General features: G+C 34.6%; 3 protein-coding genes across 12 annotated transcripts in view; 2 read left to right on the forward strand and 1 right to left on the reverse strand.

Annotated features, from left to right (window-relative positions):
* Positions 1-6,099: 6,099 nt before the first annotated feature.
* Positions 6,100-82,445, reverse strand: LOC143229002 (rho guanine nucleotide exchange factor 25-like). 8 transcript variants are annotated; one of them, XM_076460605.1, is made up of 16 exons: positions 49,907-50,368; positions 49,121-49,294; positions 43,495-43,564; positions 37,484-37,580; positions 29,843-29,920; positions 28,673-28,852; positions 24,374-24,600; positions 22,761-22,827; positions 18,089-18,201; positions 16,476-16,635; positions 14,946-15,038; positions 12,940-13,074; positions 11,980-12,165; positions 10,715-10,898; positions 8,534-8,579; positions 6,100-7,534 (listed from the first exon to the last, which is right to left on the reverse strand). In XM_076460605.1, the coding sequence occupies exons 5-16, from the start codon at positions 29,897-29,899 to the stop codon at positions 7,192-7,194; spliced, it is 1,791 nt and encodes a 596-aa protein (XP_076316720.1). In that variant the 5' UTR covers positions 29,900-29,920; positions 37,484-37,580; positions 43,495-43,564; positions 49,121-49,294; positions 49,907-50,368; the 3' UTR covers positions 6,100-7,191. The 8 variants fall into 8 exon arrangements, with proteins under 8 accessions (XP_076316720.1, XP_076316721.1, XP_076316718.1 ...); XM_076460606.1 differs by lacking the exons at positions 49,121-49,294; positions 49,907-50,368 and adding an exon at positions 82,375-82,445; XM_076460603.1 differs by lacking the exons at positions 49,121-49,294; positions 49,907-50,368 and adding an exon at positions 69,758-70,016.
* A 15,171-nt stretch (positions 82,446-97,616) lies between these two features.
* Nop17l (PIH1 domain-containing protein Nop17-like) lies at positions 97,617-129,468 on the forward strand. Its single transcript, XM_076460612.1, has 6 exons — positions 97,617-99,909; positions 106,064-106,162; positions 106,738-106,933; positions 109,208-109,260; positions 119,465-119,661; positions 123,895-129,468. Exons 1-6 carry the CDS (start codon positions 98,008-98,010, stop codon positions 125,150-125,152), a joined length of 3,705 nt encoding a protein of 1,234 aa, XP_076316727.1. The 5' UTR covers positions 97,617-98,007; the 3' UTR covers positions 125,153-129,468.
* A 7,482-nt stretch (positions 129,469-136,950) lies between these two features.
* The window catches only part of LOC143229005 (uncharacterized), a 17,741-nt gene continuing 10,512 nt past the window's right edge, over positions 136,951-144,179 (forward strand). Inside the window, exons 1-2 of one of the 3 annotated variants that reach the window (XM_076460616.1) lie at positions 136,951-137,153; positions 143,796-144,179. The exon at positions 143,796-144,179 is cut by the window's right edge and continues 58 nt beyond it. The gene's annotated coding sequence lies outside the window, so the exon portion shown is untranslated. The remainder of the gene's footprint in view (positions 137,154-143,795) is intronic. The other 2 variants (XM_076460613.1, XM_076460614.1) reach the window with 2 other exon arrangements.

Genomic DNA, 144,179 nt, shown 5'->3' on the forward strand with positions numbered 1-144,179 from the left:
AGCGGCTCCTGGATGTTGGTAATGCAGGTCAAAGAAAAATGTCCTCACATTTGTAGTCTTTGTCAAACACTACGACACTAGCTCTATAGTAGAAAGTTTACTAATCGTGTGGATAGTGCATTACCGAAATTATTCATGAAATTTAGAAATGTGCAAAGAATTATTGGCTGTTGGATCCAATTGTAGAAAAGTATTACCTTGTTGTAAGCTCATAATATGGAATTGTCAATGTATTTTATCGTCATATGGTGAGGCCTTGTCTATTGAGCGTCCTTACTCCAGACAGCATATAAGAATTAAAGCCATTTCTCCTGTAGCATTGTTGGATCTTACTCTGTGAGATTTTACTACTGATTGATTGATGTTTGAAGAGATCGGGGAAACGCACGTGTAGGATCCATATCTAGCTTGGGCGCTTATAGCCAGGAAACAAGATGAAATTTGTTTTTATAAATTTTATAAACATGATGACAGTCATGTTTTCGAATGGAGGTGTAAATCTTGTAATTAGTTTTCTGCTAAGATGAAAAAAAAAGCCTTACAATGTTAACTCCAGAAGAAAATTGTTTGTTCTTTTTTAAATAAGATTGCTCTGAAAGTCACTGTTCTTTCCTTGAAACCCTAATAGGTAACCAATATGTGATGATTATCATAAATGACTTTATGAAGTGGATAGAATCTCATCAATTGTCCATTATCCATAACAAGAGCACGACCTGTTGATGATTACTGGATAATACAATTCAACACATCTGAAGCGATCCACATGGATTGGGGATCTAAGTTCAATAGCTGGCTTTTCTCCGTATTGTGCACAGTTATGGTAAAGGCACTTTGCCTTATCATCTAATTTTCATTGTTTAGCACGAGTACATACTATCAAGCAGGTTCTTACAGTTATTGTTAATTCCAACAGAACTGACTTGGAAGAGCACTTGATTTGTGCTGTGATGGAGTATTGTGCAGTGAAACCGATAATTTCGGTTTGATAACGAACATGTTCATGTTTGATGGGAAAATACAGATTCCTGCGGATATGATGTATGGTGAACTTCACAGAGCAGACGTACAACAATGTTCACAGGAAGATCGCATGTGAACAGCTAGAAAAGGCCGTCATGTAGGAGGAAAGATACTATGATAAAGCAATTACAGAAAATATGTCCCATCGAGAAGACTGGACATGTCTTTGACGCCTGAAGCAGATACTTAACTTGTTTCTGGCTGGACGGGGCCTTACTTTGTTCTCTGACAACATGGTCCATCAAGTTACAATTAAAACAGTTGTTTGGTGCCAATAAGTACACGGAACTCGTTGACAAATTGAAACTGTATATAACAGACGAAACTCTTGTTCACTTGCTACCTCAGCATACAGAGGAAACTTTACGTCATCTCTACTCAGGAGGAACTGAGAGCACTAATGTGGTTTTACGAGGTTAGTCATACAAGAAAGTACCCGGATATAGCTCTCAAAGTTGATACAGATACCAGCACTAAATTTCCTAATCAGTATCGATGGAATTAACTTCTTTATCAGCAGTTTGGAAAAATCACTTGATGTTAAGATCAACGACTGAAAGACTTGTTTTTCTAGTTGTAATTAACATTTGTTTGTAACTAAATTGGGACAGTTTATTTATTAAACATGTCATAGGATCGAAAAAACAAAACAAAAAGAAAATGGCGAATCTATGTAAATGGGGTACGAGTCTAGAAATAAGGAGAGTGGTGTGAGGATGTGTTGTTTACAGAAAGCTCAGATTCGGCTCATTAGAATTGTTACAATTTTCCATTGGAATTTTTGCGTATCACCAACATTAGCTCCACGTACCACCACTTTTAGAATCATAATTTTGTATTCTTTACTTATTAAAAAAACTTAAAAACCTAAATTTCGTAACCTCCAATATTAAAAATATTTACTACCCTTCTTTCATCATTTCTTTTTCATAAAACAAGAGACTCGTTGAAAAGGATGTCTCAGGGTATGTAGTTTAGTGTTATACGAGTGGATTAGAACATTTACTATGAAATTTTCTGTGCAGCCTCGTTAGAACAATAATTGTATTACTGCGCAAGTTAACATTGGTATTAAAATATACAAGGTATGTTCCACAATGTCACCGTTTTCTATGTCGATCAGACATCGAAGTTGTGTGCTAACCATGCACTTACACGATAGGTGGTGCTTCAGTATTTACACTATAAATCCACCAAGCAGAAATATAATCGGTAGTATAGTTGTAAGAACGAAATGAAATACTTCCGAACATTTGCGCTTATAACCCATCTTCCAGTGACTTTGTATTCTTAAGAGTATGTAAGAACCACATCAGATTCGCCTAGCTGATGCGTACGTAAACCCATTTCCCAAATGAAACGTCCTGTTTCAACCCTGCACACTTTGTAAGAGAAGCGTGAGAGAATTACTGAGCTACTGGATGAAAATTCAACTATAATCTCTTCAGATACAAAAGAAAGAAACAAACAAACTAGTCTGAACTAGTTCGAAGTGAGTTGGGTTGAGGAGTTTCTGGTATATGTTATTAATGTTTTAAAAAGTTCCTATACTATTAACCTGGTTTTTAGCTGTAGAGAAATACACGTCTTAAAATTTATGTTCGGGAACATTTTTATTTTGGTAATTTTACGTTGATCGTTCTATGCTGTCAATGTGCTGCACATGCAATATCAACGTGATCTGTTTGTATGTTTGTTTGGGAATTTCGCACAAAGCTACTCGAGGGCTATCTGTGCTAGCCGTCCCTAATTTAGCAGTGTAAGACTAGAGGGAAGGCAGCTAGTCATCACCACCCACCGCCAACTCTTTTACCAACGAATAGTGGGATTGACCGTCACATTATACACCCCCACGGCTGGGAGGGCGAGCATGTTTAGCGCGACGCGGGCGCGAACCCGCGACCCTCGGATTACGAGTCGCACGCCTTACGCACTTGGCCATGCCAGGCCTATCAACGTGATAAAGCTAAAATATAGGCACATAAGATTTAACGGAAAAGTGGACATATTATTGTGCCCTCTTCTTCCGGGGGGGAAAAAAAAAAAACCAACAGTAATGGGCCAGTTAAGGATGGTGCAATTTAAATCATTGTCGGTTTTGTGTGTGTGTTTTCTTATAGCAAAGCCACATTGGGCTATCTGCTGAGCTCACCGAGAGGAATCGAACCGCTGATTTTTGCGTTGTAAATCCATAGACATACCGCTGTACTAGCGGAGGGGTTATGATGTAATATTATATACGTATTATTAATACGTACGAGTCATGCAACAAGCAATCACCAAATTTTCTGTATATTAATTGTATCGTCCGGCGTGGCCAAGCGTGTTAAGGCATAAGACTCGTAATCTGAGGGTCGCGGGTTCTCATCCCCATCGCACCAAACATGCTTGCCCTTTCAGCTATGGGGTCGTTATAACGTGACGGTCAGTCCCACTGTTTGTTGGTAAAAGTAACCCAAGAGTTGGCGGTGGGTGGTAATGACTTCCCTTTGGTCTTACACTGCTAACTTAGGGACGGCTAGCACAGATAGCCATCGAGTAGCTTTGTGCGAAATTCAAAAAACAAACAAACAATTATTTGTATTACATCCAGTGAACTTTTTGTTTCTTACGTCAGAATTGTTAATCGATGACGAAACACAGCCTTCCGTTAAAAAGTACATTTATTTTAACTCTTTCAAGAAATCTTCAGAACAACAAGATATTTATATTTACATAATGAATGACAGAGATTCAACTTAACATCACTAATATATTTATAACAATATTCCGTGAAGATTAACGTGTGTTTTGAGCAATTAAAAACGATACAGGAAATCGTGGTATCCCCTAACATTGTATCTTGTTTCTCAGTAAGTTCTCTAAGTCGAATTAAGAAACTTGGTAAATTGTGCATCATAGTTATTTCGTAGCAAACAGTAAACTAGTAATAGTTAAATGAGCCACTGGGAGGGCGAATGCTAACATATTTAAACAAAGCACAAACAGTGAATCATAAACGTTAGTTCAAACAATAAAAAAAAACACTAAAATTACGTTGTGATCGTGAATATTGTTTTCGTTTTTTGAATTTCCCGCAAAACTACTCGAGGGCTATTTGCGCTAGCTGTCCCTAATTTAGCAGTGTAAGACTAGAGGGAAGGCAGCTAGTTATCACCACCCACTGCCAACTCTTGGGCTACTCTTTTACCAAAGAATAGTGGATTGACCGTTACATTATAACATCCCCACGGCTGAAAGGGCGAGCATGTTTGGTGTGACGGGGATTCGAACTCGCGACCCTCAGATTACGAGTCGGGTGCTTTAATCCACCTGGCCATGCCGGGCCTCGTGGACATTGAAACTGAAGAGATATACAAAAAACATTATTTTATCTCCTAATCTTTCTAAATGAAAGATTGTTTTCGACAAAACAATCCAAGTTTTTACATATAGCGGTCACCTGTTCAACTGATGGGCTTAGTTGTTGTTTTATGAAATATCAATGAAAGATGGAGTTACAGATACACAAAAACAAGGATCTAGGAACTTTCATCTCTACTTGTTTGAGTAAGCTCACGTGCTCAGAATATTGTTCACTTAACTGGTAGTTTGACTAAGGTTAAGAATGTTTTTTTAAACTATAATTTAAAAATGTAATATATAAAAGTTTCAATACGTAGTGTATTAGCAAAAGTGAGGAACACCTAGTTCCATGGTTGTGAAACTCAGTAAGTTTCAATGTACTTGATACATTTTAAGGAAGAGCTTCTCAGTTTTTGTATAGCTAAAAAACTCTTTTTCCGAAAGTTTAAATAAACTATTCATTCGTTTTAGCTAGACAAAATAATAGATGTGTTTAGAAATGACATTATAAAAGTTTCAAAAATTCAAGCATGAGTCGTATCAAAATTCATTTTTTGGTAGGATATGGTCGGTCAGGAAACACCATGAAAATTCGAAATAATAACAGATGTTTAAAACTATTCAGGAACACAACTTTATAATAACGTATTGTCTCAACGTCAGTATAAATGTAAAAACAAAAAGTTATCGACATCTTTTTATTAAGAGTAAGGTATTTGTGTGGAAGGTTGTAAGAATGGTAACTCACATCTTGTTCAGTTAGACCAGTGGTTCTCAAGCTGGGGAGAGGAGTGCTAACCTGGATGTCCATGAGAAGACTGGGGGTTGTGAGAAAAGTAACTCACATCTTGTTCCTTTAGACCAGTGGTTCTCCAGCTGGGGAGAGGAGTGCTAACTTGGATGTTCATGAGAAGATTGGGGGGTGTAAAAAAGGTAACTCACATCTTGTTCAGTTAGACCAGTGGTTCTCAAGCTGGGGAGAGGAGTGCTAACCTGGATGTTCATGAGAAGATTGGGGGTGTAAAAAGGTAACTCACATCTTGTTCAGTTAGACCAGTAGTTCTCAAGCTGGGGAGAGGAGTGCTAACTTGGATGTTCATGAGAAGATTGTGGGGTGTAAGAAAGGTAACTCACATCTTGTTCAGTTAGACCAGTGGTTCTCAAGCTGGGGAGAGGAGTGCTAACCTGGATGTTCATGAGAAGATTGTGGGGTGTAAGAAAGGTAACTCACACCCTTTACAGTTAGACCAGTGCTTCTCAAACTGGGGAAAGGAGTGCTAACCTGGATGTTCATGAGAAGATTGTGGGGTGTAAGAAAGGTAACTCACACCCTTTACAGTTAGACCAGTGGTTCTCAAAGTGGGGAAAGGAGTGCTAACTTGGATGTTCATGAGAAGATTGAGAGGGGGGAGGTAACAGCAAAAATGATTTAGTGCAATGAATAAGGACACATATCAAAACCACCACAGTCATCACTTGTATATAGTGTATATAAACTAGATGTAATCAGTATAGTTTTTATAAACTAGGTTTAACCAGTATACTGCGTTATAAACTACAGCTAACCGTTATACTATTGTATAAACTAGATCTAATCAGTATAACGTATAGGAGGAGTTTGACATTGTTCTGTATTTATTTCATCTGTTATTATGTGAACGTACGAAGAAATTGTGTTCGTAACTGTAGTGTACTTTGATTTTAGGACATACATTTCACATTGTACACATAAACGTGGTAAAAATAACGTTTATAACAACGATCCTTTTTACAAACAGTTCTGATAATAAAAACTTAACTAATAATGGAATGAAAAATCAGATATGTATGTACACTTTACAGATTCAATAAAAACAAACAGTTTTACCATGCACTTGCTCTATTCTATACTACTCTTATACACAAGCTGAAATTTGCAGCCTTATAACAAAACAATTGTTTCAATCAGTTGTATAAGCTGTTTACTAAAATATATTACTGTCTTCCATTTAAAGATAAGTTATGCAGTCCTTCAACATAAATAACTGATAAAAAGCTGAAAAGAATTACGACCACATTGTTTGGACTTAAAATATTATTAGACAATGTATTTAACCAGGCGTGAGATTTATTGTTTGGGGTCTAAACTTTGTTTCATTATCAGTGTTTCATTCTTGTCTCCAAAGAGCGACATAGATCCATTTTAGATTCCTGTTAACTTGCTCTGCTTCTTGTTGGAAATGCTAGTGGTTTTTATTTAACACCAATCATCTTTTTTCTTTTATACTGGCCAGTCAGATAATAGGAAAGAAAATGAGTGACAAAAATTTTTGGTTATGTTTAATATTAAGTGTAACAACCACACATTATTTCCAGGATCAGGTGAACTACAATATTTACCTTATCTTAACGATACCCAAAAATATTTCTTAACGTTATAACTTCTATAAACTCATAAAAAAGAAATCGTAAGTTTTTGGGTTAAATAAAACGTGGTATTTATTATTCAACTGTTATAAAAGCAATATTAATGAATGTAATTTAAAATGAGTTACTGGATAACAGACGTTATGAGAATAGTTACCAATATTTAGACGAGTCAACTAGAGGTTGAAGTGCAACTTGCCTAAATTTTGTTCTTCTATTGTGTACGAAATGTTCTTACCTCGTGGCTAAAATATGAGCGACTATGTATTTAAATAGAAGGAAGATCCATTTAGATGTAATCAACGCCTTGGCACTATAAACAATCCAATATGTAAGTTATAGCGACGTTTTGTTGAAAGTTTCTTTTAAGACGTCAGTCTCCGCTAAATCTAGTTTTGGAGAATCAGTAGCTAGACCTTATTGGATCACACTGAAATCATTACTGTCTCTCTCGAAACCAGAGGAGCTGGAGTCTTGACTGCTATCTTCTAGGATTTCCGAAGTCTCTAAACTGCAGCCGGAAACATCAAAACTGTAACTGGATTTTATTCGCTCACACTGACTTCGGCGTGCGAAATGCTGAGATTGCACGTGCCTTGTACGAATGTTGTTTTCACGTTTTGTTTCACGAAACAATTGACTAATTTGTGAATTTTCAACATTCGGAATTTCTAATCTTGAGTTTGCGATGGAAGAAGCAGGGTTAGAAAGTGATGTTCTCAAGGTGTTGTTCAGCCAATGTTCCGAGTCCGATGTAGACCTTAAAAATTTACATAATTAGCAATTGGTCAGATATTTTAAATGTTACCAGATAAAGAAATTATCAATCTTTAACATTTTATTTATTTCAATACGGCTAATTCATATCAGTAACAGTTCGTTCAACAAGCATGGCGAACTTCGGGACTATGACGTCAGATTCTCAACTTCAAACACCCTCTTGCGGTTGCATTTTTTCAACTCAGAGTTATTTGTTGACTTAGTTATTACCGCAATAGTGAAGTCGATGACTTGATGATGTCATTGCTTTGCCGGTAGAGGAATTATGAATTGAAGTTGCTTGGAGTTTTTCTCCCTTTACGTGAAAACTCAATATCATTTTAACTTTAATTTATCGTTATTATAAATTTCATTTAAACACTTACTGTTTCTTTTTGTAGGTATTAATTACGTAACGGAACATTTCAGAAGCTCCGTCCAGGATCCTATTGCTCAGTCGGGTGTTTTAGCTTATTACTGTAGTGTTCCAGTTTGTGTAAAGAGGTAATGCTACTCAACACGGGATATATTCCAACAGGACTAGAACAGACGCACGAGTTATTATACGAGTTATAGAAACAGGATAGGTTGGTTGACAAAGCTCTCTCCGGACGTCGTCCTCTCTGAAATAATCTATTCCCGAATGGAATCCAACGAAGTAGTCCGTATGTGTGTGTGTGTGTGTGTGTGTGTGTGTAAGGAGGGCAAAGTATAGCAGGAAACGCGACTTCAACATCTGGTATATTACGTAGGATCCAGTGCTGTGCCATTTGTGGGTTAGTCTGGGCATATCATCTGTACGAAATACATTATTACAAATAATTTTAATCCACGTATACCACACAGTATGATACATTAAAACAATTAATTCTAGCAGTTAAAAACATCAACTTACTGATGAAATACCCTAGCAAGTAGTAAAGCTAGTTCCTTTAGACTAGGATGAGTGACAATTGTAGGTGAAAGACTTTGAAATGAAAATGAAAGAAACTTAACTTACCCATCTTTACTTAAACCCTTTTGGTACGCGATAGGCGACTGCAAAGCTAGAGAAGACAGTAAGAGAAATGTTAATTGAAGCCAATACAAAAGGAAGTTTATAATTTATTAATTAATTAACATTTTAAGATTTCTCGAAGTCATTACATAACACTGCACAACATTTTTTATGAAAAGTTTTGCTTTCTGAAAAGTTTTTGCTGATTGATTGTGACAGGTAGGTATGCACAAATATAGTTTTGGTTTTGCTTCATCACGTAGGGACTCTGAGAAACAGACAGTTAACTGTTTACCGGCAATAACGTATTTAATTGCGTTTATGTTTCTAATACGCTATTATGTTCAACATAATTAAACGTGTTTTGCTCCTGATTTTCGTTTGTATTCAATGCCCGGTGCATCACGTTGCGATGTTTAACAGTAGTCAGCAAGCATTGATGGATTCCAGTTGCCCTGATATCGTTTTTCCATTGTAGAAAAACTGAAGATTTTGATGAAACGTTACATGATGGGCAAATTTGGATGTGATTTTCGTGATCAGCAGCCAAAATTCTATAAAGAACATCCAACAGTTCAAGAAGCAAAACTTTGTTGTGCAGTGTAATTGACATAAAACACCTAATAACTACAAGTTGAAACATATAGCTTATGTATTAAGACCTGGATGGAGTTATCTATTATATTACTTTGACAAATTGTATCCTGGCTATATATTCATTAAACACTGGAAACTTGTGGAATTAGTAAAACAAGGTCTAAAACCTTCCACGTTCACCACAATCTGTTGACATTGTTTATGAAACAATGACTGGACCTAAGAATGGTTTTGTATTTAAAAAAATAATCTTAACGGTGCCTTATACAATACATGGACTAAAAGGCCAAGTCAGAGATCTCAAGGCTCAGCCATATGCCAATCAACACAAACTTACCAGCACCACCTGCCGTCTACATAAAATGCAGAATTGGCTGTCACATTATAATATAGAACCTTACGATCTGCAGCCTGGCGTGCCAACCACTATGCAACTCTTTGCCCGTTAAATTTGTTTGTGTTTTTGAATTTCGCGCAAAGCTACAGAAGGGCTATCTGCGCTAGCTCTCTCTAATTTATCAGTGTAAGACTAAAGGGAAGGCAGCTAGTCATCACCACCCACCGCCGACTCTTGGAATACTCTTTTACTAACGAATAGTGGGATTGACCGTCACATTATAATGCCCCCACGGCTGAAAGGGCGAGCATCTTTCGGGTGACATGCATTCGAACCCGCGACCCTCGGATTACGAGTCGAGCGCCTTAACCACCTGACCATGCCGGGCCTTACCCGTTAAGAATAAACATTTTTAACTGATACTTGAATTGCATATGCTGTTATGGTGTCTAGGGTTATATCATAATAAACATAACTTACACTTACTCTATAGTGTTTGTAATCAAACTAACCCTAAATCTCTATTACTGTTATACACTAATGAAAAATGTCAAATATTGCTGCTTTTTCTTTCTGGTTTGACAAAGCATCACACTAAATTCGACAGAGGGCTAAGTTTCTGTTTTGTTTTTTAAGCACAAAGCTACACAGTAGATTTTCAGTGTTGTGTCCGCCGCGGGTATCGAAATCCGATTTGTAATGTGTAGTGTTGTAAGACATCAGACTTATGGCTAAGGAACGGAGGATGTCTAAGGATTGTGTGTTTTGTAAAAAGGTTTAATCGAGAGTAGACTTTTCTATCACATCATGTAATTAACTGGTAGTTTTGCGCTCATTATGACTTAGATTTTGTTATCTAGTATAAGTTAATTGCTCGCTACGGCCAGGTGGTTAGGGCGCTCGACTCGTAATCTGAAATTGCGGGTTCGAATACCTGCCACACTAAACGTGCTTACCCCTTCAGCCGTGGGGGCGTTATAAGGTGATGATCAATCCTACTATACGTTGGTAAAAGAGTAGCCCAAGAGCTAGCTGGTGGTGGTTGATGATGACTAACTACCTTCCCTTTAGTTTATCACTACTAAATTAGGGACGGCTAGCGCAGATAGCCCTCGTGTAGCTTTGCACAAAATTGTAAACAAACAGACAATGAAATAATTAGTTTAAGCCTAAATTGAAAATATACATCTTGAACAACAATAAATAAAAACATTTGGTTCGAGATTAACAACAGAAGAAATGACCCTAACCTCTCATGAAGTTGAGTTGGGTGTCTAGAATAGAACGGATACTCGTTACCCACGCATCTCTTTCTGCTTGATTATGGGTTTGAATGATGAAATACAGTTCTTGCTGATTAAAATCCTTTGATTCCAGTATAAAAGATAATGGATCTCCATTTTCTGTTTTTTCCCTCAGAGCCATCTTATTCGCCTAATAAATCAATGTACATATTAACGATGATTGAATATTTTGAACACACATACACGTTACAATTTGAAATGTGTCCAAAACAGCATCTCATACGTCAAACTAAGGTTAAGAACGTTATATTATAACGATTTTAGAGCACCACCACGTACAGTCATGCCCTTACCTGACTGCTGTGCATGTGGACAATAACCCTCCTATTGAAAACTTCTTAAATGGTTAAATGTTTAATTCTATAAGAAAGAATAGTTGACATCGGAGTTTAAAATATGAATTTTTTGTCATATGTAAAGTCTTTTGAACTCTTGTGACAACAGTGTTAACCCAAAACCAGTCTTCATTGTAATAATTCCCTTCTCCATCTGTTTCTTTGTAATTCTTTGTTGTACATTTTCAACATTTTTTTGCCGTAAATTTTCACAAGATGTTATTTTGACCGTTATTAGCGTATAAACATTTTACACGTTAACGCTTCAATATATATAAATTAAATAACCGTTTTAACACAAATATGTTCTGAGATAAAATCGATTTTCCTTAACCCTTGTGATTTCTTTTATCCCTGAGTTGTTTCTTTAGGTACAGAATATACTGTAAATAAAACAGCAGATGCAGAATAAATTTTCATAAATAAGATAAAATTCATTATAAAAAAAATGTGTTTCTGACACTTTCGCTTTGTTGCTATGTATTACGTTCTTCGTTTCGTTTTCGAAGCATATTCAATCGACTTCGTACGCGAAACGTCACAAAGAAATATAAACTTTCATACTAGCTTTAATCTGTTTTCGTTTCATGATATACTGTATCGGTTTTATAATGTCTTCAGTACAACAGTGTCACACTACAAAATCACAAATATCTTCAAAACTACAACGAAATCCAATAAGAACGAACTTTTCCTCTCTGGAGAACTTACACGTGATTCAGTGCATGGTTACAACTAAAACTAACTGTGAACCCATGTTACGACGAGAGACCGATTTCTGTTTGGTGACGAAATCAACTGATAACTACGTCTCTCTAACAAACGAGCATTTACTGCATCAGCACAGGTCTAATAGTCCTAATAAAAAAGTCTTACCAACAAGTGGTTCTTATAAAAATACACAGGATGAGAGAACTGCGTATCTTTCCCTTCCGACTCGCTGAAGATGATAATTTGTTCAAAAAGAAACACTTGTCGATCTTTCATTTTTCCATTAGAATATGAGTCGCCGACCAGTAGCATTCCTTGGTGCAATAATTTCCCTTGAGCAGTAATTTTTCCCTAAAAGTGTTAAACAAAAATTGCTACTGAGTATTACATACATTCCAAACGTCTATACGAGTACGAACAACAACAACAAAATATCAAGGAAACAAAGAAACCGAAATTATAAATATATCACGATACTGCTGTCAGATCGATCTTGCAAAATAAACGTGAGTACAACACACTTGTATCAGGAAAACAAAAACACGAAACTTTAAAATGTACCAAGTTTTGCGTTGCAATCCAGAACAGCTACCAATCTCTGTGATTCCTGGAAACTCGTAAACGGGGAAACTCTATTTCTTGTTCCTATTTTGTGTGTGTGTATAATATTAACCCTTGAATTAAATATGAAGTTTTTAAGTACATTTTTCAAGCTATATGTACCAAACTGCTTGTGGAAAATCATATTTATCGTTACGGGGACTCTAAATAATATCGGAATCACAAAAATAGCTTTATCACCAATCACACTAATCACTCTTCTGGTCTCTTTATGTGTTGTTTTAATTTTTTTTAAAAAGACGTTATTTTACATTTTTTATTGTCAGATGTTAACAATGACAGTTCTAACAAGCAAAAATAATATCACCGAATTTGATGAAATATGTGAACGTTATCGGTGGTAAAGAGTATGAAAACAAGTCAATAATTTGAATGTTAACACGTATTATTTGCCTTAAACAAACAGTTCTGTTACGCACAAAACTACTGTTGTAACAAGTATTCTAACAATAATTTTACTTCATGGATAAAAGGAGAACGACTTCTCTGCACATTGTTACTTACTTCAAAACCTTGCAGTCGCCCAATTTTCATCATATCATTGGCAGTTTTTGGTACAACATGCATGATTTGAACAGCTTTCCTCAAGTTTTCGACTTCTTCTTCTAACCCCGCTTTCTCAGTGAACTTTAAAATATCCTAGCAAATATTTTTAATATAAATATTCGATTTCAACTACATCCACCAATCCTACTGACATACATTGTTGGCCAAAATCTTAAGGTCAATGAGCATAAAGAAAAAATATACATATTGCGTTGTTAGACTCAACCACGTATTTGAGTAGAGCTTCGAAAGATGAAAATAAGGAAAGGGAAAGTAAAAATAAAAAACTTTTTTAGCATTTAATAGGGAAAATGTATTTATACTGTCTGGTCAAAAGTTTAAGATCATACTGAAACGAAGCGTTAATCGGTAAACACGTAACGAAATTTTATCATTTGTGTTTAAGCATTAGCGTTGTCAAATCTCTCACTGACATCTGTGTTACATTGGGTAAAAACATGGCAAAGGCTAAAACGTTGACAGAGTTTAAACATGGCAGAATTGTCGAGCTGCAAAAGCAAGGACTCTCTCAACGTGCTAGCGCTGGTAAGATTGGGCGTAGTAAAACTGATGTTGCAAATTTCTTAAAAGACCCTGAGGGACACGGAACGAGAATTTCAAGTGGTCGGCTCAAGAAAATTTCGCCGGCGTTGAGCAGGAGGATTCGACGGGTTATACGGCAAGACATCAGCCGATTGTCGAACCATATTGAGGCCCTTACAGACGCAGAATGCAGCTCAAGAACAATAAGACGGCGTCAACGAGAGAAAGGCTTTTAAAACCGTAAACGTCTTCAAAGGCCACGCCTCCTTCCACACCACGAAACAGCTCGGTTAAACTTTGCTGAGAAGCACCAAACATGGGACACAGAAAGGTGAAGAAGATTTTGTTCTCTGATGAGAAAAAATTTAACCTGGATGGTCCAGATAACTTCCAACGTCACTGGCACGATAAGGATATCCCACCGGAGACATTTTGTACACGACCCAGTGGAGGATGTTCCATCATGAACTAGGGTGCTTTTTCCTTCCATGGAACAATGGAGCTTCAGATTATACAGGGGCGTCAAACAGCAGCTGGCTACATTGGCATGTTGAAGGGAACATTCTTATTGACTGAAGGCTCTCGCTTGTGTGGAAATGACTGGATCTTTCAGCAGGACAACGCTGCAATCCACAATGCTCGCAGGACAAAGGACTTCTTCATGGCGAATAACGTGATTCTTTTGGACCATCCAGCGTATTCGCCTGAACTGAACACCATTGAAAATATTTGGGGGTGGATGGAAAGGGAAGTCGATAGAAATGGACGTCAATTCCAAACAGTGCATGATCTTCGTGAAGCCATCTTCACCACTTGGAATAACATTCCAGCTAGCCTTCTGCAAACGCTTATATCGACCATGCCAAAGCGAATGTTTGCAGTTATTCGCAATGACAGCCGTGCAACTCACTCCTGAGACCTCTTGTTGGGCATTTACTATCCTGTTTAGGACTTCTTTTTTGGTATGGTCTTAAACTCTTGGCCAGCTAGTATTTAGGCTAATTTCATAGTGTTCAAATTTTCTCTATTAAATGCTTAAAAGTTTTTTATTTTTATTTTCCATTTTATTATTTTCATCATTCGAAGCTCTACTCAAATAAGTGGTTGAGTCTAACAACGAAAAATGCATATTTTTTTCTTTATGTTCATTGGCCTTAAGATTTTGGCCAGCAGTGTATTAATAGACAAGACTGTAAAGTTATTTATATTCAAAAGTCAAATTTCGTTTAGTTAGAGCAATTTTAAGGTCAACACTATTTAGTGTTTAGGAGAAGATTTTTTTTAATATTTTGAACACAAAGAATATTATTCTAAACAACCATCTGGGGACGTATTAACACGGGCTAGGTGATGATGCTTTAGTTTTAAACTGAATTATGACTGACCAGACACATTTCGTTATTAAATTGGTAAAACCCTACCTTAAGCAAAAGTTGGTACTTCATTATTCGCTGGACTGGTTTAATAAGTAGATCAGAAAGTTGCAGTTTGTGGCCCAGTTTCTGCCGCAGCTCCTGTAAACAAAATGTAAAGATTTGATAGTTTTACTTCAGATTTAATGATCTACCAAAGATCCTAACAAAACTGATAAACTAAACAGTTCTTTTTTGTCGATTCGAATATCCTTGGAGTTCCAATAAACAGTTATTAAAAGTGTAACAGTTCTACTTTGATTAGAATGTTCTGTTGGAGCTCCTATAAACAAATATTAAAGGTGTAACAGTTATAGTTTGATAGGAACGTTCTGTGGGAGCACCTATAAACAAACACGAGCCATGACATCGACTGAAATGACTTTTCAGAAATACTTTGAACATTTCATTTGAAATGTGAATATTTAGACAATTTAGGTGATCTCAATCAATAATAACTTTATGCTTTATTTGCACTTTTCCTTTTATCTCGGTGAAATTTCAGACAGTAAAGATAATTCTAAACGACTTTCCTTGATAAGCAGTACTTAGAGAAATGTTTTTGGGCTCTCGCACACTGATTCCTTCTTCAGGTAATCCTTTACACAAAAATAGTCCAGGAGTAATTAAAGTTATAAATTAATTTGAAGCTTAGTCCAAGAGAGAACGAAATACCGATTTTATTTACACGAGTTTTGTTTATATTTAAAAAAAATATTAGTTATTTTTATGATATAGATTTAGTTCCTTTAGAAATCCGCACCTGATGCATGTACGCTACACACGGGCCACAGAATATTTTTTACAAGTTGAGGTAATTAATTAAGATTTCTAATTATATGTTATTTAGTGATCCGAGGGTCGCGGGTTCGAATCTCCGTCACCTCAAACATGCTCGCCCTTTCAGCCGTGGGGGCGTTATAATGTGACGATCAATCCCACTATTTGTTGGTAAAAGAGTAGCCCAAGAGTTGACGGTAAGTGGTGATGACTAGTTGCCTTCCTTTTAGTCTTACACTGCTAAATTAGGGATGGCTAGCGCAGGTAGCTCTCGTGTAGCTTTGAGCGAAATTTAAAAAAAAAAAACAGTTAAATTTGTTTGTTTGTTTTGAATTTCGCTCAAAGCTAATAGAGGGCTATCTGCGCTATCTGTCCCTAATATTTCAGTGTAAGACTAGGGGGAAGGCAACTAGTCATAACCACCCATCGCCAACTCTTGGGCTACTCTTTTACCAACGAATAGTGGGATTGACCGTTACATTATAACGCCCCCACGACTGAAAGGGCAAACATGTTTGGTGTAATGGGAATTTGAACCCGCGACCCTCAGATTAGGAGTCAAACGCTTTAACCCACCTGGCCATGCCGGGCCACAAAGAGTTAAACTTCTGTCGTGTGGAATATTTTTCACCACCAGCAAATTTGCTAATAGCGTTTGTGATATTTTCTTGTATAAAGATTTGTTTATTTCAGACCCAACCTAACGAAGTGCAGCAAACACCCGAAGTAAGGGAAATACAAAATAAATAAATTTCCTACCTCAAAATAAGTGTCTGCGTAATCAGATACAATGTATTCTGACTTCGGCTTGTTCTGACAATACACAACGTACATATTTAAGCGCCTTTCGTAACGTCGAAACAGGATACCAAGTCTCCAAGGTTCGTTTATACACTTCTCCAACTCTCCGAGAAAAGAACTATGAAAAGACGTTTATTATTATTAATTGTTTGGCAACTGACCACGATTGGACATATAATTCTATTCATTACCGTGATGTATTAAGAAATTATTTTTTTTTAGCTTTATTCACGGAATTATTGGTGGTTTCTGCTATCATCGGAAATTACACTTCTCTAAAGAAATATTAAACAAATATTCATTACAAATATAAAACCTAAAACAGATGTTTGTAATTTAGTGCTAAGGGTGCTCTTCTAAAGAGTGAGTGATTTTTAAAAAAATAATTTTATAAACTGTTTTCTTTTAAAATAATTTATATTATTGGTTGCCTCATCCATATACAGGGTTGAGTAAATCATATTAAAAAGATTATGAACATCAAAGCCATAAAATAATGTGACAACCACAGATGTTATAAAGTTGCGGTTAAACTGATGTATCGAAATTCAATTCGACGTTTCTTATGTTGTGTGATGCTATAGAAAACTGTTTGCTTTTGAGGAGGGCATAAAATATAATACTTTCTAACGCAAAGTACCCGTAAACTCAGATCATACAAATCGGTTAAAATCTGATATTTTGGATATCTCAGACGGGGATATCCCTTTTATACAATAGCACTGGAAAGCAAAGAAAAATGGATCAACATAGGGATATCCCTTTTATACAATAGCACTGGAAAGCAAAGAAAAATGGATCAACATAGGGAACCAGGACCATCTAGATATACACTTACAACAAGTTTCATCCCACCCGTGTAACAGGTGAGAATCCATAAACATAAAGATCAATGGAAGAATTCGTCAATATGCCCTAAGTAACAGTAAACAACAGAATAAAGAAGGATTTCCATATGAAAACGAGGCTCACAGGATGTGACTTTACCAAAGCAAGACTTCCAGCCATATCTCCTCTCCCGTTCAATTGTTATATATCTCAAGCAGCTAAAGAATGAAACAGATAACCGGTGAAGTTAGCGGATGCAACACATAATAATTTCTCTGTGATCGAATTGTTCAAGTGGGTAGTGAGAAACAGTTGTTATTCCCATAGTTTATCTAGATTACGAGGACAACTGTTTTGTCCTAGGGCTGTTGTATTTTGAATATAACAAGGAATGATATGCTGCAGGCCTGTTAACAACATGCGCCATTGTCAAAGAGAGCATGACCTTGGCGACATGAACTAATATGATGTAGAGACACCAAACTCGTTTTAATATAAATAACTCAATCTTTTGTGTACTCGAGTGTGAAACGTGAATTTTATAAGATTATACGTGATAGTTGGTTAACCTTCTCTGTATCAGATTTTGCCCAATACTTAAAATGTAGGGAATGACTTGAATGTTTCACGACCACTTTTTATAAAACAGTATTTTTTGTATTCTTTTAAACCAGCCTCCGATAGCTTTTCAAGATAAATAAATTATTTAATTCTTTTTTCTTCATCCATTTTTAAATACTTACTCTCTGTGCCATTCATAAATCGCCTCAATATTTCCAAATACTATTTTGTCTCTACCATTTATCAGGTCTTCAGGCATCGGCACTTCACCAGTCTTCATCAGGGCTATATATCCCTATTTAAAAAAATAATGACCACTTTTGCTTCAATAAATAACTTAATAGCCGTATACAAAAGAACCTACAAAAGTGACCAGACAGATGGATAAGTTGATAGTGTAAATATCGCGGAAGTTTAAAGAACATGGTTAGTTGTTTAAAGTAGGAATTTTTAATGTGTTATTCAGTAATTATCAAACTCTGTTTCATAAGTTTCTTCCTTTTATATCTTGGAGATCATTTTATTCAGTCGTCTATGAAAACTGTCATTTCGCAAAGAAACCTCCACCTAACTTAATGACTTTCGTTTTTGTGTGGAGTACATGTATTTCATGACTAAGTCGCTAAGCCTATTACCTTATTCCTAATTTTAAGTCGTTGACCAAGAGGAAGACAGTCTGTCACCTTACAACCAACCATCCACACTAAGGGACTGAATGTCACTCTTAAGAGGAAGACAATCAGTCATCTTACTATCCACCATCCACACTAAGGGACTGAATGTCACTCTTAAGAGGGAAACAATCGATCATCTTTGTACCCACCATCCACACTAAAGTACTAAATGTCACTCTTAAGAGGAAGACAATCAGTCACCTTACTATCCACCATCCACACTAAGGGACCGAATGTTACTCTTAAGAGGAAAACAATCGATCATCTTAGTACCCACCATCCACACTAAGGGACTGAATGTCACTCTTAAGAGGAAGATAATCAGTCACCTTACTATCCACCATCCACACTAAGGGACCGAATGTCACTCTTAAGAGGAAGACAATCAGTCACCTTACTATCCACCATCCACACTAAGGGACTGAATGTCACTCTTAAGAGGAAAACAATCGATCATCTTAGTACCCACCATCCACACTAAGGGACTGAATGTCACTGTTAAGAGGAAGACAATCGATCATCTTAGTACCCACCATCCACACTAAGGGACTGAAGGTGGGGAAAACTTGATGGTATCGCGCGGATTCGAATCCAGCTCGCTAGCTACAAATAGAGAGCTCTACCACAGGGCCAGCCCACATCCTGTTTTGGTAAGAGAATCGTTATCTGTTGTTCTGATACACTGAACAACAACCATACACCTTCACTTTAGCCTACGGACCAACAGTTAATATCACGCGATGGTCCCAGTTGAGACCGTAACATCGCAGGCTGTCAAGAGCTTTTTGAGCATCAATGAACACGGGCTACAATACAGTCTTTTTATGTCTAAAACTTTCTGTAATAGACTAGAAAGTTTGTCTAGATTACCTGAAACCAATGGGTTTATCCACTGAATTGCCTTCTTTATGGAACACAGTTTGGCTTGCTTCCAACAACAAGGCTGACAGCTTGGTTTATAAGAAAAAAAATTGTAGAGAGCTGTTAAATGTCTATATAATCAACGAGCGCCATGTTTGTTTGTTTTTTTATTGCGGACGATATGTATTAGGCTTGAGCAGGAGCTGTGTTTCTTATGTTATTTGCTGTTCACCTGAGGTGACAACTAATTTCGTTATCTGGTATGTAACTGTATTACGATCATCAGATTAATGTGACGAGTCGTCATTGTTATTTGCTGGATAGTAAGTTGAGGAAATGTTTAGTGTTTTGTACTGTACAGGCACGTGTACTTTATACTGAAAAATAAATTACCTATTTATAGCTCTTACTCGGTATTTTAAAAACATGTTAATGGTGGATCATGAAAGTGTCACATGACCTAAGGGGTTCCGAACTGACCAACCTGTTTGTTTATTTTTTCTGCAAACTCGCTTCTAAATTAACTAAATGTACGTGCAGTAAGAGCAGTGACATCTACCGCATGTATTGTAAGATTATGTCTCTTAAGATAATGGGATAACGCCTATTTTTTATATCAATTTTGAAGGGCAAAGCGTACCAGAAAAACAAGTCGCTATGCCAGTTACAGGGAACGTGGTAAATATGAAATTCTCAAACACTAGGCATGCATTTCAGACACTAGCTAGTCTTTCAAGCTGTGGTACTGCGTTGTTCATTCGATAACTAGTATTATCAGTTCTTGTCTATTGCAGTTGTATTAACAACCTGTGTGAATGTACACGTTTCTAAAATGCTTATAGTAATACGTACAAAGGATAAAAATATTGCCTAGCAGTACAGGAACTGGATGAAAACTCAAGGTTATTACCGCTGGAATAATAATAAGTTATGTAATATCACACACGACGTTAGGGAACCGCTAGTGAAATACACACCATAAAGGAATGCATAAAATGTAATAACAGACTTTACGGATTTTCTCAAATTACAAGGCGTTTCCTACGCAGCCATTAACGGGCCAAATGATAGGTTTAGGAACGTGTATAGAAACGTAGTGATTAGAAACACCTAGTCTAATGTTTAGTTATTTGCCAAAATGCGCTGTTATGCATTTGTAAACATGTCTGGAACTCTAAATTTCCAAAGAGTTGTGTCCGACCATATGATTAGATAAGTTTGACTAATAAAATATTTTAAACGTCTCGGAAAAACAATTGTAGGTTGGCACGGAGCACAAGCCTATAGAACTTTAAACTGTGATACCAACTTAGAAGTCTAGTATTTTGAACTGCTAAAACCTTGAGAAGCTCAAGAGTCCAAATTCAGTTTGGAAACTTAAAAACAAACAGGTAGGCTCTTAAACAATCATAAGGTGTCATAATTTTAGTATGACTTATAAATTAATAATGGTCGTTGATTAATTGGAAGTGGAGAAGACACCTGAACGCAATCAAACCATATTTTCCGTTTACAGCCGAAATTATGTAAAATGAGAGAAATAAAAACACTTTAAAGAAGGAGATTTAATATTAACAAAGTTAAGTTAGCCACAACAGTGGTGGGACTAATACATATATAGTTTGATTATCATTAGGAAAAAGTGCAATTAAAGTAGATTTCAGATATCAAAATTTCAAGAGAATTTTAAAATAAGAAGAATTACACTGGATCCCCTCACTTTTGACGGTGGTTTCGGCCATTAGTTCGCAATGATATGCACCTTTTACATACATTATCTAAGCTGTAAGGTCAACACCAATTTAAGGCTTAAGTATAGCCGTCCTAACGTTTAACAACTGACCAGAAGAAAGATAGCCAATGAGCTGCGCCCACTTTTACAAAAGACTTCGATTAACGGGATTGGTTGTCAACTCTTATAACGCAACAATAGGTGGAAGTGTGGATCTTGTTCAACGATATCACGACGCGAATTTTAGACCTTTCCATATGCAGCCTAGCACGTTTACCATTAGGTCAAAGATGACAAATGTCATGTTCCTTACAAATAATGCACAAAGAGCACCATGGTCACATACGTCAAAGTGAATTTCAGATATCCGTTTTAACATATCATCATATGAAAAAAGGTCACAAAATAATCTGAAGCGAAATTCTTCTCCACCACCAACCCAAACTGCAAAAAATAAATAGACTGTTTAAAAACTACAGAAATAATCAGAGCAAACGATCTTTCACTAAACTGTGGTAATGGCCCTAGTACCATCAGCCGTGTTTAGCAAGGTCTAGTTACCATTCATTCCTTTGACCAGACTTTACCTCTACCTGTGTCCAGTCACCTGCTGTTACCACTTCCACCACATTTAATGCTTGTGTCTTTCGTCTTTTTAACGATACACAAACCTTGTATTGCTTGGTACTGAAATTATCTGAAGAAGACAGACTAGCAAAGCCCGACAAGTGCTCTTGACTTGTAATTCGAGGGTCACGGGTTCAAATTCTCGTTTCCTCCAAACATGCTCGCCCTTTCAGCCATGGGATCGTTATAACTTTCCAGTCAATCCCATTAATCGTTGATAAAATAGTAGCCCAAGAGTTGGCGGTGGGTGGTGATGACTAACTGCTTTCCCTCAGCAGATAGTCTAATGTGACTTTGCCATAAGAAAACACACCCTCTGGTCCTACACTACTAAATTGGAAACGGTTAGCACAGATAGCTTTCGAGTAGCTTTGCACGAAATTCGAAAAACAAACAAACAGATCAATGATCTTTATATGCAAAAACGGCTCGTTTGGGTTGAGAAAATATTTTACATAGAAGAGCGAACAACGTTTCGACCTTCTGACGATGACCGAAGAAGGTCGAAACGTTGTTCGCTCTTCTATGTAAAATATTTTCTCAACCCAAACGAGCCGTCTTTGCATATAAATTTCTCAACAAGTGGGTTTCTCGACATCACAGATCAATGATCTGTTTAAACATACAGTATGCTCAACCAATTCCTCCTTATACTTATAAATCGCTGTTTGCTTAGCTATTGTTATATTAGCATAATGTGTTTCTTTACTCGAGTAAGCCTTATCAATCACAACAAATTAATAACAAATGTCAGGACATACGTAAGAATAACACAAAATCAAAAATTTTACGCGACTATTTTAGTAAGAAAATCAACTCTAATACGGCTAATTAATAAATTCAAAAACAAATACAGTGATCTTTTCTAACGTTGACATAAAATTCGAGAATTAGAAATTTGGAACACTTGTATTAATAAGTTATATGATAAAAATATGTAAAAACCACGAAGTTACAAACCTCAACTATACAACCAAGATCTTTAACGTAATCCTTCTCTGTGCCCACCAGTTCTTGGATCACGAAACTACAAGTAAAAAGAAAAAAAAACACATCATCATCCATTGTGCTCCAGAGGTTAAGCCTAACTCGCTTTTAAATTTCCTTATATAGCTACTATTTTTATAGCCTCATTTACAAGAATTATGTTATTTGCTTTTTCATAACAAGTATGTGTGTGTGTGTGTATATATACATAGACGTATAAGTATATACATTAAATAAAGTTATTTTATTGACTGTCCTAAGGATTATGGTTCACATGTTGACAAACTAGAGGGTCAAGAATTAATTCGCCTACTTAATCCTCGTCTTAAGTTGAATGTTGCAATTCAGGTTTTATCCAACTCCTTCATATGTTGCACACGAACAGGTTAGGTTAGGTTGGAATATGACACTTCAATAATTACATCGGTATTTAATCCGTACCAAAATCTGAGACCCGGCATGGCCAGGTGATTAAGGCACTCAACTCGGGTGGAGGCGTTATAATGTGACAGTCAATCCCACTATCCGTTGGTAAAAGAGTAGCCCAAGAGTTGGCGGTGGGTGGTGATGACTAGCTGCCTTCCCTCTAGTCTTACACTGCTAAATTAGGGACGGCTAGCGCAGATAGCCCTCGTGTAGATTTGCGCGAAATTCAAGACAAACCCAACCAAAATCTGAGAGACCACAGTTTATGAGAGGTCCGTAGTTTAATACTCATGGCTTATTTATTATTATTTTTATGAGATTTCATGAGAACTACATTATTTATTCATCTTCACAATGATTCTGTAACACAGCATAAACTTCACTTATTGTTCACACTGTATTTGGTTTCAAAGTAAAATTATTAACATGGTTAATGCATGTTAAAATGATTGGCTAATCCTATTATAATGGAATATCCATTATAAAGACGTTAAACCTGTTTCAAATCCGATACTATATTACTGAACTAGTTTCATTTTGAGTATTATATTCGTAGTATACATATCATTTATACACAGTACCTTATAATAATATGTATTCCATAGCAATATTCTCATAGTATGCACATTATTTGTACTTACTGTTATATAACGATCTGCAAGCCTTTATCTACGTAACTGATAACTTAAATCAATAAAATTATTATGAGTTGAGAATGACACACATAATTAGTAAACTTCCGTTGTTTCTTTATGGCATATGTCAGTTTCTGTCGTTTAGCAACTTTTTACAATTCCCTGAGAATGATACACTTACCGAGTATTGTTTACTCAAGTGAGAGTTTAGCGAAATCTAAATTGATATCTAAATAACATTAATAACGTTATTACCTAAACTTAAAATTACAGCTATTCTTACAAAGTTGCAAACTTGTTCAAATATAATTTTCCTACACCAGTGATACTAAAGTTACATTCAAAAATTTAAAATACGATGTGCAGACAACTTTTAAAGCAGAATGTTTAAGAACATTCATATAAAAGCAAAAAAAGTTAACGTAAGTTATTCAAAGTAATTAAACGTATTTAACTTCGTTGCTGTTGTATTTTTTTCCTACATGTTAGCTGAACATTAGTGAAATGTGTATTTATAATCCAAACCTTCTCTGTTCAACAGCTTTCTCACGCTCACCGGTCGTTTCTTCGGACCTGAGTGAAGACAGGGATGTAATGGTTACACTCTGGGAACAGCCACTTCCGTCCCTAAATAGATATGCATTTGAATCTTGTGTTAGGTTGTATTGTCGAGAGCTTCCAAAAGATCTTGCTGGAACCGTTTGATGAAACTGATATCTTCCCTTATCCCCAGGGTTGTCAACATGATTTACCTGACATAAGTAAACAATAATGAACCAATATTGAACTCCAGAGAACAAAACCTAAATAAGTCCAAATTGGGCGCACGTTGCTTTGAAACACAAAATCCAGATAGAAAAGAAATTCCTGCAGCACAAAAACATCAATTCTACTGCAGCGTAAGCTTCTATTTCAGTATTAACACTTTAATTTAAACATTCTGTTATCTTTACTGTGTTGCCACTCCGTGACAACACTTACAACGCAAAAATCCGGGTTTCGATACTCGTGGTAGGAAGAGCACAGACAGCTCGTTGTGCTTAATTACAAACAAACGATTAAGTCGTTCACCTCATCATTGCTCCTTCAATAAAGGACTTTCAACCGAGAACTAATGCACACAGTTTTGTTTATATTCATGTAAAAAAGTGACTACACATACTTAACTGTTGTTGCCTGTCTATCTGATGGAAGGGTTTGATAACTATTGTAGTTTCTTAAGAAAAAATATAGTTATATATGATCCAATATTATTTCAATTTCAATTGACAAATCAGTATTTGTTTCTCAAGTTACAATGTGTAAATGAAAATAAAACCTTTAAAAAGAAGACTTTAGTATCTCTTGAAAAATTGTATCCTAAACAATTTTAAGCTTTTAAAAAAATGTAACGTGAAACTCGAGTTCTGAGTGTTGGGAATAACTTTAGAACTGAAATTCTTAGCTCTTAAATCTGATTAAATTTCAAAGTCGTTTGTTTTTGAATTTCGCACAAAGCTACTCGAGAGCTATCTGTGTTAGCCGTCGCTAATTTAGCAGTGTAAGACTAGAGGGTAAGCAGCTAGTCATCATCACCCACCTCCAACTCTTGGGTGCTACTCTTTTACCAACGAATAGTGGGATTCACCGCTACATTATAACGCCCCTACGGCATGTTTGGCGCTACGGGGATGCGAACACGCGACCCTCAGATTACGAGTCGCACGTCTTAACACGCTTGGCCATGCCGGGCCTATTCAAAGTTCTTAAAAGTATATCAAAATTCGTACAGAAAAACGTAACTCATTTTTAAATTTTTGTGCTTGGTAGCCGGTGGACCAAATTAAAGGTCATCAAATAAATAAACAAATTATTATATATTGGATTATGTTACAAAACCATTCTTTGGGGAAAAAATGGTCATTTCTTTCATTCAAAGGAACTTCAAGTGACTAAAAAAGTTATTTTGGATTGTATAAAAAACATCTCCTAAATTAAATGGTGGATTTCCATTCCTATTTTCTCCTCAGTGGCACAGCGGTATGTTTGTGGACTCACACTGCTAGAAACCGTATTTCGATTCCCGTGGTGGGCAGAACACAGATAGCCCATTCTGTGGCTTTGTGCTTCACATGAAGTAAACAAAAAAAATCGATTGGTATTTTTTTTCGTATACACAAGAAGATTTTATATCAAAATAAAACGACACCTGTGCATATTGTTTTTCATCTCCAATAGCCCACATTAATCACACACCTTCTCCACTCAATAGCTTAGCGAAAAGACTGGATTTTTTTTTTGAGTTAAAGATCAGGTTTCGATACTAGTGGTAGGCAGAACATAGAGATGTGGTGAAGTTTAACAAGAAACCTCTGCTAGAGAAAGTACTATGAAAAAGTAAATCAAGTCACTTAGAATGTGACCAATAAAAAAAAAGTCTTGCTAGGGTGCGGGCATTTAAAGGATTAAAATTTTAGCTTGTTTTAATTCTGCGAGAATAATTTTCGATAGCATATGAACCGATGTCCTTTTTGTGTATAAGAATGAGTCTGAAACCATACAATATGTCCGTTTCATCATAAAATAAAGGACCAAGTCTCACATCGTCGTGGACCTAGTTTGAACTCTCTGTTAACAGTAAACAATACGCCTGAGTTAAAATTAACGTATGTGTGTGAGCTTACAAATAATGAAAGTGTTTAGTTTTTATTATTATGCTTTCAAGTTGAAAGAAATAAGAAAATTTGCTGTTTAACATGTGTCAGGCAACGAGTAAAATAAGGTGTGAGGGTTGAAATACGTCGTTAATGGACTACATTTGTCTCGGAAGTTTTTTTTGGGGGGGAGGGAACGGCGTATCAAGCTGCTTCCTCACATCTTCATCATGCGGCAGCATCTCGAGACATTTTCCAAAAAAACTTCCTAGACAGATCAATGAATTACAACTATAATTTGCTTCGCCTATATTTCCTCACAGACACGAGCGTTTTAGGCGGTTAAACCCAATATATATCTTAGTTGACTTTTGTATATTTTTCGGAAAAAAAAGTCGTGGACAACCATACTTTGTCTTAACGGCGTCAAGTGTGGAATGTTCATTAAAACACACAAAACTCTTAATTGGGCAAAACTAAAAAGTGAATGTTGAAGAAAAATAGCTCCTCTTCTAATGCACTTAGTGCCATGGTGAAACTTAACGAACCACCAACGACCATGGTTCTTTAAACTAATTTCCATAAATTACTTGCAAGTCTGTAACTTTGGGGAATACAGAGCCCCACCTAACATATTAGTTACAAAATCAAATTAAACGAAAATACCGCAAATTACTGACGTTTAATGTATATATTAAATAAAAAAATAGCGTTTTCGCGAAATGCTTTTGATTATTAAATACCTTAATGTTGTAACAGGCATAAACATAATGATAGTGGCAAAATGCCATATGTAGCCATATTGGTCGTCTGAATTTTACAAGTGTGGAATGTGAATGTTAATATAGTGTAGCACTTGGTAAACATGATTTAATGCAGTAAAGCAAATTATATACTTAAGTGTGGTCATTTGAATCATTCCTTACATTCATGTGAATCAGTTGGGATAACACAGAGATAAACAAGAGAGATCAGAGAGATTATAAATGTCTCAGAATTGCTGGTATGGATACGGCTGGTATGGATATTAACACTTTTACTAATAAAGTAGAGAACAACGTTTTGATCTTCTTAGATCATCTTCAGTTTGTTCTTACTTTATTACTAAAAGTGTTAATACTCATACCAGCCGTCCCGAGATACATTTTTGCTTCAAGTGGGTTTCTGGTCATCACAAGAGAGATTACATACTCTAGTCCCGCCGTTCCGTTATCGAGATTTCATATGTTTATATTGAATAACGTAAAAGTTCACCTTAGAAAACTCAGAAAATTCTTCTCAGATCCAGAATGATCAACGATCCGGATCATTTTCTGTAGTGTGATGAAGCCTCTCAACGTTACTGACCCCAAAATTTCATACAAGTTCAATCACACTTCACAGGACTGTTAACCAAAAACCGAGAAAAAAATGCCATAAACCCTCCTTTTATATAAAGAAAAAGCTTTAATATGATCCAGAATTCGAATCCAAATATGTATTTAGATTAAATTTGAGGAGAACTGTCCCTTACCAACATTCCATCTTGTGTACAGTTTTCGTGTACATCGACCTGTTAGTATCTGAGACGTGCATGGAAACACACACACACACGGACAATATCCTTGCAAGGATAGAATAGCACAAAGAAGAAATCGAAGATTTTTGGCACAGTGGAACATAATGCTTTTTAGGTACTTAAGCTGACTACTTTCGATAACATAGTTACTGTCATCAGGGCTGTGATGTAAAACCCAGTCGGCTTAACAAAATAATAAAGCTTTACAGGTTTCAACATGGAAAGCTGATGAGCTTGTCATCAACCAATAGGTCTAAAAATTGTGATAAAAACCACGTAAAGTACAGATGTTTTCATTTTTATTCCACGTGTCTCTTAACCTATTCATTTCCGTATAGATTGTAAACATTTCAGATCTATCTTCTATTTCCCACAAATATCTGCCCAAAGAGGCTTTTCTTTATTACCAGAACTTGTCAGTTGGATTGGAAGATGAGAAACAAAAGAAATGAAAGAAATTCCCTGAAAAGCTGTTCGTATAACGTAATCAAAATAGAAATTAACTCGGAAAGATTTTTGTATTTGTTAACGTATTCACAATAACTGATAATATAAAATTCCTACATAATTAACTAAACTACTTGTAATAAGTGGTTAATTTTATAGCACAAATGTTATTTTCTAATATACTACCTTTACTTGGAGCGTTCCAGAAGATGAAAATGAGACGCTCATTGGGAACATTGAAAATTGTTGAGTGGTTTCCACTTGTACCGGAAGTTGTAGACTTTGTCCATTTCCGCCACTAGGAGCATCCCCCAAGTCGAGGGATCGTGACTTTTTAGGCAGACGGACCTTAGTTGGAGAAGATTTCTAAACACACAGATAGAATGAGATTGAGTTTAATTCAAGTAACCCAGGCTAAGTAGAAACAACTGGTTTCACACAACAGAAACTTACCGTGCTTCAATAATAGGATCAATTGCTTTTACACAATAACAATACAATAGTAGAAATAATTGATTTCACACAATTGAAACTTTGTCTAGTAGAGTAAGAGAAAGAACTGGCTTTACACTAAAGAAACTTAGTCTTGTACAAAAGTAAAAACGATTGGTTTTACGCATTAGAAATTTAAACTGTTATTACAATAGAAAAGTTGATTTTCTGCAACAGTACCTTAGCATGATATAGTAGTAGAATCAACTCCACAAAAACATATTCTGATACAGAAGTGGTTTATTTTACACAGTAGGAACTTAAACAACAAAACTGCTTCAAACAGGCTGAGTAACTAATTATAGTTATGAATTTTTCAGCTGTCCTTCACTAAAGACAGATCTCTAATATATATTTCCACAAAAACAAGATTCAGAACTGACGATGGTCTGCACGTTACAGGGGGCTGGCACGTGGTTTAAATATATAGAGTATGTTATAGACTGTAACAAGTAACATAGAATGCACAAGTTAAGATTGCGTAAATAACCAATAATTCTAAAGACCTGATGCAAGTTACAGTAAAACAGAGATGTTGATGTAAGTAACAACAAAAAACAACAAAACCAGATGTAATTGTCTTCCCTACTGTGTTGAAAACAAAGATTAGATCATTCGTTTCATATCATTGAGGTGACGACAAAACAGAAGTCTAGTGAATATCCCTACCGTGATGCTATAATTTCATATTTATTCATCATATTAAACATAACAACAAGCGTTTGAATTTCAATCTAAAAAAAATAATCGAACTTTCGAAAGTCATGTTGTTGCATATATGCAATGTATACACGTATGTATATATAGGCATTTTCAGTTCAATAAATATTTGGTAAAAGGATCTTCATCGTGTAATATACAAACCTCAGTTGTGACATCCGTTTCATGGTGTCCACCAGGGGATGAAGCCTTGTTCCCCATGACAGTCTTCCCACTTAGCGGCTGGAACGAAAATTAATTTGTCAAACATTTTTCATCGCGAGTAATCTACAATTATAATAATTATTATTTACCTGACAATTATACGCTGCGCTAAACGATACCGTGTACACATAAATAAAGATTGAATTTTTTTCTGTATTTTTGTTAAAACCATAAAGTCAAATAATTCAACGCAACGATGAACTAATCGAAAAAACCAACAAAAATTATTGTGGAAAAACTGTGCCAATAACAAAACGGAAACTTATAAACCAGTTTTCAGATACATAGAAAAAGTATAATTTTAAACAAAAATATTTGCGATAACTAGCACATTTTTTGTTGTTAGAGCGGTTAGTTCTCTCACATATATTTGGTTGTGCTTATTATTATATACATGCATATAGCGAGGGAGAATACAAAAATCTACTGTTGTTACTCACGAAAATGAATCTTAAAACATTCGAACACATCGCACTAATGAATTCCTTACGTAATTACCTGACACGAATAGAAATTACTATGCGCACTCGACAAGCTTATCAGATTTGCTGCACAACAGTAGCGAAGTCTAGTTTTCAAATCTCCCTTCATTCATCCTTGTTATAAATATATATATATATATATATAGAGAGAGAGAGAGGGTACAGTTGCGTAGGAGTGTAGCTTTAGTTTCACACCAGGGTTTTTCCAAGCTGATTTTCTAGCTTCTTCTTTCTCTAGGGAATACATCTGACGTAGGAACAAAAATAATCAATGATTAATTACCTATTAACATATTAATTTTAGTAACACCAGGCCGAGAATCGTCGAAGTTTTCCCAAAAATATCGAGCTAATCACGTTTGGGCTTCTCGATAATGTACAAGTTGAGCAACGAAGGCTTATGGTGAATGCTGTATACGTTTATTCAGAAGAAAGATTTTATAAGAAGTATGTGTCATTTGCGTTAAAAAAATCTTAAATTAAGTAGGTTTTGTTTTTTCTCTCACAAGTAAAAAGTGAATAAGTGAAGACAATAAGTGATGTGATCAGACATTTGCTGGGATTCATCAAACATTGGCCCGGCATGGCCAAGCGCGTAAGGCGCGCGACTCGTAATCCGAGGGTCGCGGGTTCGCGCCGGCGTCGCGTCAAACATGCTCGCCCTCCCAGCCGTGGAGGCGTTATAATGTGACGGTCAATCCCACTTTTCGTTGGTAAAAGAGTAGCCCAAGAGTTGGCAGTGGGTGGTGATGACTAGCTGCCTTCCCTCTAGTCTTACACTGCTAAATTAGGGACGGCTAGCACAGATAGCCCTCGAGTAGCTTTGTGCGAAATTCCAAAAAAACAAAAACAATCATCAAACATTAAACATTAAGTTTAAGGACTTGCAATAAAAAATATGGGGTTCAATTCCACACTCTAGACAGAACGTAGATAATCCATTGCGTAGCTTTGTGCTAAAACCGTAACAACAATTTAATGGAACAACACAAATACTAAATCTAATCTAACGACGATAATGTGTTTTTGTTTCGTACACATATCTAACATATTTGTTTCACAAATCTAACTATTCCAACAGGCTGAAACATTTTTCACAGCCCGAGCTCGGGCGTATAAATCGAAAATAATTTCATTATTTTTAAGATGTGAAAAATAAATTCTAGGCAGAAAGCGTTAGTATCAGTAGTATCATAAAGACATGGATTATAGCTCCAAATCAGTAGCATCGTAAAGACATAGGATGGGTTTGTTTGGTTGGTTGAAGTTAATCACAAAGCTATACAATGGGTGAGCTGTGCTCTGCTCATTACGGGTATCTAAACCATTTTGCTAGCGTTGTAGGTCAGGTGTGCCACTCGGGGACATCACGTCAAAGACCCCTATAGTTCAGACATAGTATTTCCTAATTTTGAGCTACTATCTATAAAGAAGAGAGACAGCTCTTAAAATTCGCTACTAAAGGTTTCGTACAACTCTTCGAACCCAATAACGGGTCCATGTTAAAAACGCGAAATCTGTTCAGTTGAATCACGTCTTACACATAACAAGTTAAGCACCAGGTTACGCCTGCCTAAAAATAAAAAAGGGACATTTTTACTGAAACTAACATCCCTGACATACACATGGTCAGTTTGGTATTGTGCTGATGACGCGACAAGTCAAGTTCAATTGATTGTTGGCCAATATTATAAATCACAAATTATTTTCACTAACAGAAAATATTCGCTCTCCACAGCTGCAGGGTTCAAAGCCACCCCTCCTAATGATTCTCAGATTTATACCAATAAAAAATCTTCCATTATCTACAATTACTTCTATAGTTGAGTCCCCTACCCCCAAGCCCGGCATGGCCAAGAGTGTTAAGGCGTGCGACTCGTAATTTGAGGGTCGCGGGTTCGCATCCCCGTCGCGCCAAACATGCTCGCCCTTTCAGTCGTGGGGGCGATATAATGTGACGGTCAATCCCACTATTCGTTGGTAAAAGAATAGCCCAAGAGTTGGCAGTGAGTGGTGATGACTAGCTGCCTTCCCTCTAGTCTTACACTGCAAAATTAGGGACGGCTAGCACAGATAGCCCTCGAGTAGCTTTGTGCGAAATTCACAAAACAAGCAAACCCAATAAAAACCCGTTAGGATGTTCCCCTCTGTCCCACTAATTTTTCAATGGGGGTATGAATAGTTAAAAAAAAATGACGCCCTTTGGATCCAGAGAGGGGACCAGAAGCACAAAATGTAAAATCAGATTCAGGTTTCGAATCCCTGAAAGTCTACTATTAGACTCCGTCATGTCTGGTGATTTTTCAAGGGTATCTTAGCTCCCTTGATAGGAGAGCTATTCTATATAAATAAAGCCCCTTTAAGTTCACCTGCCTTTTTTTTTTCTCAGAAAACTCTTAATTCTGATCAAGTTATATCAATTTTCAATTGTGGCAGAAGTCTTCTAACTGAGATGCGAAACTACTTCTTCATCAAATTCAAGAAGATGCAGTCTGGGATTTTATGAAATGGAATTTCTTTGTAAGTTTCAAAACAAATTTATGGATTGGTACATGGTCTAATGCTCCGACACCTCTTGAAAGTTTCAGAATATACATACATTGTATATTACTCCATTCAATGGTCATTTTCAAGAGTTTCAGTGTACCTATATACTGGTTTGTGAAATAAACAAAAATGTGGGGGATCTCCCCATGTGCTCTCCCCAGCAGCGTCAGCCACTGGTATGACTTGACATCCTTCACTTTGTCATAATCTGGAAAAAAATGCTTGTGATACTATTTTCTACTTTAATCTACGCAAATATTTCTTTTGATACTGAATACTATTATTCTGTATAAATATTTCTTTTGATACTGAATACTATTAATCTGTATAAATATTTCTTTTGATACTGAATACTATTAATCTGTATCAATATTTCTTTTGATACTGAATACTATTAATCTGTATCAATATTTCTTTTGATACTGAATACTATTAATCTGTATAAATATTTCTTTTGATACTAAATCCTACTTTAATATAACTTGTGTAAATATTTTTGATACTAAATCCTATTTTAATCAGTGGAAATATTTCTTTTAATACTAAATCTTACTTTAATCTGTGTAAATATTTCTTTTAATACTAAATTCTACTTTAATCTGGTAAATACTAGGATGTCGCAATAGTTTTTAACAGGTGCTGCACTCAAACAAACACACGACACATCGACTCAGTACTGTAGTTGTTAGGCCTGGCATGGTCAAATGACTAGGACGCTAGACTCGCAATCTGAGGGTCACAAACATGCTCGCCCTTTCATCCATGACGGCGTTATAATGTGACGCTCAACACTTCTATTCGTTGGTAAAAGAGTAGCCCAAGAGTTGGCGATGGATGGTGGTGACTAGCTGTCTTTCCTTTAGTCTTTCACTGCTAAATTAAGAACGGCTAGTGTTGATAGCCCTCGTGTAGCTTTGTACGAAATCCAAACGAAACCTAAGTTGTAATCGTTGCTGTTACGTCAAATAACTGTAAAATTATTCGTTCATTACAGTAAACTAACAGAGCAAATAAGAGCAGTGAATTCATATTCTGAATAAAATAGTAAAAAATTAAAATATTAACTGATAAGTAACAAATAACAACTATTAATTTTCTACATAATATTCACTAGATCGAATCTGGCTTTTCAGTAAGCAGTAATGTACGGCACAAATTCTTCTTAGTGAAATACGTGATATATGATGATATGGTTTATATTATAAAAAACGACGGATGCTTACAATCAATATATTAAGAAAATAATTGTTTTCTACGCATTATGACGCTGTCATAGTTTAGTATAGGCGTTCATATTTTCAACTTAAACGGCACCTTATGTGACTCGTGAGCTAAATGATCAAGTCAGAGACCCAAAATGTCAGGACATAGTCACATCTAGTGTAGGGCTGCTGGCTGGATAGGAAACCGGCCTGTCCGGTCTCTATTGATCGAAAAGTAGGAGTAACTGTAACCGTTAGAGCGCAGGGCCAGTAGCTAATACAAAAGTGCACTGCAAAAACGCGTTTCACACTTTGGGACAATAGATGTGTTATACGAATGGCGTCAGATTTCACTGTTTAATCAGACAAGAGTGACGCAAAATTTGACGGTCGGTGCTGTTAACTAGCTTACTGTTGGTCTAACACTTCAAACTTACGATCGTCTATCTCAAACTATGTAACTCAGCAACTTGTAACGCTTTACAGTTGTTAGTGCGAGAGTGTTCAGCGACACAGCATGGGCTCGAACATCGGGCCATAAGATACTCAGTTGAACAAGTGAGCTTGTAGGTCATGTCCTGCCCATTTGAAACTACACTAGTTTCTAAGTTAACTGTATTTTTCTCTGTGTTATATATGAGCAATTTATGTCACCTCCCCACCTCAACGGCAAGCTAAAGGATTAATAATACTAAGATTCGACGTGCGATCCATGCAGGCAGTGGCTACAGCATAATTCCTCCCCCCTTTCTTCTGATATTAATTTAGTGATTCTTCCTTCTTAAAATGTTAAATGTTTTGTTTAAATCTGTATGGAGATTTATAACTATATGGGTACAAGTTGAACTGTTTGGTTTACCTGAAGTTTCGTTTTGTGTTTACAGATTTCTGTGGCCCGGCATAGCCAGGTGTGTTAAGGCGTTCGACTCGTCACCTGAGGGTCGCGAGTTCGAAAACCCGTCACATCAAACATGATCGCCCTTTCAGCCGTGGAGGTATTATAATGTGACGGTAAATTCCACTATTCGTTGGTAAAAGGGTTGGCGGTGGGTGGTGATGACTAGCTGCCTTCCCTCTAGTCTTACACTGCTAAATTAGGGACGGCTAGCGCAGATTGCCTTCGTGTAGCTTTGCGCGAAATTTAAAAAAACAACAAAACAGATTCTTATACAGGGTAAGGCATAAGGTTAGTACTAAAGACAAACAGTTCGAAAATAATTGAAAACAATTATATCAAATTGATATATCAAATATATCAAATTGAAAACAATTTGATTATTGTTTATAATGTTTTAAGACGGCTTGACCGGTACCCATGACAACCGAAGCTTGTCGAAGCGTTATTTATACAAATGTAGATAGTTTTTTTCGTTACCCATTCAGGACCTATTCCCACTTTATTTTCTAAAAAAGTGGGTTATTTGTCATCAAATCTTAATTATTGTTTGTTTTGGAGTAAGACGTTATCATGGTCTAAATGAAACAACTGTATAGAGACTTTTCCCCTCCCTGTGTGAAGTATTATTAATAATACCTTGTAAGGTTCAACTAAGTAACATGAACTAGAAGATCAAGCCTAGCGATTTCACAATCCAGTTGTATGATCATTTGAATCCATTGATTAGTTTAGTGATATATCCAGAATCTCCAGTATCTTTAAACATGTTCATAAAGTGTTTAGTAAATACGTGACCTTCTTATTCATGTATAAATAAGGCGTCGAACCTGATCTTTTTGTAGCACAGTAGAAACATCAAGTTCACTGTGGAAATATGCCCCATTCCATTTTATGATCATAAACAGTGTCTGTCAAGAAGATAGTTTACGATTACAATAAATCATGGTTGTCACATCACATACACGTGTTTGCGTGTCTGGAGAGGTAGGGAGTTGGGAGTGAGAAAGTATTTAATAATGTTGTTTTTGAAGCTGATATAAAGGGTGTCATATAAAAACTCTTTGACAGATTTATTGTTACTACTTGTACAATCGGATCACGAAATAGTAATTATTTCAAAACTGCCAGATCACGAAGGAATGTCTCAAAACTAGGAATGCTCTAGGACTTCGTCAGACTAGTGAACTGGTAAATTATATCCATGAACTAATTTACATAATTTATAAATAAATAGGCGTACTCATACAAGGAGGAGGAGCAAACATTATGTCTTCTTTCCCAAATCAGTGACTCATTTATTCGCAGACAAAGGTTATAAACTGACACTGATGGCTAAAAATGAGTAATCGAAAAGATAAAATAAATAAATCAAGGTTCATCAACAGCAATCCGAGTAAGTACATCTTTAATCTGCTTTCTTTAAAATTAATTGTGTTCGAATGTCATCCCTACTTAGCGTCATATCTTGACCATCACTATATCACAATAGGGGCCCGGCATGGCCAAGTGTGTTAAGGCGTTCGACTCGTAATCCGAGGGTCGCAACAAACATGCTCGCCCTTTCAGCCGTGGGGGCGTTATAATTTTACGGTCAATCCCACTATTCGTTGACAAAAGAGTAGCCCAAGAGTTGGCGATGGGTGGTGATGACTAGCTGCCTTCCCTCTAGTCTTACACTGCTAAATTAGGGACGGCTAGCGCAGATATCCCTCAAGTAGCTTTGCGCGAAATGTAAAACAAACAATATCACAATAGACCCAAAATGCTACTTTAATTATACAAATTATCAAAGGTAAAATGCTCTCTGTGTTTTCCATCTGATGGCAATCTCGACTCCTTTCCACTCTCGTTTCTGTTCTCAATGATTTTGATTCAGAGATCTGTGAAGTAATATTAATATTGAAAAGTCTTGACAAATAAAGTAAAACATATCTTTAGGACAAAAAAAAACAACTTACCAAACTGTTTTAACGATACATTTATTTTCTGAATATGCTTTAAGAATGTCGCAAGTATCTTAGCTAACAAACTCAACCCATGTTTGAAAATGACTTGGTTAAATATAGCATCGCTTTGGCTTCAAATTATCACAAGACAAGTGAAAGTTTGATATAAAGTAGAATTATTAAAATGACATCACATCTAATATACCAAAGCTTATCTGGGAGCTTACTACTAAAATCACAGGAGTAAATATTCATAAAATAAATTAACACTATAGTATGAACATATATATACATTTGTACACACAACTAAAACTAAGCTCCATTTATAGAACTTAAATGTTTCGGGCTCGAATACCAAGATTAGACTCTTTCATTTTGTCATACGTAAATAACTGGTTTAGTTATGAATCTACTATGGTAATCAGTATTTTTTTTAACCTCCTGAGGAAACAACAAAGCGAAACTTCGAGCAAAGGTGTTATTTTTTAAACTAATTTTTAACTTACCTTCCACAACACCGGTTCTGGTGATTTCCTATGTAACTTTTTTGCTCTATTCGTTGGACCATTATTATTTTTACTACTGGAAATGGGCAAAAATCGTCTGAAATAACAGATATACATATCTCAGAAGTGTTACATGCGCTGTAATTCATTGGAAGCAATCTCAAATCTCACAGGTGTGAAATAAAAAGAATTATAATTCTATAAAACCAAAAAGCCTACTTGTTTACATATCTTGGATTTTATACATTCCATTACACTGAATAATTCTAAGCATTTTCGTATCACAGCACTCACTGTGAACAGTTGAGTGAAATAATTCATTTTTTGCATAAAATACTTAAAACACAGCAGTTAAACAAATGGATATCTGCAGGACATATTACACAGTAGGCAAGATGACGAAATGATATAAAAGCAATAAATAAGGAGAAACAAAATAGATAATCCAGGGAGGTAGGTGTCCCCCTTGCAGATGCCTGTGTTTAATAAGGAAGATTAAATTTCTCTGTATGTGACTATCGTATGTTATTTGGTTGCCATCTGGGGGTGAAACATTTTGGCTTAGAGATTACCGGCCGAACCACCCAGGGCACAGCGATACGTCTACGGAGTTATACTACTAGAAACTGAGTGTCGATACCCGTGGTGGACAGAGCACAGATAACCCTTTATGGACTTTTATGATTTATAACAAACATCAACAATTACCAGCTGAAATCAAACTAGCTTGGATTAAGACAGTTACAAAAAAAAAGAAACCAAAACTAGAGGAAACACCAAGAAAACAAATACAGCTAATAAGTTTATCTTTAGCGTAAATAATTAACTAAGTTTTAAATAAACATTAGTTGTGAAATAAATGTCCATGCTTCAGGGATTAAGATTTTACCTCTTAAGAAAGCCACAACCAAAAGGTTAATTTTACAAAATAACCTCACAACGTTTCGGATTTCTGGTGTTCGTTTGAAGTTGAGTCTAAAGATACTCAATGGGCTGCTCTCTGTGCTCTGCGTAACACAAGTATCCAAACCCAGTTTCTTGCGTTGTAATTCTGCAGGCTTACCTCTGTACCACTGTGAAGGGGGGCTTCTAATGATGAAATGTATTTTTAATCAACATTTGTGCTGCTTTTGTAATAATTAAAATTCATTATCTACAATCAGATAGTTACAAAACTAATGAATTTCTCAAGTAAGTGGAGTAACTGATAAGGCAAAAATTAATTCCTAAGTATAATGTTATCATTCTTTCTCACATTATTCAAAATGCAATAATTTGTCTGTAATCTATTGTCATCATTCATTTTCATATCATCCAAAATCCAGCATCTTATCTCTTTCAACCTAACATAAATTTTCATAATAGCACTGAAAAACAGGGAAAATTCCATTTTCCTGCATGAACATTCCTTAATTTGTGTTCAATTAATTTCCACCATATTAGAACCATTAAAAAGGATACTAAATAAATAAGTGTTATTAGCTCTACTCGATTATTTTAGGATTCAAAATTAAAGAGTTTTTTTTCCTTCTTTAAATTCCACCTTTTCCTGTTGATCAGTTGTCTCAAAATTAACTTCTTGTCCTCGTTTTCATCATATTTTACAAAACAACAACATTTTCAAATGAAACATATTTCTTAAAAGATATTCAAAAATAAAATATCAAAGATACTTTTACTCTGAAATATTTATGCAGTTATCTTGTACTTAATAGATTGTGGAAATATATTAGGTTTACACCATTAATTGTTTTCTTACCTTAATAAATAGAGATAGCATTAGTTACAATAATATTTTTGTAAACAACACAAGTAAGAGATAATCACAAAACAAGCAACTGTGTTTTTCAATTTTAGTTACAGCTAAGTACACTATTAAGAAAACCAAAAAAGGAATGATAATTCACTAATTAGTATCTCATTGCTGATCAAGTGTTTCTGTACAAATAGAGTCTTAAACTATCTCTCTTAGAAGTTTATATAATTGAATAAGTTGTTGTAGTATCAGTTTTTAAAAATATTCTATTTGTTATTATACACAATTACTGATAATCTTAAATAACATAATATTACTATAAATATATATATAAGTACTCAACTCTGCATCCTTAATCAGGTTTCTATGATTGCTAATTAGTTTTCATCTGTGTATTGATTTTGTCTGATAGATGGGATATCACCAATGCTTTTTAGTGTTATTACCAGACACAATTTCTGTTATTAGTTTAAGGTAATGAGTGGAAATGACAATGGTCTTCATAAAATAATTTTATGGCTTATAATAAGTTCATTATTATTTAATAATACTGATTTTAATTGCCTATGAACAACTAATGCAAATAACATGGCAATATAGTTTTGAAGCTATTTCTTTCATAAATTGATAATATATATGGAGAGAGAGAAAAATATTTTGTGTTATTTGAGTTTAAGATAAGAAATTATAAAATCAAAATCATAAGATCATGTAATGCATAACACCAGATTTAATAAAATAAATCTTCAACTTGTATTATTTATAATTTAGATACTACTTGTATAATATAACATGATTCTCTCAACAATGTTTAAGTTACCACTACTCACACAATAGTTTCTTGTTTAATGAACTACTATAATCATCATTGTTCTGTCAACAATGTTTAAGTTACCACTACTCACACAATAATTTCTTGTTTAATGAACTACTATAATCATCATTGTTCTATCAACAATGTTTAAGTTACCACTACTCACACAATAGTTTCTTGTTTTATGAACGATATAATCATCACTGTTCTATCAACAATGTTTAAGTTACCGCTACTCACATAATAGTTTCTTGTCATATAAACAACAAATTATCATTGTTCTATCAACAATGTTTAAGTTACCACTACTCACATAATAGTTTCTTGTCATATAAACAACAAATTATCATTGTTCTATTAACAATGTTTAAGTTACCACTACTCACACAATAGTTTCTTGTTTTATGAACGATATAATCATCACTGTTCTATCAACAATGTTTAAGTTACCACTACTCACATAATAGTTTCTTGTCATATAAACAACAAATTATCATTGTTCTATTAACAATGTTTAAGTTACCACTACTCACACAATAGTTTCTTGTTTTATGAACGATATAATCATCACTGTTCTATCAACAATGTTTAAGTTACCACTACTCACATTATAGTTTCTTGTCATATAAACAACAAATTATCATTGTTCTATTAACAATGTTTAAGTTACCACTACTCACACAATAGTTTCTTGTTTTATGAACGATATAATCATCACTGTTCTATCAACAATGTTTAAGTTACCACTACTCACATAATAGTTTCTTGTCATATAAACAACAAATTATCATTGTTCTATTAACAATGTTTAAGTTACCACTACTCACACAATAGTTTCTTGTTTTATGAACGATATAATCATCACTGTTCTATCAACAATGTTTAATTTACCACTACTCACATAATAGTTTCTTGTCATATAAACAACAAATTATCATTGTTCTATTAACAATGTTTAAGTTACCACTACTCACACAATAGTTTCTTGTTTTATGAACGATATAATCATCACTGTTCTATCAACAATGTTTAAGTTACCACTACTCACATAATAGTTTCTTGTCATATAAACAACAAATTATCATTGTTCTATTAACAATGTTTAAGTTACCACTACTCACACAATAGTTTCTTGTTTTATGAACGATATAATCATCACTGTTCTATCAACAATGTTTAAGTTACCACTACTCACATAATAGTTTCTTGTCATATAAACAAGAAATTACCATTGTTCTATTAACAATGTTTAAGTTACCACTACTCAATAATAGTTTCTTGTCATATAAACAACAAATTATCATTGTTCTATTAACAATGTTTAAGTTACCACTACTCACATAATAGTTTCTTGTCATATAAACAACAAATTATCATTGTTCTATTAACAATGTTTAAGTTACCACTACTCACACAATAGTTTCTTGTTTTATGAACGATATAATCATCACTGTTCTATCAACAATGTTTAAGTTACCACTACTCACATAATAGTTTCTTGTCATATAAACAACAAATTATCATTGTTCTATTAACAATGTTTAAGTTACCACTACTCACACAATAGTTTTTTGTTTTATGAACAATATAATCATCACTGTTCTGTCAACAATGTTTAAGGTACCACTACTCACATAATAGTTTCTTGTCATATAAACAACAAATTATCATTGTTCTATTAACAATGTTTAAGTTACCACTACTCACACGATAGTTTCTTGTTTAATGAACTACTATAATCATCATTGTTCTGTCAGCAATGTTTACGTTACCACTAGTCACACAATAGTTTCCTGTCCTATGAACAATATAATCATCATTGTTCTATCAACAATGTACCAATCACTCGCAGAGCGTTATACTGTTATATTTAACAGCGTATTTTTAATCTGGGTTTAATATAACAGAGAACTGAAAAATAAACGCGAGTGATGTATATGTTCAGGTGGCCTTTAGCTGTTTACTGTTTCAACTTTCATGTTGCTTGTCGTTATGAAATACTGTAAATAAATCATGTTGCAGAATACTTCTGATTAACGTCAACATCTCTAGAGAAACATACTCAGTTACATGTAAAAAGAGACTTTTTCCCTATAAAAATAGTTTATAGAAAATGTTATATATACTATACTTCAGTGTGTGACTTTCATAATTATTTCATACTTTATAAAGGACCTAGGCACGGCATGGCCAGGTGTGCTAAGGCGTTCGACTCGTAATCTGAGAGTCGCTGACTCGAATCCCCGTCGCACCAAATATGATCCCCCTTTCAGTCGTGGGGGCGTTATAATGTAACGGTCAATCCCACTGTTCGTTGGTAAAAGAGTAGCCCCAGAGTTGGAGGTGGGTGGTGATGACTAGCTGCCTTCCCTCTAGTCTTACACTGCAAAATTAGGGACGGTTAGCACAAATAGTCCTCGAGTAGCTTTGCGCGAAATTCAAAAACAAACAAACATAAAGAAACTACTGCCGTATGTGTTTCCATACTCTTTTATCATTAAAACGTGTTATTGTAGAGTACGACTGTCGTATTTATTTAGAGCTTCATCTAGTCTATAAAGTTAATGCGCATGCCACCAACTGGATTGCTGAACATTTTCTACCTTTATCATAGAATCCAGTTAGAAAACAAATCACACCGTCCTACTTAAGGTTTCTCTCTTATAACACTTGAGAGCTAAGGTTAAGAAATACTGGCGCTCTGATTCCGTGTAATGTCTAGGAACTTTGTGTTTGACCGATTATTCTAACATAACTTTTCGAACGCAAAATAGTGCCACAAGAAGACAGAGCATACTCTTTAAAACAAAGAAGTGTCCAATATTTTGTACTATCTATCAAATAGTGTTAATTTAAGCCTCCACCCTCAGAGTGTAACAGCGGTATGTGTGCAGACTTACAACGTTATAAACCGGGTTTCGTTACCCGTGGTGGGCAGAGCACAGATAGCCCATTGTGTAGCTTTGTGTTTAACTTCAAACAAATAAAACAACATTAATTTAAAGTACTAAATGAAAGATGCCAGTTTCAAGAATTTGATGTTTGTAATGGTTTCTAATGACAACACTTTTTTCTATGTCATTCGAACTGAAATCATTTTACATCTCACACGATTTTTGGCCTATAACCACATATATACTCGTACCAGTAAGAACTATCATGCATTACTCAATTATCTACTATAGACCATAGTATAAAAAACATTAAATATTCATTTTCATGGTTAAAGTTATACATGAAAACATGCAATAAATTTTCCTGTTGTCACATCATCTCTGAATTTTCACAGAGATGCATATCTTTCTTCTTTGATAAAGTTAATATGAAAGGTAAGGCTATTCAAGAAAGAAAGAAAAAAGTTCATATTAAATAATGTTGTCAAAGTTTAAATTAGCCATCGTAGTGTTAAAGAATAGTTTCAACTAATACATTTAACCTTACCGGAAGACTCCCTGGCGCTTAGAACCTAAAACAGTAGAAGATTCACTAAGTCTGGAGTGTTTAGATGTATCTGAAAAATAAAATATATGTTCGCCCTGTTCAAGATATTAAAGTACTTGTAAATATATATTTAAGAAAAAAATCCGAACAAACTCACCAACTGTTATAAGAAGTTGATTAGTTCTAGAAAATAAAACTCACTTCACACCAAAGCCATATATTGGATTTTCTAGCAATGCTAGCGTTTCGTCTCCTCCGTACAGCCAGCAAATACGAGATGTTTCCCATTGAAATTAACCGAGTTTTTACCAGCTGAGCTGAGGTGTGAGACTGCGCAAAACTCAGACCTCGGATAATCATAACATGTGTTTTGGATCTGAACAGATGTGGTTCTTATTTAAGTGGAAACTGGGAGTAAGTTTCAGAACTTAAATCGTCATTTCATACATAATGTTTTTTTAATCAGTAAACAAGTAATTGGACATCCCTATTTTCGATTTTTTTAAAATCAAACTTACGTGAAATTGTAGCACTTATCAGCAATAAAAAAACACTAAAAGAAAATTTTCCAGCCACTACATCAGTATCAAGTTGTCTATAGCACTCACATAGTGTTGTTTTTTTTGTCAACCCTAATAATAGTCATCGATTTCAAACACCTACCACAGCATGTTTGGGCCTTTTGTTTTTTGTTTGTCTGAAGTTAAGCACGAGGCTACAGAAAAGGCTATCTGTGCTCTGCTCACCACCGGTATCAAAACCCAGTTCTTAGCGTTGTAAATCCGCAGATATTACGTTGTCCCACTGGGAAGCAGAGGCCTTTTTAACCTAATGTGAAACTCCTGTACTGCGACACTAAATACGCAAGTAGTTATTAGTGTGTCCTGCATAAAGAGCCCAGATAAGCTATTGTCACTATACAATCTTCACAGATTCTAAGCAAGGCGTTGGTTATTAGTGTAGAGACTTCACAGGACCGGGGCAAGGCGTTAGTTAATAGGTAAGCTATTAGTTATTAATGCACAATCTTTGTTATACTCAATAAGTTATTAAGTATTAGTGTACAGTCCTCAAGAACCTTGGGTAAGCCTTCACAGATCTTGAATAAGCCATCAGTTTCTAAACTTAGGATTCGAAGACTTCGAAGTAATTAATTAGAAGTGTACTTATATAGTCGGAAAGTTTAATGATTTTCCCAGAAGAGGGCCAAGGGCTGCCTGGAGGGGTTATCTGTTCTAACTACCCGCGCCATTACATAGTAGTGTATTGTCTGTCAGTCAGTCAGTAAACGCTAAAATAACGTCACGTAAGAGTTGCTTAATGCGTCGCGACCTTAGTAAACCGTGCGCATGCCATGAATCACGAGAAGAATTATACATTCTGTAGGCTAAAGCACAGCATTACATACGAACTTCAAAGGTAAAAAGTAAAAATAGTTTTCACTTTTCCTTTTGGTTTTATTTACTCTTGAAAAGAACACTTTTGAGGACTCCGCAGAAATAAATCTGTTTGGTAAAATAATTTTTCTCCTCGTCTTCAATCTGAAAAGCTACACCTGAATGAAGCTGTTAAGTAAAAAATTTCTTCAGATGCTTAAATAATAGACGAATCAGCACTTTCACGAAGTTAATGTGCTTTTCTTTTAATATTTATTTTCTGAAATTGTTTCCGCGTTCCTTGATTAAAATATATTTGTTCCACATTCTTAATGCTTTATGTTCTTCCTAATCATAATTATCAAGTTAAAGATGACTTAAGGTTGTCCGCAAATATATTTTTGTATACAACAGGAAAAGGACGCTTTGGCCAAATAAACAGAAGACCTGAGCGAGTACCAGATAAATTCGAGTGATTAGCAGATCAGTTATGAGAGGTTAAACATCTTAGCAAAAACGTATTTGTGTTTATGATGAAGATATTAAAGCTACCGTCTCCGATTTTGACCTGTTGAAGAGTGTGTTTGTGTGTGTGTTTTTTTTTATAGCAAAGCCACATCGGGCTACCTGCTGAGCCCATCAAAGGGAATCGAGTCCTTGATTTTAGCGATGTAAATCCGCAGACTTACCGCTGTACTAGCGGGGAGCTGGAGAAGAGAGAGTAGGCAACCAGTCAACAGCCGCGTATCATTCACCATCCTTACTAAGGAATTGACTCTTACTTTTGTAACTGACCTATAGCTTAAAGTTAGGGGGAGTGTTGTGATATCACAGGGATTCGAACACCGTTGGTCAGTCCCGAAATCAAGGGGGTTAACTTTCGCTCTAATAAGGTCAAAGCCTGGATTGTTTTTCTAAATGTGTCATAACATTCGCGATTTAGTTTTTTGCTTCAAAGTTTAGTTTGTTCTTTGAAACAAAAATCTAAATCGCGAATGCTACGCTTAAAGTGGGGGGGAGCTTTGTGATATCACAGGGATACGAACACCATTCGTCACTCCCTACATACAGAGCTCTACCACAGGATCAACTCTCACCCTAGTAAGGTCAAAATCTGGATTATTTTTCTAAATGTAATATTCGCTCTTCAGATTTTTGCTTAAAAGTTTAGTTTGTTCTTTGAAACATATACCACATACATATAATGAAAACTCTTTTTAACTTCGGAAGGATACATTGTTTAATAGATTTCGCTGCTGATCCAGTGAATAACGTTTATGAGTCTCTTTTTTTAAGTTATCTTGTTTATGTGTAAAAATTAGGTTGACTTTCTTTCCTACCTCTGGCGGCGAATAACAGTTGCCCAATAAAAAAGAAAAGTATTGCAGCGTATCACCAGATAATAAAAAACAATATTCAAATGTTTTAATAAGAATATTATTATTCAACACATCAAAATTTAAAACTATTTTGTCCGTTTTTGTAAAAATAAATATTGGTCTTTACATATAAGTGTATATTTGTTTCTTTGATAAATTTCGTGCAAACCTACTCGAAGATTGTCTGCGCTAGCCGTCTCTAATTTAAGCCTCCCAGAGACATAGAGGTAGTATGTCTGCGTACTCACACTACGAAAAAAGGTGGGTTTCGAAACCCTTGGTCAGCAGAGCACAGATAGACTATTGTGTAGCTTTGTGCTTATGAGACTCTAAATAGCAAAAGACAAATGTTTTTAATTGTCAAATATAGCCCTTATCAGACTCTAAATACCGCAAAAATAATGTTTTTAATGGTCAAGCATAGCTCTTATCACGCTGTAATTATCATAACACTAAGGTATTTAATTGTCAATGATAGTCCTTATCAAAATCTAAATATCACAATGCTGATATTTTTAATTGTCAAGAAAAATACTTCTCAGACTTCAAATATCACGAGACTGATGTTTAAAATGTCAAGGATAGTTGTTATGAGATTCTAAATATCACAAGAACAATGTTTTTAATTTTCAAGTATAGTTCATATGAGTCTCTAAATATCACAAGTGTAATATTTTTTAATTGTGAAGTATAGTCCTTATCCGACCCTAAGTATCACTATAATAATGTATTTAAATGAACGGTATAATCCTATTCACCTTCTCAGGATAGGATAGGATAGGGATAATGTTTCTAAATGCCAGATATAACTCTTATCAGACTCTTAAAATTCTAAGAAACAATGTTCCTTATTGTAAGGTATAGTCCTTATCAGACTCTAAATATCACAACACTAATGTTTTTAAATGTCAAGTATAGTCCTTATCACACGCTAAATATTACAAGAATAACCTTTTTAATTTCAAATATACTTCTTATCTTATTCTAAATATCAGAAGAATATTGTTTTTATTTCTCATATACAGTCCTAATCAGAAACTAAATATCGCAAGAATAATGTTTTTTAATTGTGAAGTTTAGTCGTTATCCGACTCTAAAATCGAAATAATAATGTTTTAATTGTCAAGTATAGCCCTTATCAAACTTTAAACATTACAAGGCCAATGTTTTTAATTGTGGAATATAGTCGTTATCAGACTTTAAATATCACAATAATAATGTTTTTAGTGGTCAAGTATAGTCCTTATCCGACTCTAAGAATCACTATAATAATGTATTTAAATGTGTGGTATAGTCCTTATGACACTCTTAAAATGATAGGGATAATCTTTCTAATTGTCAGATATAATCGTTATCAGTCTCTTAAAACTCTAGAAAATAATGTTCCTTATGATAAGGTACAGTCCTTATCAATCTCTATATATCACAAGGCTAATGTTTCCAATTGTTAAGTATAGTCCATACCAGAATCTAAATATCACAGGAATAATGTTTCTAATTTCAAATATAGTTCTTATGAGATTCTAAATATCACAAGAATAATGTTTTAATTGTTAAGTACAGTTCTTATCACACTCTAAATATCACAAAAATATTTCTAATTCTCAAGTATATTCCTAACCCGACTCTAAATATCACAAGAATAATGTTTTAATTTTCAAGTGTAGTTCAGTTCTTATGAGATTCTAAATATCACGAGACTGATGTTTTTATTTCAAATGTAGTTTCCATCATAATTTATATATGACGAGACTAATGTTTTTAATTGTCAATTATAGTCCTTATAAGACTCTAAATATCACAAGAATACTGTTTTTAATTTTCGAGTATAGTATTTATGAGACTCTAAATAACGCAAAAATAGTGTTTTTAATTGTCAAGTATAGTCCTTATAAGACTCTAAATATCACAAGAATACTGTTTTTAATTCTCAAGTATAATCCTTATCAGACTCCAAATATCACAAATCTAATGTTTTTAATTGTCAAGTACAGACCTTATCAGATTCTAAATATCATAAAAATGTTTTTAATTTCAAGTATAGTTCTTATTAGATTCTAAATATCACAAGAATAATGTTTTTAATATCAAATATACTTCTTATTAGATTCCAATTATCACAAGAATAATGTTCTTATTTGTCAAGTGTAGTCCTTATCAGACTTTAAATATCACAAGACTGGTGTTTCTAATTCTCAAGTACAGTTCTTATCAGACAGTAAATATCACAAGAATAGTTATTATAATTGTCAAAATAGTTCTTATTAGATTCTAAATATCACAAGAATAATATTATAATTGTCAAAATAGTTCTTATTAGATTCTAAATATCACAAGAATAATGTTCTTATTTGTCAAGTATAGTCCTTATCAGACTCTTAGAACCATAACAATAAAGTTTCCAATTATCAGGTATGTTCGTTATGAGACTCTAAAAATCACAAGAATGGTGTAATTTATTTTCACTTATCATCCTATTAAGAATTAAAAAAAAAACTGTAATGGTATTTTATTGCCTCCTATAATCATTGTTATTTTCTTAAACACCATAAAAATAGTATTAGGGCTACGTACCCTCCTTATAAATCTTTTTACATATAAAATATGTTGTTACCCTTATTGCTACCATAACTTTAGTTTTGAGTACTATCTTTGCCCCTCTCATAAATCATGTCAATGCTGTTATTATGTTATATTATTATACCTCCCTCTTGCAGTTTATTTACGAAACATATTATTGTTAAATATACTCGCTATCTGTGTATCTACCGTATAACTACAATATTGATCATTTTTGTCACGTAAAATGTTACGTACATTTCTATAAGGAAACAGTTATAATGTCATTTATATTATTAAGTATTATCTTACAAATCTCTTTGTTTCATCGTTTCTCAATCACATGTCCGTCACAACCACCTTGCTATTCGGTAGGATTTCAGGAAAACGAACAAAAACGGACAAGACATTCGTATGCAATTAACGTATTTTCGTTATACTTGTATTTTAGTCGTCCGCGTCAGTTGAGAGAAGCAGCCAGCCGGCCTTTGGTACCAAAAAAGTGAAAAAACAAAAAACAAATGCAGTCGTATTTGTTCAATTAACAGTTCATAATGTCGTATCGGGCACACGCAAAACGGTAAAGTTACTTTAATAGATATCAAAATTTATTTAATATTACATATAAACCTGTTAAGTTTTTAATAAAGTAAGAACTACTTGCAAAGATTAAAAAACAACAACTAAACGCTTAGTAAATATATTAATCTCAACAAGAATTAGAAAATATCCATTGATTGAAAACGATATGAAAATATAATCCCTTCTGAACGATTCCTCTTTCATGGTGTAATATATGATACAAACTATTTCGAAACTCACTATTCCTATAAATGGTATCCCAATTTTCCGTGAAAAACAATTAAAACATGCCATTCTTAATATGAATGTTTAAACCTAACATAATTTTAATATGTTAAATATTGCGATTTTTTGTGAAATTTAATTGACAAAAAACACGTTCTTCCCATAGACTCATTAGAGAAAATAAAATTAGAAACAATAACATTTCCACCAAGAGATGCAAGCAAAACTTTGTTTAATTTACAAATTAACACCACAATACTTTAAATGTTGCGGACGTCCTGATTAACCTACCTCTTACATCAGAAGTCAAATTATGTTGACGTTGAAGTAATATCAAACATTCATTTTCTTTAGTTTTCTCTCAGTAAAAAACCCTGTCTTTGTCGCTGTTCTGTCGCCCTAGTAGTCTTGAAACCCAGCCATCGAAATCCACTAGTGATGACTGCGGGTCTGAGAGGAAACACAATTCGCATTGCAGCTCTATCTAGCGCTATCTTTCTCTCTCTCTCTCTCATTTACCTTCTCTCTCTACTTTAAAACCTGGCTTCTCCAATCGATCGGCGAGGAACGTCAGGCCTGGCGCTAGTGCCCGATTACAAGCGTGCAGCAAGGCGGGCTCACTGCAGTCATCTTAAAGAGGTATCGATTGTTGAAACCATCTTGAGAATAAAATGTGATTTTTCTGAGCAAGGATTTAGCAAGCAGATCTCTACTTGCCTTTCACTGAGGCGACAGAACCTAACTAGCTCGTGGGCGTTTCTCCTCCTAATGTTGTATACATTTTCCAATCTGTGATAGCATAAACAAAATTGATCACATAATGTTCTAGCGTGGGAAATCAGAAACTTTCTGCGTGACATAACGAGCTTAAAAAGATTTAGATGGTTGTTTGGAATTTCATAGCACAAAGCAACTAGAATACATGCGCCCCTAAAAGAATTATTAAAAGCAACGTTTGTACCTCATGGTGACTCTGTAAATTTACACTTCTATTCCATTCAGAAATGTGGTGTGTCAGGGGGTTAACTTATAGGTTATCCTACTAAAACTCCTTTCAAAACATATTTTAAAAACGTTACAGAAACAATGAATTTCTTATAAACCAACTAATAATATAAAATGCGACTGTAAGAAAACAAAACAACTTATGCCTGTTCTAGTAATAAGTTAACAAACAATAATTTATAACTCTGAGATAAGTGCTTCAAATTTTGGTCTGATTGAGAGGCACATAAACACTTATGCCTCTTCTTGTAATAAGTAAACAAACAATACTTTATAGGCACACTGATACTTACTGTATTTATTTCCATAGTAAATATCATTGTGTTTATAACTCATTGTTTACTTCTTTATTGTTGTAAGATCATAGCGTGCTTCCCTAAACACGTAATTTATACCTTTTTATTTCCAAAATTGTTAAAATGCAGAATTTAAAAAAGAAGTGAATAGTAAAGAAAAAATATTAATTTCTGCCAAGGTAGAATAAACAGTTTACACCAAGTAAAATTGTTTATACTGTCAGCTCTTTGAAACTGAAGATAAAATGCACATGTTCTGACTGACACATACTGATGAAATAGACATACAAAATTACAAACAACGATATGATCACACTGTAAGTTGAAACTGCACATTAAAATATTCAGAATTATTCACGAACGAAATAATAATACAAGCAGAATGTATATGACAATATACGTACGTTGTTCGTCAAAGAAGTTTAGTGTACAGAATGAACACTTGCAACGAGATACATTAGATTAATGTGGGTGTTTAAGCCCAATTCCATGTTCCAGATTATCTATAAGCCGTTATTAACACAAAATATAAATTTCGCACAAGTGGGCATCGATAATAACACTCTTAATGATGTAAAATACAGCAAAACACCAATGACAGCGTACTTCAGTGAGGTAAAACACAACAAAACACCAATGACAGCGTACTTCAGTAAGGTAAAATACAACAAAACACCAATGACAGCGTACTTCAGTAAGGTAAAACACAACAAAACACCAATGACAGCGTACTTCAGTAAGATAAAATACAACAAAACATCAATGACAGCGTACTTCAGTGAGATAAAACAGAACAAAACACCAATGACAGCGTACTTCAGTAAGGTAAAATACAACAAAACACCAATGACAGCGTACTTCAGTAAGGTAAAATACAACAAAACACCAATGACAGCGTACTTCAGTAAGATAAAATACAACAAAACATCAATGACAGCGTACTTCAGTGAGATAAAACAGAACAAAACACCAATGACAGCGTACTTCAGTGAGGTAAAACACAACAAAACACCAATGACAGCGTACTTCAGTGAGGTAAAACACAACAAAACACCAATGACAGCGTACTTCAGTGAGGTAAAACACAACAAAACACCAATGACAGCGTACTTCAGTGAGGTAAAACACAACAAAACACCAATGACAGCGTACTTCAGTAAGATAAAATACAACAAAACACCAATGACAGCGTACTTCAGTAAGATAAAATACAACAAAACACCAATGACAGCGTACTTCAGTAAGGTAAAATACAACAAAACACCAATGACAGCGTACTTCAGTAAGATAAAATACAACAAAACATCAATGACAGCGTACTTCAGTGAGATAAAACACAACAAAACACCAATGACAGCGTACTTCAGTGAGATAAAACACAACAAAACACCAATGACAGCGTACTTTAGTGAGGTAAAACACAACAAAACACCAATGACAGCGTACTTCAGTGAGGTAAAATACAACAAAACAACAATGACAGCGTACTTCAGTAAGGTAAAATACAACAAAACACCAATGACAGCGTACTTCAGTAAGGTAAAACACAACAAAACACCAATGACAGTCCACCAACAATAACAAGTGTGTGGGCGGTTGTTTAAAAAGTGTTTTTTTTCTTAGTTTGTTAAATTTTGTGCATAGTTACTCTGAAGCTATCCACCCTAGTCGTCCCTAATTTTTTTCGAGACAGACTAGAGGGAAGGCAACTAATCGAACCACCTACTGCCAACCCTTGAGTTATTCTTTTCCCAAAAAACATTGGAATTGACTGAAACATTATAACCCTTTCACTGCTGAAAAGGATTGCCATGTTCAGGAAGAGTTTCGATTTCACGACTCGCAATTTTTGAGTCGAGTGCCCTACTCATCAAGTTCTTAATAAGGAACAGTGCATAAAAAATTCTCCAGCAAAGATTTCCAGTAAAACAGGCCAGCTTTAACCGTAAAAAAATACAACAGAACTTGTTTCGAACATTGTAGCATCTCAGTTGTTTACAGAAGTTGGGCGTGTCCTACATAAAATCACGAACAGCTTTTAGAAAGCTGTTTATTAAACAACGTGTTCAAGCAAACCCTCCATTGTGTGGAGTGTGCGTAGGTGTATTTTCTTATAGCAAGCCACATTAGGCTATCTGCTGAGTCCACGAGGGGAATCGAACCCCTGATTTTAGCATTGTAAATTCGGAGAATTACCATTTTGTGGAAAACACGACACACGTAAGGCAGAACAATTAAGTCGATTCTATCTAGAAACTTCTGTATCAATGTTTCCATGGTGATTCAGGATACGCATGCATACCTGGACAGGATTAACCGTTTTATCCACATTCCACTTAATTATGCACAGGCCCTCTCAGAAATTTAGAGAGGCCCGGGCCACTTCTATCTTTTGAAGCCCCTGGCTATAAAGTTTAAGAAAACTAAGACGCATGAAAACAAAATAAGACATTCATTAGTCCACACGAAAAGTGAACCATAATTTTAATATTTCATTTGTATATATAATTTCCAGCTCTCAGATAAGTGCTTCACATTTTGGTCTGATTGAGAGGCACATAAAAACAGCTCGCGAAACTTAGCAAATGCAAGAAATTACACATGTCTAAATTTAAGGCCCTCTTTGAGCTCGAGGTCCAGGCCAAATGCTTTTTCTCCTCTCCCTCCAATTGACCAGGCTCGTGCACAAACATATCGGACAGAAGTCAACCTTAAATTAACAAATATTAATTTCATACCTAACTTGTTTTTACTGGAAGCAGGATAGTTTTGTTTTAAGTTTGAAAAGTCGACTGAATTGTGAACACATTGCGAAAATAACAATAAAATAATAACGCCAAAACTTTTGACAATGCATCGTTGCGATAGCTATTTAGTTTTCAACTGCTCTTTAGCCTTAAACAATAAGTTGTAACGCGCTCTTCAAGAAATGTGTTTGTTCTACTGGCGTTATTGGTCTGATGAGAATTTAAGAGCAAGTGATTTCTCTAGTGTGTGGAATTACAGTTTTGGTTTTTAACTGGTAAACACGTTATGAGGTTTCTTATCAGAGGTAGATGGGAAAAATAAAAGCATAGAATAATCTAGTGTTGCAGAAAATTAAAAGTCTGAAAAATTAACCTTTTATCGTTATTTTTCTATCACTACGATATACTTTTGATATAAAAGAAGTCGTTTTAGTATATAAAATTAGTGTTCATTTTAATAATCTCCAAACTCTGTGCTGCGTTTGTGGAAACAGAAAAGCCAAACGTTTTTGTAGAATGTAAAGAAAAAAAAAAAAAATATTAATTTATTTTCAGTTTCAGCTTATTTTGTTATTGACCAGGGTGGGGAAGTGGTAATTCTTTGGAATTACAGTGATAAATTCAGGAGTTCGGTTCCCATCGGTGAACACAGTAGATAGTCCGATGTGGCTTTACGATACGAAAAATACACAAAACAAACTCTTTTATCATAACTTTAATTTCCAGCTGGAATGATATTTACACAGACATTGCTTGAAGTTATAAGTGTGACGGTCAAATCTATTTACAGTGTAAAAGTTTCGTTTGGTTTGTTAAATTCACGCAAAGCTATCTGCACTAGCTCCCTCTTAGAGTTTAGAGGGAAGGCAGCTAGTAACACAACCAACTGCTAACTTTCGTGTTATTATTTTATCAGCGAACAGTTGGATTGAGAGTCACAATCTAACCCTTCCAAGGCTACATATTCTAAACCAGGAGATTCGAACTTGAGGCCCGAAGATTGAGGTTTAGTGCCATAACCACCAGATCACGCCAGGTCTGCAGTGTCAAGAATAGTACAAGAGCTGGCGATAAATGAAATCGTAAATATGACGTTCAAATGATAACATAATGTTTAGGGACAACAAGAGACCTGCTGGTCCATCTTGGCTGTCCCATCCTATAAGTTAAACTAAGACTACTAAGTAAAAAAATTAAAACAAGCCCTTATCATTTATATATCTATTTTTGTGTCTCCTAGTTCCGTAATTATCGCTGATAAGAATGAAAATGTGGCACGGCCAGTGAATTATATAATGTAATCATAACATCTGTAGACTTATATTCAATATTTCTCTAGATATAACCTAAAATCCTATTTGCCCTACTACTAGCAACAGCACACTGCTTGGAAGGCTTAAAAGACTGATCAACCATTACAACAAGATCCTGTTCCTTCACGACATTGTTAAAGTTACTTCCATTCACACTATACAAATTTTGATAACCCATCTGCTATTTATTGCCCAACTCATTAAATCATCTAAATATTTTTGTAAAGCAGCAACATCCTCTTCACAGAGGAAAGTGAATAGTGAAAAAGTGAAAGCAAGATCTCGATATCATACCCCCCGCTAGTACAGCGGTATGTCTTCGGATTTACAACGCTACAATCAGGAGTTCGATTCCCCCTCGGTGGGCTGAGCAGATAGCCCGACGTGGCTTTGCTATAAGAAAACACACATAAACACACACTCGATATCATCAGCAGTTTTAAGTAGCTTATTAATCATTCTTTCATCTATGTCATTAATGTAAATCAGAAAGAGCAATGGTCTTAAGGCTGAGCTCTGATGTATACCAGTTGCAACATTTATCCAGTTTGGCTGAAATCCATTTACAACAACCATCAAGTCGATCTTCTATCCAATTAGTTAATTTATCTGTCACATCTATAGAAATAAGTTTCTGTACAAGTCTTTTATGTGGCACTTTGTCAAATGATTTCTGAAAATCCAGATACATCAAAATCTACACTCTTATCTTTATCTACATAAGCAGCAACATTTTCAAAGTATGTCAATATATTTGTAAGGCAATATTTCCCTTTAGTAAAACCATGTTGACTATTCGATAAAATTCTGAAGTATCTTTTAGCAGACTTTTCGAAACTTTTCTCACAACTGATATAAGACCCAAAATTACTGAGACAATTTCTATTACTTCCCTTAAAAATAGAAGTGACATTAGCTAATTTCCAATCTGTTGGTACTTATCCACTGCTCATTATGGCAAGTGGCTAACATATCCAATATTTTACCTCTTTTAAAACCCGAGGAGAAATATTATCTAGCCCTGGAGTCTTATCATATTTTAAACTTTCCAATTTAATTTTAACAAGCACAGAATTTATACAATTGTCTTTTCAACTTTGTTTTCATCTATCAGTTGTTTATGATGAAGAATATTGCTTAAGTCGTCATCAGCAAAAACTGAAAAAAAGCATAATTTGATAAACTAGCCGTTCCTTAATCATCAAATATAAGCCTTTCTTTATCATCCCTCAAAGGCCCTATCCCCATAATGACATTTTGTTTACCCATAATATACTTTAAAAATCCTAACTGTTAATTTTAATGTGTTCATACATTCTTTTCGATGTTCTAATTTTCTGTTTGACCCCTGTATTTACTATTCTGTTCCAATTAAATAACCTATAACCATGTATTACAAAGAAATTTCTGTCATGAAAGTCATGCACATTTAATCATCTTTCAGTTGTTTCTATTATATCAAAATATTTTATTTCTATCAGTGCCTTAAATTAATCTATTTCATTTCTTATATTTCTAGCATTACAATAGTAACAATTAAGCCTAATGTTATAACTATGCTTATACTAATTTTCTCTGCTGACATTTCTACTAACCTGAATTTTGTTTCGTTTAGTTTATTTTTCCCCACCACTATTCAGCCGAGTTAATAGCCCTTTAAAACATGCCAGACTTTTTCCTACTTAAGTGTAAACAATCCATTCCAAAAGGTTCCCTCCTACCGCTGAACTGATCCCACAAGTCCAAACAATTAACCTGCTCAGCCTAGCATTTAACCCTAGTGACCTACTCAAAATTTCATCTCCACAATTAATTCTTGGCAGTACCCCTGATACATTTAATTTATGGCTTTTATCTTTAAATGTTTTTATCAACCTCTTTTACTTATTAAATTAGCTATTCTTACTTACTCTTCTAGCCTCTGCTTACACAATAAAAACCACATTGTTGCCAAGCCTCTTCATTATATCTCTTGCTCTGTCAATTATGTCTTTCACCTGTGCCTCAATATAGAGTAATCTAACTCATTGCTCCCTGTTTGCCCCGTAAACTATTCTACCCACATGTCGTGTCAAGGAATCACCTATAACCTCTTTAAGTTCATAATTCATATCCTTTTCTATTCCATTTGCTTTCCGTCCCCCCAATACTTTCTCATTAGAATACAATTAAGTTCACTACTTTAACCCTAATACTACCATTTCTAACTTCCTGAATGTAATTGTTAATCTTAGCTGATTCCTCAATTGCATGTAAAAGCTTAAGCTCATCTTGAAATCCTGCTGTCATTTCTCATAACTGATACTTCTCTTTATCTATTTCTTCAACTTTAACTAGGGTGGCCTCCAACTTTTTCAACCTGCAAACTCTATATATCGAATAGCCTCACCACAATCTTCCTTAAAAGCGCATAGTTGTCCAGAGTTCCCAAATAAGACTCATTCGTTGCACCTATAAAACCTAACAAACTGGAAACTCATAACTTTGAAACTAGTCTTAACCATTGTGTTATTTGTATAATTAAATTAAACACTCGATACTGTGTTTAAATACCAGTAGCCTGTCGTTGATACTAAATTTGACAATTATCTAGTTTTAGACTATATTTATTAAATACAAGTATGTATTTAATTTCTTACAATCTCCCTGCAAGTTGAGTTATAATTAAGCCTAAAGAACCGTTACTCCTACTAAGCCTAATCTAACGTTATATTACTAAAATCTAGGTAAGAAACTTATATCTACTATTTTAGTCCACAATCTTACTAAATCTAGTTATTTTTTGCTATTCAACTTTAATTTTTAAAAATAAAATAACAATTGAAATAACTTTCAAAAATCCACAATATTATAGTTTTTAACGTCTTTAACTTTCAAATAGCACCCAGTTCGGACCCGGCATGGCCAAGCGTGTTAAGGCGTGCGACTCGTAATCCGAGGGTCGCGGGTTCGCATCCCCGTCACGCCAAACATGCTCGTCCTCCCAGCCGTGGGGGCGTTATAAGTTACGGTCAATCCCACTATTCGTTGGTAAAAGAGTAGCCCAAGAGTTGGCGGTGGGTGGTGGTTACTAGCGGCCTTCCCTCTAGTCTTAAATTTGGGACGGCTAGCGCAGATATCCCTCGAGTAGCCTTGTGCGAAATTCATAAAAACAAAGAAACAGTATTTCAAATCTAAACGTTCTGAGTACGTCAGCGAGTCAGGATACAAATCACAGGATCCGAGATTCGAGGCGTAATATCACTAAGCACATTTTATACTTTCAGCTGTGGGCACGTTATAAAAATGACAGTCAATTACATCATTCAGTTTAAAAATCCAAGTAACGGTGAAGAGCTGCTTAGTGACTGTCTTTCCACTTATTCTTCAAAATTAGGGGGATTACACTTTAATTCTGGAAGTTAGCCAACTCTCACGCATAGGAAGTCATTCAGGCCTTACCAAAATTTTCAAACACAACAGCTACTAACTAGTCGGTTTTGTCGACCAAAGTTCAGAGAGTCCACGCAGTTGCTCGTTGCGACGTGTTAGGTATGCTTTAACAATATTGCGTTTCCACATGCCAGACCATGTTCTGGTGAAATGAAATGAATAGTCTAAAATATGTGAACTACTACCACCTGATATTTAAATCTGTATTATCAAAGTTATTTACTAAAGTGTTTATTTTGTAAACTTGTTTGATAATACAACTATAATTAAGTATCTTCAATAAATCTCATATATTCTTGGACATTTTATAGTCTGTATGCTGAAAAACCAAAATTAGTGAAAATATGAAACAAATTTTATTTAGAATCGGCAAATTTCAAGAACCCTCTAACTGTCTTTAAACTTAAGATGCTTTTACTTCTTGAAAGAGGCTCAGCTTGGCCAAGTGGTTAAGACACTCGACTCTTAATCCGAGGGTCACGGGTTCGAGTCCACGTCACCTAAAGATGCTTGCCCTTTCAGCCGTGGAGGCATTATAATGTGACGGTCAATCCTGCTAGTCGCTGAAAAAAGAGTAGCCCAAGAGTTGGCGGTGGGTGGTGATGACTAGCTGCCTTCCCTATAGTCTTACACTGCCAAATTAAAGACGGCTAGCGCAGATAACCCTCGTGTAGCTTTGCGCGAAATTCAAAAATCCAACAAACTTCCTGAAAGTATACCATGTTTAAATTGCTTTAATATTGCTAGAACTATGCAGAATAATTCATGTGGTTAATTTTAAATGAATTTTGTTGTTGTTGTAAGAAGAATATATGTTTTCATTTCTGATTAAAAAGAAAAACATATAAAACCTCAAATTTTGAATCAGCATACAAGTTACGAAGCTTAAATTTTTGAGAACAAAGAAAAATAATAATTGTTTTGACATGGAACTTTTTAAGTTTAAATGAATTAAGAGTATTCACAGCGACGTAGCCAATTTATTCAATATCTCTCTCACAATATGGTATAGAATAATATTTGGTCAGTTTAATCACATATATATATAATCTACAAAGTTATTTGTCGACTTTAAAATATTATTCTCTATTTCAGCTTTCGTTTTCAACCTTTCGTCAGCAAGGGTTAATAAAACTCTCTGGCCCAACTCAAATAAGATTCCTCTTTATTTAAGAATGCAACCTTCTTACTACATTGCCATGACAACATAATATTTATAATCTACTTGCCAAACAGATTTCAGTTTATGTTCTTCCTTCATAGCCAGCAAAAGATGTCGTATACTAAGATAAACATTTAAATGTAGTGTTGCCACTTTGGTTATGTAATACTTCCAAATCCAACTAACTGTCACACTGATAACTTCAGTTAGTGCTGTGTTTTAAATGACGAGTGAAGAACTCGAAGAAAAGGTATCAGTTTTATTATTTGCGTTTCCAGAGGATTTGTAGTGTTGAGTGGAAGGTAGAAGTTTCTATATGCATGCAAATGTTACTTGTTAGACGGTATGATTATTGTACTAGAGGTCCTAGAGTCATAATTTACATGTTAGAGCACAAACAGTGTAACATTATTCCAAAACTTTTATTATAGAGCTGATAGCACCTACTTCAAACCCCAAACTCATGATACAGTGCTTATATTATAATCTTTAGTCAGAAAGTTCTGTTACAGTGCAAATATTTCCTCCTTTATCCTTAAAGTTTTTCTTGTTTTAGCGTTAATAGTACCAAATTGATTCTAAACAGCTCTCGTTACAGAGCTAATAGTGCCCTGTTTAGCTTCAAAGCTTTTATTATAGTGCTAACAGGAGAACACATTTTTGTCAGAAAAAAACCTTTATTTAAAACGTTCACATCTTCTTTAGCCAAAAAGCAATTTTTACACATTGTCTTTACTGGTCACATAGATCTTATATGAGCGTTAATGGTGTCTTTCTTCTATAGTCAACACGTTCTAATCGCAACACCAATTACGCTCTCGTACGTTAACAGCACCCTCTTTAGCCAAAGTTTATTGTGACAGCGATCATTGTTTTTGTTTTTGTTTGTTTTTTGAAATTTCGCACAAAGCTACTCGAGGGCTATCTGTGCTAGCCGTCCCTAATTTAGCAGTGTAAGACTAGAGGGAAGGCAGCTAGTCATCACCACCCACCGCCAACTCTTGCGCTACTTTTTTACAAACGAATAGTGGGATTTACCGTCACATTATATCGCCCCCACGGTTGAAAGGGCGAGCATGTTTGGCGCGACGGGGATGCGAACCCGCGACCCTCGGATTAAGAGTCGCACGCCTTAACACGCTTGGCCACGCCGGGCTCTACAGCGATAATAGACAAAAAAAAATGTTATAATACTAATAATGTTCCTCTTTAGGTAAAAGTATGATTTAAGTGTTTCTGCACAACTGGGTACCATTTGGAAAGGTGTGATTTATTTTTCCTAATTTGGAAAACTTTAAGCATTTCACACAAAACTACAACTCCTACTACATTTTAACGTATCTCTCTCGTTCTTTCTATGGATCAGGATTTAGATTCTTTGGTGAGGATCTGTGAGAGTCAGGAATTATCGATAACCTTTCTCTTCCTCCTGTATAGGTTTTCTTATTATCATGGAAAATGCATCGTCGTGTCTGTTGAACCTTAAATAAATTATATGTGAGGGCTGGACACCATTTATACTCTTTAGTTACAACAACCCTTTTCAAATCCACGGCTATTCATATACCATATGTAGCATTTTGTATCAGAATATACATTTTTCTGTAAATTATGGATAATGTTTGTATACTGGTTAAAATTCTTGGATAGTTTTATCTCCACAAAATTCGCGATCAGTTTTGTTTTTTTTCTGCACTGTTGGATGAAATAAATGTTATTTCTTCTATTGATAATTTTTGGTTTGAGTTTCTTAGTTTTGTTATGATCACACGAGCGTGTACGGTTAACAATGACGTAGTATAGGTAAGTTCGGGCATAATGTAGTTTAAACAGACAACACAGTACATAAAGAAAAACAAAAGACTTCTCGTATAATAGCCGTGGTGAAGTAATTCTTTAACCTGAAGATGACCTAGGAAAGTCGAAACGTTGTTCTCTGCTTTATTAGTAAAAGTGTTAATATCCATGCCAACCGTTCTGAGATACAGAATATACATTTATTCATTTGGTATGTATAGTCCCGGCCCGGCATGGCCTAGCGCGTAAGGCGTGCGACTCGTTATCCGAGGGTCGCGGCTTCGCGCCCGCGTCGCGCTAAACATGCTCGCCCTCCCAGCCGTGGGGGTGTATAATGTGACGGTCATTCCCACTATTCGTTGGTAAAGAGTAGCCCAAGAGTTGGCGGTGGGTGGTGATGACTAGCTGCCTTACCTTTAGTCTTACACTGCTAAATTAGGGACGGCTAACATAGATAGCCCTCGAGTAGCTTTGTGCGAAATTTCCAAACAAACAAACAAAATGTATAGTCCTACGTGTGACAAACAGTTCCGTATGTCGTGACACATTCATTTCACTAATTTATGACAAGACTACTAGAAACAAATGCCACGGTTAATACATTTATTATAAACTAGTTAAACGGTACTTACATTTAAGGTATAGCATTAAGTGGCCTGTTGCTACTCTCAAGAATGGCAGATTTAAAGTTGTGTGGGCCTAGAGGCTAAAATTTTTGTGGGGCCTGTATCCCACGTACTTTTTACATAGAATAAAATGGGCCCTCATTAAGATCATGGACCCTGGGGCTGAGCTACCTCTGCTCCCTACCTTAATACACCACTGGCTTTTAACATTTGTATTAACTGGGAAGAGATACTTCGGTCTGTTTTCATCAAGCATGATACAGTAAAAGAAGTAAGGTCAGTAACTGGTTTTCATCTTTCTTAAAATAATTATTTGGGTTAATTCAGAGCCGGTCGTTTATTGTCTGTAAATTTGTGTAAGAAATTACAAACAGTAGCTTTAACTGAAATGATAGTTATCTTTTGATGTCATTCATATGATTTTTTTCTTCAGTCTTTCATTAGTCAGTTTAACTGAAGTTTATGGTGTGTCACTAGTGTTATAACTCATGTTCTTAATAGCTTTTACCTTCTGGTAATCTTAGTATTAAGTACATTAGTTATACAAGTTAGTTTAATATTAACATTATCATTGGGTACTAGACTGCATATAAATGAATTCTAATAAATGTCTTGAAATTACACATAATAAGATGTTGGCATTTTTGCAATAAACTGTGGAGGATTTTGTTTGTTTAGAATTAAGCACAAAGCTGCACAATGAGCTATCTGTGCTCTGTCCACCACGGGTATCGAAACCTGGTTTATAGAGGTAGGAATTCGCAGACATGCCGCTGTGCCACGAGGTAGCGACTGTGGAGGAATTTAACTACTTCAAGTTATGTCCCACCAAAAATGCTTGCTCTTTAAACCGGTGGGGACGTTATAATATGATGTTCAATTGCACAATTCATTTTTAAAAGAGTAGCTCAGAAGTTGGCGATATATGGTCATGAGGGCTATTTATGCTAGACGTCCCTAATTTAGCAGCGAAACAAGAGAGGGAAGGCAACTACTATTTTACCAATGAATAATGGGATTGACCGCCACATTATAACGCCACTATGGCCGAAAGGGCAACGATGTTTGGTGGGACAGAGATTCGAACCCATGACCCTAAGAGTACGAATAAAGCGCCATAACAACCATGATTTAATATAATTAATTTTTATTAATGGCTTATTTCTCGGCACTCACCCATACAATCCAGGTTTTTTGTGAGACCAGAACATTGTCGATGTATAAACATTGATTTCCATCTCGAACATGGAACTTTGCAAATCTTTCAAAGTTATAGTTGATTTCACAGTGGAAACCTTAATCAGTTTCCTTCTTGCTTGGCTGCTTAGTTTGGAAGGACGGCCTGATCTTAATGGCAGGCTTCACGGTAAACAAAGGGACAATTAGCGACTTTGGAATTATCTTGTAATTTTCTATTATCGTGAGCCTATCTACCAGTTTATCCCTGACTTCTTTCGAATGCTCTTTGGTCTTCATGGTTGGCTTGAACAGATGCATTTACTCTGACGTAAAAATAAACCATTTTGGTTGCACACTATTCTTTTACCTTTCAAACCAGCTTTTTGCACCTGAATTGATTCAGGATTGCCATAGCAAAGGGGCTGAATACTAGCTTGCTTGTAATTAAGCACAAAACTAAACAATAGATTGTCTGTGCTCTGCCCACCACGGGTATCGAAACTCCGATTCTAGCGTTGTAACTCCGCAGACATAACGCTGTGCCACTTGGGGACGGTTGAATATTTATATAATTGAGAATATTCTAATTTTCTTTGAAAATCTAACTCACATAATATAAGCTTTTTTTAGCTTTCTTAATTTGAAGTAGATTGTGTAAATTCTAAATATAAAGCCAAATTTGAAAATTTCACTATTACAATTCCGGATGGCAACAGAATGTGGAAACTTGGCATGGGTGAAAGGTCCGGCATAACCAGAATGTCAATGCACTCGACTTGTAATATGAGGGTCGCGGGTTCGAATCCCTGTCACACCAAACATGCTCGCCTTTTCAGCCGTGGGAGTGTTATAAAGTTAGGGTCAATCCCACTATTCGTTGGTGAAAGAGTAGCCCAAGAGTTGGCTGTGGGTGGTGATAACTACATAGCTGCCTTCCCTCTAGTCTTACACTGCTAAATAATTGACGGCTAGAGCAGATAGCCCTCATGTAGCTTTGCGCGAAATTCAAAAACAAACAAACAGATGTCCTTTTCTTTACCCAACTCTCGCGTTTGGAGTGTGTTTTATTTCACGTAGCTCCTTTCCTTTTCATTCCACATCCCCGAAATGTGTAGGCAGCTGAAGGCATCGATATCTTTTTTCTTCGACAGCTAAGTAACCTTTTAATTTCCTTTTTTATTTGTTATTCAATATAACGTTTCGACATGGTGAATAATACAAGCCCCGAGTATGAAGGAATAAGAAAATACGCCCTGTACTACTACTCACTTTTGGGAAATAAAAGACATTAATATGCTCTAGTACTTAAATTTTAATCAAAAAACTCACGTTTGTGAGTGCATTAAACATTGATGTCGTTTTGCATCACCTAACAGGCTCGTGTGAAGTTAGTGCAAAGCTGGATTTTTTTCGTTCAATTTCATGCAAAGCTTCACGAAGTCTCGTTTTTCTAGTCATTCCTAATTTTGAAATAATATATTAGAGGGAACGCAGATAGTCAAAAACCACCAATACCCAACTCCTGTGCTACTCTCGGTACTACAAGAACTGGGTGCTTTTGTTTGTTTAAGAATTTCGCACAAAGCTACTCGAGGGCTATCTGTGCTAGCCGTCCCTAATTTAGCAGTATAAGACTGGAGAAAAGGCAGCTAGTCATCATCACCCATCACCAACTCTGGGTATATTCTTTTACTAACGAAGAGTGGTATTGACCGTTAAATTATAACGCCCCTACGGCTAAAAGATTGAGCATGTTTGGTGCGACGGGGATTCGATTTAAGAGTAACCCAAGAGTGGTGGCAACTAGCTGCCTTCCCTCTAGTCTTTCACTGTTAGATTAGAGACAGCTAGCACACATGTCCATCCCTAAGTATGTTTGCGTAAAATTCAAAACACACCAAACCAAACTGCAATACAGCCTAATGCTCTTCCATTAAACCTCTGTTTCCTACAATACAGGCTACAGCTCTCCCCACGAAACCTCTGTTTCCTACAGTACAGTCTAGTGTTCTCCCACAAAATTTCTGTTTCGTAAAATTCAGTTTATTGTTCTCCCACGAAATTTCTGTTGTTTTGTTTGTTTGTTTTTTAAAGTACAACGTTCTAAACCACAAGAAGTAGGCCCGGCATGGATATTGGTTAAGGCACTCTACTCGTAATCTGAGGATCGTTGGTTCGCCCTTTCAGTCGTGCTTGTATTCCCTAGAACGTGTGTTTTTAAAAGCGGTCTGGTGCTTGCAAAATAATATAGACTACTGTTCTTCAATACTCGCCTGTTTATAAAATAACCCAGTTTATTAATATGCAAACAATTCACTGTAAAGACAAGATCGTCATCTTTGTTTGACGCGCTTTGTTAGGTGTCGCTTTTGGTATATAGCAACACAGTTGTGTAAATGATTTGTTTGTTTTCTAGCAAAATAAAATATACTATAGTCACTCTAACTACTTACTATAATGTTTTTTATCATTGTATGTAGGTGCATGCTATCCTGGATGTTTATCATTTCTTATACGCTAATGTGCAAAAATGTTAGAACAAGAGAACATTTTATCATTATTTCCATTTCATAGGGCTAATTCTTCCATTCCACTACAGAATGTAAATTTTAACCCTATGGTAACGCTTCACTGATCCATGTTAACAGTTAATGAGCCAAGGTGAGAATTTAGAATTCCCATATACTTGTACCAAGGGCTTGTCATAAGTGTTCTTCTATAATGAACATACTGATCAAGTTTAGGATCTGAAGTAATTGTTATGATACCCCGTACAATGTCATAACTACATAAAAAGAAGCTAGCAAGGATCTAGCATATGGTACTGGTATATAATAGAAGAAATCAATATAATAGCACTCCACATATAAGTCTTAATAAAAACAGTGTTAAACACTATTTATATTAAGTTCTGTTGTCATGCTATGGCCAAAAGAAGCATAGAGAATTGTCAGTAGAGCAGAGAGCTCGCATAAAAGACGTGATGCTAGTTGGACTCTCCCATAAATTGCTACAGATTTGAAATGTTTCCTAAACACTATTAAATATTTACACCCTTTGGCACAGAAGGAAGACTGACACTGATCTCAAGCATTAAATAAACAACCATGTACCAAATGATGGAAAAGTGTCCAGATCTACAGTGTCAAGAAGACACAACGAGAACGGAATATTTGGTCCTGTAGCAGTTTAAAATAAAACAAAAACTTTACTTCGATCATCAAATATTGTCAAGAAACTGAAATTTGCTGAAAACGTACAAAAACTGGACTGTTAATGATTGGAAAATGGTGTTATGAACGAATGAGTTCAAGTTTGAAATATTCAGTTCAAAGCGTAGGTTGTACGTCTGTCAGAAGAAAGATTCTTACCTCTGTAAGCATGGAAGCCACCATGAAGCAACAGTGTCAAAAATATTAATAACAAAATAAAAAGTAAGAAACAGTTTTATGAAAATATAAAAGTTTTACTGTTCTGTATTTTTTATTAATTTGTGAAACAAAACTGTTAATGTATTAAATCCCGAAACGTCTTGAGTAAAAACTAAAGTTTGAGAGAGGAGCATTCCCCCCTCGTTCCCTACCAAATGATGCCCCTGCAAAAGGTAAACAGTAAGTCTACGAATTTACAACGCTAAAAACAGGGGTTCGATTAACCTCGGTGGACTCAGCAGATAACCCTATGTGGCTTTGCTACAGGAAAAACACACACGCAAAAGGTAAAACAACACACGTCTATTTGTGTCATTGATGAGATACGCTTCAATAACGCCATGCATGGCCAGGTGTTTAGGGTGCTTGACTCACAATCTGTGTGTTGGGGGCTCGAATTCTCGTCCCACGAAACATGTTCGTACTTTCATCCATGGATGCGTTATAATGTAACATTCAATCCCAATATTCGTTTTTAAAAAATAGCCCAAGAGTTGTCTGTTGATGATGATAACTAGCTGCCTTCCCTCTAGTCGTTCACTGCAAAATTAGGAACGATTAGCGCAGATAACCCAAGTATGGCTTTAATAAAGTTAAAAAGTGTTAGTTCATTGGTGAAAAACCCACTAAAAATCGGTGATAATTTGATCGTTTTCTCCTTATTTAATAAATGTATATCTCTTTTACTTTATTTATTTTATGTTTTTGTTTAGGCAGAAAAGTTCCATTGGTTCTATTTCTAGAAAATCACGGATGCAGTAGTTGGCCTAGTCTTCTATTAGAGTTTCTCTTGTCTGTTGCTAAACCTATTATCGTAACTATTGAATTATAGTATCCTTTTATTACAAAAATAAATGGTGGTGGAGGTATTGTGTTATACAAAGCACACGCGCAAAATCCATTTATACGCGTGTCAACGTGTAGCCATGCGTCACACTAACGACCTCATATTTCACGAGAATGAGAGATTCGAACAAAAGAAAGGGTTGAAAAAATGTTAGGTGGACAAAAATAATCCACTTCACAAACACGTTTGTTGCCTTCACGGTTCACGAACTTTAGATCAGGGTGTAACCCGATGAAACAAGTGTACGTGATTTCAACCGAAGCGTGTTGCAATTTGAGTACGAAGGAATATTTAAACATACGGCCTTTTCTGCTGAACTGGTTCCTAGCACAGTATCGTTCTAATTGCGCTTTCTGCTCTAGGACTTCTACGTGAATAACACGTCAATCCTCTAGATGGTAAATAAGATTTGCTAATAAGTTTCACGAGTTTTACAAAACTATTCATAGCATATTAAGCAGTTCATCTCGAATTGACGAGAAAACGTACAGTGCACATAAGAAGTTTTTTGCAAAGAAGTAAAATAAACAAAATCTTGTTTTTCCATCAATTTACATTTTGAGGTTTGCTGAATGACCAACACATAATTTCTGTAGCAGTACATATATGACTAAAAGCGAAAGCAAAATTCTACATAAGTAAAAATTTCAATTCGTGGGAACTCACAACCTGCACACACCGAGCAGGTGTCTTTTGTCAGCCACACTGCCAAATTTTAAGAGCAACATCACTTGATAGCTTATATGGAGTATCTGCTATTGTGGAAAAATGTATATCCGTCAGGTATTTTACCAACTGCTAGTTCGTTTATAACGAATACGCTGTTACATTTTCAGACAAGTGCGGATTCAGGAAACTATTTTATAACCGGAAAGACCCCGATTCAAACCATTACTCCTTCATTCTCATGTTGATCAAATATGGAAAATAAATCTGGTCCCACTTCACGTTTTTATTGTTTTTCTTTCTGAGTCTCTTAGTAAAACTTTGATATTAACATTCTTAATTTAAATGGTTGCCATTTTTTATTCTTTTTTGTTTCTTAACTAACATCTGCGAAAGTTATTGAAATGAAACCTCACTTACAGAGTTGGAAAAACCGTATCTGTGAACTTTGTAAGAAACCTGTTCGTACTTTGAACATATTTTTGTTTCTTTGTTGTTAAGTGCAAAGTTATATTGTGGACTATCATTGCTGTGCCAACGACGGGTATGGATATCCCGTTTTTAGCGTTAGAAGTCTTCAGATTTACCACTGACCACTGGGGAAGGATAATTTTGAACGATCAGTGCAGACTCAGTAAAAAGAAATGTACCAATAGTCTAATGACATTGCTTGCAGATACGTGGTAATCAGGGGTTTTGTAGCACCCCTCATTCATATATAGATTCAATAATATCTCAATAGAATATTGATTTTCTGTGGTACATACCCCCAGACTCCTCTAGATTGAACTGTCATTGCAGCAAGTGAGTTGCTAAAAGAAGCTTCTTATACTTTCAATCTGCTGTTGCAATATCTGGTTTAACCATCATTTAAAACAACTTAGTTCCATGTTGATTCTCAATATCATGAACTTAAAGTTATATTAAATCTTACCGCAAAAACTGTCTACCATGTTACGTTTCAACTTGTCAACAAACCGTATAAAAAACATACTGTACTTTAGGCTACGAGGGAGATTTTAGTAGGAAAAATAAAGTAAATATTTGCAAGTGTTAAAGTGTATGTAGTTGATTTGTCAAAATTTTGAGTTAATTAAAAAATTCAACCTAAACTTTTTCTTCTTTCACACGACTGAGGGTTAGTACTAAATCAAAAGAAATCAAGAGTAATACTGCTCGTTACGTTTTAGGTCGGGGGATTGACCTGTGAGGGTCAGGTGCAAGTTTGACCTCTTCCTCATCAAAGACAACAATGAATGAAATAAAAAACCTGTTAAATCTTTTCTTTAGACTCACAAATCCCCTTTCCGTTTTTAATTTTGATCATTGCTCAGTTAATCACTCAGCTATACTTAAGTGTGATATTTGTAATAAACCACGAGTTAAAATTTAAAACGTTTTACAAGGAGTGATTTTTCCATTATTTAACCTAGTCTCAATATTGTTATCCAATGTGCTTGAACTTATCGCTATCTTTATGCATTTTCAAAGCATCTAATTGTGAATCTAGTTAACCCTGTCGGCTTGCTGTTTTCAGAACAAAATCGTCAGGTAATCTGAGTGTAAGTTATCGTTATAGAGAACATTTAAATACAGGTGTCACCCACGTGCCTTATTAAAACTGCATGGTCTATTTCTTACCTGATCCGTTGTGGGTTGGCGTGCTATTGGTATACAACATAATAATTGTACCCGTACATCATTTCCCGAAACATATATATCTCGATTATCACACCTCCACATCCGGCCTAGAAAGATGGTATTAAATTCACACCAGTCTACGACAAGCAGCACCAACACAACACTACGCTTTAAAAAAAACAACACGAGTGTCACACACCTGTAATCTGAATTATGTGTAAATATCTTTTAATTTTGCTGGTGCGCTCCTCTGTCTATGTGAATGTGGACTGGCGGCTTAACAAATAAACACCTACTAACTGCAGCAGCACCTGATGCACGTGCTAAGTTAAATCCACCAATAAACAGGCCAACAAGGCATTCCCAAGGACGTGCTCTCTTTACGTCATACTGAAAATGTATGCTTTTGCTGTGTCGTTCTATACATAAAGATCAAAATTGTTGATAGTTATTATTATTAATCTGTGAAATATAGACCACACATACATTAAAGAGGCATGCTAAGTCACGCTAGAGCGTTGCTACTTATATATGTATGTATAAATATATATATAAAAAAATTACGCCTTCCTGGTAGAGCTTTAACTCCTCTCCTTACATGACTTGACATTATTCAAGCTTATACGATTTTTTGAGCTTCTAAACAAAATCTGTAATTGCAGTGACTAAACTCTAAAATTTGCTACTACAAATTAGTTTCAAATATCCGCAGAGACTACATGCGCCAAACACTCATAAGTTTGATCTAATAAACTACTCAACATCACCCACCATCAAGTCTTGGGCTATTCTAATCGAATAATGAAGTTTGACTTTAACTCTTGTTATGCACCCAGCTCCAATAGCGGACAGCGATTTTTTTGGCAACGGGATCCGAACCCTTGCCCTCTGTCTCACATTATGGTCCACTACCATAAGACAGGGAGCAGTCAAGCTTTATCTCATCTGTTTGTTTGTTTTTAATTTCGCGCAAAGCTACACTGGGTCTGTATGCGCTAGCCGTCCTTAATTTAGCAGTGTAAGACTGGAGGGAAGGCAACTAGTCATCACCACCCACCGCCAACTCTTGGACTACTCTTTTACCAACGGATAGGTGGATTAGCCGTCACATTATAATGTTCTCACAGTTGAAAGGGCGAGCATGTTTGGTGTGACGGGGATTCGAGCCCGAGACCCTCAGAATACGAGTCGAGTGCCTTAACCACCTGGCCATGCTAGGCCTATCTCATCTGCATGCAATACTTTAAAAATATCTCTCGGCAGTATGTATACGGAGTTACATCGCTAAATCCGATGTTCGATTCCACCCGGTGGACACTACAGTTATTCCAACGCGACTTTGCTCTAAAACAAACAATAACGTCCTTTCAAACTGTTTATATAGAAGTTTAAAAGATAAAAAAATAGATTTTAGATGTTATTGAATGTTGTTGTTTACTGAGTCACAGGCAGTAATTGACATTAGTTAAGTGTAAATCGGGATAATAAATAGTACATGATCAAGAAATGGCTCTAAACCGTGCGGTTTTATCACAAAAACTTGCATTAAATGATTTTTTAGATTTATATAAGAATACAATAAACAAGTATTGTAATAAATAGTAACAACTTACATTGACGTGACCGTTAGACGTGGTGATAAAGAATATCAGAAAAAACTTTATTCCTACCTACGTAAAACCGACTCACGCACACCACAAATATACGGCATCCCGAAACCTCATAAACCAGATTGTCCATTACGACCAATAATGTCCACATATGAATCGTTTAATTTCAATCTTGGTAAATACATAGCATGGGCATTCTCCAAATATGTAACATCAGCCAGCTCATTCATCAAAAACTCTTTTAATTTCAAGTCTAATCTAAATCAACTTAATCATAAAGCCTTAATGGCCAGTTTCGATGTTATATCCCTCTTTACAGAAGTTCCAACCACTGAAGCTTGCAAGATAGCCTCAGAACTCTATATCCGAGACCCTAACCCAACTATAGACATTCCCAGCAACCAATTAGCAACCCTCATAGAATTCACCACGATAAAGACAAACTTCATGTTCAACAACCACAACTATATACAAACAAATGGCTTAAGCATGGGCAACCCAGTATCACCAGTTCTAACCAATATTTTTATGGCACAAGTTGAAACACAAGCAATTAACACAGCATTGCATCCACCACTATACTGGTACAGATATGTAGATGACACGGTTGCGGGATTCAGATCTACAGAACACATACTTAATTTTTTCAATCACATTAACTCTATACATCCCAACATTAACTTCACATGTGAACAGGAAGAAAGCAATCAAATATCATTTCTTAACCTCAAAATTACAAAAACTGACACACAATTCAAAACAGAAATCCACCGAAAAATCACCCATACTGGACTATACATTCCTTGGGACTCAGCAAATGAAACAAAACAAAAACTCAACATACTAAGAAACCAAATAAACACAGCCATAAAACTATGCTCACCAGATAAAATTAACGACAAATTAGACAAAATAAAACAATACTTTATCAACATTAATAAGTTTCCTCCACAATCCGTAGAAAAAATTATACGCACACACCTAAACAGAAAGCAAAATCAACCAACAAAAGTAAATATATCTCACGAATCAAAAAATCACGAAACCATATACTGCTGCATACCATATATTCCCGACATCAGCAGACAAATAACCAACATTTGGCAAAATTAGTAACAAAATATGACATTTCAGTTGATACCAAATTTATTCAAAAACCAGGCACAAAATTGAGGTCTATACTATGTAAAAACTACACTGACAAACACCACACCAACATTATTTATAAGATACAATGTGATAACTGCCACGACTTCTATATTGGAGAAACATGTAGAAAAGTGGAAACCAGATTCAAAGAACATAAAAAGTCACCTTCACACGTTTTCGAACACTGCAAGTCAAATAAACACAACACAACCATATAAAACACTAAAATACTAAATAAAGAAACAAACATAAACAAACGCAAAATTAAAGAAGCCTTACTTATACAACAACTTAAACCCAAAATAAACCAATATAAAGGAACGCCTTTATATTTATATTAAATATAATAAAATAAAATTATATATTCAAACATCTATCACCGCCCTCTACATTCCGACACTCAGTTACACAACCCCTTCCAAACATGTGGTCAGCTTCTGGTCAGTTACCTCTTTCTTTCTTTGTGAACTTAACGATGACCGAAGAAGGTCGAAACGTTGTTCGCTCTTCTATGTAAAGTGTTTTCTCAACCCAAACGAGCCGTTTTTGCAGATATAAATATTACGATCAATCCCACTATTCGTTAGTGGGTTCATCACCACCCACCGCCCAAGAGTTAGCGGTGGGTGGTGATGACTAGCTGCCTTCCCTCTAGTCTTACACTGCTAAATTAGGGATGGCTAGCACAGATAGCCCTCGTGCAGCTTTAGGCGAAATTCAAAAACAAACAATTCTTTTAGCAAAGCCACATCGGGCTATCTGTTGAGTCCACCGATTCAAGATACATATACATGCAATATGTAAATCACATTGGCATTTCCTTTTGGATAGAGCTTATGACATTAGGAATCTGAAAAGTAAAATGCTAATACTGTTAATTCGGTATATATAATAAATAATTTCAGTTGCCGTGTATATTTAAATGGAGAGAGAATTTACTTTGTTTCGGTTTCTATTTGCTTTTAATACATACTGTGAACCGCTTTTGGTGCCAATAAAGTAAAAGTAAAGTTTACGATTCTTATCGAAACCATTTTACAAAATAAAAATAGCAATTACTGAATGTGAAATTTTACCTTTTGTGATACAGCCAATACGGGTAGTTTAGGTTTATTGTTGTCGGCTGATAACACAGGCCTATATAGCCAATACTGAATGGTTTAGATATATTGTTGTTGGCTGATAACACAGGCCTATATAGCCAATACTGAATGGTTTAGATATATTGTTGTTGGCAGATAACACAGGCGTACAATGGTTTTATTTTATCGAGACGTTTACACGTTACATTTAATTCCTGTATATTGAATCCGAACATAATATACGTTTTTCTCCATCACCTACAGATTTATCACAAAACATCATATGTACTTTTACATGTGTGAATCATTTTCATTGAAACCGGATCACATTTTGTTATGCTTAAAATTCTGACAGCCACTGGCTATAGGTTTATCTAGACCAATCGCGACGTGGGAGTCTTATTGATCGTTCTAGAACCCAAACTCAACAAATCTAATAACAAATAATGTCCATTGTGATAAATGAAATAATAATTTGATCAGAGTGAGGGTTTTTCTTTCTGATTTCTAAAAGAAAAAGAAATTCTTACTTGATAGAAACAAAAAAGAATGATGTTTTCGAAATCTGAATAGCTGAATTATAGAAAATATGTTATTTAAATCAAAACAACTTTCATGAAGTTTAAGTTCGCAAACCTGTGTAATTCAATAATCCTGTTTTGAATTACATGGGACCCCAGTGGCTCAGCGTCATGTCTGAGGACTTACAACGCTAGCAACAAGATTTCGATACCCGTGGTTGGCAGAGCACCGATAGCCCATTATGCAGCTATCTTCGCCATTAAGTTGTCAGCCAACCTGTATATCTGGTCAATGTTTATTATTGATAGACTTTCTAGAGAGACAATCTATAAAAAAATTGTTAGTTGTTTTAACTAAAACTCATCTGAATTCTATCTAAAGCGGGTAATCGTACCCCAAATCTTAGCGTGTCTGTAAACTTACCGTTGACTCATCGTGATACTCGAAAAATCTGTAACCACTTAATTACGTTTGTATGAATTAATGCTGAAAGACTTACGCTTCTCATTAGGGTATTTTTTAGTACATTCTAGGCATGAATTGTATTTGTTTATAAATTATTCAAAATATTAAAGTGAAGTTTGTTGAGGACAACAAGAGTTTCTAACCAAAATCTCTGTTTATTTTTTAGCTTCTTCAGTTAAAGAAACTTTATTTGAATAAATTTGCACTTGACACTAATATTATTGATTTGGTTTTGTACTAGTTATTACTAAGTCGTATTTATAACCTATGTTTTTACCCTGTAAAGAACTAGACAAATAAAAGTCAGTGAAATCACGTACGTTCTAAGTAAAATGAATTTAGAATCCCAGCGGTGATTAATGGGATTTACTAGAATTATGGGTTCATTCCCCAATTAAATGCTGCGTTGACATATCCTGTTCCTTATGTCAACTTTTGTGGCTGTTCACTACCGGTTTTGATTCAACATTGGCTCAACATATTATTCAACGGTGATAGTGTTAGAAAAGCATGTAGGTTCAAACGTCTCGATAGAAATGAATAAAAACTGTTTCCCAGTTTACCCCTGAAGAACAAAGGCCCATCCTGCGAAAGCGTTCGGGTTATAAGGTGTTTATTCATTACTCAACGTTGAGATTGGAAAATTCACTACGTCAGCTTCTATGGGGGGCGTGTTTACTGTAGACGTTGATGCAGTGAACGTTTAAAAAAAAACACCATTAAACAGAAACCTATTTATTCAATCTAAAGTCCTCAAAACGTTCGTAAATAAAATAATTTCTATTTCAATGCTGTGTCTTTAGAATAATTTTATTTCATTTAACTTATTTGTCAGCGTTATTGCAAAATTTTAATTCTTTTGAAATCCTTTTTCTTGTGCCTGACGTCCATCTTGGAAATGCCAACAAAGCATTCTAGGTTTACAGCCAGGATTAAACCAATCGTGACGTCATAGCGGTTACAAAGTTGATTATGTCGTTGAATCTTGTACTGTAATCATTGTGTGCTTGTATACGATTCGATAATCAACATACATAGTAGTAATCGATCCACAAGCAATCTTATGCATAAATAATTTAGAAAAAAGTTGCGGTCTGAATTTCATTAGCAATTTTAGTGTTAGGAAAGTGATTGTATAGGATGCTGGGGTTGAAAGGTTCGCTCACTTCTGAAAATGAGGTCATAAAAACTTTATTCACGCACTTATCGCTACACAAGGAAATAAAAACAAGACAAAAATATTTACTTTAATAATTTTAGTCGCTCTTAGTTAGAGTTTAATTGTTTATATAAACCAATAGCACTACTTATCATAATGACGAAAATCATAACTAAAATGTTTTTCCTATATTACTACTTGAGAATAGTTCTATTAAATCAGACGACTCCAAGAAGTAAGATCCAGGAGTTCTTAATGATCTGCGCGTTTTGATTATACAGAATCGCTGAAGATCCCACTTTTTTATTAAGTCTTTATTACGGAAATTGTTGGTTATTATTTCAAGTAGTATTATACTAAGTTGTGTGTTTTTTACGTACACATAAAATAATGTTATTTTTCCTTCCCACTTTACTTGATTTTTGAGGCTAAATTTAGAATTTATAACTATTCAATTTTCTCTCTGATTTGAGACTCGACATGGTCAGGTAGTTAAGGCACTCGACGAAACATGCTCACCCTTCCAGCCGTGGGGGCGTTATATGTGACGGTCAATCCCACTATTCGTTGGTAAAAGAGTTTCTTTGTTTGTTTGTTTTGAATTTCGCACAAAGCTACTCGAGGGCTATCTGTGCTAGCTGCTCCTAATTTAGCAGAGTAAGACTAGAGGGAAGGCAGCTAGTCATCACTACCCACCGCCAACTCTTGAGCTACTCTTTTACCAACGAATAGTGGGATTGATCGTCACATTATAACGCCCCCACAGCTGAAAGGGCGAGCATGTTTGGTGAAACCGGGATTCCAACCTGCGACCCTCAGATTACGAGTCAAACGCCTTAACTCACTTGGCCATGCCGGGCCAGGTAAAAGAGTAGACCAAGAGTTGACGGTGGGTGGTGATGACTAGCTGCCTTTCCTCTAGTCTTACACTGTTAAATTATGGACGGCTAACGCAGATAGCCCTCGAGTAGCTTTGCACGAAATTCAAACCAAACCTCTAATTGAATTAAGAAAATCTGCTTTTCACCTGGTGACTTATTGGTAAAGTAAAGTTCGGGTGTGATCCCTGGCAGTGGAACAAGCGAAGATAATTCGTAAGCAGTTTTGCGTTTAAAGTAAAAACATTTTATATACTTAATTCTTGTGACAACAATTTAATATGTAATAATCACTATTTTTTAAATAAATATGTAAATATTAAAAAAATCACGCTAGATCAAATTGAAATAATTAGCTTCTTAATTATTTATTGTTGTATTATTGCACCAAATCTTCACAAAATCTTCAGGAAATATCATTGGAACTAATCTGACATTAAGAGTCCAGTAACAGTAATACGCACAGTTTCTTATCTGCGCATGACGGTCTTTAATACTGAATTGATGCACTAAAAGATAAGTAGCCAGTTAATATTTTCTGGCACCAACATTTGGGCATCTCTTGTCTGGTCGAACAGCAGGATTTTACCAACACGCTTGAAGCTCACTGACGACTTCAGACTGCAGAATATATTTTTGTGGCAACTGGTTGTAAACCATAAATTCTCAGGCGTGTATTTCGTCCAAGCATACTAACTCTGAGGCTACGCCATGTCCTGTGTATATATTCTTCAGTCAATTATAACAGTGTGATCTGTATCATTATAACTTCACTACCTGGAATTGTTTTTAAATTCGAGTAATTTTCATGTTTCTTTTATGTTTATATAAGTATAACAGAGATTGTATAACAGAAGGCTGTTGTGTGGTTTTTTTCACAAACATTTATAAGTTCTTTACATGTTAATACTAATGACAATTACTATGCTCCACAGTGACACAGTGCTATGACTGTGGACTCCCCCACCTAGAAACCGAGTTTCGATACCCGTGGTGGGCAGAGCACAAATAGCCCATTGTACAGCTTTGTACTTAATTCTAAACAATCAAAGCAGTTTGTAAACATAAATATTATTACTCTTTATTATTAAGAGAATCTTTTAATAGTCATGACACTGATGGGCAGTATTCTGTCATGACACTGATGGGCAGTATTCTAGGGTTTTGCTATTGAAGGTGAGGAAATGTTGGTATTTTGAGGCTATGAATGTGTTGATATTTTAAACATCATAAGCAACTTGTCAGTTTGTGAAATAACTCGTTAAAAATAAGCGCAAATATACAATCGTATCACTTAACATTAGATAGTTTTGTAAGTTTCTTTATTATTTTGATTAGGAATTTGAAGGCTTCCATGACCGCTGGGAGGGAAAGGGTCAAATGTCTTTCACCCTTACGCAAACGCCGCATCAGATGGCATTATTTAAAATGGTGCCTAGATTCGGGTCTTATAACTAACGTTTTTTAATTGCACGTCTCTTTAAGTCCATCTTATCCAATTCTGATGGTTTTTAATCAAATAAGATAACATTGGCCGAACTGTTTTCTCTCATCAAATATGTAAATATACTTTTCTAGACCAGTTTTGCACGATGATTCCAAATCTGTTATCAGTTTTCTTCTAGCACATCTAGCTAGCAAAATGTTGCTGGTGTTATTTCCAGCATAACTGAGGTAATAATCACACATTAGACTACTTAACGTTACAAGTTTATTCATATTTCACCATAATTCACACAAACGTTATAAACACAATGCACTTGGTTAAATTTACAGAGTGCGCACTTATGAGAAAAAGAAATAAATGTAATCCCATAGCTTAAAAACTTTGTGAGTATGATTTCCTTTTGTAAACGCAAAGGTTTTCGGAAAATAATTCTAGATGAGAACGTAAAACAATGTTATTTCGAAAACACACGACAGTCCATTTTTTATATGCATCGAGCAGTTTCTGAACTCCATCACTGTATGTGGGAAACTTGTAGTTAGTTATTTAAAAAGGTTAACATACTTTTGTAACTAACACACTAGCTCATAGATTAACATTATGAACCTCCTCCCACTGCTGGCCCAGCATGGCCAGACGGTTAAGGCACTCGACTCGTAATCCGAGGGTCGCGGGTTCGCATCCCCGTCGCAACAAACATGCTCGCCCTTTCAGCCGTGGAGACGTTATAATGTGACGATTAATCCCACTATTCGTTGGTAAAAGAGTAGCCAAAGAGTTGGCGGTGGTTGGTGATGACTAGCTGCCTTCCCTCTAGTCTTACACTGCTAAATTAGGGACGGCTAGCACAGATAGCCCTTGTGTAGCAAAATTGTATTCCTTGTTTCAATAGGAAATCGAACATTACACTTCATTATAACACAAAAACTCCACCAATAGCATAGCGCTGTAGAAGGGTTAAAAAATGTTAAATTATTAAAAGGGTCATTATTGCTTCAATTTCTAATACAATGTCAAAAACTATAGCAATAATACCACTGCTCTAGAACATTTATAAAAGCACTAAGTTGTTAAAGAGTTCATTGTGGTTTCCACTTTCTAATATAATGTGAAAATTCTTCTCATAATCTGTATGTTTATGTACTAACAGTTTGATTTACACTTTTTTTTCACTCCGGTTCAAGATAACATAACTCTTCAAAACATTATTAACATCCTAACTGGTTTGTAGATTATCATGTTACTTCCTGGTTTGGCATGGTTAAGAACTCGTGAAATTAACACGATACACATAAAAATGTGCAAGGTTAACGGAAAATTACATTTCGTTTAAAACAGATTCTCGAACTATGATACACGCACATAAAAACATTAATGCAAAAAATTATAAAATTTGTAATAAACCCAATGTGAACATCCAGTTTACACGTACATTCCAATCTCTTCACTCATAGACAGAGCTCGCCTTCCTCCTGCTTAGGCCTGGCATGACCGAGCGTGTTAAGGCGTTTGAGTCATAATCCGAGGGTTGTGAGTTCGAATCCAGGTCGCACCAAACATGCTCGCCCTTTCAGCCGTGGGGGTGTTATAATGTGACGATCAATCCTACTATTCGTTGATAAAAAAGTAACCCAAGAATTGGCGATGGGTGGTGTTGACTAACTGCCTTCCCTCTGCTAAATTAGGGACGGCTAGCGCAGATAGCCCTCGAGTAGCTTTGCGCGAAATAAAAAAAAAACGAAAAACAAACAAACATCCTCCTGCTTAAGTTTGCCAGTTTTTATCCATTCACCTTGATCTACCTGTGGTGATGCGTTTGCAGAATTAAAACGCTAGAAATTGGTTTTCAATACCAACGATAAGCAGATCACAGATAGCTCATTGTACAACTTCGTGCATACCTAGAAACAAATTGATTATTAATTGATTGATTATTTGGAATTAAGGACAAAACTATACAATGTTCTATCTGTGCTCTGCCCATCATGGGTATCGAAACTTGGTTTGTGAGCCAGAAAACATACCGCTGTGCCACTGGAGGGCACAAACAAGAAAAATACATCCAAAATATTGTTCCTATTCTGGTGCAGCGGTAAGTGTAGGGATTTACAATGCTATAATCAGGGGTTCGATTACCCTCGGTGAACACAGCAGATAGCCCGATGTAGTTTTCTATAAGGAAACATACACAAAAAACACACTCATTCTTAAAAACAAAAGAAAGAAAATGAGATAACAATTACGTTTTGAATTATTTAGTATAGAAACAGGGAAAAGAAAAATTACACAACAGATTATGCGAAACATAAAACATAATTCCAAGTCAAAACACTCTCTAAATAAGTCTGTCTTTCATTAGTCAAGCTATGTTCTTGAGGACTAACCGCATGAAAATGTTTATGGTTGGTTGTTTGGAATTAAGCACAAAACTACACCAAGGGTGATCTGCGCTTTGCTCTCTACGGGTTTCGAAACTCTGTTTCTAGCGGTGTGAGTTTGCAGACATAGTGCTGTGCCATTAGGGGGCATTACATTTTATGAGATATGAAATCAAGATGTTTTAATTCTCAAGACAACGCTTTGCTGAGCTCTAAAGTGATGACTGGTAAGTTCATTTTTGTCTCCCCAGTGGCTCTGGACTTACAACACTAAAAAACTTAGTTTCAATATCCAAAGTGGACAGAACACATTGTGCAGCTTGAATACACGAGGGCTCTCTGCGATAGCCGTCCCTAATTTAGCAGTGTAAGAATAGAGGGAAGGCAGCTAGTCATCACCACCCACCGCCTACTGTTGATTTATTTATTATATATTTTAAAGATTGAAGCTCGCTCGCGATGATGTTTTGTGTGTGTCTTTTTTATTTGTTGGGTCATGCTCTGCCCACGGCGAGGAATCGAACACTAGGTTTTAGCGCTGTAAGTCTATAGACTTATCTGTGTCCTATCGGGGACTTCTCAACAAAATATTGTTCGATTTCCCTCTTAATGGACTCGGCAAACAGCAAATAGAACAAACAATAATTATAATACGTGCTCTCTTCTAGAGGACTAAACTACGAAAATGTTTAGTGCTACTATGAATTTGGTTTCTAGCGATGTGAGTCTGCAGACATACGGCTGTGCCACTGGGGGGTATGTCACGTGAAATTCAAATATGAGACGATTTGAGATCATTATGATTTTATGTGAAATTTGAAAATGAAACAGACGCGAATCATGTAATGTTACTTGAAATTTGGAGGTCAGAGATAATTTCAGGTCGTATGACGTTAGGTAAAGTTTGAACAAGTAACAGTTCCATGTTTCAAAAGATGTTACATGAAATTTGGGTACAAAAAATTAAGAGGATATTATGTTATGCTAAATTTGAACATGTGATGTTACAGTAAATTCGAAGATCAGACAGTCTCAGTTCAAATGACCTTACGTGAAATCTAAAGACGTGAGAATTTCAGAACATGTAACATTACATGAAATTTAAACATACAACAATCTCAGATCTTATAATATTACATGAAATTAGAGTATGCAACAACCTTAGATGATATTATGTTAAGCGAAACTTAAATACGGAACAATTCCTAAGTATACGATATTACGGAAAATTAAAGATACGATAATCTAAGATTATACGATATATTAGTGTGTCCTCTCATTAATAGCCTCGTTTTCAAAATGTTAAGAAATTTCCGTGCTCTGGTGAATATTTCTAAAACACTTCATACGATAGTGGCACGTGTATCTAATGATCCATTTCAAAACGGAGCTGATATATAATTATCAGTTTACAGTTTTATCCGTTTTCTTCTTTGGAGTATAACAACTCACATAAACGACTAACACACAATAAAGTTAGAGTGACTTTAGTTAACATTGAACAGACTACCGCATATGAGTCAAAAATAAGCATGGTCTTTGTTTATTGAACAATGACAGAATATGTAAATACAATCGCCAAGAGTGCCTTACACGGAGTATGTGTATATAATCAACGATATGTCGCTCTTTGACCATTAATGTAACTTCTCTTTGGGGAGCTATTTGCTAATATCAATTTCTTTATCTAGTAAAGGAGGTATTCCATTTTGTATTTCGTGTTAGCACGAGCCAGTTTCTAAGTAAATTTGGTAGTTGTGTTATATCGCAGAATCTAAAGTCTGTGAGGGTTAACAATAAACAATTGCGAACATATAAGCTCTAAAACAACTCGCGACATATTGTACTTACTTTAGCATATATATTTACTTTAGTGTATATATATATATACAAACTAAGAAACAGTACAGTTGCTAGTACCAGTTACCTGTTTGTTGCGATATAAACGTCTTCAAACGTGTTGTTCCTTGAAGCTACGTAAGTGTGTCTTGCACTAAAACCATCAAATCGACAAGTGCATGTGACGTTGTTATTTCTTGAAGTGTGTAAGCATATCTTACGCTTTATCCATCAAATCAAATCAACAACAACTGCCCATGACGTTGCAATAACCAGAGCTTTGTACAAGTAATGTACACGTGCAACTCTTCGCACATGTTTGACGTTAGATTTACAGTGTGTTCATTTTGACAGTATGTTTATAGGTAATGTTTCAGGACACACTTCTAAAATTACTTGAGTGTATATCAACACTTTTATTCTAGAATTTATTTTTCAAAGCAGATTGCACGTAAAAGTTTCATAATTATCATTAACTGTTTGTTTTAATTATAGGACGTTTAATACCTGTAATCTCCTACTCATCAAACCACTAAATAGAAATATACCACTGATTACGTTAACCCAAATATTATTTCAATCTAATTTAGAATATTTGATTGCTCTTAGCGACTGAATCGTTGATAAAGTTTATTATTGCTATTATTGTTGAATTTTAAGCAAATATACCAAAGATTTGTGAAAGCTGTCCTTAATCTGGAAGTAATGAACTAGTTGGATGACATCTTCTTAATACCACCCACCGTTAACTTGTGGTAACTATTCTAGTCAAACTGAAGAGTGAGACTTTATTTTTACTCTTATAACGCATCCACGTCTTCCCCTTTAATCAGATGTAGTGCGACACGTTTTATCTTTAATTTCGCTCAAAACTACACGCGGGGTATCAGCACTAAGTGTCCCTAATTTAGCTACTCTTTTACAAACGAATAGTGGAATTAACTGTCACATTATAACGCTCCCACGGCTGATAGGGCGAACATATTTGGTGTGACGGAGATTCGAACCTGCAACTCTCAGATTGCGAATCGAGCGCCCTAGCCACCTGGCCACCTTGAACTTAATGGTTCACTTGTGCTGACGTGCTTAATGTCAATTTTATCTAATTATTTTTCTAAAACGGAATTTTCTTTCACATTTTTGTAAGGTCTGCATCAATGGTATTAATATATAAACTGATTTCCTTACAGGTATAGACTAGGTCCGTTAATAACAGCGTGATCGAACATGATCTATTTAAATTAGAAAATGTTACTGAGATCTTAATTGAACGAGAAATAAACAGAATTAATGTGTTTGAAGGGAAGTGAAACGATATTTATTAAGTAAAAAGGAAAAAAGCACACAAAAAACAACAATAATAACAGTATGCTTAATTGGTTGACAGACTAGCCCTGGCCGTTCACTGAAATAATACACAAAGCTACATTAGCTAGGTATACCCTTCTAAATCAAAAACAAATTAAAATATCTCTTTCAAAAAAAGAAAATTCCATTTTCTGTTCCCCACGATGGCGCAACCACGTGACTGATCCCCAACCCATGACGTACAAAGATTACGGACGAAAGGATGTCAGACTATTTCTGCGCGTTGTGGAAAGCGAGAAATTCAAAACGTCAGTTGTTGCTCACCGAGTGTTTTCGTGCAAAAAAAAACCAACAAAAACATGGAATCAAATCCTATGGAAAGTTTTAAAATTTCCATATCATTAAAGATAGTGAAAGTACATGAGATAGAGAATACATAATATTTTTGTACATCACACAATCGCAAATTTTATAAAAGTGGGGAGGAGAAGGTAACGATATTAAGTGTCTGCTCAGCACCGATTACAATAATGGGGATTACACCGAGAGAATAAATTACCATCATTGCACATTCGACATTAGAAACAAAAATAAAGTTAACTTTCTAGTAAAAACGTTAAACTGAAATGTGGCAGATGCGAAATAATTTAAAAAAAAGACTTGAATTTACCAGTTTAAAGGAAGTGAATCAGCAGTTAAATCTATAAGAACGTTGGATGAACTCTTTGATTTGTTCAACGGTGTGTGATACACAGATATGATGTTGAAATACATGAGCCTATACGGATGACCATGGTTAAGAGGATACACCAAATTTAACAACATCTTTCTCCCTTTATCCTATGGGTACATGACTGTTTTGTTTGTTTATTTTTGAAATTCGCGCAAAGCTAATCGAGGGTTATCTACGCTAGCCGTCCCTAATTTAGCAGTGTAAAACTAGAAGGAAGGCAGCTAGTCATCACCACCCACCGCCAACTCTTGGGCTACTCGTTTACCAACGAATAGTGGGATTGACCGTCACGTTATAACGACCCCACGAGCATGTTTGGTGTGAACGGGGATTCGAGCCCACGACTCTCGGATCACGAGTCGAGCGCCTTAACCATCTGGCCATGCTGGGCCCACATGGCTGGTCATGTAGTCAAAACAGCACAAAAACTGCATTGCACAAATTATTTGGAGGAATTGAAATTAAAAAAAATTGTAGAAACGTGTCATTTTAAATAAAGATGGTTTGGTAAAGGTGTCAACAAGTGTAACTAAAGTATTTGATACAACAGAAAAGTGCTTTAACCGACTTCTAAAATCAACAAATGGTGACCTACATCAAGCAAGTACAATTGACCTTGGAGAAGTAGTTTTAAATGGAGTTTTCTCTAGTTTAGATTGCCCCAAGTTTGGTTGTACATCTCAAGATAACTGTGTTTACAGTTTAATAAAATGTTTATTTATGTTTTATAAAAAAACAACTACGAATGTGTCATCTTGATAAACAACAATCTGCAAAAGTTGCAGACGAAAACCAAGTAAAGGTTTTCTAAATAAATTTGATTTAAACATCGGTATTTTCAGATTGTATGAAATATAAAAATGTTTGTACAACATCCAAAGTGAATAGAGTGCTTCTTTGCCCTGTACCTAAGATTTTGGAAAAAAAAAACACATATATGAAAGAGAGCTAATTCAAAGGGCAATAACATCGTTTGCATTAAAATTATGATTTTTTCTTTTATTTTTGTACATTTTGCGTAATAATAATAAAACAGGTAGTTAAAGATCGTGGAAACTGTTTTGCTCTATTAAACAATGATAAAATTTACTATTACTGCTAGAACTAGGTAGGCGCTAGTCCTACTTGAAGAAGGACAATGATAAACTAAAGTAAGAGCTCTCGGTTTTGGCTATTCGTCGCTTTTGAACTTTGAGACGCTCTGGATAGCTGAAAAGCGGAATATATATACCGAAGATAAATGGACTATGTCAGGTAGCTCTTCATATATAGCTTCTCATGAACTGTAAAGAAGAAAATCTAGATAACTTTTGTATTGCTTTAAATGAACTTCACATAATGAGTGATAACGCACTTTCCAATAAATAAACTACAACACTTAACAGTTTTGCACTCTTTGAATATTAATGCATTATGTTCATACTTTACTTTGTATCTCACCACAGACCTGTATATGCATCTACTTAAATTTATGTCTTTATTATAAATAATAAAATACTATACCACAATAAAATAAATTAATACCAACACAATATTGTCATTTATTGCTATTTTTATTTCACAATGCTAATTCTACAAACAAGTATTTTTCCAATTTAAATATATATTTTTTCCATAAAAACTGATATCAAAAAAACTGAAATGATTATAAAACTAAAACACTCAACTATCAATTGGGTAGTTTTGCTATTAACAATGTTACATTCGACAACTTGAGGACCAACAATATGGCTACCGTTTGATGTCAAGTGTCAATACACTAGCGCGAGCCAATGCGCAATCCAATTCAATGCAGAGATCAGTGATAAAAAAAAACATTGTGAATACATCTGGAAAGTGATCTTTCTCTCTTTTTTATAATTAATTTGCACAGTTACTGCGAGTGCACGTGTAAACTAAACCGTTGCCCAGTTTAGCTTCAAGAATGTAAAAGGGAATATGCCTATCACAACACAGTGGGGCCCGGCATGGCCAGGTGGGTTAAGGAATTCGACTCGTCTTCTGAGGGTCACGGGTTCGAATCCCGGTCGCACAAAGCATGCTCGCCCTTTCAGCCGTGTAAGCGTTATAATGTTACGGTCAATCTCACTATTCGTTGGTAAAAGAGTAGCCTAAGAGTTGGCGGTGGGTAGTGATGACTAGCTGCCTTCTTTCTAGTTTTACACTGCTAAATTAGGAACGGCTAGCGCAGGTAGCCCTCATGTAGCTTTGCGCGAAATTCAAAAACAAACAAACAAATACAACACAGTGGTTATTTTTAGAAATTTGACGACAAAGTTAATGATGTAGATATCAATTGTTCTCCACCAAAGTGTGTTGCCTATTTGACATATACAAAGTACGAAAAGAATGAGTGTTGTAGTAATTTGTAACATAAATATATTACAACAATAACGTTTCTTTTTTAACGAATAAAAGATAACAACACCGTAATGTTTCAAATTGCGTTGAAATCGAACGTAGGACTAAAATAAAACATAACTGGTTAGTCCAAGAATTACTGATGTTTTTCCCTGTTGTTATTTATGTATCTTATAGCAAAACACCACCAATATTACAATGAATTTTACAAATTGCTGCTTAAATCCCGTTTGTATTTTATCCATAAAAATACCCCCCAGTGGCACAGTGGAATGTCTGCAGACTCAAACTGCTAGAAACCTGGATACGATACCTGTGGTGGGCAGAGCACAATTACCTTAGTTCCAAATAATCAATCAAAAAAAATGAAATACGTTACTTTTTAGGGTCATTTCTCTACATTGAATGTTGTAATGTCTTTATGGCCAATTTTTTAAGGCAACCTGCCACTGTTCCTAATTTTTAACTGTCAACTAGGAGGAGAGGTAATAAATGGAACCAGTAGCACCCACCGCTAACTCTTAGGTTACTTTGTATTAACAAGTAGCCAGCTAAAGTCGTCGTCACATTATAACGTTTCAAAGGTTAAAAGGCGAGGATGTGTCGGTCTCTGGTTTCGATCCCGTGACTCTAGGGTTGCGAGCAAAGTGTCCTAACGATCAAGTTACGTATGCCAGATCTTGAATGTTTTCTCACACAAAAAACATCAAACTACTTGATATGTAGTGAACCGCGAAAAGTTTATTTGATTTCGTACAAAGCTACACAAAGATTATGTGCACCAGTTATCACTTAAAGTTAAAAATTGGTTTCTCAATACGAAAGGTACATTAAGCTAAATCAGAGACCCCTAGCGTTAAATCCTATTAAACTTCAAATGGAATCCCCGAAAATAACAGGTAACCAAATAATTTTCTTTAAAAAATCAACCAATGTAAAATAATAACAGACTAAATCTATTAAAACTTTTTGAAGGATGTTCGGAAAGTTGCACAAAAGATTCCCTACAAGCCATTTCCAGAAATAAAGAAACTGTGTTAAAAGTGAACAGAATTTAAACTGTTCTATTTTTTTTATCTGACCGAATAGTATGATTTTACTGTCGCTCTTATTGTGCATCCATCATCCCAAAGTCCAGAATGAGTTTTTGTGATAACAGCTAACAAACCACAAATCCTAGGGTTCACAATCCAGATACCCTAACCACTAGATCACGCTCAGCTCAACTAATCTGTGAAAAAGAAAAATTCATCCTAACGTTTTAATATACATTCTAAAATATTGGCTCTAATTTTCTTTTATATATTTCGAACATTTAAGGTTTCTAATAGATAATTCCTAAAACGTTGTGCAAACACACACGAAAATAAACATTTCAATAATATCCTACGCTATAATAACATAGAATATCCTAAAAAGTAAACAAAGCATACGTCTAGAAAAACAGAGTTGTGGTATTCTCAGATGAAACTGATTTCCGTACGAACGATAAGTCTGCATCATAATGAAAGGATCTATCAGAAAAACTGTGAAGTAAACCTGAATTTAACTAAATGACTGACTTGTAAGCTAAGTAAACAGTGTTAACACGTGATGTAAAGTAAAATATAATATTTCTTATACCAGAGAATCACGGTGTGAATACTGGAGTGGACACTGGACAGTCATCTTTCTAACGGACCAGTGAATAATTTAGGATCATTATCACGTCTTCAATCAAATATTGAATTAGATCTGAATCTATTTTGACTAAAACCCAATGTTCTGTACTTAACAAGAAACTCTGGTTTTACCCATAATAAGCTGTAAGCATCACCACGTGAGTGGTTGTTCTTTTACAGCATTCAAAGAATGTAGCCTACACACATCGCCTATTTGTTTAGTGAAGAACTTTGAGATCAATGATCTATTCTACGCAATTTGTAAAAATGAACAAAATCGCAGTGGATAAACGAAGATGCGGAATCAATTTTTATTCTAAATAAACAACAAGCTGATCAAAATTATATTGAATTATTTAAACAATACAGTATGTTGAAATAATATGTTCTTGTTTTTTAACCACCGTGCTAAAGTTATGGGTTGGGGCTCCTGAAACGTCCTTATTCATAACAAGAGATACTCAGAGTTTGGGAACCACTGTGCCAGAGAATAACAAAGGCAACCAAAACAAAATAACTCAGTAGTTTTATTGTCACACTTGTTTATGTTAGCATTGCATAGAATTAGACTTAACGAAAACTTCTTGAAATTCTCGTATGAATGAAACAGGCAAAAATAAAGCTTATGGTATGCCCTAATATCACATTTTAACTTACTTCTTTATATTCATTTATATAAGTTTAACTTTAAAGCCAATAAACTTTAAACTCGCAACATGGCCAGTGAACACGTTAGCGTTATCACTTTCCTATGTACGACCATACATCACCTTGAATATATTACTCTGAAACAAAAAAGAAGAACCACAGTGAAATATAATACAAAAAATAATCATTTAACCTTTAGGGTAATACAATTCATAATAAAAAGCATTTTAACCATGACCTTGAAATCAACATAATACTTAACGAAGAAAATATTTATCTAGTGGTGAACATTAATTCGTTAGATGATGAAATAATCAAAGAAAACTACATGAGCAAGCACGTCACGGGTTTAAGTTTCATTTTTTTTATTTTCAACTGCAAATTACAACATGCAACCAAAGGCCAAAATATCACTGGCGTAGATCAGGTATATCATCCATTGCATTCCCTTCAGTCTAAGCTCCATTAGTCTCTTGAAAGTGGTGAGCACCCAAGAGATGGAATGATATGATATGGAATTTCTATAAGCCACCACTATTATTGGTTGCATAGCTTTGCTTACTACTTCTTAAACCACTTCAGCATACAACTGATTAGCTGATCATTCATAATTATAAAACAACATAAAAGCTTCATTCTTTGTGAGACAAGTAATTTTCTGTACTAGTGCCACATACTTCTTTGACAGGAAACAGTTCATTTTCATTCATAGCTTCTATAAGCATGCCAACTGGTATCAACACTCCATACTTCATGTGTAATAGATAAAGAAATATCACATGTGAATACAAATGAGCCAATATTCCCTTTAATAGAAGCACTTGTACATTTCACTGTTCCTTTGATCACTCTAGCTGCCATCAGATCATTCTCAGATGGAATATCAGCTATTCTTTTGCACAGACAAAACTGATGAATAATTTCTGCAGTATATCCATCCCAGGGATTTTGTTTCCATATCTGAGAATATAGTTAACTCGTTTCGTTTCGGAAGTAACATTTTCAACAATATTCACTGGCCAGAGTGTTAGTCTCACTTGGAAGGATTGATATCACATTAAGTTCAACAGTGCTCTACACGCTCCCATTTTAAACAATAATTAAATTTTTTGCCCTTGTACCCGCACAGGTAGATACAAAGTTTCACTATGCCCAGAGAGAACTGGGTTGGCCACCAAACTCTTCATTGCAAGCAGTCTGTTATGTTCTTGTTTGTCAGACTCAAATTGAGCTCCGTTGATATTTCTGATAATTTGCTATAGTTTCTATCACTACTTGTAGTTGTCACGGGCTTGTTGAGCCATTAAGCATTACCAACAGCATGGTTTACTTTGCGTTTTAGTAAAAAATGGCTGTTGTTGGTTGATTAGCGTCTTTTAAGCCCTCTTTTGGAACCAATGACTCTATCATCTTTGTTGACAGTAAAGTACAAGACATTAATGAACCAATGCCCCCTACCAGTCCAAAAGTGAATCAGAAGTTTCATCTTGAACGATATCAGCATCAGCTTCAGTATGCAACCCCCATATGTAAATTTTGTGGTTACGTGCAAAGCTGCCAATACACTATTCCAGTATTTAATGTTAAAAGTCCACAAGTTTTCCACTGAGATACCAGTGAGAATATTGTCTTATATTTTTAACTTACTGATCTTCATATTTTAACAGTTAAATATTCCACATGTGCTTTCTTTAACTTCATGGTTTTATTGCCTATGCTTTGGACATATCAGAAAAAGATGCTTCCCTGATCAAGGTTGAAAGCCAAGATTTGCAGATGGATAATTCAGTGTGATAAATTGTTTTCCTTCACATAAAACTGTCATGGTTTATTTTGCAACTTATATTTTTATACACATTCATAAAAAATATTAAAAACAATTCAACTAAATACTTCCGTGTGATCATTTTGTACAAGTCATACTTCTTACCATCCTGTGCTTTACATACAACAAGTAGAATAACAAATATTTGGCATAATTCATAACGTTAATAATTTGAAACTTTTAAAAGCGTGTATTGAAATGATGTGACTGTAAAACAGCTCAACATATATTCATTACTACTAGTTGTTGTTTTGTTTTTTTTGTATTTGAAATCACTCTTGCATTCTTATACAAGGCAATAAGACATTTTCAAGGTTTAAAATCTCTTCTCTTTCGTAAATAAGTATCAGTTTTAATTATTGGACATAACACCAACTATTTCCTATCAGGTACTGCATGATTGAACAACTACCACACTTTAATATTATAACAGGTAGCCTTGCTTTGGAACTAAACATATGCATTAAAAAAACCCTAAAAATCTGTGTCTACCCTAGATATTTATTAAGTTCCCGGAAGTTTTTTTTCAACAGTGTGGAATAACGTAAGTATTTCATTTGTGATATAGATAATAAAATTACCAAAAAATAGGAAGTATGTTTTGATGTTTTTAAGTAAAAGGATTTCTTTGAATTCGTACATTCAAGAGATTAAGCAGAAAACTCTGCACTAAACCCCATGGTTACTGCATTAAACTTATTCCTTTCTAATGGAAATATTCTCAGGTGAATCTAATTTTTTCACGAGTATTAAAGATGTTCACTTTATAATGGAAAAATCAATCATTAAAACTGTGAAATAAATATGAATTTATTTAAATGCCTGTGTTTTAAAGTAAAAAATAAACAGCCCGGACTCTTACCATAAAGTGAAACTCAATATTTTTGTAATGCTAAAATGAGGGACAGATGCAGTGTGAATAGTTGCCTGAATAAGTGAATCGATGAACAGTTGATATCTCTTTCTAAAAGAATTTTCATTGATTTACTCGCATTTCGAATCAGTTAAAAGTAGCATAGATGTTTAAAACTGATGCTACGCACTAAATATGAGACGCCAGTTTTACCGATAAACGTTACCACGTGACTAGTCGTTTTCTTGCAACGTATAAAAGATACAAGATCTAGACATCTTCTACCAGGCCAAATGAGGTCATTTGTTCATGACCTATCCTACACAGTTCGTAAAATTTTGGAATTTCAAAACAGGCAAAGCGAATACTATCTGTTGGAGAACAACGAATAAGAAAATTGTAACTAGGATCAAATAACTCGGTGTTTTTTATTTACTACATGTTTACTATTTATGCCAACATTTCATATAATCAGAACAAACAAAAGCGTTTTAAAATTTCTAAACTGATAAAACAGGTAGAAATAATATGATATTCCAGCATATCATAGAGGTAGTCTTTTTCACCAAATGAAACGCTGTTGAGACACATGAACAAAACACAAAGGTCGATTTTAGGAGATATGTTGCAGTTTTTCAGTTGTATCTTTTAAAAAATGGGCCCGGCATGGCCTAGCGCGTAAGGCGTGCGACTCGTAATCCGAGGGTCGCGGGTTCGCGCCCGCGTCGCGCTAAACATGCTCGCCCTCCCAGCCGTGGGGGTGTATAATGTGACGGTTAATCCTACTATTCGTTGGTAAAAGAGTAGCCCAAGAGTTGGCGGTGGGTGGTGATGACTAGCTGCCTTCCCTCTAGTCTTACACTGCTAAATTAGGGACGGCTAGCACAGATAGCCCTCGAGTAGCTTTGTGCGAAATTTCCAAACAAAAAAAAAATCTTTTAAAACTGGTTAAAATAACGTACTGTCAGGTTTTTGGAATACATTTCATAGGAGAGCTTTGAGTTCAGTATAATCAGATGCGATGGATTCTTCACAAACAAAAAATATCAGAAGAAAAACTACATAATTTGTTGCTAATGTATTTCGTAAACGTATCGGTTCTGAGTTCAATCTTTTATACCTCATGAGACTGCAAAATAAAAGCATCTACGCTTCTTGTTTAATCTTAAAATGTGTATATTACTGTATTTACGACAAGGTTTGATCGTTTTGTTTTACTGTAAAGCTACACAATAGGCTATCTGTGATCCGTTCACCATGTCGGTTAACTTATTACTAATCCACCTGGGGATCTATGATGAAATATCACAAAATCGGTATCCATGTGATTATTATTTAGTAGTTAGATAAAATATCACTAGATGTCAGGAGTTTATACGTTTAGATGGTTGGTTATAATTGAACACAAAGCTACTCCACAGGCTATCCGCTATCAGTGCTCTGTCCACCACGGGTATTGAAACCCGGTTTCTAGCGCTGTAAATCCGCAGAGATGCCTATGTGCCACTGGGAGGCTGAAGGATTTTAAACAAGGCCCTTTAGTGGTCAGTGATGAATACGACAATCACGTACAATTAGAAAATATTTTATAATTGAGATAATTCCTGCAATAGAACTATAGTCGTTGTTGTTGTTTTTTTGGAAAAATATAATAAATCCAGTTATTTAAAGATTATTAAACTATAGACTACCGTCCGAATTTTCTTGGTAATTAGCAAGGATTACTTTTGTTAACTTGACTTTATGTTGTAGGTGGGTTTCTAAATGAGTGTTGTTGTCTTTGGTTTTGGCTTGGGTCATCAGAGGAGCTACAGAGGGAGTTAACGGTTTCTAGTATTTAAATATAAAAGAAATATGTTTACTCTAATAAAGAAATTTATTGGTTAACTGCAAAAAACAACAACAACAATGAAACAGCACTTTACTGTCGAAAGAACAAACTAGCCCCTCATTAGTGTTTAGCCACAAAAAATGCAGCTTTTAGGAGGTTGACCAGAGCATTTTCCCTTTGCATGAAAAATAAAACAAAAATTATGTTTAGGTACGTACCACAATTAACAACTTTACAGCGGAGAAAACAACTTTACAGAGTTGAGGAACAAGATACTGCATTCCACAACATGCGCGAAAACTGTCGTATTTTGTATGAGGTTTCTGATTGGGATACGAGTTTTACTCCTACATAACCTAGAACTAGTGCAAATTAAGCTACGTTGATGGACAGTTCGTATTTCATATATTGCAAGGAGAGTAACGGAAAGTTGCGTTTGTGAATCAACCTACCAAACACGTCTCCCTGACTCACAGCTGGATATTAAAAGAAATAAAACCAGTGCTAAAAAAGAACTTAGAAGCATGCATGTATAAATCCTTTTTTGATGAATAAATATTATTTTACGTAATAGTTAGAACATCGTGACACAATTAAAAATGATTAGAAAAATTCGATGAAAAGCTAATTTATGAAAAAGCCGGGATTAGAAACATGCATATTTAATTATATAGCTTAAAAAACGTTAATTTCGTTCATGTATTACACCAGCAACAAAGTTTTTGTACTAGTGACATTGTATCATCAAAAACGAATAAGTAAAACTATATATTAAAATCGGTTAAAAGTTCTCATATTTGTATGTTATTATGAACATGAATAAATATAGAAAGAAACACACAATACTGCACAACTCACATATACACACAATCTACATGTTTCAGCAGGCACTAGTCAGTCATCATCAAAATAATGTAACGCTTAATATATTATAAACTATATCATCCTCATGAATACCGGCGGAAATATGTAGACTACGATTTTTTGTTTTGTTCTTATGTTTATCCATGTTTAAAATAAAACAGATATGTAGATTTTTCATGTATCATCAAAACTTTAACATTAATAAAGTTAATGTACATAATATCAGGCGACAGTTCCTTGAAAAGGTAAATTTGAAATTATAAAACAAAGGTCAAAATAAAAAATATCTTCTGGCAACTACAATAAAGTTTAATTACTGTATTCTCTTTAAATTGTTTATTAGAAGAGTTTATAATTTAAACATTTAGAATATGCTAATTTAATTTTTACTAAGCATAGCTATGAGGCAATCATATAATATTTTAACTTATAAAATAAACAGGTAGATACTGCTTTCTAGCTTGTACTTGTTTCTTTTAATAACACGAGCCTGGGAATTTAAACTTCATGAAAGTTGTTTTGGTTTTAATAACTGATTTTACACAATTCAGCCAGGCAAATTTCGAATATAATGGCCAGGTGGTTAAGGCGCTAGACTCGCAGTTTCGAATCCATGTCACACCAAACATTATTGCTTTTTCAGCCGTTGGACCGTTATAAAGTTACAGTCAATCCCACTATTCGTTGGTAAAAGAGTAGCCTAAGAGTTGGCGGCGTGTGGGGATGACTATCTATCTTTCATCTAGCATTTTACTGTTGAATTAGAGACAGCTAGCGCAATGTGACTCTTGAGTAGCTTTGCGCAAAATTCCAAACAAATTACTCGAAAGTATTACTCTTTTATTTTCTATCACATAAGGATGTTTTACAAACGAAACAAAAACTCTTACTTAAATCAAATTATTATTTCGTTTACTACAATGAACTTTTTTATTACTATATTTGGGTAATAAAACGATCGATATGACATCCACGTCGCGATTAGTGTAGAGAAATCTATATTCAGAAATTGTCAATATTTTAACCATAACAAAATGTGACCCAATTTGAAATAAAAATTATCCTCTTATGTAAAAGTAAATATAAAATTTTATAGAACATATGTACGTCGTGAAGGGAAATGAATATCATTTTCGGATTAGCATACAGAAATTACTGTAGAACATGTACAAATTTCAAGACAATACAACCATCGCAGGTTTGTATAATCAGGAAAAAACCTTTTGGAAATTCGGATAACTTTTTTCTTCAGTGTTGTATTATCTTTGAGTATTGAAGCAGAGATGTGTACAACTTTCTTACCGTTTCATTAAACCATAATTTATTGGCAAGGTGGTTAAGGCACTCGACTCGTAATCTGAAGGTCGCGGATTCGAATCACCGTCACACCAAACATACTCACCCTTTTAGCTAGGGGAGCGTTATAATGTGACGATCAATCCCACTAGTCGTTGGTAAAAGAGTAGCCCAAGAGTTGGCGGTGGGTGATGATGACTAGCTGCCTTCCCTTTAGTCTTACACTGCAAAATTAGGGACGGCTAATGCAGATAGCCCTCGTGTAGCTTTGCGCGAAATTCAAAAACAAATCATAAATTATTAGCACGATTGTTTTTTGTTGTTTTGCACGTGTGTGTTTTTTTGGAAATAATGGACGCAAACCAAGGATACACCTGAGAGTTATAAAACAAGAGGCTTTATGTATTATCTATAAGGGCTTTGATATAGTAGTAAATTCCCTTTAATCGATTAAGTTCCTGTTTATTAAGAAACATCATGAATATTTTGTTTATTTGATTATGTAAGAAATCTGGGATCTTGTTATTTTATAGTAGCATAAAAGTATGAGAAAAATGTAAAAAATAAATCGTTCTGATTATTGACTGTCTTAACGTGTAATTTACACCTTGGTCGTAGTATATTGATAAAAGTTTTGTATCAGTGGTTGTCTTCAAACGTCTCTCGGAAACTACTGATCATAATTTTTGTCTTGTATTCTACTTACTGTACGATAATGAATTTAAAAATGTTTTGTGGGAGAACGTTGTGAAGAAACCCCAAATAATCAGCTTTGAATACGTTGATTTGAAATATAGCACAAATGTAATTTTCCTCCAACACATAAGGATCATAAAATGAAATCATAAAACTTCTTATGAAAAGAAATATAATAGTTTTAAAAATAAACAACGTAATAAACTCTAGAAAACAACTTAAACAGTATCAAAATTCAGCTTAATGAAAAATGTTTCTTATTACAGAATAATTTTAATGTGTAAACTGTAAAGACTTTCAGCTAGCGTCCTCTATACGTGATCAAATGTTTTTCTTTATGATGTGACTTCAATATGTGATTCAGTTTGATTTAAATATCAGTAAGTTTAAAAACAAATTACAAATGCAGTGTTATCTTTCGAAAGAAAATCTAAGTATTTGTATGTGTTGTATTATACTATAGTACAACAGCAACTGACTGATGCATATTTAATCAGTGTGGGTGAGTGTTGAGTGTTTTCTTATAGCAAAGATACATTGAACTGTCTACTGAGTTCACCGAGTGGAATCGAACCCCTGATTTTAGCGTTGAAAATCAGTAGACTTAACGCTCTACCAGGGGGGATTTAATCAATGTGAGGATAATACAGAAAATCCGACTCATTTTGAGAAAAACTAACCATCTGTGTCATTGTAAACAAAAATTCATTGTTATCTGTTACTTACAGAGGTTTTGAATTTCTAAATATGCAATTAAATAGAGTATTTTAGTTAATTAAAAGTTAGTTTCGGTGATTAATACACTATATATACGTCGGTGTAAGACTAAAGAGCAAGTGTCTTTGCTTAAAACCTTTCCACTCGTATTTTGAAATCGCCATGAAAAGAAAATTTTAATAACACAAATAAAAAGTAGTTGAAAACTTGCTAATATTTTGTGAATAGTTTGTTTACTATAGAACTGGATGGCAGCAACTTAAGTTTGGAAAAAAACCAAAACAACTATTATTTCCACTAAACTGCATTATTTCAAACTTTTATCTCTTTCCTTATACTCTAAATTATTAAGAGCTTTGCGAATGCCTGATTAATTTGTTTGTTTTTAAGTAAAAAGTTTCACCATGGCTAATGTGCCTGCTGCAGGATTCGAACTTTAAATTTTAGGTTTATAAGCTCTTTTATTATGAGATTTAACTATTAACGTTGTTTTTTTTAATCAAGCACCTAAAGCGCCATCTTCTGATATAGGTTTAGACCAAACGTTTGTTGTTTACTTCTCGGGCGTCGTAAATTTGAGGAAGTTTTGATAGTTTATTATTTCAGAATTTAATATTTTTTATACTTCTGACCGAGCCATCTATTTCTTATTACATTCAGGAAATACTTACTTTTCTAAATTTCATTTTTATTTGAAATGTTATTGCTTACTATTAATTTAAAGTTGTGAAATTAGCTAAGCTTTAGCCGCTACAGACCTCGCCTGTGGCGTCCTTAGTTATTGTAGTGTACGTTTCTGGCAACCAACCACCTTACTCACATAAAACTTGCACGAGTACTTTAGCCGTAGAAATTGTAGATTTAAATTTAGTAACAAATAGGCTGTTCAGCTAATACAAGCGCATTGAAGATTATTTTTATTAGTGTTATGGCAACAGACCATTTTGGAAAAGAAGACTGTGAGGGGATGAATTTAACCCCTGACGAACTGAAGAGATTAGGCAGTGCATTAAAAGATAAACGGTTTCGAGAACTTTTGTTTGAATATGCAGAGGAACTTAACGATCCAGCAAACAGGCGTCAGTATGAAGAAGATATCATTGCACTTGAAAAGGAAAGAGGTATAAATGCTATCTTTATTCACCCTAAGGCAGGTTATGTACTAAAAACAACGTCTGGAAGCACTAAACAGACAAAAGTTTTCCTTAACATGTGTGAAAATGAAAATGTTAATAAACCCAGTTGCTACAGAAGCATGAGGGACAATAAAATTAAGGGTCTTCAGTGGAATATTCCTCACTTATTGGCACCTCCAAGAAAAGATGTAGATAAAAGAGGTAACAGTTGCATGGTGTATGATGTTGTTTTTAATCCTGACACTTTGTACATGGCTCAGAAAAATAAAAATTTTAGAACAATGATACAAGAGATTGCTATGAAAAGTGTTGAGGATAAATTTTCTGTGCATCTTGACCAACAAAATCTTCACTACTCTAAGATGAAGTACAAAGGTCAGCCTGTTCCTACAATAATCAGAAACAAGCATGAATTTGTTGAAGCAAGTGGCAATAACAAAAGTGACAGTCCGGCTTTGTGTCTCAAGTCTATTCAGTCATCAGCTTCTGGGAATGAAAGTGAGGTGAAAGACACATCAGTTGTTTTAAATTCCTGTGGTTCAGATACAATGGACTTGGATGAAAAAACTGTGAAGAACAACATAAAACTAAATGTGGAAAACTCAAGTAGTTGTAGTATGCCCTACTCCAAAATGGAAAATATCCTGGATAATATGCATTTTGCTGATGTAAATAAGGAAAATAATTCATTGTTGGTACCTAAATATTCTATTTTGTACAGAAATTATCGTGACTTTGAAGATTATAGTATTATACCTGGAAAGTTGATATCTACTCAGCCTAAAGAGATAATCATTACTGTAGAACTGCCACTCTTATATTCTACTGATGATATTGAGCTTGATGTTATGAAAGACAGCATAACATTGAAATCCAAGAAATCTGGACCACAGTATCATCTTCAACTACAGCTGCCATATAGCATAGACGAAGACAAAGGAAGTGCAAAATTTGACAGAACTAAACATAACTTGATAATTACTTTACTAGTTCTTCAGTCAGATGAATATTTTTCATTAACAGAAGATTCCAACTTAAATCTAGTGAAAGATAGTACTGAGTCTTGGCATGGTGAAAATGAATGCGATTCAAATCTTAATAGTATGAACATGTCTGATTTTCCAAGTGATATAAACCTTGATGATATTCATCAATGTCAAGACAAACATTCTGGAAAAGAAGAACAGTGCAGTTTGATACTGCATCAAGAGGAGAGAGAAAACAGTTTTGAAGAATATTGTGTTAAAGATGCAAATGAGGGTCATAATTGTGGTCTTATTTCCAAATCATCCTGCACCTACCTATACACTATCCCAGATTTTGAATATCATCAGACATCTGACATGTTGATATTAATTATCTATGTTAAAAATGTAGAACCACAGTCCATCAGAACTCAGTGTTGTCAGGAGTGTTGCATCTGGCAAATGACATTTTCAACTTTGGGAACAGGATTTGTTCCATTTCATTATTCCTTGGTTCTACCATTTGAAGATCCCTGTTTAGCTTTCGATGTTGAAGATGAAAGCTCTATGATTGATGTGAATGATAATACAGTTTTGTGGAAATTGAAGAAATCTCAAATGTTGCATGGAATGTGGACATACTTTTTTGCAGGTGTTGACCAACAGAATTTAAAGAAGTATTACATGGCTTCAGAAATTGGGACGTTGGCTCGACTAAAATCACTTAAAGTATATAATTCTAATTCTTCTAGGATAAGAATGTTTTTATTAATATATTTTATATATAGTATAACAGTTCTCAGTATGTTGTAGTTCCATTTTCAAGATTCATGTGATGTATGTAAATAATTAGCCCATAAATTAACTTCAAATCTTTGTAGGAACTATTGCTATGTTTTTCAAAAGGGATTAGACTTGGATCAGTGTCATATTATTAGTAATACTCCAATACGAATAATACTAGACATTACATCATTGAAAACAAGCAGCCGAAAATTATATTAAAGTTGATTTTATAATTTCACACTTCTATGCATATTTAAACAAAAAATAATTTTATAAATTTGAACTAAACATACCATCAAGCAACCCCTTCTGTAAGTTTGTGACAAGTTTGAACACTAAAACAATCTGGTTGGAGAGTAAGCTTATATCAAGTAGTTTTCTGTGATAAGTATGCAAATTTTATTAATTCTTTGGTAGGGTGCAGTAGTTTCTGCAGGTGGAAGTTTTTCTTATTTGGTAGAAGATCCCACTAAAGAGGATAAAATCATCTGAGTAACTGTCACTTCTGTGTGAATTGTTAAAGTGATAAATGGCTTGAGTTTAACAAGTATAACTTCAAAAATAGGTTTTAATATTTACAGAACTGTAAGACTTTTAGAGATTTGATTTTTAAAAAAATTAAGATATTTGAAAAGGCTTACAAGAAACAGCTGTTTATAACTGTTCAACTTAACCATGAGGCCATTTTTGTTTAAGCATGTTGAATTATAAGAAAAATAATATAAAATGGGAATTGAACTTCCAGAGAATGCTGGTGGAAAGATTTTGTTGAATACTGTGAAATGGATGACTTTTAAATTTTCTTCTTTACTGTTTTTGGAAATGGCCCAAATAATGTAAATTGTATTCTTTTATTGGTAGTAGAAAGGTTCAGATAAAGCATCAGGGTTAGATTACATCTTTCCCCCCTGAGAGTTTTAAAAAGAGGTAAAAGAGTAGTCATACAGGCAATTTATTTTCATTTTTTGTTTATTTGGTAAACAATGGTTAGATGTCTAAGGATTGGAGAAATGATTATGTTATCGAAAGTTTTAAAGAGTGTCTCATAAAAGAAGCTTTGCAAATTCATTTAGTGAAATGTGATCTCAGGAAAGCAAACATGAATTCATCAAATGGAGATCTTTCCCTTCGTAGCTGTGACATTGTTAATGGATGTTACTTGTTATGTTGATGATGCACAAAATGTTGACTTGGTGTTAATTAAATCTTCCAAAAGATTTTGATGAGGTACTCTACAAAAAATGAAGCATGTAACATTGTCAAAAACTAGTGACTAGATTGTAAGATGATTGAATAGAAGAAAGCGAAAGGTCATTGTTAAAAGGGTGCAGTCAAACTGGTCTTTTCTTACTATTGGAGCGTTTCAGGGTTCTCTGCTTGGGTCTTCACATTTTCTTGCCTAAGTTATGATATTGATCAGGGCATAATTAGTAAAGTTTGTATAAATGTTCCTTAACTTTAGTTAAGTGCAAGGTGATGCACGTAGATTATCATAATTTAGATTACCTATTTAATGTATAATTCATGACATGGTGGCAGCCGAGAATGATCTTTCAAATACTAAATACCTAGAAGTTTGAACATTTCAAATATTAGTGGGCTTCTCTTTCAACTTATGGGCTATCTGTACTTTTCCTACCATGGGTATGCAGTGTGAGTCTGCAGACATACAGCTGTGCCACTAGGGAGTGTAAAAGAATGAGTAACAGTAGCATCCCAGAGTGATCTGTCTCAATGGCATAACTGCAGTGAAACTTCCACACTGGAAAGATAAATATCAATCATTCATGTTTAGTGTCAATTAACATGTGCTTGCTACTAGCTACTAGGAATAGTTCTCAAAATACTAGATAGTTGACAGTCTGTAATTTCATGGTTATGAATATTGATAAACTTCCAATATTGTAATAAAAGCATTGTAAAATGGGAATTGAAACCTTAAAGAATGCTGATGGAAAACTTGTTGAATTCTATGAAACACACATGACCTTTTAAATTTTCTTCTTTTCTGTTTTTATAAACAGAAAAAAAAAGATGTTAGTAATATTTTTGACCCTGGGCATTCTATTGGAATTGACTTGAATAATGCAAATTTTGATCCTTTATTTTTAATCCTAGCAACCAAGAAGTATATATAATTCACTACCTTTTTTAAAATCTAGTTAGTATTATTATCATTATTATTGTTGTTGTTGTGGCCAATTGATGTTGAACTTTTCAACTGTTAGATATTTATTATTTGAATGATCATTCCTGACTAATGGTTATGTAGCCACTTCAAATTTGGAACCTACTTAACAGCTTTACTGAAGAAAATCTTGATGTAATCCAGTAAATGTATCACTCTAAACATTAATTGGTGCTCTGTTGCTTGTAGTAAGACAATTAGAATGTATAAACATTAATTCTTAGTCAATGGATGTATTTATTTCCTTGTTCAAATCACTAGCTAAGCCCCATTTGAAATATTATGTACAGGTTTAATCTTTCTATATAAGAAAGGATATTAATTTATTGGAAGAGGTTCAGAGGAGGGCTACTAGGATGATTCCAGGTAGGGTAAAGTTATTTTATAAGTTAAAGTCTATTTTCTCTGGATAAAAGAATTATAAATGGTGATTTTGATTGAACTTATGAGATTATCAGAGGTAATTTCTATAATATCATGTCTGGGACTTATTAAGTATATCTGTTGTATGGTCTGTAGTACCTTCTAGCCAGTAATTGCCTCTCCTAACTGGATTTATTGTGGATAGCTACTATCTGGTCTTAAAATATTTTTACCTTGATTTATTGTAGATATACATAACAATCACTGTTATTGCCAGATAGATAACTTACTATCCTTGGCTCAACTGAAGGGTGATTATTATTTTATAGGTCACATGCACCATTATCTGTTTCCGTTATGCTTTGATAACGGATACTATTTTCTTCCTTTGCAAATCTTGAGGGTTAACTGAACTATAGAAAACACAGTTTTACTGCACATGATACATTTGAATAGTTTGCATCTGTAAAATTGGTTAATGTTGTGTCTGATAATGATCAATAGACTTTTAAAAGATGGGTAAAGTAGGTTCCTTATATTAAATAATAGGATAGTACTTTGCATAACATAAGTCTGAACTTTTCATTCACTAATTAACTTTTGTTTTATTTATATTCTACTCCAGTTTTGCATAAAACATTCAACAGTGATGAATTTGTTTTGTGATGCCCCTTATCAAACTTCTGAAACATAACTCCTCCTAGTGGTGGTATTTGATGAATCACAATAAAGCCTTTTATTATTCAATAAAAAAAAAAGAAATCTGAAAGACACCTTGCAACCAACATGTACAGTGAATAAATTGTTGTATAAAGTGTTTCAAAAATGAATAAACCTACTGAAGCAGCACATATGTAATTGTAAAAACACTAGCTTTGAAAGTGAGTTTATTAAGACCTTCCCTATTTTGTTTTTATTATAAACCTTTAAATACTGTAAATATGTGCAGAGATGCTTATTGTGTTTGGTTGTTCATTGTTACAGTCACACTACAGAGAAACACATTCTTGTTTTTTCAGTACTAGAGCTTGTATCGCTGTATAAATATGTTATGTCTTCAGCATGTTCCTACAGTATACCTCAAAGTTTGTGATGTATTGTCTGTATATTTCTTGACATTGAAGCACCTCAACCCATGCATGAACCTGCTTTAGCCTGTTATTCAACTGAGTAAACCTTACCCATCAGGGTACATGTATGTGGTTCTTACCAATCTACAAACCATTTTGTTGTCAATAAAACTGCTACAGATAAGGATAAAACAAGAAACTGAAAAGGCTTAAACCTGATTTAATATTTTAAAAATGAAACAAGTTCTCAACCAAAGGAAGGCCAGAACACTTCAAGCAGTGAATACATTTATGTAATAAATGAAAAAGTTAGCTAGGCAACCATGATGTACAGTATAAAGTGAAGCAATGTATCATGCTCATACAAAACATCTGCTGGTGTAGTATTTTACATCCATCATAACATTGCATGCAAAAAAAATACTTTGTGTTTTCTTAATGATGTTATTTAAGTTGTAGTTGTTAAAAAAAAAATCAAGATTGTTATTTGTGATTGACTCAAACTCAGTACTGAAAAAAATAAGAAACATCCAGTTAATAATTACAATTCTCCATATATTCCTTTGTGTGTGTGTGTGTGTGTGTGATGGTTATGGTATAAAGAGAGAAAAAAATGATATTAGCAGCATATATATTCCATTCCTTTCAAAGTACTTAGCTTCCAGATGAGGTGTTTCTGGCATTCTTATGAAGACTCCTATTGGAGGGTAGATTGACATTTTTATGAGCCGCACAAACTTTGAGGTTAATACTTCAAGTATAATTAACCATTCTTTTTTCTTTGTGATACTTTTGTAAACATTCCCTTAATATTTATGTAGACATATGCTTTGCTAGTCTTATTGCCATAGCTTTTAATAGTTTATACATGAAAGTTCTGCTAAAATATTTAAACTTGCCTGCCATATGGATACATGATTTTTTACTATAACTTTAATCCTTCAGCAAAGATTTCCACTTTTCTGATATTGAAAATGGATTTATTGAACTTCTAGAATGAAAGTTTGACAGTCCTATCTTAAATCATTTATTATATACAATGTTAAGCTTAAAGTATGCAAAGTTATCTGTCTTATAATAGGTAGTAATGAATGAAGCCAAAACTCATATTTTGTTTTGAAAGTAAGATCTATTATTTTTTAAAGTGAAATTAATTAACCTATTAGCTGCAGCTGAGATGTGTATTTCCCAGCTCTCCCATCCCTTCACACTGCAACTTAGACAAATATTTCCCATTGTCAATGCTGTTTATGCCTTCTTATGATGGGCCAAGGTTCATCATCTTGACTGTCTTCACTAGATGGAGAGCTAACATCTTGTCTCACTGGCTCCTCATCATCATGCATTTAAATACAACTTGAATACTTTTACTGTCTTCAAACTATCTGAATCAACCTCATCAAGCATATTTACAAAGTAATTAGGGTTACTACTTGCTGCACTAGAGTTGTGGGTACGGTTGGTGCACAAATGTCATACATTCTGCTTAGGCATCTTTTTGGTTACTGAAGAGCTGAGTGGAAAACATTGAGGAAAACCATGTATCAACATTAGGTGGGTGCCAATTCATTTTACTCCCATATGTCATGTAGGACAATTTTGAATGACATTGGGAAACATTTGTCCCAGTTGCAATTGAAAGGATGGGAGCACTAAATAGCACTGAATAGGTTAACAGCTAAAATATATAATGTGTTTGTTTTATTGCTTTTATTATGAAAATTACTTTGCATTGTATTGTGTGTTGGTACTTTGCTTCAGTCAGAAATTAATGATAATAAATACCACTAACTGGTTAAGAAGAGAACTTATGATTTATTGAAAGTAAATAAAATATTGCTGAACAACCAATTATTTTGACAGGTTTTATTTCACAGTGATTTGTAATTTGTGTTAGCAAGCTCATTTTTGTTTCCTTCTATCTTCAGCTCACTGCAGCTTACATATCAATGCTATATTTATAACAGCAATTACTGGAACATTACCAAAATTTATCCTAGATTTAGTTTTGTGAGTCTAAGATATGTTTGGGTGGTTATTGTTATACAATTAGTACATATATGTTGAAGTCTCTTTTTTTAAAACCATGAATATTTTAAGAAACATGAAATGTAATGTATATTTTTGTTTTTATAAAAATATTTCATATTTTTTATTCTGCATAGATTATACCATGAATGACGAATTTCTGTATTTAATTTTGAACAGCTTATTGTACGTATAAGGCTGAGACCTAAAATTTGATAATAAAAAGTTCATTATCACATAAACAGTGCTGTGACCTAGCACTTGACACCAAAAGGCTCATTATTGTATTCATAGTGATGTGACCTACCACTTGACACCAAAAGACTCATTATGGTATTTACGGTGATGTGACCTGGTACTTGATCTTCATAAATAAGTTTTTGTAATTAAAAACTGTTTTCTGATTTTTTAAGGACCTTCTCTACATTCATAGTTTTCTGTCTTACAGGATGTGACAGAAGATATCCTATGTACTAGTGAGGTCTTGGATGGAAGCAAGGTTTCAATAATAGATGTCACTGAGAAAGTAGTTACATTTGATATACAGGTATATATGATGTAATGTCGTTGTAAAGGTAATTGTGTCGTAAATTTCTGAGCACACTAACCTCAGACACATTCATGAAGAGATGTTGGTGTTATAATCTCATATAAAATGTACTTATAGTTTGACAAAGTACTTATATCAATGAACTGTTTGTGTTCTAAGGAATTTTTAAAGAGCATGGAAGTTATTTGTATTTTTATGGCGTAACACATAAATGTGTGACCAACATTCCTTACTATGTCCAGCAACTCTTACTGTCAGGTGAAGGAGTTATAAAGCACGAAACTGGAGTTGCAATTTTTGTGTGTATGTGTATATATTTTTCCAGTAAGTAAACAGAGTTAATTATTGTATAAGACCAGACAATATTTTGTTATCTAGCAGATTTTCCAGTGCTCCATGTGCATGTGTGATGCTTTATAATCAGATATATAATATTGAAACAATCTACAAATAATGGAACTATAGTAAGTTGGTTTATGTTCTCTCAATCCTATAAAATAGAAACTGGTGATAACTATGTTTAGAAATATTTCTTTAAGTCTTCTGTCTAATATATCCTTGTGCTTGAACAGGTGGGTCCTGAGATAAATGAAAACAAATGCGAAACACATCTTGACTCTACTAACACAAATTCTTGTGATAGTGATCAATATAAAAATGGCTCCGTTTACAATACAGAAATTCTTTTTACCTTATCTGATGAAGTGAAACAGATTGCAAAGGATGAAATTCAAGATGACCCTGTGGATAGCCTTTGTTCCTTGAAAAGTATGTTTTATTCCATTAAATCTCAAAATGTAGTTGCTTTCTCTAACATGTTTGTAACTAATTTGGATGTTGTCACAGAATTGAATAAGAGCCTATATTTTCTATTACTTGTATACAGAGTGTAAAAATACACTCGCTTCATAGCCAGAACAATCAGAGTTTGAGACACTGTGAATTCAGTAAGTACTAGCCTGAAGCTAGTGTTGACTTGCTTACATGTAGTGTGTGAATATGTGTAAAATGCAATTGTACTTAATTACTAAAATTACAAGAATGATATTTTTCTATCAAAGCATTAAATATCTACTTCCACTGTAATTTTTATAGGATTGTTAGTTTATCAAAGATATGTTAATCTGTGATAAACCTGATATACAAACACGTACATATGCCTGTACCAATTACTGACTTATAATTTAAAACAACCCCTCTTTTACTTTTGTGTTTATAACAGTTTCTAATCAATATATTTATCTTTCTCTGTGATTAAAATAGTAGATTTTAATGGAAAATGTTATTTATATAGGATGAAACAGCTGTGTTTTGGGCAAAATGACTTGGTTCAATGACCTTTCTTCCTAGATACGATAGAAAAGAGCGTGATATTTCCAATATCAAACTGCCATGTGGTTCTTTTAGTTTTGTCATATGCATGGACTGGGTATTCTTTCCAGTAATTTTACCTTTTTTATTAATATGGTGAATTAAATCATATTTTAAACATGTTAGCAATGCCAGTCTATCTCTATGTTAACCTACCCATACTTTAAACAAGTTAGCAATACCAGTCTATCTCTATATTAACCTGCTCATATTTTAAACATGTTAGCAATACCAGTCTATCTCTATGTTAACCTGCCCATATTTTAAACATGTTAGCAATACCAGTCTGTCTCTATGTAAACTAGTTAGCCTGCCCACAGATTTCATGTGTGTGTCAGATACTCATAGTAAGTTGTGTTATTTTTAATTATGCAATAACATTGAAGAAATCATTGCTACACGTAGTAATTTTGTCGCTATAGAAAAGAAAATTTAGTGTATTAGTAGAATCTTGATTCAGACTAGTACATTTCTCATATGTACTTTACAAAAACAAAATTTACACCCCTTGGTATAAATATATGTTTTTTTTAATTTTCTCATTTTTGTCATATACATTTACTTTATTTTAAGAAATTACTAGTTTTTTTAAACATTTTCTGATGAAGGTTTAATGTGGTGACTTATGAGAACAGTTGTATTTAAAGTGAATTTCAAGAAGGAACAGAACCATCCAAGAAATACTTGGCTTTGCCTAATTTCTAATTTTGAAATGGGTACAGGCATAAATTCTCACACTCAGCATCTGTTTGGGCTTAATACTTGTCGGCCTTCAAATATGTACGATGGTTTAGTGTGCTATGGTAATGGCACATCTGTTCTTACTACCTCATTATTATAGAAACTCGTGAAAGAATTCTGTATTTATTAATTTTAGGATAAAAATTATAAAATGTATTATGAACTTCAGACATGACTATATGTTCAAAACATCTGCAGAGATTGTTTTGTGCCAAAGAAAGAGAATAAATTTATAAATTATTTTGTATCAAATAAACTTATAATTTCTTGAAATAGATAGGTTTGAATTAAAGCAAGGCAGATGTTCCTGAAACAGAGTTATTTTTAAAAGGAAATTTATAAAGTCTTGGGATTATTTTATGTAAAAAAATATCATAAGTTTTTGAAATAAGTTTTGTGTGTAAAAGAAAAATAATATTTTTGTTGTGTGAAATGAAAAGAATTCACAATTGAGTTATTTTAGTGAATAAAAAGCAGAAACCTTTAACCTGATGTTCTGAAAAAAAGTATTAACCTCAACATAATTTTATGTGAATAGAAATGAAAGTGTGTATAAAAAATGGGAAATTTTTAACACATTCTTCATGGTAATGTAAATTAAAAACGATATCCATCTCATTTATCTAGTAAATGTAGAAGAACAGAAACAAAGAATTAGTTTTTAAGTAACCTAAGGTTAAAAAAGGGCAAAATTTTCATGTAAGTTTTGCATTTCATTTTATCCCATTTTATAAAGTTAGGTGCATAGTTATATGTACCTATCAATTTGTGCTTTTTGACTCTCAGGGGTTTTTAGCTTTTACTTTGTTATACTATAATGGCATTTAATAGATATTACAGAATTTTAATTTAATGTGCTTAAGTAATGCTTTGTGTTGTTATAATGATTGAATAAGGAAGTCATTTACATTGTTTTTGTTTACTTTACAGCAATCAAATCAACCCAGAAAATAAGAACTTCTTCAGAATCGAGTGAAGATCAGGTGAGTAACTTTGTTTTTTAAAAGTTTCCAGAAATTTCGACTATTAGTTTTGTTGACACATACCTAAATGCCAAAAGCACAAAGTGATTGGATTTGTCCAAGGAAAATGATGTATAAAGATCACTACAGTCCATGTTTATGAGTATGTATAGTGACAATAACAAGATTGTCATATCCAAAACAGACTATTCACCGTGCATGCTTTCCATAATCTTATGTAGTGCACCAGAACAATAGTTTTCAGTAGTTATTTCAACAACACACTAATCCACAGGTTCTAAACCTGGCAATTTTACCACTACTCATCTGTATACAGTAGTTTAGTCCTGCAAGCCACAAGGGAGTGCCAACTCCTCAATTCATGTGCATACTACATATGTAGATTGTTTTCCACATCTGTTTCTTATATATTCAAATGTGGATCATTGGGGTTGTAATAATGTCTCTCACATGAAATGCTTTAAATTAAATGGAAGATTTTATCATTAAATTGAACTCTATGACCTTGCATATACTACCTTCTGATTTTAAATTCAGGGGGTCCAAGTGTGGTGTAACAATTAGCATGTTGTACATTAGTGGCTGTTATATATTTTCAGCTGTGGTTGTGCTATAATACAACCTGTAGTGGAAGGTACAGCATTTACTCTGTTCAGTGGATCAACTATACCTGACCTCATCATTTAGCCCATATGCATATCATATGCCATTCATGTTGTAAAAAACGTCATTGGCTGAATATACATTAAACTTCCTTCAGCTGGTTGGTAGTTTTTTGTAAACATGTTTTGTTAGAGGTGTTCCAAAAGCAGGTTTTAATTATTAATTTCACACTTTGATTTGAATTTTAAATTATATAAGCTTCTTTGTTCTTAAAAATTATCAAAGTTAAAGTTGAGATCTCAGAAATTAAAGTATTAACAAAGACATTAACAAATATAATTAAAAGAAGATTCAGTGGCTTAAGCTATCTGTAATGCAGTCTTTAAGTACACATTACTGATTTTAAATACAAATCAATCACCTGAAAAATATATACAAATGAATTTACTGGTATGAACTGTCATTTGCACCTTGTGCAGATGTCTTCCCACAGACACACAAACAATAATTATAAACAATTTTACTGTTAACTAAGAATTCCACATTAAGAATATTTATCAATTTCCACAACCTTTCTAACTTTTGAATAATTAACCATACCATTTAGTTCTGAATTTTATTTTATTTAACAAACAAAATTAACCCTTTTTATATTATAGTTGGCAGGCATTCATTTGATACTAGCCCAATGATACGTGGTTCATCTTTTATCCTCAGACTTCTTCAAGGTTTTACTGAAAGTTTTGAGTCTTTGCTGGCTAATGAAACTTTGATAACCTTTTTCTGCCTTCAGAGTTTGCCAATAATTCCCCTACCCAACCTGAGAAGTGTCCTAGTTCTAATTCAGTCGTAATGGATTTTATGTCTAAGGTTTGTGATGTTTTATACTTCTTACATCAAAAAGTTTCCCAACCTTTTGGGGTTTTTTCTCTTTTTTCTGATATTTGGGTTTTTGTTGATTCCATTGGCCTCTTAGTGATGTCAGGGGATAAGCATGTTGAGTCCCCTGAGGACTTCTGATTATTTTGGCTTTTCCTGACATCGTACTGTCTTGTCATTTTTAGGTAACACCTATTTCAAAGGTGGCTTTCAAATTATATGTCTATCTTCCACATGCCCAAAATCCTTGCTTGTTGCTTACCCCTACCAACTTTTTATGGTATTCTTCTTCCATACACTTCCCTCTAAGGCTCTCCACAGAAATCCTGTGTGGTTTACTGGAGACACCCTTGTCCTCCTATTCTCCACCTTAGTCTGCATCTTGTCTTTGGCTCTAGCATTAACTACATGGATTTTTGTTGTTGGGACCTTATAGGTTATGATGCTCTATTGGCTTGGGTCTGTTTACCTTGGACTTCCCTTATGAATTTACATATAGTCCCATTCCTGGGACCTTTTATGTAAATCCTGTTCTGGATGTTATTGATCCTCAGGTGACAAGGGTCCATCAGCATTCTACTTTTGCACATATTATAACCTGTTTGTTTCCTTATATACCTCCAATTTCCATTTCCTCTGGTTCCCCTTTCCCCATTTCCTTCCCTCCTCCTTGAGATCCCATAACCTACTAGCATCCATCAGAAGCAGTTCAAGTGTAGCTCTTGCAAAGGGCAATTGAACCTGTTTCCCATACTTCAATGAGTTTTTATTCCCACCTTTTTGTTGTCCCCAAGAAAACTGCAGATCAGTGGCCAGTAATTGATTTATCTCACCTCAACCAATTCATTTCACTATCCTAATTCACCATGGAGTTCTTTCTCACCCTATAATAGGCATTTTCTTCTCAGTTATGGATGATATCATGGTATGTTTTCAGTGTTTACCTACATATACCAGTATCACCTCAGTCTCATTCTTATCTTTAATTTGTCCATTTCATGGTGGTTTAACAATTTAAGACCCTTTCTTTCAGACTTGTCTCAGCACTTTACATGTTTTGTTGAATTGTCCAGTCATTTTCATGGCATCTCCATGCTTAGGGACTGCAATTTTTTGATTATTCATATGACTGGCTTATTGTTCCGAACAGGAATTGGCCAATCCTACTCAGCAGTTACTTTGTGTGGCAGCTTTAAGAATTCCTTCCTCAAACCCACTTCATATCTTTTCCATTTTAGGATCTTTTTTAACAAGAATATCAGTAAAGCACTGCTTTCTGCTTTATAAATTAGTTTAATGGAACTTTTGGTTCACCACACCTTCACAGCTCCATCACTTACTTCTCACTGGGTTTTATCGCTTTTGTGAATGTAGCCTTCCAGGACATCACTGATCCTTCTATGTCATACCCGTACAAGATCACTTTAATGAGCATTCCACAAGTAAAGGAACCTATCAATCCCCAATTCCCTTTTTCTTTCCATTTGAGCAATCTGCATTGGTGATTGACCTAAGGCCATACATCAGTTGAAGTGCCATTTCTTCCCCATGTCCAAGTTTACATCTTTTTATGAATACATCCCACTGGGGATGGAGAGTATGGGACAGTCACTGGGGAACTTCAGGTCATTAATCAGTGAATGGAGCAATTTGCATATCTTTGTTAAACTTCTCTTTGTACATCAAGCCTTCCATTGATTCCTTCTTCTCATTCAACATTGGGGATAATTCCTCTGAACGTTTCTACAGTGGTGACATGCATTTCTCACCAGAGAGGCACCTGGACAAGAGATCTATGTTTTTGAATGTTGGATCTCTTATTCTGAACCCTTGCACATCATGTTCATATTATTGCATGACATGCTGGATGTTTTCAATCTGGTTGTGGATTGTCTTTTGTGCCCCACTGGATATTAATGGAATATATCCATTGGGGCACAAAAGTATGTCCATTCGTTTTTAAGGATCTTTACCGTTGGTAAGGTTCTCTCTATGAGGATTGTTTTTGCTACAAGTCTTAACACTAAACTGCCTTTGTTTTGGTTGCCTGTACCTCATCCACTGGCTCTGGCAGTCGATGCTTTCAGTCTAGATTGATCACAGCTCAGAGGGCTGTTCCTTCTTTCTCTTATTTCCCTCCCTTCTATTTCTCATTTTTACACTTAACTGGACCCAAATAGGCATTGGTGTCCAGTCAGGGCTCTTAGTTCTTATATAACCTGTATTGCTCCCTTCCAGGGTACATGTTCTTGACTCTTAATCTTCTGGCAATCCTCGTTCTGTCATGATCTTTCACATTCTACCCTTACCACTAGAGCCTGCTTTGTTGTTTGATTGGCTTATGCTTCTCGACCCACAGTCTTACATGTGAACAATTTCCAGTACATTCATCTCTCATTATCTCCATCTTGTCATGGTTTCCTCTTCATTAGGATGTCATCTACAAATTTTGGTGTGGTTCCAACTAGTAAGGTTTTATTCGTACTTTCTTTTGCTCTGGAGCCTTTATCTATTTTTTATCACATGTGGCAAGTGGCGTGTAGTCAGATATTTTAACATTAAATTTGCACCCTACAGCCATGTTGGCTCATGCTTTATTCTTCATGGCTTTGCAGTGCTCACATTGAGATCATTTGTAAATGAATGACCTTGAAATATTTTGTTTCATAAGTATACCTGTTCCAGACTGTACCATCTATGAATTTTGTGTGGGTAAAGTAGAAGGGGATAGCTGTCCATCCCTGCCACGTCTTGATTGAATACATCAGTATGGTTTGTTTTTACAAAACATGGTTTTGTGATCACCCATTGCACTGTCTCAGGTGATGATATTCTTCCAGACTCTCCAATGCATTCTCATTTCCTTTTTCTTCTATTGGAGTCCTTACCACTTTCCAGTTCCAAGCTATTTGATTATAACTGTGAAATGGAGAGTAGGACAGTGGTGCATTGTTGGTGTATATGATGTAATATCCTCCAATTTGCAGTAATCAATGCAACAGAGTGAGATGTCAGAATGCAGTTCACTCCTTATATTTGGAGTCCTCATCCTATTCTTGCATGGATATCAGTACCCTGTGGACAGGTTTTGGATTTAGAGTAAACCAATCAACATACATCCTTGTGCAAATTAATTGAAACAAATGGTCATTTTACAATATTTCCAGACCCGCTGATTTCCTTTAATAGTCATTTTTTCACACAGACGGCATCAATAGCTGTGTTTTGCAGTACTGTCGATCTATTTTTTGGGAGATATGACGAAATTTTAAGGAATATTACGTCATTCGAAATTGTGTTAGAAGGGCAAGGAGACCAGTCAAAAATAAACTTCTTACCAACTCAATAAAGAAAAAACGGTTTCAGTGGGGTCTGAAATACAAGAACTGGATGCAAGAACAATGGAGGAAGGTGTTATTCAGTGACAAGACTCATTTCTTCGTACAGGATCAAATAAGTCTGCATGTTCCCAGATCTCCAGGTGAGAAACTTTGAGAATCCCACATCAATCACTTTGTAAAACATCCCTTGAAGAAGATGTTTTGGGGCTTTTTCAGCTACTATGGCGTCGGAGGCTTACATATTGTAGAAGATATGATGCAAGGACCACAGTACATCAAAATTTTGCAGAGAAGAGTCGTTCTAGAATTGAAAAACAGATTTCCAGATGGATCTGGCATTTTTCAGTAAGATCTGGCTCAGTGCCACATATCGAAACTTGTGAAGAATTTTATGACTACAATGCGAATAAAGGTGCTGGACTGGCCTGGAAACTCTCCGGATTTAAATCCTATTGAAAATCTTTTGGCGATTTGTAAAGAAAAACTTCGGGGAAAAGACTGTACTACGAAAGATAAGCTAATTGAGGCCATAATTGAAGTGTGGTACTGAGATCCAAAAATTAGTAAAGATTGCAGTCAACTCGTGGACTCGATGCCAAAGCAGATTAATGATCTTTTGAAAAATAAAGGCGATCATATCATGTATTAATTTGTGAGTAATTTTTGGATTATCAGAAATAAAATGCAAAAAATTGAAAAAATCGTATTTTTCTGTCTTGTTTCAATTAATTTGCACAAGGGTGTAAGTCATCACTCAAGTTTTGAACTATCAATCTTTCTCCCTTGATTTTCTCCATCTGTTTTGTGGGTCTTATAGGTGGTACATGGAATTGTTCTGGTTCAATCTTTGTCTATCTCTCATTCTCCCCTCTTAGGGGGATATTATTGCCAGTTGGATGGTTGCAGCTTGTTTCACAGTTGGAAGAGTTGATTGTATGTGATAAACATCCTTTGCAATGCTTGACCTGTGGTTCCTGCATCAATAGCTCAGAGCTAATCATTGTATCATACCTGGGAATTGGTGTGGTTCTGAAATAACTGATTTTTGGGTTTGAGATGAAAATGGTATGATCGTCATCCTACCCTTACATCCACTCTATACCCAGAGGCACATTCGTGTTCACCCAATTTTGCCATTGTGGGATTGGGTTACAATTTTTTTTTTTTTTTCTGGTTAGAATCACTTTCCTACCACATTCTCTCCCACATGAATGATATGATTATTATCCTACCCTTGCAGGGTATTGACATCCACTCTACACCCAGCACCCACTTTTCTCACTGTGGGATTGGGTTACAATTTCTTTCTCTTGTTATATTCACTTTCCTACCATATTCACTCCCACTTGGGTGTGTTCCTTTCATTTTCTGTTCTTATATCTTACACACTTCACACATGGGCATAGAGTATACCTGGTCAGAAGTGGTACAGTTCCCCTTTTGAGATCTTTCAATCTGACTCTCACATCTACATAGGTATCCTTTGGATGTTTTTAGAGGGTACATCTGTTCTTCCCTTGCACCAGTCTGTGTAAGAAGTTATAAATTTCCTATCCTGAAAATGCATTTCCGAATGGTATTTCCCTCTTCCCACCCTTCCTCCCCACACATTTCCAATGTTTGTGTTTTTTGCCAAACATCAAAGTGATAATTCAGTAGAGGTGCATAGAGGGAGTCACATGCATCCTGTGAGTGTGCTATGCTGGAGTGGTGATGCTTGATGATTTGTTTGTTTGTTCTTTGAATTTTGCACAAAGCTACTCGAGGGCTATCTGTGCTGGCCATCCCTAATTTAGCAGTGTAAAACCAGAAAGAAGACAGCTAGTTATCACCACCCACTGCCAACTCTTGGGCTACTCTTTTACCAACAAATAGTGAGATTGATCATCACATTATAACACCCCCAAGGTTGATAGAGCGAGCATGGTTGGTGCAACAGGGATTTGAAACCCTAACTCTCAGTTTAAGAGTCAAACATCTTAACCCATCTGGCCATGCTGGGCTACATGATGGTTTACATGAGAGACATGTTCGAATCACTTAATTTCAATAAGAGAGAGCGAAAGGCTTGTGGCATGTGTAAAGAAAAAGTGTACATAAAAGGGGCAGCAATGAAAAATAATAGCTAATCTTGTGAAAAGAAGTAAGTACCTATTGGAAATATACCTTCAGTATAGGAAAAGTATAACTTCTCTACTTATTCTCCAGTAAGCCAATAGTAAATTTCTCAATTTACAATGCTAGTATCTGGGATTTGGCTCTTCATGGTGGATAAAGTGCAGATAACCCATTATGAACTATGCACAAAACCAACAAGTATTTGGTATGTAACAAACATGGACAAAGAAATGTACAAATTTCACAAACTGAAAATATGTTTAATATAGCCAAGTTTGTCATTAATTAAGAAACTTTATGATGGTAGAAATAGCACTAGTGAGGTGACTGTAATAAATGTTTTTAGTCTTCAAATAAATACAACTTTATTGGTTTCTCTCTAGAGGAACCAAATTAGGCTACACCTGCCTACTGAGAAAATTATTGTTTAAACACAGTCTGAGAAATGTGTTTTTATGTACATTTTTGTGCAAAGCTACATAAGGGCTGTCTGTGCATAGCCATCCTTTCTAGACTAGAAGGAAAGTAGTTATCAGTAACACCCACTGTATACTCTTGGGTTACTTTTCTTGGACTGAACAGGAGGATTTGATTGTCATTCATGTAGTACACACATGAGTTTCAAGAGTGTTGTGCATTTTTATGGTAATAGGCCACACACCACATCCTCAAATTTACAGTTCAGTTGTGGTAACCACTTGACCAATAAGTTTTAACCTTTGTTCTCCAGGGAATAAAAAAAATTTGGAAAAGCTTATAAACTGTTGAGTATACAAGCCTGTAATGTTTTTTTACTTAGTTTATTCAAGAAGCTCTAAAGTGAGAATTATGAAGCTTACTTATTTTACAATGAACTAAGAAGAAAACAAAACATTCCACCTATTCCAAACAGTACTGTGCAAAACTGTTAGGATAAGAGAATAATTTGTCATTCATTCCATTTTATGGGGTTAATTCTTCCATGCCATTACAGAATGTATATTTCAACACTATGGTAATGCTTCACTGATCCCTGTTTAAAATTCCTATATACTTGTAACAAGGGCATGTCATAAGGGTTCTTCTTGAATAAAAATACTGTTAAAATTTAGGGCCTGAAATAACTGTCATGATGTCCCATGCAGTGTTTTAACTACATAAAAAGAAGCTAGCAAGGAGTTAGCATATGGTATTAGTATATGCCAGAAGAAATCAATTTAATACTACTCTGCAAATAAACCTTAATAAAAACAATGTTTAACACTCTATATTAAGTTTTGTTGTCATGCTATGGTCCTAAAAAGCATATAAAATTGTCAGTAGAGCAGTGAGTTTGCAAAAAATCTTTACATTATATTGGTAGGGCTCTCCAACAAATTACTGCAGTCTTGAAATGCTTCATAAACACTGTTAAGTACACCCTAGATTGTGAGACCACGAAAGGTAAATTTAAAAATAGGAAAGAAACAGGCAAAACACCTAAACTCAATGATACTGATGTTAAGTATCTTTGTTTATACAGGCTTCAGGACAAAAGAAAGACTACCACTGATCTTGATCTCAAGCATGACATAATCGACCATGTACCAAATGATGGAAAAATGTCCAGATTTACAGTATCAAGAAGACTTAACAAGAATGAAATATTTGTTCATGTAGCAGTTAAAAAACTTTCACTTCAATTTACAGATTTTGACAAGAGACTGAAATTTGCTAAAAAGTACAAAAACTGCACTTTTGATGATTGAAAAAGGGTATCATGGACAGATGAATCCAAGTTTGAAATGTTTGGTGTAAATTGTACATACGGAGGAAGAAAGGTAAAAGATACTTTCTTTAATGTATAGTACCCAGCATTGGAGGAAACAATGTGATGGGTTTGGGGTATTTTCTGCTGAGGTAATGGGAGTTTTTGCAAAATAGATGGAATAGTGGACCAGTACGTACCACCAAATACCAATTTATCTTGGTATACCTAGTGATTTGTGTTTGCACATTATTGTTAAAGGATGATATCCAAAAAAACTCATCCAACCTATACAGAAATTACTTAGCTAAAAAAAAAAGCTGCTGGAGTCATTAAAATGATAAGATGGCATCTAAAAAGCTTTAATCTCAACCCAGCTGAGAAAATCTGAGATTTGATAGATCAAAATCTTGACAAATATAATGTTTCTTTGGAAGTAACTTTTGGAGTGTATTAGAGAGACTTGAAGTAAAATCCTAAGGGACACTTTAAGTATGTTGCAACAAGGCCTGAAATACTGTCTGCATTTATTGAAGCAAAAGGGGGACACAAAAAATATTAACTGTCTGCTTAATCCAAGCACTTCCAGTGATTTTGTATTGTACTAAATATGAAGATTAATAAATTTTGATGTTTCAACTGTGATTTACGTTTCATTGATCTTTGAAAGCAGCCTGCGATATGATTTTTGAGTTTGTCTGAAATCTCTTGCACAGTACTGTACATACTATGAATTAAAAGAAATATCACAATTTTTTTCTACTTTTTCCCTCTCTTTTTTTTTTTTATCTGATGTATGTTTCTATAGAATGCCAAACACATGTCTACAGAACAGCACTTAGAAACCACTGCATGAGGCCACACTTGACACAAGTCTGAAGATGATCTAATTCAGGTGTAATTGAAATTTCATATTTATGTGTGAAAAGATTCTTAAATAAAATTTAAGTCAGTTATTGAAGATTTAATTTTGTCTTTTGTTTCATTAATAGAGCTTGCACTAACACAACATTAATACAAGTCAAAAACAATTACATTATTTTTATCTTGAAATATTTTATTGCATAACCATATAACCTCACACAAACAAGACATTAGGTTGTCTTGCAACTTTCTTTTTTTAAGGCCTTTTTTATTTTCCAGTATTGGATTTTCATGTGTTGTTGTTATCTAATGTAAAAAAATTCAAGTTGAAGATTTATTTTGTGTTATAAAGTACACAGAGTAACAAACAGAATTATTTACAGGTTAGCATATATTACACTTACTTTAGATATGTGTTATTTTACTTGCTATAATTTGATTTTCACATACCTCTTATATGAAATTAAATTTTGTTATTGGTGTTCTTATAACTTAGTAGTATTTTGTATCTCAGCTTCCTACAAAGTATATGTAATTTTTATATTATTTTAATCAAAAGGTACTGATACCATACATTTATTAAACTGTTATTATTGTTCTTGTTACTGTGCTGCCCTTCTTTATATGTGTATATTCAGTAATTTGTGCTTTTATCCTTCTTACGTCTTCTAAGAGCCCAATTCGAAGAAGAAGAGGAATTTTAAAATATTCTGATAAATCCTGCCGAACTGTATCTGAGTCAAGCGATGATTTTTTGTGGTCATCACAAGATATTTCTTCCTCGGACTTTGACTTCTTAGTGGACAGCAGCACAGATAGGATAAAAAAAAGTGTCCGTTTTAGTGATTATGTTTCAAAAAACGTTTATAGGTGAGTTGTTGTTTTTTCTCCCACCAAAATGTTTTGCTTTTGTGATATGTTGAGTGAACTGAATATATGTTTAAGCTGGGTCTACTAAATTACAGGAGATTTGTTAAAGATACTGAATATGAATGTAACTAAACTCTTACATAACTGTGTTAATATGAAAAGAAATACAAGCAGCATGCATACATGCAAAGCACTTAATTCGGATAGCCACTCTAAAAGGCTTCTTCAGATTTATTTGGTCAAGACCAAGCTCTAGGGAATAGACTAATTGGTTGAAAAATAAGTTTTACACTAACTAAATGCTAGGTTCTTTAGTTTCCAAGAAATCTTGCATTTACCCAGTTCAACATGCACTACCATGTGACTGGTTATTCTCATTACAAAACAGTTGAGGCTGGAAACTCAAGAAATCACTTAAACCATTGAAGGGCACTGCTGATGACATTCTTACACTATGTTGTACTATGCTATGTTTAAAAAGAGTAGTAACAAATATTATCCAGTTTAAGAATGCCCAAGTGAGAAAAGTAACATGAAGCATGATCAACTTAACAGTTTATTTGGGCATGAGTTATTTGAAACCTGCACATATTCAGAACGAAAAATGATTTCACAATAAATATAACACACAAAGAAACTGTAGGAAAAATTGTACTTTTATTTGCAATAAATTCTTGAGTAGTAATGATTTAATAGATGTCTAGACTAAACACATTTCCGACTCCTTCTGAATTTATATTTTCAGCCATCTTAATAGTCATGCTTTTTGTTACCTCCTTAATTTTTCATATATTATTATTGTTGTGGTTTTGAGGAGGAACACTGCCACATATGTTTTAAGTTACTAAAGGAAGAGCAGATAGGATTTTAGGTTGTATCTATAGAAATATTAAAAAAGGTTATAACTTCATTGTATAGATCACTGGTTACACTACATTTGAAATATTGTGTTAACTTTTGGGCTGAAGAAAAACTTTGAATTATTGAAAGGGTTCAGATAAGGGTTACTAAAATAGTGCTTGGGATGAGTTGTCATATGAGAAGTGTTTTCTCTTGAAAACAAAAGTGTTAGAGGGGATCTGATTGAAGTGTTTAATATTGTAAAAATAATTGATAATGTTGGTGCATCAACATTTTTCATACTTAAAAGTGAAAATTATATGACTAGGGGACACAAATACAGATTTAGGCAAGGTAGAAGGCCATCTACAGTTAAAACAGTTTTATTTTTCAAATACAGTGGTTGGCCTTATAGAATAGTTTGCCTTCAGATGTTATGGAGGCTGTAAGTGTTAGTGAATTTAAAAGAAAGCTTGATCACTAAATGAATGATAAGGACTGACTTTAATTTGTTTTTTTGTTTAATAATTTTAGTTTGGACTAGAGGATGGGACAGTCAAGATGGACCAACATATCTATTGTCATCTCTAAACATTATATTATGTTATTATTTAACAATGTCACATATATTTCAAGGCTTTGTAGTCTTCGAGTATATTACTTTGATTTTTAGGACAAAGTGAGAAAAGCTTCTGTGACCAGATACATCAGCATAAATAAAATTGAAAGTTTATAATGGTACTATAAGATTAATTTTATTTAATAGGAAACTAAGAAAAATACATTATGGCTCTTTTTCTCACTTTTTATGATTATAAAAAAACCTTCTTAATAACTTAAATAAGTTTTACAATGTAAAGAAAATGTAACTACTAAATCAGAAGTATAGGTACAAATGAGCTTCTGCTTCACCACAGATAACACCTGTTCTAATCATAACTTTCTACAGTTTACCAAAACTTTAAAGCTTTATGTGGAAATTGTTATTGAATCATAATGTGATTGCTGGCAAGGATAAATATAATACAAAAAAAAACAACATAAAAATGAATCTTAAAAATTCCTTATTGTGTTTTAAAACTTCTATGTTTGACGGAGCATCTAAGAGGCAACCATCCACACAATACTAAATTGTACTATTGTTCTACTTTCTGTAAAACTCTCCCTACTTTACCCTTAAATTTTCTGTAAAATCTTCACAGCTTCATCTGTGCTTTTCCTGTAAATTTAAATTCTCTTTGTTTTCTCCCTACCCTGTGTAAACTAATCTTTAGTTTCAATTCAAGTTCTCTTTAAGACCTTCTTATGTTTTATTCTCACTAAGTTGCTAGGTTGTCTGACTTTGCAATAGGTTAAAACGTTATCTCTCTGAGGATTTTTTCAAGTGTGTGTACTCAAGCTATTTTGTGTATGAAAGCTTGATGATGTATATAACATGACGTGTGAAATCTTTACTGTAACTGAAAAAATATCCTTAAGTATTTTTGTAACTTATAATGTTTTTCTATAAAATTAAGAAAATGGTGACTTTATGACTTTAGGAGTAAATTTTATAATCATGTAGGTTTAGAGTGTATGTTTTTGTCCTGAATTATCATAAGCTTTAAGAAGTTACTCAAAATGCATGACAAGTGCCATTTCCATGCTTTGTTTCGTAATTCTTCAGTTTTTGTCCTGTGGATGATTTTGAAGTCCTTGTAAAATACTTGTTTTTCATTAAGGAACTCATAACTGTCTTTTACATACCCTTTGCTATGAGTTAAGATTAGTATTAGTACCTTTGTGGTAAGTAAGAAAAAGATCTGGTTAAAGAACTTTATGAAATAAAACACTTTATTTTTTAATTATTGTTTGTAAAAGCTTGATATATAGAATGAACATAAACATTTCAAACTTATCCTTGTAGCAAGTGTGTTTAAAAGTAGGGAAAATAATAGGATTAAAGATTCGTTGAAATACCAAACGAAACATTGGTGAAACCAGTAGCTATAACATGCCATACATTTTGACTCAAGCTAATATCTTCCTTACTAAATCCTAAGTGTTGTACATCAGTAGCCAAAACATGCCATACATTTTGATCAAGCTAATGTCTTCCTTACTAAATCCTAAGTGTTGTACATCAGTAGCCAAAACATCCCATACATTTTGATCAAGCTAATGTCTTCCTTACTAAATCCTAAGTGTTGTACATCAGTAGCCAAAACATGCCATACATTTTGACTCAAGCTGATGTCTTCCTTACTAAATCCTAAGTGTTGTACATCAGTAGCCAAAACATGCCATATATTTTGACTCAAGCTGATGTCTTCCTTACTAAATCCTAAGTGTTGTACATCAGTAGCCAAAACATGCCATACATTTTGACTCAAGCTAATGTCTTCCTTACTAAATCCCAAGTGTTGAACATTAGTCCAAAAGAAAAAAATACAGCCATGGTAATAGCACGTGATATTCCATTGGTATAGCTGTACTATTACTTGTAAGTATGTATGTTGATTTCTCCTAAGATGCATCATGACCTTTGAAAAATACCTTGGAATGGTGGTGTAGTGTTAAATAAAGTGTAGGAATGCATAATTGACTGCATAACTGAGTAAGTGGGGGATTTGTTCTAAATAGTGGCAGTAACCATGTAAGGAGGAATCTGATTTAAATAGTGACAGTAGTCATGTAAGGGGAAATTCCTTCTAAATAGTGGTGGTAACCATGTAAGGGAGAATTTGTTCTAAATAGTGGTGGTAACCATGTAAGGGAGAATTTGTTCTAAATAGTGGTGGTAACCATGTAAGGGAGAATTTGTTCTAAATAGTGGTGGTAACCATGTAAGGGAGAATTTGTTCTAAATAGTGGTGATAACCATGTAAGGGAGAATGTGTTCTAAATAGTGACAGTAGCCATGTAAGGGAGAATTTGTTCTAAGTAGTGGTGGTAACCATGTAAGGGAGAATTTATTCTAAATAGTGGCAGTAACCATGTAAGGGGGAATTTGTTCTAAATAGTGGTGGTAACCATGTAAGGGGGAATTTGTTCTAAATAGTGATTATATGTTATTGTGGCTAAAAACAAATATATGAACATCATACTCCTGCACTCCCATCACACTACAACACTGTCTTGGAATTTATCACTATATTCAAAAAATTACATTCCAGGAGTATGTTTTTTTATATTCTGAAGTACTGCAAGAGCTGATCCAGCTACATGTGTAAGCTCTTGGTTTTAACTTCATTTTTATTTGATGTTCAAAATTTTCCATTTTTGTTGTGAATTTTGTTTCATTTCTTATGCAATACTTATATTCCTATTACCAATTAAATATTTTTCATGTATATGGTTTCATAACTGATAAAACATTTGCTTTACCAAGACACCATTTGTCATTTTTTACAGGGTGAACTCTAGTATTTTGGGTCAAAGAAAGAAAAATCAGCGTAAGGCTCTGAATAAGCAAAAGTCCAGATCTCGAAAGGATTCCATGTCATCATCTGATAGTGAATGTATGGATGCTGGAGATAAAGATATTGGAAAAGGAACTAAAATGGAAAATACCACAAAGAGAAGTATTAGTGATACAGATTTGTTTGATGAAAGAATTGTGTGTGCAGAAAATAAAGGAAAACAAAAATGTGAAACTCAGAATGTTGAATCCTGCATATCAGAAACATCTCATTCTCTTGTAGATCCTTCTGGTGTTGAGGATGAAGTGGAAGATGAAACTACCAAAGATTTAGTAGATAAGAAATGTGTATCTGTAGATGGGTTTTTTGACCAGGAAGTTTTAGACTCAACTTCTTTTCACATCACCAACCACGAAGATTGGACGGTTGTCACAAGAAAGAAACGAAATGGGAGACGAAGAAATTCAAATGAAGCCAAAGATTATGACATTGGTAACATTTGCAATAAAGAAACATTTAATTTAACTTCATCCCAAAGAAAGAACAATGATGTCAAAAATACGGCAAATGCAGATGAGAAAAATCTTCAGAATTTCTGTGTTGATAATGGAAAAGACAGAGAAGAAAATATCTCTGATGAAAAAAATAATGTAGAGTCTCATGTTGATGGTGCAGAAGGCAGAGACTACATACTTAATGACTCAACTGACAGAAAACAGAGCAGCTGTTCTATTGAACATCTGGAAGACAAACTACTGGACAGTCAACTTGCTGGAAACCAAGATCACAAATATTACAAGTGCACTCCTACAAATAGCTTAGTGGAGGATAATTACCTTATCAAATACACAGAAGATGTATCTTCTTCAAGTGACATAGAATGTAATCAGCTGAAAAGTTGCCCTAGCGTAGAAGACGAGAAGAAAACAATGTTTACAGAAGAAATTAAAAATATGGTATCATCAGAAAACCATGAAAAGATTCATGGTACTGATGATAATGACACTGGTGATGATTGTTGCATCAGTTGTGTTCCTTCAGAACCCACTGTTTGTGACATTACCCAATCCTCAGTACTTCCAATCTGTGAGAACAGAACTGTAACTGATGATGCAATTCAAGAGGAAGAGGATGTCACAGTTGGATCAGAAACTGTATTAAAATGGAACATGAACTCTTCCAAAATCTGCAGTTACTCCACTCACTGCAACATTCAGTTCTCTAATAACTTGATGTATCAGCTGGACTGATGAAGCTTTTATTTGGGCTAAAATTAACTCTAAGGTTTAGTGATTCTAGGAACTACATGCTTAGTACAAATATTGCTACAAATTTGATTCTACACATGCATATTGTCTTGTGAAAACTAATTTACTGGGTGGTTGAATGGTAGTTATGTAATGTTTCCTTTTCTCTGTTTTTATAGAAAGTTTCTTTTTATCTAGCTAAGTCAGTAAGAATTGCATACTACATCAAATGATGTACTGTTCACAAGAACTGTTATCTAATTTTAAGTATTTCTTCATGGCATTAACTCAAATGGTTCCCATGCATATTAGAGAACTTGGGTTAAAAAAAATTTAAACAACCTTGCTAGAAAGCACAGCAAAAGTGTAGCATATGAAGATTTTCAAATAAGTTTACATACTAGTGCTTAAATGTCTTTCATCTACAGCCAAGTTTATTCAGCATATACTTGAACACAATTCATCTACAGTTTTAACATCATTCATCACACTAAATTTGTAATGTGTTGCATAAGTATCATTTATCCACAGCAAGTTAATTCAGCATTTTTTTAACAGACACCATTTTGTCCATCAATAATGTATTCAACTGATCTACTTTTATCAAAACATGAGCAATTTTCTAAAGATTTTAGGAAAAAACATTAATACATTTGTATGAATTATTTATCATGGACTTTTAACATTTGAAATATTAATTCTAAAATCTTAACAATTTTTTACTGTAAATAATACAATTTTTTTACCAATCATTTGATTTATGGGTTACATATGTGCTCTCCTTTTCAGAGTCACTTTTCACTAGAATAGCAACAAAAGTAAACTAGACTTGGAAGTCACTTGGAAAACATTTTTAAAGTGTATTAGTTTTTATGCATGTAGGCCATAACTGTAATACAGTAATAGTTGTTTATACATAAGACATTTGTTATAAAACTTTGATTAAATTATTATATACTATATTCAGTGCTTGAAATAGTAAAAGGAAAAAAATGTTTGCTGGTGTGCATAAAAGGAAGCAAAGAAAAACCAACAGAATACACTTAAGTATTTTTGCGTGTGATGAGAAATGCCAGTGTGAAACTATTTGGAATATTGAAGCACTGGTACTATGTATTTACAAATACTGGTCTATTTAAAGCACTGACTATATTACTTGTGACATTTTTTGACATACAAAATATGTAACAAAAAATTTTCACTGAGAAGAATTACCATTGACTTCTAATTCACAGTGATTGTAGAAATAATTATTACACCATTTGTCATTGTTACCAGTCTTTAATTGGTAATAATTTAAGAGCCTGGCAATTTTCAAATTTTCAGTGATATATGTAAGAACTTGTAACCATAGGTGGAAACCATAATGCAAGGAAATTCATGTCTTATGAAAAGAATTGAACATGCTAATTTTCAAACTATTAGTGTCATATGTAGAAAACTTGGGCCAAGCAAAAGATGTGTCAACCCAATTGTCCTCATTTTTTGCTGCTCACCCCAGAATTTTGGAGGTGGTTTTGTTCTCTTATAATGAGAAATCATTTTTAAACTTTAATTTAGAAATGTCCATCTAAAAAACATCTTATCTACCTACCCTATATTTTTGGGGTTGGGAAACCAGAATCACACAAATATATATATTTTTTTTTGTTCAGGTCTTCTCACTACATATGTAGGTAACAATGAATAAAAAAGGTACAATTTACAGTGTAGTCTTACAAAAAAATTTTATAAACATCCATCTAAAAAAATTCCTGCCTACCTACCCACCCTATTGTTTTGAGGTTGGGAAACCAGAACCACACAAGTGTATATTTTTTGTTCAGGCCTAGTCACCAGATGTTGATACAACATTGCAAAAAAAAGTGCAGTTTACAGTGTATATCTTGCAAAGCAAGTTTAATATAAAATCCAAAATGCTGAACTGGTGGTAATTCTGTATAGTTTTACTTAACACTTTCTAGCTCAAAACACAAAGTACTGTTCAACAATGATACTTTTCAACATCATAATACATATAGTATCTTCAATCAAAAGAGTGTTACATACTTATCAAGAATAATATGAACATTATTACATAGTAAATTTAGTCCCGAGACCATTGCTTGCTTATCAAGAATGATAATCTTTGTATCATTAAACAATAACTTATTCCTGAGTGTATTGTATAGCAAGGTTGTGTATTTTAGGTGCACATTTTAGCATAATGCTTAACTGTGTAGTGTAGAAAAACAAATGCATGAATTTGACAGTTTTATTTATGAGATCTATGCAGAAATTTCAAGAAATTAAAATTATAAACTGATCTTAATTTGATAAATTATGTCAAGTATTTTCATTTTTATAGAAAATATTTGGATATGTGCCTCTAACTTAAACGAATGTTTTTGGAATAGTGGAGTTATAAAATCTTATAAATAATGCACACTATTAATTACTGGATTGAATGTTCTCTTTTAAGTGAAATGGTATTTTTGATTATAATTAAGGTACCAAATGTTGGCATCAAAGAAAAACAAAAGATAGAAAGCTTTTGAGGTTTTTATTACCAGAATACATTGACAAAATGTATACATTTGGTATTTAATGTACTTTTAGAGCCTGTTATACATATTTGACCTGGCATGGCCAGGTGGCTAAGATGCTTGACTTGCAGTCTGTGGGTTGCAGGTTTCAATCCCCATACCATCAAACGTGCTTGCCTTTCCAGCCTTGGGAGCATTATTGTGTGTGGTCAATCCAACAGTTTATCAGTAAGATAGTTGCCCAAGAGTTGGCAGTTGGTGGTAATGACTAGTTGCCTTCCTTCTAGTCTCTCACTATTAAATGAAAGCTTTCATGTATTTTTGCACAAACATCCAAACCAATCTATGTATTTGACTCTTTGGTGTGCCTGTGTCAAAACTAGTGGTAAAAGAGAGTGGGTGAAATGTTATTTAACCATTAGTTAATGGTATTATTTTTTTGATAGAAAGTCGTTAGCCACCAGAAATATAGTGAGATTGAAAATCAACTGATTACTAAATAATTGGTTTGGTTGTTTACTATTTGACTGGTCAACAGTCCCTAGAACTGAAATCTTGGTTAAGAAATACCAGTTGTGCATTGATATTTTGAGAATACTTCACTAGAATATTTCATTATGAACACTGAGAAAGCATATACATTTAAGAAGTGGTGTGTGATAACTGCTTTTTTTTTCTCTTGCTTCTGAAGGTGTGAAATTGTTAACAACACCATGTGAATGCAGGTGTTTTGATTAGACCAACAAACAGTAATACATGCACACTTATATGCAGATAGAAATTCACTCAGTGAAGGAAATAATTCTTTAACATTGTGACTTTATCCTACAACAATAATGAAAAATATTGCAAGTCTGAGGATATTCTGAAATAGTGATTGGAGCACAAGAGATTTGCTTTGTAGTCAGATATCGATTGGTAAGCCTAACTTACAGACTTCAGTTAAACAACGAATAATGTTTATAGTTATTTCTCAGTTAATTGTTTAAAGGCTTACAAGTCAAAGTGTTTTCATTGAAATATATTGCGTACATAGTTTGTAACAGGATCTCACAAACTTTTATTAGGCTTAGTTACTCAGTATATAATATCGTTCTTTAATATTATAGAAAGTTTAAAGTAGTGCGTTGTTTATAGCACGCTTAGAAACGTCCATTTTCGTACCATTTAAACCACTACGTCATCTTACGTGCATGTTGAAATTTATATTGATATGGTTAGGCAATTAATGATGCACACACCGAATTAATAGTATTGATTTTACGTAGTCATGGCATTGGAAAAACATACATTTTTAACCAAACTACATTATATATGGTATATTAATTACATTGTATTAGAATTACTTGTAATCAAGAAAGGGGCATTTTTATCCAGGCCTTGAAGCCTTTTATTTTACGTATGATAAAAAGTGATCTTTTATTTTAAACAATTGGTGTTTGTTTTAAGAATTAAAATTATTTCTTTGTAGTGTGTTTATGTTTTTTTAAAATCTACGTTTATGTAATGGAACATTAGTTTTTGTGGATTATGTAGTTTATTAATGTTTCTATTTTATATTCTGCGATAAGTCAATTTTTTTTCTCACTCTCTCCTAAACAAAGTAAAACTCGTACTGCCATATGATCCCGCCCTCTTACTCTGTTGTTAATGTATAAATCCGATGCTATTGGACAACGTATACATATTTTGCCAGTCAAATTTTGGCTTTAAATTTTGTATTTTCTTTTGGTTTGAACGATGTTCCTAGTGTTTCTTAGTGTTGGAAATCAAATAAAAACAATTGTTGGTTGATGCAAGGTGTTCCTGAGTATATTCTTCTCTCTCCATCTTGTCATATGTGATATTTCCCTACATAGCTTACTGAGCAATATATTTTTGAGTAATTAGTATCTGTATCTGCAATGTATGGCAAGTATCGAACAACAAATTAACTGTATCGCCCTCCACCACAGTTTATGCTAAATTCTGGGGCTCGATAACAGCAAGCACAACATATTTAAATCTTTACGCTTAACATAATTCAGTGAGGTCGCAAAGTGCCAATCTACTTCTTCGATTATCCCAGTTACTTTTATATCTATCCCAATAGGATGAAGTAGTGGTGAGCCCTACGTTACGTTGCTCTCCCAGTAGCACAGCGGCATGTCAACGAACTCACAACGCTAGAAACCGGGTTTCGATACCTTGATGGGCAAAGCACAGATACTTCATGGTGTAACTTTGTACCTAATCACAAACAAACAAATACCTTGGCCAGGTGGTTAAGACACTTGACTCGTAATCGGTTCGAATCCCCATCACACCAAACATGCTCGCTCTTGCAGCCGTGGATGCGATATAATGTTACGATCAATCCCACTATTCGTTGGTAAAAGAGTTGGCGGTGGGTTGTGATGACTATCTGCCTTCCCTGCTAAATTATGGATGGCTAGCGCAGAAAGCCCTCGTTTAGCTTTGCTTTGTTCAGGTGAATTGGTTAAAATGCTCCACAAGTAGGCTTACAATTACTAACATAAGTACAATATAATATGTAGTTGCATATATATATAAGCATGAAAACAAAGTAGTTAAAAATAAATTAATGCCTCCTTAATTAGGTTATATAACAGTAAAAAAAATGGCTTATTGTCGTTAAAAAATCTATCCAACCGCACTCTCACTACTACTGAAATCAACAATATTATCAAATATTTACTTTAAAATAGTTAATTATTTTTAAAAATAAATACTCACTGGTAGAATCGTTATTTATAACATTCAGATTTAGTCACTCTACAACTCTTTATGTACGAAGAGTTGTTTAAAAACCCGTGTACACAAGTTTCAGGTAATCATAAATTCATTAAGTAATACGGATAATTATTGTTTCACTTGAATGTTCACTATTCGACACAACAGTACATCATCCGCTAACGCAAAGGCCGATAACCTGTTCGAGGTACTTTGCGAATTATCGATCTTTGTTAGAATACCCCAGTCTAATTAATATACTGCGTACCATACGTGGTTAATGTTTGTATGTTGTTGTTTTTAAATTTCGCGCAAAGCTACACGAAAACTATCTGCACTAGCCTTCCCTAATTTAGCAGCGTAAGACTAGAGGAAAGGTAGCTAGTCATCGCCAACTCTTGGACTACTCTTTTACCAACGAATAATGAGATTGAACGTCACTTTACAACACCTTCACGGCTGAAAGGGCGAGCATGTTTTGTGCGACGGGGATTCGAATCCGCGACCCTTAACCACCTGTCCGGGCCTGGCATGGCCTAGCGCGTAAGGCGTGCGACTCGTAATCCGAGGGTCGCGGGTTCGCGCCCGCGTCGCGCCAAACATGCTCGCCCTCCCAGCCGTTGGGGCGTTATAATGTGACGGTCAATCCCACTATTCGTTGGTAAAAGAGTTGGCGGTGGGTGGTGATGACTAGCTGCCTTCCCTCTAGTCTTACACTGCTAAATTAGGGACGGCTCGGTGCAGTGGGCTAACAACCTGCTCACTTAAATACTTGTTGAAGAATCCGCAAGCGATTGCGGCCCTATGTTCATAGATGGAATTTAATGGTGATAACTAACTAACTAACCACCTGTCCATGATAGAAAGAGTCATTTTGTTTTTTATAATTTCGTTATATATATATTGATATATGTCAGAATGAAAGATAACTGTGGAAAATCACATGAAGAGGAGGAAAGTTTGTGTTTTTTATGTTCTATAAACATATACACAAAAAAATCCGGAAGATGAAAAATAAAATGGTTATGATCAAAATATTGCTATACTCTAGACAAAATCCAATAAGTTTAAATGTCTATGAAATAAAAGCAAAAACCAAAGCGTTAACATTATTGATTTCAGAAAACATCTAGCTAGATGGTCTACCTTAAAGTCTGTAAATAAATTAACGGATTGGTTTATATTGTATTGTTTGTAAACTAATCAGTGTTTAGAAATTTCAAATGCCTAGACAACAACAGCCGTTTTTAAGTTGAAACTATCTGCAAATGTCTCACTTTACATCTCATTCTTATAGAACATCACATACGATTAACCTCTGAAAACATAAGTTTCTCATATGTATTTCATTTACTTAATAGCTTGATCGTAAACCTTATATGCTGTTGATACAGTAATACTTGTAGTTTTATACTGCAGTGCAAACAAAGTACGGTTAGGCTTCAGCGAAGCAATTAGCACATGTTCATGTTATTGCGATTACGTAGTGTGTGTTTTCTTATAGCAAAGCTACATCGGGCTATCTGTTGTGTCCACTGAGGGGAATTGAACCCCTGATTTTAGCGTTATAAATACGGGGATTTACCACTGTACCAGCGGTGGACCGAGTACGTACTTTGAATAGCAGGTTACTCTCTTTGGTGTTTAGGACAATGACACTTTATTCAAACCCATACACAGAAAAAAGCAATATTTTGTTCGCTCCATCTGTGAATAATTATGTTTATATTGGTCATCACTCTAGGAAACATTGGTTTCTGATGTTTGATGTTAAAACGGAAGGTAATGGGGAAACAGTTTAAATACATTTCGAAAAACAAACACATACAGGCTGGATGACAATCACTAGCAATGCATCTTCTGATGTTTTACAGAAGAAAAATGTTGCAGTTGAAATATAAGTATTTTCTATATTCGTGCATACTGCATGAGCGAGTTGAACTGAAACAAAAAGTGTCACAATTAAAAATAAAAGACTGACAAATAGGAATTGAGTACAAACTACAATGTAAGAATGGTAAAACATAGCTGAGTAAGAAAGATGTCTGCCAATGTAGGTCCCCCACAGTTGTAAGGGTACACCGTCTGTCATATTCAAAATATAGTCAGTCGTAATGAAACACAGTTATAAAAATATAAATAAAACACATTGCAACTCACTTAGTCCAATGTGGATAATTTATAAGAACTATATCGTGAAACCCCTGAATAGTCACACGTATTTTTCTGCCCAGTAGCAAAGTCATCGAAATTAATGTGCAATTTATCAATAGTCTTTGACGACATAATGCCTCCCAGTGGCATTGCGGCATGTCTGTAGGCTTATACTGCTAGAAATCGGGTTTCGATACCAGTGGTTGGCAGAGGACAGAGCTTTTTGTCTAGTTTTGTTCTTAATAACAAATAACAATGACAGTGCAACATGAGATAAATATGGAGTAAACCACTTAGAATAGAATAGAGAAGCCTTTTAGTTATCATATCGATTGTTGTTATTTTTTTGTTCGACCAGGAAATCGGGCTAAGGAAGGTCTGGGAGACGAGGCTAAAGCTCTCTTCTACTACAAACATTCTAGTGCTTTCTTTTCTGTCACCTTGTCCAATGAATACGTTCTGCAACACACTTTAGTTCGTACAGAAATGAATCATTTGAATAATAACGTGCTCCGATAAGAAATGTCATAAATCATTTGTTAAGATAGCGACTCAGCCGAAGCTATTCTCATTAACATCAGACGTATAACTCAAATATTTAAAATATTTTATCCAGGCTTCATAGACTTCATAAAACGTAACGCACTCTTAGGGATCTGGGGTGAAATGTTATAATGAGAAGAGCAACAAAAGTGTTTTTATACGTTAAGTTTCCCTCGTAACTGTTATAAATGACCTGTAATGAAAACATAATCCTTCCATCAATTAAACAATTATTAGAATATTTCCTAAAGTTTGTGCAGTAAAGTGTCACTTGACAAAAGGTCATACACTAGTTCAGCAAAAAAGTTCGTGTTTTCCTTTCGTCATAAAAGCGTTTTTCGTAATTCATTACATTTACCATTATTGTTTATAATAAGCGCTTTTCGTTACTGCACACGTTTATTACTACTGTTCATTATAGCATGTGTTTATCTGAATCATTCATCACACGTGTTGTTCATTTTTTAACACATCAATACTTCGTCAAGACAAGAATAAACCATTGCTTTAGTAACGTACATGAAACGTGTAGTCTATTTGTTATGGAGTTTCATGCCTTTAATTTAAATACATAGATTCCTATACACATTTCGATATACACATATATATCAGTTAAATATAAGAGGTAAGAAATTTCTAAATAAAGATTTTGAAGATTTATGGTTATCTCAGCTATGTTTCGTTAAAGGCTTTTTAAACTGAAACTTGAAACATCAGCAAGTGTTTCCTTAAAAACAGATAATCTTACAATTTTGTGAATGGTTTTCCACCACAGTAACTCACAGATAAGCATGCTACCTCAAACCACAATGTCATAATTTATACCCCGTGAAATGTGCTTATACTTTATACTATGTATAGAAAGTCTTGGTATTCTTGCAAAGCATCAATATCCTTCCTGAGATACAATACCCTTCTCGAGATACAATATCCTTCCCTGTTCTTTCAAAGGGAGTTATTCCTCTGTTATTTATTGGGAACCAAAAAACTTTAACCACTAATTTCTGTGATGTTAACGTGATTCATAAGTCCCTTAAAAATAGATAATGAACGAAAGAGTAGTGTACGTATTTGTTAAACGTTTTTTACTCTCAATTCCATTACAAGCTTAGTTTTATTACACTGATTTATAGCCATGGCACGATGATGACTAAGCCACACCCAGCTCAACATTTACTCTGTACGATCTTTTTTCTCTCTCTCTCTCTCTAATAGCTCACTCCAGAATTTGAAGGAATTTATTAGGCAGTCTTTATGCTGTTTCTATTGATTGTTCGAGCGACTAAGTTTCTTTGTTTTTAATCTGCTTTAAGTGTTACTGTTAGCTGGACTTAGTTTACTAATAGCGTCGAGTATTAATTTATAGTCTACACAGCTGTTTTCTCGGACATAAAGGAAAACACTGAAAATGATAAAAATCATAAAACAAACAAGCTTTTAGTGGCATTTAATCACTAAACAAGTAGAAAATACTTTTAAGCCTAAGGTTATAGAGAAAGGATTTGTTTTAATTTAAGCAAACCTCTCTCTCATGATTTGAAATGTAAATTACACTTTCAGTGGCCTATTTATTTGTTTGTTTAGAATTAAGCACAAAGCTACACAATGGGTTATCTGTGTTTTGCCCACCACGGGTATCGAAACCTGTTCTTAGCGATGTGAGTCCGCAAACATTCCGCTGTTGCCACTGGGGGACTCAGTGACCTGTAACAGTATGCAAGCACCACAGAAGAATTACAGGGGTGCAGAAAGGGCTACTGCCCCCACTTTTTTTTTATTGGGATTCACAATAATTAAATCAGAACATTTTTGTCCCCTCCATATTTCGGTTCCAAATCCTGCTCATGGCAAGCATTTTGTAATGATGTTATTTTAATACCACTATTTTTGGTGTATAATTTTTAGAGGCTTCAGTATACATTGTAAATAGTTATTCCGTATAATAAATAGATCGATAAGTGAACGAACGGATAAATAAGCAAACAGACTGGCAGATAAGTATGTGTGTGTATGTTATTTTTAGTTTCATTTTACATACCACAGTGAATATTTTTTATCTAGAATTTTAAGAAAGTATATAATTTATACTACTTATTTGATACAGTTCAACGCTACAAGAAGCCCAGTTTTCTTCCATCGATCTGTCCTTTTCCAGGGTTACTGGTAAGAGGTGGAATTCTCCGAAACCAATATAACTTAGTGACAAATGGTGGATATATCTTTTTTTTTTTATCAGTTCATTGATCGGTTTAGAAACCCAAAGTGTGATTTTCCTATTTGTATGTTATCTGGATGAAAATGATTTGGAAGATTGAACTACTGTTGTAAGTGTTTAGATGGATGTAATTTCAAACTACACAACTTAACACAAAACTTGTGATGCAACGTTAAAGTATGTGTAATAATAGTATTTTTTTTACATGTGGTCAAATTCTAACACTGAGGTAACGTCTGTAAAATTCGAAAATCTCTTATCTCTAAAAGTCATCCCTAATTTAGCAGTGTAAGATTAGAGGGAAGGCAGCTAGTCATCACCATCCACCGCCAACTCTTGGGCTACACTTTTATCAACGAATAGTGGAATTGACCGTCACATTATAACGCCATCACGGCAGAAAGGGCGAACATATTTCGTGTGACCGGGATTCGAACCCGCGACCCTCAGGTTACGAGTCGCACGCCTTAACCCACCTGGCCATGCCGGGCGCATGATAGTTGCCTTTTGGACGTGAAATGCCTGCAAGAAAAACGTTACATAAAGTTTTTAAAATAACAACACTTTGAATGAAATATTTTCGAACTACCAAAATTACATTATAATGCACCAGATGATAATATCTGCGCACAAAACATATTAGCTCTAATTCAGTAACGAAAAACATTAACAACTAAAAATCAATAAACAGCTGAAGGAATAAAAACGTAGTTAACAATAGCAAAAGAGGCATAATATGGCAAAAAAAACGTTAAACTTACGTTTCGCTTTACGTTTTTCTTCGAAAGTGCTATCTGCAAAACATTGAGAAAAGTGTAATATTTTTCTTGAGGTTTTTCATCTCAATATACCAACAATACAATACAATATTACCACTTTTGATAAAATTAAAGATCTCTGACAAATAAGTGTTGCACATTTCACAAATTTACGTAAAATAGTGTTTGTGTTAAACATTATAAAATATGTGATAGAACTAGTGTTAAAATTAAACTTTCTCAAACATATGGTACAACTAGTGTTAGAATTAAAGTTTCTCAAACATGTGATACAACTAGTGTTAGAATTAAACTTTATCAACCATGCGATTGATAAAACTGGGGCTGGAATTAAACTTTATCAAACATATGATACCACTAGTGGTGGAGTTAGTTATTTTGAATTTAGCGCAAAGCTACTCGAGGGCTATCTACGCTAGCCGTCCCTAATTTAGCAGTGTAAGACTAGAGGGAAGGCAGCTAGTCATCACCACCCACCGCCAACTCTTGGACTACTTTTTTACCAACGAATAGTGGGATTGATCGTCTCATTATAACGCCCCCACGGCCATGTCGGGCCACTAATGTTGGAATTAAACTTTATCAAACATATGATACAACTAGTGTTGGTACGCTATTTTAAAGAAAGTGATACTAAAATCTGTCTGCAGATTTTTCAACCATAAATCAAAGACGGGTAACAGGAAAAGTGAACTATTATCATATTTGTTATATATTAAGTACATGTATATACATGTGCAACATAAAATTTATGTCTCTTCGATTGCAACAGTTGTTATCGAAATGACTCGCCTTCACAGTCTCTTATACTGTTTATTAAAAATAAACACACTTCACACGCTTTCCTCGAACAGAGCGTGCCTTGCGCACTACTCCACCCGCTAGATTAAAGTCGTGTGCTCAAACAGAGAAGTTCGCGGTGCTTGCTCTTTCTGTTAGAGCACCAAAGATAAGCTGACGAAGAATGGACTACATCAATGAATTTCAATTCTAAGTATGTTTTTTAAGAAATCTGGATGACTAAACTGATATTGCATCCTGAAAATGATTATGAGGTAAGTTTATAAATACACGCCACGTAACATATATTAATTGATATTTTACTAATCTAAAGATATGTGATAACAAGTGCAACTATCTGTTTGTGCTTTCTTTCTTTTTATTCTGGATGAAACAGACCTGAAGTGTCCCTGGCATGTTTTCAGTTTGGGAGTCAGAGGCGTAACTAAGGGAGGCCCAAGTGCTCTCCCCCTCCGAAAAAACCTAGGCATATTGATCGCATTATTTTTCAGGTTTTATGTAAAATAAATTCCTTTTGTATCACTTAATAAAAATTTAATTAAATATCTATAAATACTATTACATTACTATTACATATGATTCGTTTTAATTATCATTTTATTTAAAAAATTACACGAATTTCAGTTTTTTTAATTTATTGCCCCTTTTTAAATTTTCTGCTCTCTCCCCTTGAGTTTTAGCCCTAATGAACATATTCTTTCCAGATGACATTGTAATAAAAGCAGGAGAAACCATGATGGTTTTTGTGGTTGTGGTTTTTTAATTAAGCATAAAGCTACACAATGAGCTATTTGTGCTCTGCCCACCACAGGTATAGAAACCTGGTTTATAGCGTTGTAAGTCCGCAGACATACCGCTGAGCCACTGTGGGGCTAAACCACAATGAATCGTTAATAGATCTTTGTTTTCAATCATGAAATATGATTCTGTTTGTTATCTGGGGACAGAAAAAAAACGAAATCAAATAAAAGAAACTCGAAATGTTGCATGAAAGATAATAAAGTGTTAATCTTTAAATTCAGTTAATTTCAAATAAATTAATATTTAAGGTGTATTTTTTCAAGTTTTTATACTTTTTTGTCCACTGCTTTACTCGTAAATTATGTACTCTACGTTTGAAAACGTTTTACTTGTTAAAAGAACGCTTTGATTTCTTAGTTATATTACAAATGGGGAAAAAGAACAGTGAAATTCAAATACAGATAATATTTTAAACACTTTCGAGATACAAACATACAGCTTTCCGTTAGCCCCACAGTGTCTTCGTATTTTTATACTTTTGAGTGTAATGGAAAAAGTATTAAAAATGAAACGTGTTCCATGATAGCTCATTGTGTAGCTCTGTGTTTAATCACAAACAAATAAGTCGATTGTAGAACCGTCAACCAATACATCTTTATATCGCACTTTATTCTGTGTAGATTGTCACCCAACAGACGTTTTTATAACACCTTATTCTGGGTAAACTGCCATCTAATAGAACTTTTAGTAGCAATTTATTCTGTGTAGATTATCATCTACTACGGTTTTTCGTAACACTTAATTCTGTAAAGAATGCAAGCCGTGCAGCTGTATGTGGCTTTCTGTTTCTGCAGATACTGTCCGTAGCACTTTATTTCTGCGTATACCTCAGTGGCCATTTATTCGATACACCTATCTAGTACCGCGTCGGATCCCCCTTTTGTCTCCAGAAGCCTAAATTCTTTGCGACATGGTTTCAACAAGGTGGTGGAAACGTTCCTTAGTGATTTTTGTCCATGTTAACTCGATAGCATCACGCAGTTCCTGCAGATTTGTCGACCGACTTTCATGCTGCGTACCTCCCGTTCCACCTCATCCCAAAGGTGCTATATTGGATTGAGATCTTAGAACTTTGCAGGCCATTAGGGTATACTGAAGTCACTGTCATGTTCTTGTAAACAACTTGAGATGATGCGAGCTTTGTGACATGGCGCATTATCCTGCTGAAAGTAGTTATTGGAAATCGGGTAGACTGTGACCATAAAGGGATACACTTGGTCAGTAACAATCCTCTTGTACGCTATGACATTCAAATGATGCTCAACTATTATCAGGGGGCCTAATATATGCCAAGAAAACATTCCCCACACCTTTAAACCACTACCAGAAGCCTGTACCGTTGACACAATGCAGGATGGATCCATGGATTCATGCTGTTTACACCAAATTCTGACCCTACCATCTGCACATGGCAGCATAAATCGAGATTTCTCAGAGCAGGCGACGTTTTTCCAAACTTCAGTTGTCTACTTTTAGAAGCCTCATCTTCCTGTTCTTAACTGAGAGAAGTGGTAGCCGGTGTGGTCTTCTGCTGCTGTGGCCCATTCGATTCAAGAGTCAGCAGGTTGTGTGTTTAGAGATGCCCACTGTTGTAAAGAGTGGTTATGTGAGTATTTGTGGCCTTCCTGTCAGCTTGAACGTGTCTGGCCATTCTCCTTTGACCTCTTTCATTAACAATGTGTTTCCGTTCATAGAACGGCCGCTCAATGGATGTTTCTTTGTTTTCTGCACCATTCCACTGTAAACTCTAGAGACTATAGTACGTGAAAATCCTAGGTCATCAGTTTCTGAGATGCTGGAACCACCACGTCTGGTACCAACAATTATTCCTCGATCAAAGTATCTTAGATCATACATCTTTCACATTATAATGTTTCGTCGAACAACAACTGAACCTCTTGATCATGTCTGCATGCTTTATATATTGAGTTGCAGCCACATGATTCGCTATTTGGCTATTTGCGCTGAAAAGCAGGTGTGCGTAATAAAGTGGCTACTGGTTGTATTGTTAACCAATGGAGCTTTATGTGACTTTTATGCTGTAGAGAATTTTTACCAATGTATTTATGTGACCTTTAAATCTGTATAAGACGTCGTTCAGGGAAGTTTATGGGACTTTTATTTTACGATATATGCATTATATGGTGGAGAAATTAGCTAAAAAATAATAAAATAGGACAAATAAAAAATCAAACTCACAAAAAATTATGCCACAGCTTCCATTAAACAACTTTTCTCGCCAGTTGACAGTGGGTGGCGATGACTAGCTGCCTTTTCTCTTGTCTTTCATTGTTGAATTAGATACGACGATAATATAGCTCTTATAGCTTTGATAATATAGCTCTTATAGCTTTGATAATATGGCTCTTATAGCTTTGATAATATGGCTCTTATAGCTTTGATAATATAGCTCTTATAGCTTTGATAATATGGCTCTTATAGCTTTGATAATATAGCTCTTACAGCTTTGATAATATAGCTCTTATAGCTTTGATAATATAGCTCTTATAGCTTTGATAATATGGCTCTTATAGCTTTGATAATATACCTCTTATAGCTTTGATAATATAGCTCTTATAGCTTTGATAATATAGCTCTTATAGCTTTGATAATATAGCTCTTATAGCTTTGATAATATACCTCTTATAGCTTTGATAATATAGCTCTTATAGCTTTGATAATATAGCTCTTATAGCTTTGATAATATGGCTCTTATAGCTTTGATAATATGGCTCTTATAGCTTTGATAATATGGCTCTTATAGCTTTGATAATATAGCTCTTATAGCTTTGATAATATGGCTCTTATAGCTTTGATAATATAGCTCTTATAGCTTTGATAATATAGCTCTTATAGCTTTGATAATATGGCTCTTATAGCTTTGATAATATAGCTCTTATAGCTTTGATAATATGGCTCTTATAGCTTTGATAATATAGCTCTTATAGCTTTGATAATATAGCTCTTATAGCTTTGATAATATAGCTCTTATAGCTTTGATAATATGGCTCTTATAGCTTTGATAATATGGCTCTTATAGCTTTGATAATATGGCTCTTATAGCTTTGATAATATGGCTCTTATAGCTTTGATAATATAGCTCTTATAGCTTTGATAATATGGCTCTTATAGCTTTGATAATATAGCTCTTATAGCTTTGATAATATAGCTCTTATAGCTTTGATAATATAGCTCTTATAGCTTTGCGCGGGATTCAAATCAAACCAAACTTTTTCGCCATGGAAAAAGTTTAAACGATTATAATTTCTTTTGTTCGAACGAAGTTCTGAAGACAAAACTAATCCGATCATAACTGATGTAAGATTTAATTGGCATTTTGTTTTTGTTCTGTTTTGTTTTTTTCCACGACGTCTATCTATCTTTCTACTGCCTTCCAAGTAAAACTTTGTATTAAAATCACTTGAGATTTAAACCGAAAAAATCTTTATCGCAGATTTTTCGTTAAACCCAACGTTTACCTTTTCTTTTTTTTAATATAGTACATTAGTATTTGATAAGTATAACAATAAGTCGCTGAAAACATGTTTTCAATCAGTGTATAACGTGTTTGTTTATGTATGTGTTTTGTTGTTGTTTTTTGCTGAATTTAGTGAAATTCGTTTTAACGGCAAGTGTATTAATTAATGTCTTACATCAACTATATCCATCAAAATATATTTCTTTATATACAGGATCAAAATTCAATATTGGTCCAAACATTATAATTTATTTTGATGCTGGAAGGCCTGGGTTTTCTCCAAGACAGATCTGGTGAGCCAGGTTCAAATCCGCGCGATTTTATAAAGCAGTTTTCCTACTTTAAGTTGAAGGTGTCGTATAAAAGCGACAATCACTTCATTAGCGTTCTTGGTGGAGGTAGGTGCTGATGACTGCCTTCCCTTGGAATTTTGAACCCCTGGAGGTCTGCCAAAATAATGGTGGGGATTTGTGAGCTATTTGTTTAATTAAATGGGCTCCACGTTGGATAAAATTAATAATAAAAAGGAATTCTTCGTGGTGAAAAGGTTGGGAACCACTGCCCTAGTCAGTAATTGAAAATTAGGGACGGCGACAAATAATCTCAATAGCTCTCCCATAGTAGACCCGACATGGCCAGGTGGTTAAGGCGCTCGACTCGTAATCTGAGGGTCATGGGTTCGAATCCCTGTCACACCAAACATGCTTGCTCTTTCAGCCGTGGGGGGCGTTATAATGTTACGATCAGTCCCATTATTGTGGGTAAAATAGTATCCCTAGAGTTGGCGGCGGGTGTTGATGACTAGCTGCCTTCCCTCTAGTCTTACACTGCTAAATTAGAGGCGGCTAGCTCAAATAGCCTTCATGTAGTTTTGCGCGATAATTCAAAAACAAATGAACAAGCTCTGCCGTAAATACAAATACCTGATATTGGTTTTAGGTGGAAATGTTTTTGAGACCAAACGCGGCTGACATGTTTACCTTGACTTCCTGCAGTCCGGAAGAAGTGAATGTGGCTTGGTTCACATGATTTAATTCGTTATTATTAATTCATAATTATTCGGTAATGCAAGAGTTTCTACCTGCGCTGTTGTATAAATGTATATACATCGACGCCCTCGTAAATCATAGACACACACATGCGCAGTCGTTCCAACATATCTAGGATAGATAAAGTAGTATATAAAATATTTTAGTACATCATAATTTCCGTGTGAAACAATCTTGTTCTGTGAGAAAACTAAAGGAAAATGAATAGCCTGGAATGCAACTAACTTATAATTAATTTTCCATATCATTTACACGAGGGATCATAGACGTGATATTCTATTTCATAGTCATGATATCTGACATATTGATTATTAACAGTGGTGGATTAATATTAACTGGCGCACTAGGTTCACAGTTTTAAATCCGTGTTTTCCTTGTAGCAAAGCCACATCGAGCTATCTTCTGAGCCCACCGAGGGGAATCGAACCCCTGATTTTAGCGTTGTAATTCCGGAGACATACCGCTGTACTAGCCGTGGGCGTTTAAATCCCTTCTCCGACCTTCTCGAGTGAATCACGAGGAAAGTTGTCCAATGACACAAAATCAGTAATGGAGTAAAATGCAGTGAACTTGTAGGAAATTTGCTTTCGGCGTTGATGTTTATTGTCAAGCAGAAAGAGCAAACTGTGCTTTGCCCGCCACCACGGTGTTTAACAGTATAAGTCTGCAGAAAGAGCGCTGCACCACTGGGAGGCAATTTGCTTTTCTTAGGTTTATTTTGAAATTTTTAGAAAATCTTTGAAATTGTTTTATTCCCTGAGATGCGCCCCCCGTAATTGTTGCGCTCTTGTACTAGAGGCTAATAAAAGCCTGGTTATGAACTCCAAATCCAAACCACCTATTTATGTGCCAAGGGAAAGATCTATTTAGAGCATTATTACGTTAACCCTGAAGAAATAGTTGGATATATAAGAAAACTAGAGTATCGTAACTACTAAACAAAAACTAGTATATGACTACTTTCCTTGTACCAACACAGCGTTACACGTGTGCAGAAAGATGGGGGTAAAGAATAGAGAAATGATGTCACGTAATTTGCAAAAGTATCATCAGCGCTTTCCCTCTTCTCATGGCTTAGCGGTAAACTTTATGGCTCTTAACACGAACGTTTGGGGTTCGATCCTAATGGCCGATAGAAAAGGAATAGCCCGCTGTGAAACGCTACGTTGAAACAAAACCCCAACGATATCACATTCTTTTATTACTCTCTAGAGGTCTCTATCTATATTTGCTATGGGAAGTTAGTAAATATTTAAGTTAATGCAAAAATCACTTTAAGTGCCTCCCGCTAGTACAGCGGTAAGTCTACGGATTTACATCGCTAAAATAAGGGTTCAATTCGTCACGTATGGTTTGTGAATATTAATTGTACCTGAAAATGTATTGTTTATCGCATTTTTGTTCAGTTTTCAATTCCTTTGTTAATTCATTTAGGTTAACTTATAATTATTTTAGTTTTCAAATATCCAGTTTCGAAATGTAGAGAAGAGTGCTATAAGAAAAAGGGGTTACTTTGCTAAATTTAAGTTCAATTTATAACAATGTTTTTAAAATATTTTCCCCCTCAGGATTTCCTGCACTCTTGTGATAAAACAAGGCATCATTCAGAGTTCATGGTTGATGAAAAGAACATGTTAGACAGTAGTATACATAATTTTCCAGTCAAAATGACCCACAAGTGCAGTAAAAGCGAGCAACTGTCAAAACGAAATACGACTGCAATAAGCAACAGTGTAACTTCCACAATTTCTCGTGCACCATCTCTGTACGTTTCTACTAGATGTCAAGGGAATGAAGATAGCTGTAGAACGATGTGACGACTGGGCAGATCATCAGTATCAGCCCTTCCCATTTCTACCCGAAAACTCCATCAAGCCGACACCGCAAAAATCTTCAATCAACCCCTCCTTTTTGAAGGCTTGTTGTGTTGGGGATGAGGCAGAGTTGAGGCA

This window comes from Tachypleus tridentatus, chromosome 10, assembly GCF_004210375.1.
Source record: "Tachypleus tridentatus isolate NWPU-2018 chromosome 10, ASM421037v1, whole genome shotgun sequence".
NCBI classification, from domain to species: domain Eukaryota; kingdom Metazoa; phylum Arthropoda; class Merostomata; order Xiphosura; family Limulidae; genus Tachypleus; species Tachypleus tridentatus.

Excerpts from the sequence above, each read along its gene's own strand:
- LOC143229002 (XM_076460603.1), bottom strand. The coding sequence starts at position 69,797 with ATGTTGTATACCAATAGCACGCCAACCCACAACGGATCAG. Across the intron at positions 37,581-43,494 it reads AAGCGCCAGGGAGTCTTCCG|ACGATTTTTGCCCATTTCCA; the intron begins GTAAGGTTAAAT and ends CTGTTATTTCAG. Across the intron at positions 10,899-11,979 it reads TTTATAAGAACCACTTGTTG|GCGAATAAGATGGCTCTGAG; the intron begins GTAAGACTTTTT and ends TTGATTTATTAG.
- Nop17l (XM_076460612.1), top strand. The coding sequence starts at position 98,008 with ATGGCAACAGACCATTTTGGAAAAGAAGACTGTGAGGGGATGAATTTA. Across the intron at positions 99,910-106,063 it reads CTCGACTAAAATCACTTAAA|GATGTGACAGAAGATATCCT; the intron begins GTATATAATTCT and ends TCTGTCTTACAG. Across the intron at positions 106,163-106,737 it reads TAGTTACATTTGATATACAG|GTGGGTCCTGAGATAAATGA; the intron begins GTATATATGATG and ends GTGCTTGAACAG.